Genomic DNA, 144,179 nt, shown 5'->3' on the forward strand with positions numbered 1-144,179 from the left:
CTATACTGGCTCCAAATTTCTTAAGTTTATGCAAAGCTTGAAGCGGATCTCTGAATTTGTTCAGAAAATCAACTTTTTCTGCTATTTCTCCTAACTAAGCTATCGATTTTATCTTATTTAGGATAAATCATCCTATTTAAGCAAATAAGCAAATAAAAAGAAACACCATAACTCCAAATTTGAGTCAAAGTGAAAATAAAAAAGAGAAACAGAAAATAAAACAAGAAGTGGAAAAACTGGTTTGTCATTGTGGAAGTACTGTACCATTTGACAAGAAGGATTGATTTCACAGCTTTTGACCCTGGAACAGCTACGCATGACAAGAGAACACCTGGGTTCCCATGCGTAGCTGAGCAGGTACCAATCCTTTATTTTATCTGCATTATCTTGATCTACACGTTGTGCGAGCATTCTTCGGATACACCCCTCCCTCAGTCTTGTTTGATCTTCTAAGTCTGGGATGGCAAATAATGAGTGCAACAAAACTTCCAAACAAGAAGATGTTAACTCAGTAATTGGTGAGCTCTGCCTACTAGCTCCTACCGACGACATCAAGAGATGTATCAAAACCTACCAATATGGAAAGGACCTTGATCGTTTGAGGAAGGATTTCAACGGATTTACCAAATCTATTTTAGAAGATACCTTGTCTTTTCTACAAGTACCTGAGCAAAAAGACTATCTGAAACCTTCAAACATACATAACCTTATATGTAGGATCCAGAACTTGCTTCCAGAGAGATGCGTCATCTGTAATGAATCTTATTGTGTAAGGTTGGAGGATAATCCCCTTCTTCAATGCGTCATGTGTGGACAGGATGTTCATAGGCAATGTTTTCTTCTTCAACTCGGTGCTGCTGACCAAAATATGGACAGTGATAGTCTCTTGTCTATCATTAATCCACATAACATCAAAAACCTCTACTACCTTTGTGATCACTGTGCTAATGAGAACCTCCCAAAGAGCGAAGCAGGAAAGAAGAAAAACAAAAGACAGAGAGACCTTAATAACCTTGTCAAGCCAATACCAATGGCAGGCAAACAAGATGAGGATGACAATATGAGTGATCCAATCCTGAGTGATAAAGACAACTCAGAGTCAAATGAGACAATTGAAATAAGTGACAATTTGACGGACCAAAATCGACAGATATCCAAAACCTGTGCGCACTATGTAAAAGGAAAATGCAAGTACGGAATAAAGGGAAGAGACTGCAAGTTCGACCATCCAAAAGCATGTCGAAAATTCATGAAGCAAAAATATGCATTGATTCACTGAGGAAAGGAGAATGTTTCAATAAGATGTGTCAGCTAACACATGTAAAAGGAACAAAAAGAAATGCCGAAACCTACCCACAGAGAGAGAGAGAATATCAAAACAAATGGGATGTCAAAGAAAATCAGTACCAAAATGATTTTAAGGAACAACACTATCAGCATGACAACAGGGAGTATGGATCTCAAGAAACCCATCAAAGGAAGGAATAACCAGAATACAAACAAAGAAATGGATTTTTTAGCTATTTTTCAAAAATTCAAAAAAGACTTAATACTGGAGATCGATCAGAAAATATCCACACTGATGGACAAACAAGTGAGGAAGGAAATCAACGAATGATGTCCCCTCAGAACACCAACTGGGGAATAAACCCGTCAATGATCAACCCGTCTCGCTAAATTCATTTTCAATTCTAAACGTTCAAGGACTTAAACCACAAACAGTTCAATCAACAGTACCATATATCAAAGACAAGTTGATTGAGAATAACTTTTTATTTATGATTTTAACAGAAACTTGGCTCAAAGACCATAATGATGCTGAGTTACACATAGAAGGCTATGAAATATTTCGGTCCGACAGAAAAAGACCAAAGTCACGATTTGGAAGATGTAGTGGTGGTGTCGCTATATACATGAGAGAAGATATTTCATCACACTTCAAACAGACCGTTACACACTCAAATGGCGTTATCGAAGTCATCTGTCTGAGTTCGACTACATTGGATATCCAAATATGGGGAATATACCGACAGCCAGACGACTCATCAAACGGGAATCCATCTAAGAATGAACAATTCAAACCAGTTATAGAGTTAATTAAATCAGAACTAGACAAAACTGAAGGAAAAAACACCAGACATCTTCATAGCAGGTGATTTTAACCTGCCACACGCAAATTGGGACAGCAAGTGCTCAAACCCTGGGGCATCTACAGAGGAACAAAGAATGACTAGTGAAATATTCACTCTTATGAATGACTATAATCTGATTCAACACATTAGAGGAGCCACACACAAAGCAGGAAATACACTGGATTTAATGCTCACAAATAACCCTCTACTAATACACAGCTATGAATCAGCCCCATCACCAGATTACATATCCCATCACTCAATGATCAATGTTAAAATTCACTTTGATTTACACTCAAGTTTCCAAAAGGAGGATCCCTTTGTTGTGCGTAATGTATTTGATGAGTACAATTTTCATTCAAAAACAATAAACTGGGTATCAATCAAGGAAAAAATGAAGGATAAATTGTGGACAGACCTTCATGATCAACCGACAGCTGACCAATTGTCAACAATCACAGACTGGATCATAGACATAATTAAGGAATATGTACCAAAACGAAAAAACCAAACACTAAAAAATTTCAGAAGATACCACGCGAGCGAAAGATTTTATTCAGAAAAAGAAAAAACATTTTTAGAAAATTTCCAAACCCAATGAAAAATGAAAAATCCAAACAAAAATTAATAGACATTGAAACTAAACTAAAGCTATCCTACGAATCAGAGAAGAAAAGTCAGGAAAGGAAGGCAACAGAATCAATAAAAAACAATCCAAAATTTTTTTATGCATATGCAAAAAAGCATAGTAAATCAAAATCCAAAGTTGGACCACTGCGTGACAAAAATAATTCTTTGATATATGATGCTGACCGTATTGCTAATATACTCCAAGACCAATACACATCGGTTTTCAGTGTACCATCGGAAAATGACGTCACTCATCCAACAATATGTCCAAACGTGCTAAAAGACATAGACTTTGACGAAAAAGATTTCATTGAAGCAATCTCAACACTGTCACCAAACTCTGCTCCCGGTCCTGATGGATTTCCTGCGATTTTGCTGAAAAATTGCAAAGAAGAACTTGCTAAGCCACTCGCAATATTCTGGAGGAACTGTCTGAACCATGGAGTAACAGAGGAGATTCACAAAAGAAATCATATCACACCAATATCAAAGGGTGGAGATCAAGGAGAGCCATCTAACTACAGGCCAGTATCACTTACGTCCCATCTCACCAAGGTGTTTGAAAAAATAGTTCGAAAGAAGATAGTCGAATTTATCAACAACAATGACTTGTTCAACCCAACACAGCATGGTTTCCGGGAAGGGCGATCATGCCTTAGTCAATTACTCAGCCACTATGACAGTATCCTATCAAAACTAGAAGAAGGATTGGATGTAGATGTTGTATATCTCGATTTTTCAAAAGCATTTGATAAAGTCGACCACAGGATACTGCTATCAAAACTGAAATCTATTGGAATAACAGACAAACTACTTAAATGGATTAAGTCATTTCTTCAAGACAGAAACCAAGTAGTATTTGTAGACGGTCACAAGTCGTACCAGGCAAAAATTCAATCAGGAGTACCTCAAGGATCGGTTCTTGGGCCATTATTCTTCGTCATCATGATATCAGACATTGATGAAGGGACAACCAAAGCAGAACTTGCACGTTTTGCTGATGACACACGAGTAAAGAAAGGAATCCAAAACATCATTGACCAGTTTCACCTACAAAACGACCTTAACAATGTTTATCAATGGTCGACCATAAACAAAATGATGTTAAATGGAAAAAAGTTCGAGCATCTCCATTATGGAAACGGACCAGCCACCAGTTATTTCACAGGTGAAGGAAAGATAATCCAAACCAAATCTTCAACAAGGGATCTTGGTGTTACCATGTCAGACGATGCGAAATTCAACCAACATATTCTAACCATTGTAGAAAAAGTACATATACTCATTGGTTGGATTCTGAGAACATTCAGCTCAAGAGAACATGATGTCATGCTCACTCTTTGGAAGTCTTTAGTCATACCACACATCGACAACTGTTCTCAACTATGGTCGCCCAATGAAGTTAATCTGATCCAGCAGATCGAAGATCTCCAAAAATCATTCACAAGGAGGATTAAAAACCTACACAACCAAAACTATTGGGAAAGACTACAAACATTAAAACTGTTTTCACTGCAGAGAAGGCGTGAAAGATATATTATCATATACACTTGGTGTATTATTGAGAAGCTTGTCCCAAATCCTGGGACAATCACGTTCTATGCCAATCCCAGACAAGGAAGAAAATGTCACATACCACTAGTGAAAAGGGGGCCCTGGCAAAAAGTCATATACTCAAGTTTTAAAGTCCAAGGACCAAGGCTTTTCAACTCGCTGCCAAAACGTCTGAGGGATCTCACTGGGTGCAAGAAATTGAAATTCAAAACTGAGCTGGATAAATATCTTTTTACAGTTCCCGACGAGCCACTCGTGACTGGCTACACTATGATGAGACGAGCTGAAACAAACAGCATCATCAATATGAAAATTTACATCGGTCCTCACAGGATGGATGCGTAAAGATATTACGAAACAAGCTCAAGGTAAGGTAACTCAAGGTAAGCGAAATACACGCATTTCTCCTAGTTTGCAATAGTACTTGACTGTTTTTCGCTATGTCTACAGTCGCGGCGCGGCTGCCGCTATACTAACGAGTCTAGGTAATGTTCTAGTTGGTGAGTTGGGGAGTTGGGGAGTTGCTAGTTTCGAATTGGGGAGTTCGTAAAACTTTACGGTGACCGAAAATTTTCTAATTTAAACTAATGTAGCCCAAAAGTACAAATTTCAAATTAGCCAGTACCAAACATATATTATTGACTTTAAGATCATGAAAATGGTAATGTGCTGGCTAGCAAAGCCAAAATACTTAGTACTACCCTGAGTATCAGAGGTTAAGTTTTCATATGATTTTGAGCTGTGCTTTTCACGGTAACTTAGTACTGTTATGTCATTGTCATAATGCTGACAACATGACACGTTCTTGTAAAAATATTGACAAAATCTTTAAATACAATGATTGTCAAACAAATTCCCCAAAAGATATTGATCATACTACTGCAAGTGATGCTTATTGTATAAAAGGATATAAGTTGACAGTCGGATATTCATCTTAGCCTCAAAAAATTCGTAGAGATAGCTTATAGAGCTAGAAAAATAATGACACTTTCTTTTGTCATTTTATCATTGGAATTGACACTGGTTAATAAAAATTTTGATCATATTATAAAATACAATGGTTCCAAAGTCACTTTAATCAAGAATTATATTTATACTCAATGTGATGCAGGAAATATAAATGGATATGAATTGACAGTAGAAAATAGCTTTCCATGCTCTCAGCGCACGTGTTTAAGGCAAATAAGCATATTACAGGTGGTATATGTATTATACGTATTATATGTGTTATATATTACTCTCATATTACATTTACTTTCAAAATCGTACTTTTGATGTATGTTATTCTTTTTCGGTAGCCGGTAATTTTTTAACTCCCCAACTCGAAACTAGCAACTCCCTAACTCGCGACTAGAATAGTTTCCAAACTCTTTATCATAGAATATTCACTTGGTTTTGCAAGGTAAGTTTCGTTCACTAAAAGAGCACTCCTCCCGCCCGCGCGACTTGCGAAAACCTCTCATTGATTGACCTTATTTGATACTTGATACTTGCTGTTAAAAGTCAAGGGATGATGAAGATCCTTTCTGTCACCGTTCAAACTAATTTTCTTCCATTTAACAGCAAAATAAACATTTAAAACCGAAGAACCACTGCTTAGATTGCTTAGATGCGTGCCGCCCGCGCGGCAATTTGATCAACTTCAGATTCTAAGTTCGTGTTTCGGCTTCCGGTAATTTTGTTGCTGTTCACTGCTAGGGTACACCATTTTAAAATGGCATTTTTCGCAGTCCTAGCTACCAAACCAAGAAAGTTTTCGTGGCTTCAAGCCAAACCATTCAAGGTCATTTTGATAAAATCATCGGTTTGAAGATATGATTTATATAGCAAATTTTATAGCAAATTTTCGCTTGGGATAGAAGTTAAAGGTACGTGCAGACAATATAGCAAAACTGCTTCGCTCATAAATTCGCTTCGGAAAAAGTGTTTTGTATGTCTAATTTTGTTTCTTGTCTTTAAAACTGAATAAATACTGTAATTTAGTCAGAAGTTCATTTCATCAATGATTTCAATTCTTTTACCGGAATCTTTAAAGAAATTTGCTCAAGTTTTCAAATGTACATTTGTTGATATTTTTGTTCAAACTGTAATTTATCTTTGTCTGTTAGTGAAAGTTTATAGCTATAAACTCAAAAAGTCTAGCTTCCTGAAGGCACGTCTCTTCATTGTCTGTGCTGCGATCATCTTAATGGATTCAATCCTTTCAGCTTGGAGAAAAGATTGCATCATGAAAAAGTACTATGCACTTTAAAAAAAATTAGGCGCATTTCAACTTTTCTTGACTGTACGTCTGAATGGACCACAATGGCATTCCTTTATTTTTCTTTTGACCAACAACATAAAAGATTTTGCTTGAGAAGTGTAATCACAGCGTAGGCGAGTGGAGTCTGGGCCTTAGCTAGGATCGGTTTCTATTTCGCCCTATTTAAGATGGCGCAGAACTTTTTGATAAATTTTATCCGCAGTATCCTCTCTAGGCAAAGTAGCACTAGAGAATCAATCAATCAATCAATCAATAATTAAATCAATCAATAATCAAATCAATTAATTATTCCTGATTATTTTTTATGTTTTTATCTTTAAAGCATTAAAAGCTTAAGTGCATGACATGATCTTCTGCGTGGGCATTTAGTGAAAGCTATGACTAGTTATAACTAGAATACCGGCAGGTCAAATGTGACGTCAGCATTGGTCTGCCGTCACGTGACTTTAAGTGAATTTGACTAGAGTGCCGGCAGGTTATAACAAGCCACATTCGATCTGTCGTGACTTTTACTAATTGTGGCTAGCGTACCGGCAGGTCTAGTGTGACGTCAGTATCCATCTGCCGTGACTTTAGAGTAAATTTGACTTAGAGTGCCGGCAGGTTATAACAAGCCACATTGAATCTGCCGTGACTTTTATTAATTGTGGCTAGAGTACCGGCAGCTCAAATGTGACTTCAGTATTGATCTGCCGTAACTTTAAGTGAATTTGACTAGAGTGCCGGCAGGTTATAACAAGCCACAAAGAATCTGTCGTGATTTTTGAGTGAATTTAACTAGAGTTCTGGGCATCTTAGGGCAGGTTTAACATCTTGTCACAATTCGGTTAAAGGCAGGAAGGGCAGGGGTCACATGTTGGGGCTGTACACTCCATCATTGTCATTCTCCAGGCCACACCTCCCCCTGAACATCAAATCTTTACTAAACCCTGTATGCTAAGCTTGAAGCTTAAAAGGGACATAATGGGCAGAAGCAACATTTTGTAATATTCAAGAACGCAGCACAGCAAGGCAAAAAGCCTCTTGGTTGCAGCTTAGGCAAAGACCAAAGAGAACTCGTTTGTTTTGTTGCCATAAAAGATGATGGTTGTATTTAAACTGCTGAGTGAAATATATACTTGTCTCGCCCTGTTTTATACTTTAGTATGAACTTAATGTCTTCCCATTCCATTTTATCATTTGTTATTTTTTTCTACATGTAGGAATATATTCTTTCCCAATAGTAGACTATGAGGTGGACATTCTGACCATTATGCCAAGCAGAGAGAAGCGAAGAAGTGGTTCCACGCTTCAGGCTTTACTCTAACTTTTCAGACTATAGCCATTTCGGATATTTTGTTACTGTCAACGGATGAAGACCTACGCCAGCGACCGAAAACCCTCAAAACTTTAATGTGTATGGTATGGAGCGAAATGAGGATTAGACGATGTTATCGTCCGTTACAGTGATAGTAAAGGCGGGAAAATATGGCGGTATGGCGTTATGGCGGTATATGGGAAAAAATCGGCGGGAGAGTTTCGAAGACTGGCAACTCTACCGACTGTGTAAACTCTTTTCTGCAAAAAAACCCGTTTGCGAATTTTCTTCGGCTTTGGGCTTTTTTCTTAGATGGTGATTCGTCTTAGACTATAACATAGTCTAAATGAGGATGTGCGTTTTTCCAGCGGCCGAACACCGCTGTATAACTACAAATTGAATGGACGACCAAAGACCATAAAAGATCTGCTGCGTCGAATTTTAGGTACCGTGTGAGTATCGCAGCTCGAATACGTAGTTCATAAGTAGTTCATCGTGGTTGGTAAAGAAAATAGTTGGGAGCATGGAAGTGCAAAAAATTCACATGGGTGTAGTTTGTTGGTCTCAAACTGAATGAAAAAGAAATACAAATCGTGTTAATATGTTTGGCAACGGAAATTTCTTTTTAAAATTTGTTATCTGTTAGTTCTTTTGGCCTAATAGGCATACTCTCGGGTACCTAATAACCGGGGGAGGGGGGGGCTAATTAATTTTTCAAAAATTTTCCACCCAGGACATTTTTATTCCAAAACACCCCCACTTATTAAGTTTTGAGATTTTTTCCAATCCCCCCGCTTATTCCAAACCCCCCGGCTATTAGGTAGCCGAGAGTAAATAGAAAATGTTATGAAATACTAAGATTGTTAAGCATATACGCGCTGTATTATTTTATACCAAGACAATAAAATGACCCGTTTTTATTCTCAATTCTCTTTTCTTACTCCAGGAGGAAAGGGGGGCTGCGAGATGATAGAGCCTAGGGGTATTTCCAAACAAAAGCTCGAAAATCGACCCTAAGAGAGAACAGAAAGTCGAAAAGTTTTTCCCTGAAATTTCAGCCAAAATTTTTCAAATTTTAATCAAAATTTCAAGAATTTATTATACATACCTTTTTTTAACCCTTTGAGGGACTTTCGAGAGTGTGAAAAATGGACCCTTATGGCTTGCACATACCAGGCATCCATTTTGCCTAAGTACCCCCCCCCCCCCAGGTTTTCACTTTCAGTGTTATGAAGAGCGCAAGACTTAGAAAGTTGCAAATGCAAACTGCTTCATCAATATGAGAAAAGTCAGAAGAATAAGAACACCACCGTACCCGTTGGGTCTCCCCCTTCCCACTGGAAAATTTTGCTGAAAATTCCCCGGCTTACAGTTTCAGTCATTAGCCTATTTCATAGGATTCGTGTTTTTAGTAACATGATATTTTTCTACGTCATTGTAGTAATCAATTTTTCATTGTTGATTGATCATTATTTTGCGATTAGATTATAAGTTTTGCAAAAGCCAAAACAATAAACGTTTTTCTCGAAGGAAAATTGTGTATTTCTCCATTTTTGATTGAATAGAAAAAAACATTTAACAGATACACGAATCCTATGAAGTAGACTAATACTGGAAAATGATTTTGATTTCATCTCCATTTAAAATTCAATAGCAAGTTTATGCATTTTCGAAAACGGGGGAGTGGCTGAAGCGATTTGGAAAAACCTGCAGTTCTGACCCACAAAATTGAGGACGGTAAGAGTGCTTGTTTACCGTCGTCCTCAGATGATCAGGAGATCTACAATCTACTCACAATCATAGACAGAAATGTTTGAGAAAAACACTCGAACTTATTCTCAGAAATTAAAATCTAAATTGGGATTTCGATAGAAATTTTCATCTCCCATTAGGCCAGTTTGCAGAGCATGTCCATGGCAAGGCTGCACTCGAGGAAAAATTCAGAAAAACCAAGTTCCGCATTGAAAGAACGCACCTGATAAATTTTGGTCCGGACACCTATACCTCGGAAATTCACCCAAAAAGGCAAATAATTGCTAAAATTAGCTGCACTTGAGGAAAAAATAGCTAAACTCTGCACTTGAGGTTAAAAAACCGTCTGAACTTGCACCTGAAAACCTCGAATTTTGCGCCTGCACTCGATTTTTTCCGAGTTGTGCACTCGAGATCTCGAGCCAAAGTGCCATACTCTTCAAACTGGGCTCTGAGACAGGGATATATAAGATAATCAAGGTAATATATTATTACGTATTTTAAACTTTACAATAATCTTTAAATTTATTGTATACTTTAATGGGATAAATTTTCGCGGGGATTAAATTTCGCGGTTGAGCTCATCCGCGAAATTTTAAGATTTCGCGGAGATTAATTTTCGCGGATGGCACTATTGGGGGGCATTATTTTCTCGATTTTGTGACTTTTACTGTCAAATCATGCATATTGGTTGTTCAAATACACATTATTTGCGCCTCTTTGATGCAAGTAACCATTCAAATAGTATTTATTTGACATATTTTGAGTTTTGTTTAGAAATATTTCGCGGATGGGCCTTTTTCAAATTTCTATGGGACTTATTTTCGCGGATGACACCCAAATCCGCGAAATCCGCGAAATTAATCCCCGCGAAAATTTATCCCATTAAAGTATTAAACAAAATTAAACTTTAATCTGAATTTTAGTTTCACATCATATAATGACCTTATTACTAGTACAAAGGCTAATGTTGTTGAATAACTAGGTGCTAAGAAAGTCGCCTTTCATTATGGGGGTACGAGGTTTGCCAGATGACGGGTATGTCCGATACAAAGTTTGAAAATCGACCCTTAGAGAGACTGAATTTCGAAAAAGTTGTCAATTGTTTGACGTTTTTGCTAAATTTAACCCTTTTTGTAACCCTTTGAGGGACTTTTGAAAGTGTGAAATGGCTTGCACATACCGGGCACCCATTTTTGCCTAAGTACCCTTGGGGTTTAATTCATTCTTGAACAAGAAAAGATTTATTCTTGTTGTAGAGGCTTAAGCATGTATTTGATAACTATGAGATAGGATAATACATAAGAAATTGTTCAGCTTCTCGAAAGGTTAAGATATTTGATTAAGTGGTTCTACTAATACGAACGCTTTACTCTTTATAAAATTATGGTATCTTGAACTACAATCTTGGTCAAAATATATTGAGAGTTTTGATTAATTTTTAATTTTTAGCAATTTAAAGTTCGGGCGAGAAAGTCGCTTTTGGGTTAATTGATAAATTTATTCGAATATTTCAATTTGGGATGGGTTTATAGACTTCCAGGCTACATTCTGAGCCCTATTGGACCATTCTTGGACTTTTGGATCCTCAGATCCTAAGGTCCTGGCGTTAAAACTCAGAGTTAAAACTCTATCCTTTCAACCTAATTTAGAGCGCTTCCAAATTGTTTGTGGTTGAAAGATTTCGTGGGAATTTTCCTTTTTTCTCAAATATTCTGACTTTGATTGTATTTCTATAGTCAGCTACTTTCACAGTAAACAGAAAATAAAAATTTATGAAATAAAAATATCTTTGATATATATCATACTCTATTTAAAAAAAAGGTTTTCATTTAAAAATTAAAAGCTATCCTTAAAATGCGATAAGAAGACCATGTTCAGGATGCTACGGCTAAAAAAACGACACATTTCCGGAACAAATCCCGCACACCGGGTTGACATGTTTTCGTTTTATTTCATATGTTTTTATCACCGAACCGGAACAAAACGTTCTATTTTCTTGCTCCGTTTTATTGTTCCCAAACCAATACAAACACTTTCCAACCTTAGCAAATGCTATACCTGAGCGAAAAAAAAAACTCGTGACGTCTGGCCATATGGTCTCGAACATGAATGTAATGTAAATACAGGAGTAAAACTTTTCAGATCAGGCTTCAAAAATTTAACGTGACTAAGTTATTGAGAGCATGAATGACTTGGGTTTTCACAGTTAACTTTTTTAGTTTGAATTGCAAATATTCAAATCCTACTAATTAAACTACAGCTCGTAAAACAATGATATTCTAAGCTCAGAATAAAATATCGTTCAAATAATGATTTGACAATCAAAGAATCTTTTAAGAATCATAAAAAGTCAATTATCTCAGCTAAAATCCCTATTTTGAAATATTTCAAACAAACGAAAGTTCAAGAAATGTTGGTATTTTACTTTAGAAACATGATTGTATTGCTCTGACACATAAGTCAGCAATTAACCAAAACACAAATTTACCACCTTTCCAGCCTAATTTCATTACATTCCAAAAATAATAACAAAAGAAAAACAGAAAAGGTAACCAACCCATAAACACTTCAATCACTTTCACAGTATTACCAAAAGCATCCATTGGATATTGGTATGGTAGGGAATAAACGTAGAAAAATGACCAAACGAGATTGATTCCAACCATTGTTGACAGCAAGACAAAGGATCCACTTTCTAAGTGATTCATTCGATCTGATTTGTAAGGCCTGTAATGTGAATGATGCCATAGGCATAACAAGAGAACGGGTAGCACTGTTACCATACGAAAGATGTAGTTTTGCCAGTAAACGCACACTAAGGCGATTATTAGACGTCGGCCAGCCACAACTCCATCCCAAAGTAAGATCGGTTCTTCTTTTTTGCTCATTCGTCGACGAAACGGTGCCTCGTACATAGACAATAAAATTTTCGCGTCTGGCTCAACTATATCGTCTGTTTCTCTGGAGAAACGTTTCCATAGATAAAAGATGACAGAGAACGGTGGAAACAAGAAGCAGATGAGAAACTTATTGATTGTGATCTCTTTGTTTTGAAGCCAGCGTGTGGTGAAATAAACGTTGAACGGGAAAGGAGCAGCCCATAAAACCAAGAATACCATACAAGTTATAGTCCAATTATTGAAATATGCAGCATCTCCTTTGACGAGAAGGACCAGTTCATCATTTTGTACGAACGTCCATGACGTCATCACCAACAAAAAGGTCACGATGCTTGTGTACCCGATCAAAACGATTCGAAGGATGAACTTTTTGCAACGCATGACAAACGGAATGGAATCTTCGTTTGGTTGACAGCATGCCGTCAAGGGAACGTGTCGGAAAATGTAGTGGTAGAGGACCATTAAGAGAATAGCAAGCAAGATAACAACTGGATAAATTAACACTTTGTGGATAAAGAGTTTATGCATGTCATCCATTCCATGAAAGAAACAATATGAGCTCGAAAAATCCTCGAAATTTACTTGAATTGTAAATATGGAAGACAAAAGATGACGCCACCAGTCATTTTTCGTGGTCATGTGATCTGAAGGTTTTTCAATATCGATCAGAAGTTTGATCTGATAAAAGTTGAACAAGATTTTGATCATTCCGAAAAAGACAGTGCAAGTACCGGCTTTTTCCTTTTCTTTTTGCTCGGATGTTGGTGTAGATTCATTGGGTTGTGATGAAACTTCTTCATCTAATTCTGCTGTCTGAATGTCATCTGGATTGAATTCGTTATGTATGAGTGGTTCGTTTTCAGAAGATACATCTGGATGTGACAGAGCAGATTGAAACGACTCTGATCCTGTCGGTGAGGTTGATCCTGAAGAAGACGGTCGGGAAGATCGGGGAGTTTCAGTTGCTATGATTTGTTCATCTTCGTCGCACGTATCGCTATTTTCCTTACAGCTTCGGCATAGAACTCTACAGCATGGGAACAAATTCCAGAGGTCTTGAAAATATGCCACCAGGATGAATAACAAAAAAGCAGCAATACCGAATAATACCCATGTCAAAATCTGATGAGTACATTCTTCATTTGGTATACATTTACTGTCAAAGAAGTTTACGTAATGGTTGTCATGGCATTGGCCGCAAACCGGACCAGTACGTCCATTAGCACAACTATCGATACCGGCACATTTGTCACCTACTCCACAACAGTAACCTGACTTACACTGAATGAATTTGACGATTTCATTTTGCACAAAACCCCAAAAGTTCGGTCGACTGGATATTCGTTTCATTCCTGTACATTGACCCCCGTAAGGACATGGACGGCATTGAAATGGCTCTATATGTGATTTAGAGTTGTTAAAATGCATAAATCCGGCCTGTTCAGTGTATTTGTCTTTCGGACAATGTTCACAACTTAAGAAAATCTCTTGGGCGTTGTTCACTTTTGCGTTCTTAGGACATTCAAATTTCAAGGCTGATACAGATTTGCTCAACTCTGTGTTGAAAATGTCAATATAACCTTCCGTTGCTTGAACAATGACGTGTAAATTTTTCGCTGTGAGAGTTGGTCCGTTGATCTCAAACGCAGTGGCAAATTTTGGTAGATTTCTATCAGGTGTTGTAATGTTCACATTAGACAAAAAAACTGTTTTCTTTGAAGTTCCTGTAATACGGAAAGTTCCGCATGTCTCTGCGTTATTTCTTACGAAAACCGAATCATAAATTTTGACACTCACTCCTTGGCTATCTATCGCACCAGCCTGGAAACCTGACTCGTCATTTTGAGTTATGTTTGTTGCTTTGTTGTCCGTAAAGTTACAGTTATGTAAAATCAATTGCCCTTTACCGTTAACCGACATTCCGCCACCGCGACCAGCTGTGTTATTGAAGAAATTACACGAATGAAGGTAAATTAATTGGAAATCCATGACGACAATGGGTCGATAAGAGTTTGTGAAATGAGTTACTGTCATTGAAATTTTGTTACAGGTTGTACATTTTAGAGTTGGTGACTGAACATTTTCAAAAATATTATTGTGCATAACGGTATTGTTAATATTTCTCAACCACAACAAGGTCCCGTTTTTACTGGAATAATTCATAGATGAGATTTTGTTACCTTTGAACGTAAATGTGCTGACATGAGCAAAAACAAAAACACCAGAATAACACCAGAGTTTGTTGAAAATAGAATTCGATATAGTCAGGTTACCGATATGAGAAGCAGCAATTATTTGTGCGCCCATCACCTCTTGGAATGGAGCTGAAGTGTCGGTTATGGTCAACTTCACCAATCTTGTCCATTTTCATAAATCCCAAGCTCCCAATTCCGCAAGAATCGCCAATTTCCCCACACATTATATTACGAGCATAAAATCGATCGAAATTTTGAAGATCAATAGCATAGTTTTTCCGAGTTAAAAACCCTGTAACTGAACAGTCAATCAAAGTCAACGTACCTCGATCATTCAATTGTAAATGTAATGAGTAAAATTCGGTGGATGTTGCAGTGACATCCCAATAAACTTTATATTCTGGTCCAGTTGCTATGGGCACTAAAGGAACCACATCACTCATCCCATGATCAAGTAGTACATTGTTTAAAGTCACCTTGACATTAAATTGAACTTCACCACTACCTCCGTCGATATACGAGATATCCTCTTTGTAGTCCCCAGAAACGTCTGTCCACTTTGAGTTACTTAAATTGATATCACCACTACTGTTTGAACCAGAGAATCGCAAGATTGTCAATTTCTTGAAATTGATACCATCTATATAAAGACAAGGTGGATGAGTGAAGCCAAACATTGGTTGCGCTCCCCTATTGCTAGCGATAATTGGATTTGATGGCGACCCTTGTTGCTGCACTAATGTTAAAGTGCGTATCTTTGGGTTGATGAAGATAGTGACATTATTAAAGTATGGTACAGTTTGGTTACCATCGATTACAAGTTTAAGGTTCATATCAACTTCGTAAGGGAAGGCTGTGAAAACATGAAGCAGGGTTTGACATGGTGTAGTTTCGTTTTCACAATTGTTACCAGGGTCATGCCCGTATTCCGATAAATACATTGTCTTATTGGTTGAAGCCTCAAATCGGTCTATAAAGATGAAAAAAATAGAAAGATATATAGGTTACGTCGCCATTTTTGGAATGTATATTTTTGCACCAAGGTATCCATGATATACACGTTTTATTTAGAATAGAACAAGCTATATTATTATAAGAACATAAGTTCGATGGCCAAGATATTAAAAACAAGTTACAAGGCTTTGTGCGGACTCTAAAACACCCTAAATACTGGTGAAAATAAAAACATGTTAAGAACATTTTCAGGCCTAAAATTCGAAAAGCTTAAAACATCCGAAGTTTTCAAAAATTTTGGATGTTTTTATAAAACAGCCTGTAGCCCTAGCTATGAATGCCCCACAGCGCTTATGGCCCAGAGGAACCCTGGATTAAACACTTCCATTTGTCGAAGTTAAACCAGCTTATTACATAATTTAAAACACGTGAATCAAAAATAGCAAGTCAAAAGTAACAACATATTTCTTTGAATGAATATTTTGGCCTAACGCCTATGAGCCCTAAGCCGGCCCTAAGATACTACGCCAAAATTCTCTAAGATTCCACTGACGGCTAATGCTAACAGGATGGGTCCCGACTAGTCATTTGGAGAGAGAGGGTCCAATTTTTTGGAAAATATGTGTGGGCGACGAAGAAAATTTACAGGGCTTTTTACCAATTGGCATTTAAATTCATAAATTATTACAAAGTGTGTCAGCTTTTCGTATTACAAAGTACGTCGATTTTTATTACAAATTGTGGTAGGTCGATTATATTACAAAGTGTGTCAGTTTTTATTATAAAGTGCGTTAGTACAACGTTATTAAATTGGGGAGAAAAACAGTTTTTGTGGTTTGATTTGGTCTGTTTAAAGTTGTTCTAATGTTCATAAGTATGGTCTGCAAAAAAGAGAATGGTTCATACCGGACGCCCCCCTCCCTTTTGAAGAGGCCCACATAAAACTATAACCCCCTAAAAATCACTACAATGCTTTTCGACTTTATGATATAAATTTGGAATAAGATTTTCGGCAGGTCACAGAAAAGAGTTTATGACAACATGTTCATGATGACAATAAACCCTGGGGGGAGTACTAGGGTTAGCGAATGAGGGGTATGTGCGGACGGGACCTCCGAAAACTGACCCTTAGAGAGACTGATTTTTCCTGAAAAGGTGACCCTTAGAGAGACTTTTTGAATTTTTTTTTCGATTTTTGAAAAAAGTCATACCCTTAGAGAGACTTTATTACAATTTTTTTTTGATTTTTGAAAAAAGTCATACCCTTAGAGAGACTTTATTACAATTTTTTATCTGGAAATAAAAAAATGTCCTAAAAATCCTGAATTTTCCGACCCTTAGAGAGACTAATTTAAAACTTTCTGATTTTTCCGACCCTTAGAGAGACTTTGAAAGGTGAGAAAACCGACCCTTACCGTCCGCACATACCCATCATCCATTTTTGCCTAAGTACCCCCCCCCCCCCCGGGCAATAAACGTAACAATTTACGTTTTGCAGTATTTTCAGTTTTTGTCTTACAACTATGAATCTTGGTTTTTCATAGAATATAAGCAATCTTGAATCTTGGCTTTTGCATTTTATTGTAACGAAGCAATTATTCACTTTGACTATTTCTTCTGAGACCATCGTAAAACAAAACAATTTTATTGTTAAGGCCAAGTAAAGACTCAACCCCAAAAAAATTTGCAATAATATATTTTATGTTTCATTTCTAGTTTGGGTCTCACACCCAAATTATCAATAATATTATTAATGCAATTTAAAAAAAACTTACCATGACATGTCAATGCACATTGAGTACTTGATGTCAAGTAAAAAATGCACCAAAATAAAATCAAAATCGATATTGAACGATATTTTTCAAACATCTTGTACTCAGAAATATATCATCATCGTCTTGACAAAGAAATTATATCAGAGATTTCAGTTTAGTTTGAAAAGTGTTTACACCAAAAGATTTCACTATAAGGACTAAACTAATCAAGACTTTTGGTATTTTTTCTAGGAATTTCCCTTTATTAATACAAAGGATCAGAATTGATCACAATAAGAAATGTACAGATAGAAGTCTGTCAAACATGTCAAAGCTTGTTTGTATTTATTTCTTTTCGTATGATCTGTATTTGGACTTTGTACATCGAGAAACAACAACAATAACAAAGACGAGTCATGTCTCATCTCACTAAATACTCTTTTTTAATAAGAACGTCTAAATTTTGGCTGAAGCTTAAACGATTAAACAATACACCCCTGTGTCACAGACCCACTGGGACCTCATCCCCACTGGAAAATTTGGCCCCCGGTTGGAAAATACCCCGGAGTTTCAGTCCTACTAGGAAATTGACATTGATTTCATCCCCACTCGAGGGATTCAATCCCCTTTTACCTAATTATTTTCAAATATTGGATCAAGTACGTATTGGATCCCTTTTTAGATGCAAAATTACATAACTATATACTGTATAGAAGAATCACACCTAAATTCACAAACGAAATCTTTGCTTGACCCATTTCAATCACTTCAGGGGAAAAAAGCTAGACTGCACTGTAAGGGTATTCAACTTGGCGAAAAATGCACTGTAAGAGAGTTCCACCGGGGCTGTGAGACAGGGGTGTAACAATAACCATTCAACGATTCTGATGTTCATAAACCCTCTAACGCCTAAATAACTTTTAATGAAAGTTGAATTAATTGCCCCCGCAGGAGCGCAGCGACGAGGAGGCACTCATAGTTTCACGCATAGATATTGGACTGGAATCTCGAAATTTTGTTGTTTTTTTGTTTTGTCGCGCAAGCATCCCCGTAGTTAGTCTCTTCCGTAAATGTTCGGTTTTTAGTAGTATGCGTATTTTCATATTACGTTATATGCTATTACCATTATTACGTATTACAATTTATTAGTTTTGAAAAGCTGAAGCGAGTGTTATAAATGCAAATTATTTATAACAGTGTATGATATAACACGAATTACAATATTACTTGTGCAAATCAAAACAAACAAAATGGCAGACTGGTTATGATGATGAGCTGATTGACTGGAAAAAGTGTTTTGTATGTCAAGTTTTGTTTCTTGTCTTCGAAATTGAATACTAAATACTGTAATTTAGTCAGAAGTTCATTTCAGCAATGATTTCAATTCTTTTTCTGGAATCTTTAAAGAAATTTGCTCAAGTTTTTTAATGTACGTACATTTGATATTTGATATTTTTTGTTCAAACTGTAATTTATCTTTGTCTGTTATTATATTAATAACTAGCTTTATTGTTTATAGAGCTTCTTGAGCTTTAAATACCATAATATGGTCGTAACTCGAGAAAGTCCTTCTTAACTTAGTAAAACAAGATCAAAGATACCGGCAAAGTTCAAAATGTTGAATGTATGCATATGGCCATATGTAAAAGGTTGAATCCAAAAGTGGTTGAATGAATGTTGAATGTTGAATTTCTTTTGGATTCACCTCACTTAGAGTGTATTCACTGTTTTAACATTCGTTCAACTTTACATGCGCATATTCAACTTTTTCTAAATATATAACCTATGCTCCAGTCTGGAAAGGAGGGAAATGTTACGCCAGAGCTGCGCCAACTTAACTTGGAAAAGCCAAAGGCAACAGATCTCAAATCTCAAATCTACGCCGGACATATCAGGCGCACACGTGCAATTTCCAGACTGGCCTATGCTCCAGTGTGGTTTGGTGAAATAGCTCCAATTCTGGCTTTCCAAGTTAGGAGGGACCTTCCCGAAGGCATTTAACGGTGGTTAGACTAGATACACAGACAGTCATACGGAAACACAATAAGTGAAAGTATATAGCTATAAACTCAAAAAGTCTAGCTTCCCGGAGACACGTCTCTTCATTGTCTGCGCTGCGATCATCTTAATGGCTTCGATCCTTTCAGCTTGGAGAAAAGATTGCATCACATCATGAAAAAGTACTATGCACTTGAAAAAAAATTAAAGCGCATTTCAACTTTTCTCGACTGTAAGTCTGAATAGACCACAATGGCATTCCTTTATTTTTCTTTTGACCAACAACATAGAAGATTTTGCTTGAGAAGTGCAATCACAGCGTACACAAGAGGAGCCCGGGCCTTAACTAGGATTGGTTTCTATTTCACCCAATTTAAGATGGCGCAGAACTTTTTGCTAAATTTATATATACTAGTATTGTTCTGACTATTGTTTATTAGGCAAAGTAGCAATAGAGAATTGTTGAAATATAGCAGCCAATGAAAAAAAAGCAAGCTATTTCTGATTGGTTGCCTTGTTGATTTATAGACCTTTTTTTAAAGAGGCAGCCATGTTGAATAATTATGTATTCCAGCATAAAAACAGGGACCCAGCCATGCATAATTACTGTATATAATATTTTAAAAATTATGCATGGCTGTATCATTGTTTTTATGCTGGAGTACATAATTATTCAAAATGGCTGCCTCTTGTTAAAAAAAGGTCTATTCACCGCTATATATTTTGCCTACAATCTAAGATGTCTGCGGCATTATCAGAAAAGGTCTATTGTGAATAATAATCATGACATATATTGTTGTAAGAAAGAAACTGGGAGAAAAAAACAAACAGGAGATGTGAAAACCAGTAAACTAATGATACCATAATTTTCGAAATAAATTTTTGAGAAGCTTTTCCTTAAATTTTATCAAATTATCAAGCTGCATGAATTCTTTAAGTATTGTGTTAATGGAATATAATTTTTTTTTCAAGCATATGCAGTAATCAATCATTCAATAATTAAATCAATCAACTATTCCTGATTATTTTTAATGCTTTAATCTTTAAGGCATTAAAAGCTTTATAAGTGTATGACATGATCTTCTGCGTGGGCATTTAGTGAAAGCTATGACTAGTTTATGATTATGGAAGTTCACATAGAAAACACTCGTCTTCTTCGCTACCACCGGGGAAATTATGTCAACGTAGTCGAGATATTCCCCTGAGTATGGTGTCACATAGTAGTAGAAAAAGAGTACACACTCGAAGCCCCCCTTCTCACAGACCCGGTAGGACTTTTTCAGCCAATGGGGGTAAAAGTAAAGGACTTAAACTCGATTGGGATTGATATTTCTATTTTTCTTATGATATTTGAATTCCATTGTTTTCAAGTCAGAAAATTCAGTGGGGATGGGAAGAATAGCATAATATTGGTTTAATTTTGATTCTTTTCAATGGGGACAAAATTTGGAGTATAATTTCCCATTTTCCTAGTGGAAAAGGGTCCCAGTGAGTCTGTGAGAAGGGAATGTCTTGAAACCAATAAATTTTAGCTACACCTTCGGTCGCGGTTTCTAGTTCTAGTGTGGAGTCCAAAGTGTGATGCTAAGAAATCTTTAGATTCTTCTGAAAAAAAATTCTTATAATACTATAAGATTTTGAAAATCCCATCAATGTTTATAAAAGAAGCAATCCAAAAATCCAACTCAAGCAGGAAACATCGCGTTCAAAATCAACGATACCGCAAATTGTCAAATATTTGACTGATTTGACAGTTCGTATCTGGACATGAAAATAAAGGAACAAGAACATCTTTTTTATGTCGTACAAATGACATTCTAAGACTAATTCTAATTAACCACCATTTGATTTGATGGTATTTTTTCCTATGTAAAACGATTCTCTCAATAAGAAACTTGATTTTTTTAATTAAGTCGATAAGGCGGAAGGAAGGATTTCCCTTTTTGTGGGAACTTCAAGCGAAAACTCCGGGAGTACCACATATTGTTTCTCCTTTATAAGTAAGGGAGATCGAAATTTAAAGAATGCTTCTTTCGGAACCTCGAGAAACTTCTTAGATAATACAATAGTGAAAAATTCGTCAGATTTTTGGTTTGTGATCTATAATTTCAGTCATATGAAAAAATTTAGCATGCTAAAAAGTTAAGGTAGGTTTTATCAGACAATCAATGATAACCCCTGATCAAATACAACACTGTCAGTGACCTGTAGAAAGTTCTTTGCCCAATAGGGTAAAATAGAAATTCGTCTGAAATTCAAAGCTTTCAAAAAGATTCCGGAAATTTTGGACTGTCTTTATTTCCTTTAAATTCCGCTGATTTTCTCTAAATTCCGTTTTTCCGGACTAAAAGTTCTCAATTTTCTGTCTATGACAGCGGATCTAATTTCCGAAATTCCGTCCAAAATCCACGTCTACGTCCGAAAAAAGGGCTGATTCTTCTTCTTCTTGTCTCACAGCCCCGGTTAAACTTTTTCCCACAGTGGGGATAAAATTTTCTATTGAAAACCGAATGGGGATAAAAATTCTATTGTTCTTAAGTCGAAAAATCCGTTTGGGATGGTTTTAAAGTGCATTTTTTTACATTGAATTTTGAATGGGGATGAAATCAAAGTCAATACCCCAGTGGGGATGGAATTGTAGGATATATTTCCCACTGGGGACGACATTTTGGAAAGCTGGAGTCCCAGCGGGTCTGTGACACAGGGGTGTGTTAAAGCTCTCTCAAATAGAGGGAGAATGCCAATTGGAAAGGTAATGTCTGGCTTTTAGGGATTGGAACTTGGAATCAATTATCCAGATTTTTCGAGTATATTGGGTTGGATTATGTTGGGAAAGAAAGGGAAGCTTACCGCTATTCCATCAGGTCACTGTGTAATAAACGCTTTGATTTGGCTTGTCTGATATAGCTTTTTTTCCAAATTGACCTTACTAACAGAAAGTTTCTTAGCAATCATTTATATTGGAATTATTTTTGTGTACATATGTATCTGCTTTGTGTACAAAGCTTGGCCTAAAAGATAATCCTGTAATTATTCTTATGTTTCAGTTGAATCACATGATTTTGTAATCAAACCACAAAACCGCTCTCCTTGTGGAGATTTTTTTCCTACCCATTGCTTCGTCTATCCAACATTTCGTGAGCTTTTGTTCGTTTAAAATTTCCCAGAAAAAATGTACAATACGTCACTTTTGGCATTTGATTTCTTAAAAACAATTTTATTTTCATAATAGATCATCAATAGATAGATGTCTCGTACTGACAGTACTAACAAACTTTTATAACTTGTTGTAGAGAGATCTTGATAAGAATGTTTTTGGTTGTAATTTGCTTTGCCATTTTCTTGATACCTAACATTGGCTGTACGACAACTTGTTCAGGTATGGTAATCAGTTCTTTATTTACGACCGTTTCTTAACCCTTTAAGTGCCACAGTCATTTTTAAAGAAAATCGCTATTTCAAACTTTGAAGGCTTATATCTCCAGATCTAGAAGGAGTTAAAAGCTTGTTCATAGCTCGTTGGATAGCTTAGAGTCTCATCTTTCTTTTAGGCGCCTTTGGCGGAAAATTGAAGCATCCAGCGTGCAGCAGCACGGACCTGCCTGAATGATAAAAAGTTGCCCAGTGGTAAAACTTCAAATTAATTCGCTGGAGGACAGAATCAAGTAAAGCAAGGTCAAATTTGGAGGTTCTTGGATCACTAGTTGACCAAAAATGGTCAAAAAACGATCAAAATCTGAAAAAAGTAGATTTTTGTCAAATCTTTGCATTTTTTTTGACTTTTTGGCTTAAAATCTCGCTGGAAAGACTTACTTTTGATTGTTTTTTTGCTTGATAATGGAGCCCAATTCAATTCCTACAAGTCAGACCAAAAATGACGATTTCTAACTCAAACTGGGCATTACAGGAGGGCTTTACCCTCCTACATAGCCCATGTTTGATATATACGACATTGCCACTTAAAGGGTTAATTACGGAGAAAGATTTTAGCATCAAATTTTGAATTAATAAACAATTTCCTTTTTCATGGATTAAACCAAGAATTAAACTTCAAAAAGAAGCATTTTTAATAAGAACAAGTAAACTTGAGGCTTGGTTTCTTTATATTTTCCGTGATTCCAATGTTCTTAAACTGTTCTTGATACATACATACTTTCCATACTTTATTCACTTGATTTAAAAGAGGCTTAAACCTCCACTATTGTGTGAGTCCATTCTGATTATGAAACTGAAACTTGGATAATTTTTTATTTCTTCAAAATCTTGTCAAATTTATATACGGCTTGATAACATTTCTGCGGGCCGGACAACTATTCCGCCGGCTGTAGAACTATTTGGACAGCCAAATTTCAGGTGGATTCTGACCCTGACCTTTTACCCTGATACTGTTCTTATGAAATTATTCTTGTGAAAAATTTTGTAATGAGACAGGGGTGAGTTATGATTGTAATTCAAGAACACGTCTTGAATGTGTATTTTTTTATTTGAAAATATCTTTAGTCATTCTTTTTTCAGATCTGTCCAATACATCTATCAACAAGACTGTATACTTATCAAAATATGGAAAAGATATAGATGGATGTGGAAAAAATGAAAGTCATCCATGTCATACACTGGCCTATGTATTCCACCACAGTTACGACAACGATACCAATTTGAGAGTGTTACTGGTTGGTGGGGAAACAGAACCGTATGATTATTCGGCGCAGAACTTCTACATCAAAGATAAAATAACAACTTTATCTTTAGAGCCAACCCCTGGTTCAAAACGTCGACCCAAGATAATCAACAAGGGCCAAATTACTGAAACTTTATTTGGATTTCCACATCCACCCTGTTTATACATCGATAACATTGATTTTGAGTATCTGACAATGGTTAAATGTTCTGGCTCATCCAACAAAACTGGTGAAATATCAATCAGTAATTCCAAATGGAGTAAAGTTCAAGGAGACCGCAATATGAACAATATCATTTCTGAGTGGAGCGAAAGGTGAAGTGAATTATTCCATCAACGTGAAATTAACCGATGTCTTGTTAGACAGTGACGCTATGACGGCTGTACCGCTAGTTGCTATGGTGACAGATCCTAAGGATGGAGGACATTGGGATATTACGGTGTTAAGAACTGAGTTTTCCTGTGTTGGGTTATTTATGAAGCTCAACAATGGCTCATTTCAACTCATTGACTCTTCAGTAACTGGTACGGTGATGAACCAAAACTTTTTTATCCAACTATCAAATTTTGATAGGTTTTATGCTAAAAATATGACGTGTGGTGATGATGTATGCTCATCTGGAAATTGGGGTTACATGAAAATTGACCATATCAGTAAAGTCACAATTGTCAATACCTCTGAGCCATTTATATATAATATAAACTCAAACGTAATTCAAGTGACCAATGTTGACTATTTGAATGTCTCTAATAATAATTTCTCAAGATTATATTCCTACTCTGGAGTCCTTGTATTTTCTGACATTCAAAATTTGATTTTTAATCGAAACACTATAACATCAATGACGAAGTTTACGTATAATAATGGTGCGTTTTTATGGTTAAAGAGAATCAACCACACTTTGATGGACTTTACAACTTTCGACAATGTTCAAGCACCTACTATCAAGTGCACTGATTGCAACGCGTTCAATATGTATAAGACAAATTTTACCAGTTCTTACTGTCCTATCAACATTGTTGGCTTTCAAAATATTAACGTAGACTCGTGTCATTTTTTCAACAATACTGCAGGTCGTGGTGCAGGTATGTCTGTAAATGGTGATGGAAAGTTGGTTTTAAAGAATTGTAATTTTACCGAGAACAAAGCACTCTTTATGGAAAGTTATTATAACTCTGGTTTTCAAGCAGGAGCTATTGATAGCGTCGATGCTAATATTGACATCAGTAATTCTGTTTTCCTATACAATAACGCTGAAACAAGTGGCACTTTTCGTATTACAGGGGATCACTTTAAAACAGTGCGTTTGTCTAACGTAAATATTACGACGCCAGATAAAGATATACCCAAATTTGCCACCGCTTTCGAGATAAACGGACCAAATCTTATAACAAAAGGTTTAAAGGTGGTGATTCAAGCATCAAAGGGTGACATTGATATTTTCACGACGCATTTCAACAAATCATTATCTGAACTGATGTTCCAATGCCCTAAGAACGCACAAGTCAACAATGCGGAGGAGATTTTTTTCAGTTGTAAACATTGCCAAAAAGACAAATACACAGAACAGGCTGGATCTTTACATTATCACATGCATAACAATACCATGCCGTACCGTATTTCAGAGTCATTCAAATGTCATGCATGTCCTTACGGGGGTCAATGCACAGGAATGGAACAATTATCCAGTCGACCGAACTTTTGGGGTTTTGTGCAAAACGAAATCGTCAAATTCATTCAGTGTAAGTCAGGTTACTGTTGTGGAGTAGGTGACAAATGTGCCGGTATCGATAGCTGTGCTAATGGACGAACTGGTCCGATTTGCGGCCAATGTCATGAAAACCATTACGTAAACTTCTTTGACAGTAAATGTATACCAAATGAAGAATGTACTCATCAAATTTTGACATGGGTGATCTTTAGTGTAGCTGCAGTTTTAGTGTTTCTTGTTGTCGCCTATTTTCAAGACCCATGGAGTTTGTTCCCTTGCTGCAAACTGTATATTTGTAAGACTTGTAAAAATATTGACTCTGATACTCATGAAGGAGCAGAAAGAGAATCTTTATTGACCCCTTTACTCGATAACGATGATAGCCATCAGATAGCTGACAAAAGTTATGAAGGCACAAGCGATGCTAGAAATAACAAAGTCAACAAGAAACATGAACGGGATCATCATAGTAGCAATAAACCAAAGCAAACAACAGTCATTTTCGGCTTCATCAAAATCCTATTCAACTTCTACCAAATCAAACTTCTGATCACCATTGAGAAGCCTTCGAGACACCTGCATCAGAAGTATGAATGGATTCGACAAATCTTACCGACAGTTTTCAATCTTCGAGTCACTATCGAGGATTTCTCTACATCGTTCTGTTTTCTACTTGGCATGGATGACATTTGGAAACTCTTCATCCGATATGTTCTTCTGTTCCTTGTTTTGATCGTTCTCGCAGTCCTTGCTATACTTGCTTACCATGGATTCAACTTTTTGTTTTATCGTGAAAAGAAAACTAGAACACCAGAAGTCGACTTACCCCCGGATGACACTTTCACTTTTGATATTCGCTGCAAAATATTTCTTGCTCGAATCGTTTTTATCGGGTACACAAATATCGTGACCTTTTTGATGGCGATGACGTCATGGGCGCATGTAAAAGACGATGAACTGGTCCTTCTCGTCAAAGGAGACACTGGATATTTCAACGCTTGGACTATAACTTGTATGGTATTCTTGGTTTTATGGGCTGCTCCTTTCCCGTTCAACGTTTATTTCACCACACGCTGGCTTCAAAACAAAGATATCACAATCAACAAGTTTATAATCTGCTTCTTGTTTCCACCGTTATCATTGTTGCTATGTAAACAAGCAGACGATGAAACACAAATCGATGAGCCAAAAGCTCCTTATTTATTGTCCATGTACGAAGCGCCGTTTCGAGCAAAAGAGAGTAAAGAGGATAAAAGAATTTTGCTCTGGGACGGTGTTATTGCATTTCGCCGCTTCCTAATAGCTGGAGTATGTGTCTGTACATGATTATATATTCCGTATGGTTACAGTCTCTCCCATAATGCTCATTCTTTTGTATCCATATAATTGCTCGAGTCACCTTACAAACAAAATGGAGAACCATCTTGTGGACCTGTATCTTTTTTTTACTCTCAACATGGTTGGGTTTTTATTTGCTTTTTTCTATGTTATTCACTACCATATCCAAAAAACCCGATGGAGTACATTTCGTGATGTGTAACATGGATGATATTGGCCTTGGATTTGTTATGTTTCCCTTTTGTGGCATTTCTAGTTATTGTATGGGGAAACTATTTTAAAACTTTATGGAAACCAAAATAGTAAAATAATAGTTACCTGCTTGATGAAAAACTTAAATGCAAGCCCCGAGCTTGTTGTAAGCTTGATATTTTTTTAATTTAAGTTATATTTTTGTGACTGCACTATCTTTTTAAGCTCTGGTTTAGAGGGGGATCCAACGAACCAAAATTAGTTGTTAGAATAATCCGATATTTAAGGGACCAGAAATATTTCTCGAATTAAGAAATATTCTAAATTACAGAGAGTATTTGAGAATATTTTCCACGCTTGAAGGATCAATTGCCATTGTTCGATTGTATAGACGTGGTGGGAGCCGAAAAAAGAAGAGAGTTACAGGGCACACAAAAGCAAGAAAGAGAGACTCGGGAGAAAGACAGGGGAGTGAGTCGAAGGGAGGACAAAAATAAATAAAAAGAAAAGAAATGAGAAAGCAGCGCAATGCGCAAACATTTGCGGGACCCGCGGAGGGTCGTTTCAGTGTGGTTCGATCAACTGTGGGAGAAAGAGGCTTCGGACAGACACCCTGTGCTTCGCTTCGACTAGGCCTGGGGTTAATCTGGCCAAACGAGTACCATGGAAAAAAAGACCCTACATTTCAACCCCAAGGACGGATTAGCCCCTCGGCGCTCTTAAGAAAAAAATTTGACTCCAAAAACATCCCTGGATTTCGACTTGAGCAATAGAATTTTTTATCCCATGGAATTTCAATAGATTTCGATACCCATTGGCTTTCAATAAATCTCTATCCCCAGGGGATTCTAGAGAACTGCGGGGGGGTTGTAAAATGTTATATTTTGTCGATAGAATGTGAACAATTACCTCCTCAAAGATTACCAAGCAATTTGATTCCAACTTTCGGACAAGGAGAAAGAAAACAATGAAAGGGGAAAGGGACTTATTAACTCCGATAGGAAAATTAAAAGCAATATTTATTACCACACTCCTAAGCTTTTCGATCTTTTGAGCTGATTTTTACCATAAAAAACATCATCGGAAAAAGATGAGTACGGGGGGTTAATAACGATGCAATTGTATTTTTTAGGAGGGGGAGAGACATATTAAAAAAAAATTAGGGCTTAAGATAACTTTTTATAACATTTTTATTCATAAGCACATGATTGACGATTGGGTAAACCAAACCTAGGGAAGGGCAAACGGAACATTATTGTGCGACGAAGGGGATAAATACAGAAGAAAAGAATGGGAGGAAGAAATTTTTGAAAAGTGGGCACAGTTAGAAGCTAAGTGAAAATCCTCCTGGAAAGGAATTTTACCACATTTCTACAAGAAGTTGAGTTTCCCTTCTCTTACTTCGCATAAAACACTCAATCTCGGGTTAAAAGGAGAGGGGAGTGCGGCACAACATACGTCATATAGCAAACATGTGGAAAATATGACAAATAAAACTAAGCTTAATATACGGACATCTAACGGAAAGCACTTGGAAATAATCTCAAAAGCTGTCAAAGATAAATGAGGCATAAAGAGAAAGCGAAATAAATCGGGCTACAAGGGGACAACGTCTGGGGGCTAGGCTGTACACACTAAACTTCCACGGAGCTTTAATACCCTCAGGTGCTCCGGCTGCGAGGAAGCTATTTCCAGCCACAATCTTTGAGGTCTGATTCAAAGGGATTGTGATGTAAGGGAATCTCCATTCTGTCATCGCCGGGGGCTTAGGCCGAAGGGACTTGTATGATAATATTCGGAACCTCGTCCACGAATTTTTGCTTTTTTTTTGCAATTCTTAGGATATAGAGTGGACACACGGAATTTCCTGCGAAATCGTTTTGTAAAACTAAGATTGATCGCTTCGGAAAAGCTACATTCCATAGGCTTGCTCTTACGTTTTTCTCGTTTTAAAACAACAGCAGGTTTTATAGGAGCGGCAACTTTTGAACTGATCCAATCGCCGACAGCTGTTGGAAACGTAGAAATCGCCATCCATAAAGTATGGGCGTCCAACCCGATCACATAACGCGCCCTGGCGTTATATGAAAGTGTGGCGTTGTGAATGGCAGAAACGACTTGATGAAACTTCGGTGATGCAATTTGTTCGATTAAATCTTCATAACGTTTTGACACTGAAAATTATATAAGAATTGAGATTTTTCAATGTTGACATCTTGATTTGATTATAAGGTTGTAGGGAAATTCGATAACAAGTGGAACTATATGCAGGGATTAAGGAGGTTGCTTTTCCTATTGAAGATTTTTATTGCCAGCGTGATAATAAGGGTGTATAGTATTTCATGGAGTGAGTGGTGATAACTCGAACCCACACGGAAACACAAAGTTGTTTGATTTAAATGAATTTCCATATTGAGTAAGGTTTATTAGGCATAAATAAAGGGACGAGAAAATTCGAGTTAAGGAGAGATTCCAGCTACAGAGGTTCGAACTCAGGGACTGATTTTTGACTCTTAGCGATATAAAATTGCTAAAATGGTTACCCTCAGAGAGACATTTTCACAAAAGTTTCTTCGATTTTCAAAAGAAGTCTTCATTGCTTTCGAAAAGTTTACTAACTTTCTTGACTTTTCACTCTTCTTTGATTCGAGTGTGTGAAAAAGCAACCCTTAGAGAGACTAATTTAGGACTTTTGATTTTTACCAAGCACCCCCCGGGGGCTCTAAATATGGAGAGTAAACTACACTTACGTTCATTGAAGTATGGTTCACCGTATTCTTCTTTCATTTCTTCATCAGTTTCATCCCAATTCTTCTTCAATCCATTCGTGATCGTTTTCGGATTCAAAATATCCGTTTTATACATTCCGGGTTCGATAAGGTGAACCGATATCCCGAACGGTTTCATTTCGTATCGTAAACCATCTGAGAATGATTCGACAGCGTATTTACTGAAACAGTATGATGTACTGTAGCCAAGCAGAACACGTCCTATAAAGAATTAATGAAATGAGAATCGCTATAATTGTAAACAATCATAGACATTAAAGGATGAAGGCTTTGTCATTTAGCTCTCAAGCTAAAATTAGATTCAGATGATTCGGACTTATAAATCAGTATATAGGACTTTGAAGTTCACAATGATTGTGAAAAGGAAAGCGAGATTTTGCGTTGAATATCCTTGTTACATCTATGTTTTAGCGTAAACTTAACGTAACTAAACTTAGAAGGGATGTCAAAGCAGAATCATTACTTTCCATATGGAAATTTAGACGTTGTTATATCCTCCACTGGTACTCGACAATGTTTAATGCTTGAAGACACTTCGTTCTAGAGCTAATTCTCAGTTTTACAAAATAAATCCATGGATATCTTTCTTTCTGATCACTTCTAATCACTTTAATTTAATCCTGCTAAAGATAATTAGCAGATCTTTTTGAGTAGTCAGTCTAGAAAATAGAAAACTTGTCATTATGACAAAAATGATCGAAAATTAATTGTTGGCATGACATCAGCTACATCTTTTATTAAATGAAAACAAATTCGTTATATGGAGCTTTATTCCAGGAAGAACGGTTAAGTGCTAGAACGTGCTCTGAACTTTATCAATTATTTGATCGGTCATTATTAAAATTATACTTAACACCCCTGTTTCAGTGACCCAATGACAATAGTTTAAATAAACAATAAAATGTGCAAATGAGGATTAGTGTTATTGTTTAAAACTCCGAAAAAATACACACCAGCTTTTCTACACGTTTTTTTAATATAAGAACAAACTATATAAGAACTTCGAGGCTTCGAGGCCCAAAATTTCAAGAACATTCTAAGAACATTCTAAGGCTTTGGAGACTTAAAAACATGCATTTTCTTAAGAAATTACATCAAAATGCTCAACAAATGCTGAAAATAAGAACATTTTAAGAACATTTTTAGGCTTCAAATCCAAAAAACTAAGAACATCCAAAGGCTTCGAAAATTTTTGACGTTCTTATAAAAAAAAAAACGTGTATCGTCTTATAATGTTCAAACTGCATCATAACTTACCAGCCATGCTTGAGATATTAACAATTCTTGAACTTCCATGCTTCTTTAAGAGTGGTAAAAAAGCTTTGGTGACTTGAACTGTTCCCCAAAAATTGACCTCCATAACGCGACGCATCTCTTCAATGGTTTGCCATTCGATGGGTGAAGGCCGGATGATACCAGCATTGTTGATTAACGCATAAAGCCCTAGAATGTTAAAAAGAGAAAATTGTCAAGTAAAACACTTTATACTGACACCCATTATCTGTTGAGCAGGCTAATTTCTGAACTTTTATTATAAACCAAATGGAAGTCACTAATACTTCTCACTACAATGGAGTGGGGCGACGATTTGCACACTTACTTCGGCGCTGCGCGTGGCTTACGCAGTTAGCGCACATATTTTACGTGTGCAAGCTTTTCGCGTGTGATGGGGGCTATTCTAAGTCTGAAATGACCTTCGCGACTTCGGCGCAGCGGCGAAGGATGTTGCGCAGCGCGAGTCTTTCGCATATGGTATAAGTTATTTTATGTCTGGAACAGCTTTCGTGACTTCGCATATGGTATAAGTTATTTTATGTTTGGAACAGCCTTCGCGACTTCGGCGCAGCGACGAAACATATTGCACAGCGCGAGTCTTTCGCATATGGTATAAGTTATTTATTCTGGAACAGCCTTCGCGCTTCGGCGCAGCGAATAAACATATCGCCACGCGAGTCTTTCACATATGGTATGAGTTATTTTATGTCTGGAACAGCCTTCGCGGCTTCGGCGCAGCGGCGAAACATATTGCGCAGCGCAAGTCTTTCGCATATGTTATGATTTATTTTATATCCAGTTCAAATGTTGTCACAGGAAGTGTAATCATGCAAAAACTTGCGCTGCACAATATATTTCGCCGTTGCGCCGAAGTCGCGAAGCAGTATTATCCATGCTAAAATATCATTTTATATGATTAGTTTTACATCAGAAATGGCCTTCACAGCTTCGGCGCTGCGGCGAAAGATATTGCGCAGCGCAAGTCTTTCGCGTTTATAAAGAGTTATTTTTAGTCCTGAAATGACCTTCGTGGATTCAGCGCAGCGGCGAAACATATCGCGCAGCGCAAATCTTTGTTAACAGCAACTGAAGCTCATACAGAGTTTCTGAGAATGAAAGTGACGTCAGATCAAATGTCGTCAGAAAAGAAAGTGTAATCAAAGCGAAAGGTTGCGCTGCGTAATATGTTTCGCCGTTGCGCCGAAGCCGCGAAGGTAGACATTTTAAAGAATAAATAGGTTTATGTCATGCAAAAGGGTGCGCTGCGCGTTGGGTTTTGCCGCTGCGCCGAAGTCGCGAAAGTAAAAATTTTGAATAAGAAAAAACTATATCTTGCGAAAGGCTGCGTAGCGGCGAAGTAATTGTGCAAATCGCCGGCCCTTTGCTACAATGTTAACCCAGACCTAAATATATAATTCAACTACATAGTACCACCGTACACTTTTTACTCCAGGATGAAAAGAATAAAACTCCGCCCGATTCTTTGATAGCAGAGGCATAACTGAATGGTCGACTTGGCTTTATGTTTGATAATAATAAACTTATGTCATGTTTTACATAACAAACAAACCCGTACCTTTATTTTCAGTCTCCTTTTCAACTAATTTAACTGCATCTGTGATGTCATCATTTTTCGTGACATCCATAACAAATGCTTTACCATTGAATTTCTTATCACTCTCTAGCCTATAGGCGCCATCTTTTGTAAGACAACCGGCTAATATGTAACATTTTGCTGAACTCAAGTCTAGAGCGGTATGGTAACCAAATCCAGAGTCACAGCCTGTGATCAAGATAGTTTTAGCCTCGTTGTCTTCACCAATACGTTTAGGCTGGACAAAATTCCATAAAGCATCCAAGATATAGTATATCAAGCATGCCAAGCCGGTCCATAACGGTATCGCTGAAATACAGCAACTAAGCATTCTCAAAATTTCACCAAAAATTCAAAGCAAAAATCTTTTTTTGAGTTCTCTAATCGCTTTGAATGAATATATCAAATTTTTTCTTTTCTCTACTGTATAATATCAAATCGCCTGATGAGCTTAGCTTGCGGTGATTTGACAGAGTGATCCCTATTTTAAGTACAATGTATCGATAAACGAATGATCTGATGAATGATTATGATTTGAAAGTAAAAATTCAGATTTATATAGTTCCTGACCTCCTCCGCTTGGCCTTGTATGGCTTTTGTATTCAAACACCGCGCTATAGATAAACGATATCGATATTGGATTATACGCGGTGATTCATTCCTGTGTATAATTTCTCTTTATTTCTCTCTCGCGATTGTTATATTGATGAGCTACGCATGATTTGTACGCAATTTTATTGTTTAAGAAGGGAAATCTCTTGTTTGGATGACATCGAAATCCCTTCTTACATTAATCCTTATTGACAAATTTGTAATCGATAATGACTTCCTTGTTCTTCCAAATTCTTCAAGCGCATACATATTGTCCATTATTTTTTCAAAATGATTTTTATTTACTTTTCATATTTTTATACTACAGTACAGTAAATAGTTGTTACAGTATAGAGCCTCATGCTGCATGAACATTGGTTATTTTGAATTTCATCTCGTGGTGTGGTAAAATCCCATTTTTTCTTAACTGATTTGCATATCTCAACTAATCTGCATAAGAAGCATGATTTGCAAGGGCATGCCAGTAGCTTTATTTGATCCATTTTTCCCCTCGCCGCGATTTTGCCTTACTTCCAAGATTTTGCTATCGATTACATTCATGGCGCGTTGGAAAACTAAAATTCCTAATTCGAACGGGAAACTAAAATTCCTAAAAGATTTAATGATTTTTACCAAAATTTCAACTAAAAAAGAGACAAGGTACAAGGTACAAGGGACTGATACTTCAATTTTGTTCTTACCGATCCTACTCGGGACTTACATACCCCCAGAATAGGAGTTACATAGTCTTCGTTGTAAGAAGGTAATTACACAGCAAATATCCATATTGGATGTTTTTGCCAAGTTTTTTGTTACGTGACCATGACCAATATAGTAAAATTGTGACATTATTGCGGACTATTTCAATATCTAAAGAAATGGAAAATATTTTTCTGCCGGTATTTTTTTTAAATGAATGATTAAGCATTATCTGACAAAATGGATAACCGAGTATTTGTGGTATTTTAATTGAAAGATCAGATTGTGCTAATTTCAATTTCTCTAAATCAAATTATATTGTGAGAACACAAAGTGATAGAATGAACGTCATGATAAGCTGCAATTTTTTGAATTTTGGACAGTCGAAAGCGATTTCGAGCCACCCCTTAAAAAAGTTGATATATATCAACTCGTGGAGGACTATTCTTACAGGCCGCCAGGGGTTTGTGCAACCGAGGTATAAAGAACTAACTTAGAACTAATCTTTTTCGATGTATACAAAAATGACGAATATTACCTCAAATTATTCCACCTATCTCTAATTCTTTACAAAATTTGACCTTGATTTAAACAGGTTTTAATAATGCTATAATAATTAAACAAAAATGACTATCAAAATCACCCAAAGTGACTGTCAAAAACTTCTGCCCACTCATCTAAAGTCAAGTCTAAATCCTATTATGCCTTTGACCATGCCTTTTCTTTAAATCGTGAAAAATGTTTCAGGTATTTATAGTTATGCATACAAGAAAATGGCTATGAGATTTTTGCATGTCTAACAGCACTTCCGAAATTCATATAATTCGCTTAATTAATTCAAATTCAAAGTTTTATCTAATCTTTCTGGTCCGCTTCAGGTTCTCATTGCCCGTTTTTCAGTAAATTTGAACCATTGGAGGACTGTTGCTTGTGATCCTATAGAAAGATACATCAAATCAGTGAAGTTAGTGTTTTAGTTAAAGTACAAAATGAATGAAATTGTTTGGTCAAGTAGAAAAAATTCTTACTTTTTCTTATCTTCTTCATTTTCAAATTTTAAAATAATTCAATCGACTCAAGATTATCTTTCTAAAGAGGTCAAAATATCACCAGCCTTAGTTTTCTCAAAAAAGATATAAACTCTTCAAGAGCAAATGAAGTGAAGATTTGCATAACACAATAATTTCCAACGAGTGGACTCATATGAATTGCGGAAGTTAAAACTTCTATTCATCCAAGGTGTGGTTACTATCGAAAAATCTGAACACGTGAAAGAAAGCTAATCATCATCTGTTAGTCATTAATCAATTTTAATGGTCAGAAGCTGTGCAAGCTTGTTATGCATGTTATAAGGAAAAAATCCTGCTTCAACATTTGGCATTGATAAAGTAACAATCTGAAAGAATTCAAATTCGTTATATCCGGGGCTGGTTTTATCGAGAGTTTAAATACATTACTAAGAGGAATAAACTAATTATCGTTCCTAAACTGATACAAATGTGTTCTTTCATAAATCTTTGTGGGAGGTTCCAGGAAAGACAAGAATTCGTTCCGGGTTCGCATATTACCACATGGTGGTTTTTTCATATCGTAAATAAATTGTGTGGAATACACCTTTTCGATCGTAGCTGCCAATTGCCGCACGGGCATCTTTTTGCCCGCTTTATCCCACTAAAACCGTCCTTTTTTCGCACATATAGACAATAGAAAAATGTGTCAAAAAAGGATTGGATCTTAATTAAATAATTAAGTGGTGGCAGGCGCCAGACCGCGCGGCTCCGGTCGTAAAGGTGTATCAGAAGAAGAATTTTACCTAAAATAGTTGGCGTGCAATTTTTTAACTGAATGGAATTTTAGAGGGATGAGGGTTGAGATTAAGGTTCAGTGAGTTTTACCAGGTTAAGATTAGGGGTTCAGTGAGTTTTACCATAGGATTAACATGACATGACATGATATTGTGCTCACTGGAGGAAATTTAGCCATTATTTTCAAAGGTCCAAGCGAGTGTGCGATAGCGTAGTTACACACGGCTAATGGCAATATAGCGTTTTTGGCGCTTTAAAGATTTTTTATATTTACGGATTGTAAGTTTGCCTTGGAATACTTATTCAGTCACAACTTACCATCAGATTTATCCTAGTACCTGAATCAAACTAAATTAGATTTCTAGGCTAACTGTGTGATACAACAGAGGTGTTGGGAATTGATCACAATCTCCGATATTCATCCTGGCTGGTAAAAAATGATGTTCATTGCAGGCTGTAATATGGTTACTTAGATGACGTGACCCAAATGTTACCTAGGTCTATAGACACTAATCCGAAGTACTACGCACAAACTACCACTCATAACATTGTTACCCCTAGAAACCATAAAATACAGGCTTCGTAATCGGATTACATAAAACATATGATGGATTATGTTGTTTTCATGGGTAATTAATTCCATGGTTCATATTTTGCGGACGAGCTAAAGCACATTTTAATTATCATTTGATTTCATCTCTTCTTTGCATGGGATTAATACCAATCAAAATATTTAGGCAGGTTGTTATTGATATAGTAGACACAACTAGTGTGGCCGGCTGTTAATTAAGCCAATATAGAGCCTTCCTGTTTTTCTGGTAAGATGCTCACGTAGAAGCTCACTCTAGCTCACACACACTGCAATTTACTGAAGACAACATATTTTCAACTAAATATTACCAGTTTTCCATTTTGACTCGAACGCTGTGCTCTCCCTACCCAAAGTAAGCCTACTCCTATAAAATCCATACAGCTATAAGAAGGTGGATATCATTGAATCATTCAAGCTTTTTCAAACGAGAAAAAAGATGATATACCTTAACTTAAGATGCTCGCATCACTATGAAAATAGGTAGAAATGGGTTGAATTCTTGTTTTTGGTGGGCAGTGATTCTCTTCCAAGAAAAACGTATCCAGTCTAACCACGCTTTCTTTAACAGTGATAATAAAACTTAACTGGAAAAAGAACCCTTGATTCACAAGGTTTCTCGATCAAAATTTCAAAAATTCGTTTACTTTTTTTTACATACTTCTCGTTCGTGATTCGAATAGCACAGACAACAAAGAATTGATAAAACATACATTTCAATATTTGAGGTTTTCTTTCTTTACGTGATAATTTACTACACTACGGCAAAAAATCTTGCAGTACCAAGAGTCACCAAAGCCACTATCAACAAAAGCCATTGATTGGATGATTTGATGAGATTGCCAGAAGCATTGGACGAGGAAGAATGAGTTGTGGAACAGACTTGTTGGATCGTAATTTGATTAACATCCCCCTGGACGAAGAAAAATCAATAAGTTTTGACGTATAACAACAGACAGACTTTTAGAGTAGAACCAGACTTTTAAGAAGTAGAAATAAGTAGTAGAAAGAAATTAACTCTGAACCGTACGCGAACATTCCGTTATATAGTAAAAGGGTATTTCGGTTTTGTTTCTACATTTATAAGTGTTCACGCACAAGTTAGTTTTTGCAAATTTTGTCGACAGACACATAATATTTAAAACACCCCAGCAAAATCGAATCAAGAATTATGTAAAAATTTTTAAATCTATGAAACACATAAAGACTAGCATTGTCGAATATCAAGAAGAGTCTCTTACTGGGAAGTCTGCTCATACTACAGTCAAATACTTCCCTGTGTCACACACCCGCTGCTAACACCCCAGCCCCACTGGAAAATTTAGCGAAAATTTCGTCCCCGGTGGGAGAATACCCTGGAATTTCAGCTCTAGTGGAAAATCGACTTTGATTTCATCCCCACTCGAAATTCAATGTTTAAAAGTTGCACTTCAAAACCATCCCCACTGGATTTTTAATTTCGCTTTGGCGAGACATTTTTTGGGGCGCAAATTATGGCGTGGGCGTTTGGCTGCGGGCGTACTACGGCAAATATTCTAAAGGTGGACTCACTCACAAAGATAAAAAGTGATAAAAAACAGGGCTTTTCTTAATAAATAAAATACGCTAGTGCAAAAAGTGTAACCAAGCCTTTGTAAACAATCATTGTGAAACTTTTTAATGGTGTCGGGTATATTGTAAATGACTACCAAGGCGAAATTTTTTTCAGTCTGCGGAAATGTTTAGACGGGGGTATGGTGGTTCCATTTAGACGGGGGTTCTGTTATTATCAGTTAGGTAGGGTCATGGTTGCTAGTAACGGCTTGTCACTGTGCCGGGTGCATACTCGGCGCCTTGGGCCCCGCAGGGTTGCTAGTAACGGCTCGAATTTCAGTCAGGTTAAAAAAGGGGTACTTTTACCCATATTACAATAACATTACCCCCGTCTTTTTTGTCATTCTATAAGTATTTACAAATTTTGTATTCTGCTGTGCGAGTGTGGCTCAACGGATAGCGCGCTGGGTTTCTGATCAGAGATTCTTTCATTTGGTGGGTTCGAATCCCGGTCGGGTCGATTTTTGGAGAAAGTTTGAAATATAGAAAAGTTAGTAGAAATCATCAGAAAGCAAGTCTCAGAAAGTCAGAAAATAGAAAAGACGAGGGGATAGAATGGGAGATAGGAAATAGAGAAAGTAGAAAAAATCCTGGAGAGTCATTTACAATCTATCCACGACCCTTTTTTAATGGCTGCTTGATTATGCACATCAGACATGCTTTTGAAACTTGCTGCTGCTGTATAAATTTTTATCATATTTTCTGGTCTTTTGTAGAGTATTTAAAGAGGTTTGATATTTGTTTACTACTAAGTATTTTGTGTAGTTAGTGAATGCACCAATAAATTGATCATGCTCAGTAAGCAGTACAAGAAGAGTTAATTTTCCACAACAAACTGGACAAACAACAACATTATTAACCCTCTCTTCTATTCTTCACCAAAACTACAAACAGCACAGGTATGATCTTTTTTTCCTTTTTTCACCAGATAGTTATGTGTTAATAGTGAAACTAGTTGTGACAAACAGTCAGTTTTAGCAAGTACCGTGAAGTCGGGTGACTTGCATCTCAGTGAAGGGTAACTTGCACAGCCATCAAATGACTGACCAATCAAAGCAGCAAAATTTCAAAACAAATGAACTACGCAGCTCCGCTTGCAGCTCTAGCCTACCATTTTTATTTTGATTTAACTTTGTATTTTAATGACCAAATGGGTCATTCATTTGAGGGCTTATGCAAGTTACCCGATCTCACAGTATTTCTTAGAAATCATGTCAATTGAAATTCAGCAATGGGCTCTTCCAGAAAAAAACCGTTCATGGGGGGTGGAGGATATATTATTTTTTCAGTGATTCACCCCTGGACATTTCGATTTTTCACCCCCTGGACACGTGTTTTACCCCTGGACAAGCATCAAATCGACCCCCTGGACACAAAAATTTACCCCTGGACATTGCAAATTCACCCCATGGACATGGCAGTTTTTCAGGGTTTTTTCATTACCCCTGGACAATATATCTTCCACCCCCTATGGACGCTTTTTTTCTGGAAGAGCCCAATCATTTTTGTATAATCAAAACGACCCTGCATAGACACTGCCGTACATTGTCATTGTACGGTGATTTAAGGTAAGGTAAGGTAAGGTGGGGTGTACAGATAATACAGCAGATTTCAAATTAACCTATTTTCACCGTCGTACAAATCACATTTAGATCCAGCCCCACCGTACACCACCGCACAATGTACAGCGGTCCCTCGTTAATGATGACAGTTTTTTATCCAATGAAGTTTGATTGGTGTTCGGTGAGTTTGGTTAGTAAAAGTTCCAGATTTTCCTCCCTGATGGGATGAAAGATATAGACCTTTTTTCAAAGAGGACGTCCTGTTGAATAATTATTTAGTCCAGCCATAAAAACAATGATAGAGCCATGCATAATTACTGTATCATGCATATTGTAATAGTTATGCAAAGTTTTATCATTGTTTTTCTGCTGGACTACATAATTATTCAACAGGGTGGCCTCTTTGAAAAAAGGTCTATTGGCTTGCTCTTTAAACTTTAGCGTGGGCGTCTGCTAAATAAGCCGTTGGAATGTAAAAAGAATGGAAACAAGGTAATAAATCAAACTAATCAAGCTTCAATCAAACTTCACCGATCTTGATACACATTTTGCTAATTAGCATTTTCATTTTGAATCATGCTACCGTTTAGTTGTTTGTATAAGATTCCCATTTCTGCACTAAGAATCTTGTTACTTTTCTGGAATCTTTCCCCTTTATTTTTTCACGGGATAAACATCAAGAGATTGGGGAGGGTTTGTTTAATGGGATGCCGTTTAAAGCAGTTATAAAGGAGTCAAAGTTTAATCTCAATGAGTATTGTTTCTTTAAAGCTTAAAGTTGGCTAGTTTTTACCCTGCCATTTTTTAGTTCAGAAGCTGGAGCTCAACTACTCAACTGATGTCTGGGGCGGGGTGGGTTAGACCTGCTGTCCGGGGGATCAAAAGTCACAATGTCCAGGGGGGGTAAATTTCCAAAAAATGTTATATCCTCCCCCCCCCCATATTCAATTTTTTTCTGGAAAAGTCAAATGATTTTGATGGTGGTGGGCCATCATTCATATCAGAAAGTAGTATACAACAGATTTTTCTGACTAGCCATTTTTCTCAATTTTAGATAAATTCTACTGTTTATAGAAAGAAGTTGATATAAACTTTGCGCAAGTGAATGAAGTCTTTATCACAAGTTCTTCAAAGCACAAAATGAGGTTTCTGGCACCAAAGAATGAAAAGTTCATTTTTTCTTCTTCATTTTCAAAAAAAATTAAAATTATTTTTCTCAAGTGTGTATTGCAGTTCTCTGAATTGAAAGATTTTGTTTACGCTTTATAGAATGGAATTCTTTAGTCGCATTTTTTAAGGAATCTTTTTTTAATGGATTAAGATTTTTCATAAAAAGCAGGGTATCTATGACCTCGTGTAGCGCTTCATTCAAAATGCATAATGCTGCAGGAGTCACGTTTCATGCGTCTTCGTCGTTGATGTTCAAGTATTATGCGAAATTTTCGACTTTAAGTCGTCTTGTTTAACCTTGGAACAATACAATTTCTATCCCCATTAGGATTTCAATAGGAATTTTTATCCCCATTGAGGGAAAAAGTTCGGCCGGGGCTGTGGAACAGGGGTGTTCAAGTCCTCCAAAGCTGATAAAAGAAAAAAGACAATTTCTTTTGTTACCTGCAATTTTGCGTTGTTATGCAGCTTTAACGAAAACACTTGATGTGGATCCCTTGACAACGCAGTGACTCGAAAAGTCATATTTCCATAGAAACCAAAAGATGGCTCCCAACGGAATGTTAACAACGATTTCAAAGGTTTTTGTTCTTGTCCTGTATTCACAATTTGAGCTTCAAGTAAAAGAGCACGAAATCCCACCACAGTGTCGAGAAGATTCTGACAAGATGCAACGTTTATGGTGATTGGTTTATCTGCTTGATAAGATGGAGTTGTGATGGTTATTGAGTTCCCATGGAATATCTTATTAGTGTCCATCCGGTTACAATGATGCTTGTTAAAGTCGATATGACTTGCCTGGTGAACGGGTAAAATGCTGACAATCAGCAATAGTAGAATAAACAGCATTCTGGTAATCAACTTCTCAGTATTTGATACAAGCAAATTCCTTCTTGATGATTTCGTTGCATGCTATACGCTTGAAGTTTCTTATCCAACTTTTTAAAGAACTTCAGTGTAATGAATATTTAAAGGACAGCAAATTTTAAATGATCTGAACAGGTTGTTGTTTAATGTTTAATGAGAAAAAAGTCATCCAACAATGGACCAGGTGTCCTGAAAAAGCTGCTCTGCTACGATGACGAGATGTCTAAAATGATAATTTAAAAGTTAATTCAACTCAATCATTTGTTTGACCATCGATAGTTTGACATAGCCAGTGAACAGTTTTTAGCCTGTTTGTCTAAATTGAAGGAGTGTTTGCTGAGATTTTGAAATTTGCACTAAAAATTTAGCTAGAATGGGAGAAGTACAAAAATCCGAAAAGGTCCCAGTGGGCGATCAAATGCTAAAAATGGTCGAAATGAACTTTATTGCAATTAAGGGGCTATAAATAACTTACAGGTTCAAAGTCTCAGAAAAATAGCATAATAATAAATTTTTGTCGAGTAGAAAAATCTTTTTCGTTTTCAAATTTATAGGATATTCTACAAAGCTTTTATCAATCCGATCAAACTTATCTGTCCAACCTAATTTTTGTCGATTTTCAAATTGAGTACCAGGGGAGGGCTGTCAGACAGAAACTTAACGCAAAAATAGTTTCTATATAAGATTTATATATTCTTGCACGCAAAAATAATAAAGAGTGATGAAAAATAATAGCATTAAGATATAAATGTATACTTATATACAAGAGATCTGAAAACGTAGTAGGAACCTCTGATAACTTTGCGTTTTCAATTCCCTGCATCGTGAAGGTTTAACATCAAAAAGACGCTCATGACAAAATAATATTTCAAAGCATTTTTCTTGTATCAAATCGTACAGAGTTCATTAATATTTAGCACAACAAATGATAAACGTACTTTTTTGCTGTCTCAGAGGTAAAAGTAAAGAAGATGATTACAGTCTAGCGTAAAGTTCACATAATCATACTGCTTCACAGTAAGAAATTTTTGAGAAATTTTTATAGTTATAAAGATACTTGGCAAAATTTCACTACTTGACCTGCTCCGGATTTATAAAGCTACTTTTCGCTGACTAGCAAATCTTATGCAGGATAGTGCGGAATTCCGAGTCCGTTATTTGGAAAGAGAAATAATAATTCCCAAAAATCATAGTCATGATAAGGTTTATAGTTTAAAAAATAAAAAATAAACATTTAAAACTCAAACTACAAACTAATTTAAACAAATAATAAATCTTATTTACATCAGTCAATATCCTTTTATGGTACTACTCGTAATATTTACAAAAAAAACTTTCTTCAAGAAATTAATTTCCCCCTAAATCGAAATGTTATAATATCATTTTAGGCAAAACTAATATTCGTAATATATAATGATACATAAATATAATTTATATAAGATTTTAAAGAAGGGATAAACAGCCGAGAAAAAATATTCAACTGGTTTCATCAATCATGTATCAAAGTGCGAAATGAGGCAAGCGTTTTTCGTTGAATAATTCATGAAAAGGCCTAGCATTGTCAGAGTTGTGTCATCTTTTCTCGTCAGGATCACCTAAAAAAATCCAGAAGCCGCAGCAGGCGAAAAACTTTTAAAATGATCTTAAAAGAAGTGCAAAGTGCAAGTCCAAGACATATCTTTAAGTAAAAATTGTGGTAACTGGTATAATAATATAATGTGAAGTGAAATAAAATATTGTTAATTTTATGTATGTATGTTGCTTCAATAAAAAATAAAATGGAGGAATAAAAAAATTAATCCAAGGCCAGATTCCTTTTAAAATCAGTTTGAAAATCGCGACAGTGTAGAGCTTTTTATATCAATCTTATAATGTGTTGTTATAGTGTTGGATGATTGAAGAATTTTGACCGAGTAAAACTGATATTTATTGAAAATCACATCGATGACAATTTTGTAAGCGTTAACCAAAATTTGCAGTGAGGACCTTGAAACAGTGTTACTTTTCTTTACTAAGTTACCATAACCTTTATACTATCGAAAGGAAGGAATTATTGTGAAATACGAAAATGATGAAAATAGACGGAAAATGCAAAACTTAATAGCATGAAATAACTATTGCGTTAAAAAAGTGTATATAGCATGAAGTGAAAAGGCCGAAAACTAGCTTTCAGAAGAATCAGAATGTTTTCGTTCATTCGTATGCTTTGACTCACCATTCACCAACGTTCCATCTTTACCAACGACTTCAGCCACCCTGTCCACCTTTCCACCATCCTCCTCAGTTTTCTCCGCAGTTTCGTTGTCCGGATATAAGTGCGGATAATAGATTTTTAACCGGACATGCCAAGCAACACTGGTGCAAGCCGATACAGTTTTGAATTGATGGCAAACGTTCCGCGGAATGAAATAAATATCGTTGTCTTGTAGTTTGATGCGTGCGTACCGGACCCCTTCACGGCGTAGCTGGTTCAGTTTAGCATCGTCGAGCCATTGCACGCACTGAAAAACATAAACAAATAAATAATGAATAGTCTAGATAGATATATCTACTAGACCAAAAAAACACACAAAAAAAACAAAACAAAAAAACCGCTAGTATCAAAGGTTTCTTTTCGCCCCTAAAACTCAAAAAGTGTTCTTCTTGCGACGCTTGGAGGTGTATTTTTGTTTATTTAAACATATTTACATAAAAAACATCCCCAACTTCAAATAGTCGAAATTTTTGGTACAGAAATGGATGCTCGAGTTATATTGTATTTTTAATCTACTTGAAATTCTGCGTCAATCGGTATGTACATCCTTTTAAGCGTTTAAAGCAAACCAATTAGGACCCAGGAACCTAGGAAAGCTAGAAAATGAAACTTTGATGGAATCCCAGGGCGCAACTTTTTTAATTTTCACAGTAGGGCCAAAGAAAACGTGAAAATAGAAAAGGAGTCCCATGAAAAATTTAAGGCACTACGTTTTTTATAGCAGCAACAGTTCACCTTTAAAAAATAATTCTTATATATTCTGACATACTTGCGACATTGGAGGTTCATGCAAATCTAACTGCATCTTTTCAACAACAGCTAAATGGTCGGCTGGATCGAAACATATCACGTCTTTGCAATCACGATTCATACAAGGTCTAAAACACAATATAGACACACTTTAATTCCAAATAAAAACAAAAACTAGTAAAAGAGATTATCAGGTGATGTCAAAAAGTCGAATCGGAATAAGTATTCGAAACAAACAAGTTGCTTTCTTAGGAATTAAAAAGTTTTAAAAGTAAATTAAGCTCTTCCTTTCATTCTTTCAAAAAAGCTTGAATTCTTACTTTTTACCAATATGGACAGCTTTCAGGACTCCGACTGCTGCAGTGGTCGTACGATCTAGTCCGTGATCTACGTGGTCTGCGTGACAGCGTGTTCGATCTTCTGCTAGCGTTTCTCGTGGTCCAGATGCTCGAGGAAGGTATTGTAGTCGATTCAACTCATTTACACCAGTTCTAAAACATGATTCAAAAGGATTTAAACTAGAAAGGTATTCTTATCTGAAAGCACTGCAATATTTCGATATGGGCATGCGCAATTTCAGGTATAACTGGAATTAGGGGGTTATAGGTTATTTTATATAGAATCACGAACTTGAATCAGACCATCTATCTTTTCTTTGTCGTTTTCTTTCTTCTCACCAAACAAATAAATCATTATTTTTTCTCAAGAAACTTCATAGAAAAGTCCTGCCCATATTTTAGTAGAGCAACAAGGTTTTAACTGCTTAATTTATCAATATGCAAAATAAACTAGAACAGAGAAACTTACTTTCTACGTCCACCACCGGCTTTACCACTTGGTGATCTTGGCATTTCCACAGAAGGTACCATCTGTTCACCAGGTCGCACCCACATAATAGGTCCATCGTTACTTTTCTTTCTATCAAAACCGTCCAGAATAGACATCTCACCCCAAGGTAAAGTCATATTCAAAAACGGGTCTTGTTCCATTTTATCCAACAATTCCGGGAAATAGCCACCAGTTTCTTCTGAAACCTTTCCAACCATACTAATATTGAGCATACCACCAGCTCTAAACGTCCCATTAACATAATTACTCTCAATGGCTTCGAAATAATCACCCATTTTCAATGTAGAAACATCTGATTTCTTTCCTAGCGTTTCCACTTTAACAATCATATTTGGGTATTCTTCATTGAAGTAATTCACCAGCTCAGGTAAACAAAGAGCGGCATTATGTACAATACCCATACAATAATTCGATTGTCCTTCCATTCTTTCTTGGAAAACTGCATCTAAAAATTCCTTGGCAAAGTCTTGTAAATATTCAGGTTTAACGTGAGTTAGCTCATCAGCATAAGAGTGTAATACTTTAGCACCACCATTCGGATCAACATAGGTATGGATGTATTTGCCATATTTCATGTTAGGGCTAACTTTCTTTCGTAGACAATAGTCAACATCGACAAAGTGCTTTTCTAGGATGTCTTTGTAATGCTTTCGTTTTTTCTTGAGACGCTCATTTCTAAGGGCTTCTATAAAATGAAATCAAAAGAATTTGGACATAAAAGTATGCACTAATGGCTGTATGCACTAATGGCTAATTCGTTATTATCGTACTGTTTGCCCATCAGTGAAAAAACATCAAAGTTGAAGTTACTACAAACCCCAGGAAAACCTAAATTGAGTGTTTTACCGGTTTCTATAATAAGCTTTAGAGGGTCATTACCCTTAGTATGAAATGGCCATTTGGGAAGGGTTAAAGAAATTTTGGTGTCCACCAAACCTCCTCAACCTCAAGGTTAGTTTTGAGAGGAAAATTAGTTATAGCTGTTTGGCAGTTTTTTTCATTTGGTCAGATTTGGACTTCAAAAAGATAAATTATTTGCCCTCAAATTTCGATTTTAGACTGGAATAAGATTTTTTAATTCAAGAGATGAATTGCAGAAAAATCATATGTCCAGTCCGCAACATGCACTTTTTGAGGACTCATGACTCAACTTTGGCAAATGCAATTTCTAAGAACTTCACATTTTTGTGAACTTTACTAAATAACCTTCCTTGGAATGTTATAAATTTTTATGGTTGCAGCCCCAATCTTGAGAAAAATGTTGTGGACAGGACACTTTGTTACAAACGGGACAAAAAGTTTTCACTCATATCGCCAGTACATGTAAAGTCAAGAAAAAGCATATTGCTGCAAGAAGAGAGAGAAATCAAGACTTTTGTGCCGTTGTGCACGGGACAAAATTTTGGACTGTATTTAGTTTTTGCCAGTTAAAAATTCAGAATAGATCATTCAAAGGCAATAAATGTCTAATTTTCAACACAAGGAATGTTTGTCAAGAGAGTTGAGGAAATTTTGAAAATAAGTCACTTTTCCTTCCTTTTATTGAAAATTATTCAGTATGATAACAAGCCATTCAAGATATTGGAAAGTATAGGAGTAACAGCTGAACAAAATCTTGAACCATGATGCATCTTTTTTTATTCTAAAGATTTTAGTAGGCATAGTGAAATACATTTCCTAACTTGAATTTTTTTCATTCAGTCAAATGTCTTGTTTATTTAATTCATAAAATTGTGCCGTTAAAAAAGTATCAATTTATGCAAGATATGAATTTCATGGTGCAAAAATCAGTATTCTGAGGAAAAATGGTCGCAAAATTTGCCTGAAGAGATCAAATAAGGGTGTTCTGTCTCAAAATGTCCCAAAGAATTTTAGTACATTGTGTACTAAAATACTTATTCTCTAAATTGGGTTTGTGGTATGTCCCTTTGAGACACTCAGTGGTGAGCTATTTAGAGCTCTTTTAAATGTCCAAGGTCAATTTTGATAAACAAGAGTCTCTTCTGAAAGGTTAAGATCATCCATTTCTGGTCAGAATGACAGTGTAATAAACTTTGCGTATATTTAACTGTAATCTTAAACCATTCAAAGGCCACTAAAAGAAAGTACCAGAGTAAAGTAAAACATTGAGGATTGAATGAATTTATACCTTTACTTTTCTGTTCCTGTGGTTTTTGGTTTTCTTCCATTTTGAGTTTTGTCTTCTCAGGCATATTTTGAATATTCTGTTCATTCTGTTCCTTGTGAGAACTTCCAGCTTTATGTTTCAAACTCTTTGGATCAGCTTTGACTTTCTGTTCATTATCATGTGTCTTCTCAAGGCCATCAATCTGATTTTTAGATTTCTCTAAACTGTCCTCTTTTGTTTTGAATTTTTTTGTCGAAGTATCATCAATCAAAATGTTTTCTTTCTTCAAAGGAGATTGTAGACTTTTACTTTCTTCTTTTTTCAAAGAATGACCTTCAGAAATATCTGGATTATGAATCTTATGTTCTGAAGGTTCAAGTCTTGTCAATTTTGTATTTTTATGTGTTAAATTGTCAGGTCTGTTCTTCGCAACTTCAGGTAATTTAGCTTTAATAGGAATAATTTCCTGTTTTATTTCTTTTCCTTCTTTTTTAATGTCTTTCTTTGATTCTTTTAACATTTCCTCAGATTTTGGTGAATGTTCCTGAGTGTGTTTCAAATGTAAATTGTCTGGATCCTTTTTAATCTTTTTGACTGGTGAGGGGTGTGCACTATCCACCTTTCGTTTCAAACTATCGTGATGATGATGTTTATGTTTTTTCTTTTTGTGAGCCTTTTCATCTTTTTCTTTGTCTCTGTCTTTGTGTTTTACTTTTGTAGGTGAGTTTGGTGAGCTCATTACAAAGTTTTTCATGTTAAAAACACTTGAGTGTTTAATAGATTTATCTCTTTGTTTGTCAATTAGTTTATCTGGGCTTAAAACTGGTGGTTTCTTCTTCAATTCAATGCCATTATGTTTGTCTTTGATTTTTCCATTCGTAGAATGTTTTTCCTTGTGGTTGTTATTCAAATAGGGTTCCTTCTTCATGGGTGACTTGACTTTCATTTTCTTTGTAATTGAAAGGTCGACTGGTCTAAGCAGACTGAAGTTTGGGTCAAGAATAAGCCTCTGTTTTGGTTTGATGTTATTTGATAAATTTGTCTTCATTTCATAGCCAGTATTAACGTTTAAATGCTTGTTCATTGCTTTCCCATCCACCTTAGGAGACTCCATTCTTTTATCAAATAAACTTACTTCTTTCAAACCACCGTTTGACAAAGGATTTTGAGTCGTGAGTTCAGATTTTGTGTTTGGTTTGTTTCCATCCATTCCATCGGCCATCTTGTTGTTGGAGTACTACGACTCGCGCCTTCTGTTAAAAATACGATATATTTCTCAATGAATATTATGCCGTCCGACAAGTGTATTCTCAAGACCATAAAACTGGATGGTGGTTCTGCGGACGGCTTCAAATTCCTCTGATTTTAGCATCCTCTTTGAAAGTCTATAGGTCTTTAATTTACAAAAGCGAAAATTCCGACATATGTCAGATATTTGATTGTCATTTTCTGGTCTGCCGTAGAACTAGCATCGACGAACGAAAGATGACGCCATATTTTCGAACTGAAACTGCAGTCGAGCCTAACTTTAACAAACTACTAGCTCGATTTGGATTTGGATCTCATTCTCGCGTTGGGCAACTTTTAAAACCGTCCGTTAGTAAACTACGTAGGAGCCGACTTTTTCAAAATTCAAGGTACTGTATTTTTCGAAAATTTTCAGGTTGAAGGTAAAGTATTTCTATTCTAGTTCATGAAGTTCAAGAATTAGTGACATGTTATTTTGCTTTGCAAGGCTCGAAATGTGCAATCAAATGTGCAGTTGCTGCTTCTTCTTGCAGGCACTTTTTCTTTGAACTTATAACTTATAACTTTGAATTTATAAACAATAACGGTTCCGAAACAATAAAACAAACGGGTTACGACATAAGTTGGCGCCCCAAAATGGCATACCAAAATGGCACAGCAAATGGTATACCAAATGGCACACCAAATGGCATAGCGAATTTATCACATAATATGACATAGTGTGCACCCCCCCCCAGAATAGTGGGGGGGGGGGTTTTGCTGATTTGGGTCAAAAAATTTCAGGTGGGATTTTGGGTTTTCCAGGTTTTAGGTGGGAGAAGCAAGTTAAGGTGGGAGTTAATTTCTTTAGGTGGGACTTTGGGTGTTTTGGAAAAAGTTAAAGTAAAATTTCTTAATTTCAGATTTTATGATTTTATGATATATTTTTTTTATATATTTCATAAATGTATATAATAGACATATAAATATATTTTGGATTTAACACAGGTTAAATTGGGGTTTAACTTTTATTTGATAAGCGCTATTATACAGTATTCGAATGGCTGGGTGGCCGCCCTCCTCCGCCAACTGAGTCTACTTTGCTAATAGCCATGTGACGTCATGTTCAAAATGGCCATCACATCTCCCTGTTCAAGTCGACGCTCTAACTGAAAGCTGACAGGATAAACTATTTTACCTCCCTCCCTCCCTGCAGTTATGGTTGTAGGCGATCCTCACTTATTTATACTAATATTGTTGTTATCGGGACAAATTTTCCCCAAAACTTCTTATTCGAGGATTAGCCATAATTTCATGCCAAACTTATATCTAACGACTCACACTTACTTCTAAGCCGTCTGGCTACTTGATTGGTTTCTACCCCTAATGTAGGTCATAGGCAAATGGAAAGTTAAACATATGTAATATATTGCATCTTCATATTACGGTAAAGAAATTTTGTTTTGTTCCTCGAATTAGTATATATTTTTTGTTTTTACCTGGGATCTAGGAGTCAGGGCTGAAGGTGGGAATTTTAGGATAAGGTGGGACCTGAATTTTCAGGTGGGACCTGGAACCCCCTTGCACACTATGTTATCTATGTATCTACGCATCCATGTATCTATGTATCTATGTATCTATATATCTACATATCCATGTATCTATATATATCTACGTATCTGTGTATCTACATATCCAAGTATCTATATATCTATGTATCTATGCATCTATATATCTACATATCTACGCATCCATGTATCTATGTATCTGCATATCTACACATCTATGTATCTACATATCCACGTATCTATGTATCTATGTATCTACATATCTACGCATCCATTTATCTATGTATCTATGTATCTATGTATCTATGCATCCATGTATCTATGTATCTATGTATTCTATATATCTACATATCCATGTATCTATATATCTATGTATCTATGTATCTATGTATCTATATATCTACATATCTACGCATCTCATGTATCTACATATCCATGTATCTATGTATCTATGTATCTATGTATCTATATATCTATGCATCCATGTATCTATGCATCTATGTATCTATGCATCCATGTATCTATGTATCTATGTATCCTGTATATCTACATATCCATGTATCTATATATCTACATATCTACGCATCCATGTATCTATGTATCTATGTATCTACATATCTATGCATCCATGTATCTATGTATCTACGCATCCATGTATCTATATATCCATTTATCTACATATCCATGTATATGTATCTATTATATGTATCTATGTACTTATGTATCAATACATCTATTAGTCGAGAATAGAGACAAATGAATTTTCCGATACTAAGAGTTTTGTGCTTTTTCAGGCAATCTTTAGTCAGATTTTAAAAACTTATGAAAACGACATTTGTTCACAGTATGATGTCTTCATTCCGGCGTTAAAAGGGCCGGTGTAAAAGAGGCCAAAATTTTGCAAATTTTACTTAAAATTGGCGTTAATTTTGATCATTTTTCTCCATTTAAAGGATTATAATCATGATTCAAAGATAAAAATGATCCATTGTTTTACTACATATCTAAAACTTTGCAAAAATCCGTGATTTTCAATGAAAGTTTCAACAGTTTACTACTGAAAAATGATATTTTAATGTAAATTGAAGCATAAAAAGTCATTCTAACAAATTTTGGCGTTATACTTACGATCCTAATTGGCATAAGCCCAAAATCAGGCTGTGGCGTGATAATGGCCGGCGTAAAAAGGGCTGATAAGGTAGTTTTGAATATGTAGATACATAGATACATAGATACATGGATGTGTAGATACATAGATACATAGATACATGGATATGTAGATACATAGATACGTAGATATATAGATACATGGGTATGTAGATATATAGATACATAGATACATAGATACATAGATACATAGATACATGGATGCATACATACATGGATGCATAGATACATGGATGCATAGATACATAGATACATAGATACATGGATGCGTAGATATGTAGATACATTGATACATAGATATGTAGATACATGGATACATAGATGCGTAGATATGTAGATACATAGATACATAGATACATGGATATGTAGATACATAGATACGTAGATATATAGATGCATGGATATGTAGATATATAGGATACATAGATACATAGATACATGGATGCATAGATACATAGATACATAGATACATGGATGCGTAGATATGTAGATACATAGATACATAGATACGTGGATATGTAGATACATAGATGTGTAGATATGCAGATACATAGATACATGGATGCGTAGACATGTAGATATATAGATACATAGATACATAGATATATAGATACATGGATATGTAGATACATAGATACGTAGATATATAGATACATGGATATGTAGATACATAGATACATAGATACATAGATACATAGATGCATAGATACATAGATACATAGATACATGGATGCGTAGATATGTAGATACATAGATACATAGATACGTGGATATGTAGATACATAGATGTGTAGATATGCAGATACATAGATACATGGATGCGTAGACATGTAGATATATAGATACATAGATACATAGATATATAGATACATGGATATGTAGATACATAGATACGTAGATATATAGATACATGGATATGTAGATATATAGATACATAGATACATAGATACATAGATGCGTAGATACATAGATAAATTCGCTATGCCATTTGGTGTGCCATTTGGTATACCATTTGCGGTGCCATTTTGGTATGCCATTTTGGGGTGCCAACTTATGTCGTAACCCAAAACAAACGACAACCCTGAAGCCAATAATGACTTTGATCCCTTAAACATTCATAGTTTGTATAAACTTGAAGCATGTAAACTTGTACATAGATACCTAAACAACACACTCAACAAATCATCGATAAATCTCTTTACTAGCCATCCTCGTAAGCATGACATAAAAAACCCAGCCAGACGAAATGATAAAAACAGTGTCTCAATTATTCATTATGATCAAGCTGATTGTCCCCTAATGTATCATGCACCCTTAGCTTGGCAGGAACTTGACTGCTACAATAGAGTTGAATTGTCATCCCATTCTCTCTGCAAGCACTTAAAGAAAAGATTATACAAATTACAATAAATACTTGTATTATTTCTTAATATATAATATAACTTGAGTTACTTTGTGGAAGTCTACCTTCCAACCTCTTGCGTGTGTAAATATTGCTACCTTTATATAAAGGTTACCTTAGTTTTTCCCTAGTTTTTTTAACCCTTTTGTTAAATTTTTATCACAAGGTTTTATACTGACGAATGGCTTAGAAAGCTCTCTATTATGAGCTCTTTTCATTCTCAGGTTTTTATTCATTGTATATAGTGTTTTAAAAAGTGAAAGAAAGTGAAAGTGAAAGTGAAAGTGGCTTTGTCTTTGAAGAAGTCTTCCCAGTCCCATGGCATGCCCAGTCAGTGGGAGAGAGTTATATCGGATCGCCCAAAGTTACCTTCATTTTTTTATTTTATTTTTTTATCCACGGATCGCTGATAGTCACCTTTCCGGGGGTTTTGTTGTTTGGAATTGATTAAGTAACAGTTGGTAGGGTCAGGGTTGCTAAGCTAGTAACGGCTTGTCACTGTGCCGGGTGCATACTCGGCGCCTTGGGCCCCGCAGGGTTGCTAGTAACGGCTCGAATTTCAGTCAGGTTTAAAAAAGGGTTACTTTTACCCATATTATAATAACATTACCCCCGTCTTTTGCCAGTTCGGTATAATATGTTATGAATTGCGCAATTTGGCTGTGCGGCGATGGCTCAACGGATCGGATAGAGCGCTGGCTTCCGAAACTGAAGGTCTTTCTTTGATGGTGGTTCGAATCCCACTCGGTGCGAAAATTAGGCTGGTCGAAATTGATGGACAAATGATTGACAGGTATGAAAACTCAGTCAGAAATGAGAAACTAAGTCTCAGAAACTCAGACAATCAGAAATGAAAGAGAAATGGATCAGAGATAAGAAAATAAAATAAAAACATGAAGGTAACTTTGGGCGATCAGATGTAACTCTTTCCCAGTCAGTGCCCCAGTATTGGCCAGTAGTAAGGAAACTATGCAGTCCACGCCAAATTGTTATTTGATTAACTGTGAGGTGCAAAAAACCAAAGCCAAAGGAAGTTCGGCTTGTGGAAAGGCAGGCGAAATTGCAGGGGGGGGGGTTAGGGGTCAGTCACAAATCGATTCTAGGTTAGAAGAACGTCAATTGACATTTTAAAAGCTGACCCACCCACCCACACCCAAAAACGTCAAACATACCTTGATATCCTCGAAATCGATAAAAAATGCCTTCATCGCTGTTTGGTCAGCCATCTTAATTTTCACTACGGCTCGCATAGTTTATATTTGAAAAAAAAAAGAAACGGACGGTTAGTGTAAAACGCAGGTCACAGGTCACAGGTCGCAGGTCACAGGTCACAGGTCAGTGATGACAGGTTGACTCTAATCAATGTCATTGCAGAGGAAAATGTTTGGAAAACACAAAGAATTATCAAAAACATAATTATCAAGCAATTTCATCCATATAAAACCATTTCAAACATCAAAATTTAACCATGTGCTTTTATCGATCTTTCGCAGTTTGCGCCGTGTATAACGCAGACCAGAAAATATTTGAAACCATATTATACGTACAACAGGTATATTACATATTGTAATGTTTGTAATGTTATATGATGGTTACATACATATAATAAAACACATCGCTCTAAAACTACCTTCTCAGAGAACTCACGAGCTTCTGATTGGTGTAATTTTATATCCAGCCATATTGTTATCATCACATTCGGTATGCTAAATATTTTTGGTGTTTTTCTCTTGTAAGACATGATATTTTGTGATTCTGTCAATATTTTTGTCAAAAATTGTCATTAGGTCATTAAAATAACAATTGAATGATTAATTAGTTCATCCTTCTAAAACCACTCTCTTAGGGACCTCACAAGCTTCTGATTGGTGCCGTTTTATATCCATTCACACTATCAACATCACATTCTGTATTATAAATATTCTTCGTGTTTTTGTCTTTTCTTGCATCAGATTTTATGATTCTGTTAATATTTGTGTCAAAAATTGTCATGAAGACATTAAAATAATAACTGAATAATTAATTAGTTCCATCCTTCTAAAACCACTCTCTTAGGGACCTTGCAAGCTTCTGTTTGGTGCCATTTTTTATCCATTCCACCATCCACATCACATTTTGTATAATAAATATTTTTCGTGCTTTTGTCTTGTTAGGCATCATATTTTATGATTTTGTCATTATTTTTGTAAGTAAGTGTCACTAGGTTGTTATTCTATTCAATTGTCATTTTATAATATCTAAATAACATGTATTACTTTTTTGTAATTTAATGCGTTATGTATTGATGTTATGTTATGTATATGTTATGATCTTATTATCTTTTTTCCGGTCTGCACTTTGTTGACCTGTGACCTGTGACCTGTGACCTGTAACCTGTAACCTGCGACCTGTGACCTGTGACCTGCGTTTTACACTAACCGAGAAACGGAGATAATTTCTAAACTTGTTCACAAAATTTCCATAATTAATTATCTCCGCGGCTAGTTCGAAACACGGGTCACGGGTCACGGGGTACGGGGCACAGGGTACGGGTCACGGGGCACGGGGCATACAATTTACAGACCGGAAAAAATATAACGATATCATGACGTATAATTCATAACACGCACTACATAACACATATAATAGTACTAATACTACTAGTATAGTATGTCTGAAACAATTATATACGAATAGTATTATCATGAAAATTTTTAAATAATATGTCATCCACAAATTTTGACAAAATAATATTGAATGACAAAAATATTGTCAAAATCATGAAATATAAGGCCTCTGAACCAATTTACAGCAAAATTTCTTTTCATACTCAATAGGATGCTAATCATGTGACTGGATATAGATTGACATGTTTTAAAACGATTAAATGCTACAAGATAGTGGTTTTAGAGATATGAGTATAATTACGTCATTTTTATTAAAAATTCATAATGGTAGGTGGAAAATATTGACACATTGATAAAGTACCATCATTTCTACGTTATTATCCATTAAAATTATATTCATACTCAAGGTGATGGAGGGGATATAATGAGATATGATTTAACAATAGCCGTACTATCATTTTCGTGAGATAGCTCGCTTTTCAGGGATGGGAATTGTAATATGTATATTACTTACGTATAACATATAACATGCATATAACAATAAAAGTGTATTATTGATAATATAAGCTTATTAGTGAGGTTAAGTAAATCGGTAAAATCACGACGACGAACGAATATTTAACAGGCTAGTGAGTTTCAACCAATCAAATTTCGTATTTCCACTAGCCTATTACATTTTTCGTCCGTTGTCGTGATTATCCCGGTATACTTAACCTCACTATTATATGTATGTAATATGTTGCGGTGTTTTCTGGTCTGCATTATACACGACGCAAACTTCGAAAGCACGTGGAAAGCATGTGGTTAGGTTTTAGCGTTTTAAATTGTCATACGTGGATAAAATACCTTAAAATTGATTTTTTCGATAACTTTTAGTGTTTTTAAAACATTTTCTGATTGAATTACTTTGATCTGAGCTGCCCCGTCATCCCTTGCCCCGTGCCCCGTAACCCGTGCCCCGTGACCCGGACCCGTGACCCGTGACCCGTGTTTCGAACTAGCCGTTATCTCCGTAGTATGTAGCGACAGAAAGAACAAGAACAAAGAAAAGACATAAACATCGGGCCGTTTGTTTTGGTTTTCAAAACAAAAGAAGCGATCAAACAGAAACATGGCGAAAAGTAATATTTGGCATGGAATGAAAAATCGATGTTTCTGAAAAACGTCAACAACCTTTAACCCACCCACCTATATACGTCAATTGGCGTTCTTCTAACCTAAAATCGATTTGTGACTGACCCCTTAGCCCTCCAATGGGTGTCTAGGGCTAAGCCCTGGTCCTGGTGGGGGTTCAGGGGGTGGAGCTCCCGAAGCCGAAAGCCCTGAGATTTTGATCTTTCTCATGCCTAAAAGTTGCTCAAAATTTGTAGAAGACCCGATGGGGTCTTTCAAAGATACAAACAGTTACATCAAAATGCCTCGAAAATGTCAATATGAAAATTCAGAGAACGTATGTCTCGCTCATTATAAAAAGGCTGACACAAACTTTCAATAATTGGATTGTAACATCGAGTTAAGTCTCTTTTGTTAAGTCACCAGGGGGTAAATAAAACAGACCTTGATACATTTATCGTTCGTTTCAACTTGACGATTCGTTTAAAACTCAGCCTCCTAAATATTTGGGGTAGGTAAAATATGTACAAAGAAATTCATACTTTTCCAACCCGGCGAATCTTTAAAAAAGAAGTGAACAATAAAATATAATTACCCTTTGCAAATATACCTCTTCGGTGGCGACCGTAGTCTACTCTGACGTAATTGTAAAATTTATGTGATGGGAGTTTGACATAGTAATGTAATGTTGTTTGGGTTCTCTGGAATTTCGATTGCATTTATTCAGGTTGATTTTTTATGACTTCTAATGGTACTTTTTCTAATGAGTTTGATTACTCTGTTCTCACACTTATTTCCTTTTTTTTTTGCGTCCTTTTCCGTGATTACTTTTATTTATATTTTTAAAGACAGGTAAGAAGGCATGTTGATGTAACTGTGATACACTGAACCAATTGAACCAAATAAAAATAATTAAACATTTTTTTTTATTGCAATATGCACAACGTCATAAATGACAATCAGTAGCAACAGCATCATAAAAAGTAATGAGATGTTTTGATTTTTCAAAGCACACGAAAATATAAAAGAGGTCTGTGTACGAGCGTGCTCATTTTGAAGCGTTACGTAATCAAGCCTGGTTTTTATTACTTAACACTGGCACTTGGCTTGATTGCGGGCCTTCCGTAAATAAACATCCGGCCTTATGGGTGGTAATAAAGAGGGCGTTGATAGTTGCCGCCTCATTGATTCGATGTTTGTTATTCAAATTAAGTGCTACCCCATCCGCCCTTTTTTCAACTTTACGCCATTTTTGCAATTTAGTCTGTTTGTTTATTGATGGAAATCAGCCCAAGTTGTTTCGTATTTTTCCTGCACAAGTCACTTTTATTACAAAACTGTTATCGTTTTAAACATGAGCAACTGATCCAGAATAAAAGGTAATTATTTTTACAACTCACACTTTTTAATTACATTAATTGACATCTTGACATTACAGCTATCTTCTTAGATGTTTTGTTTCGAGAGTTCTAGCAATAGTTTATCGTTCAACTTGGAGAGGGAATGTTTGTAAACATAGAATTTTTTTTAACAGTTATTTGGGGGGGGGTCGGAATTAGACAGTGGTGTCGGATTTAGGACCTCTCACGGTACTTCAAAGAAAGAAATGTATAAAGGTAAATGAATCATGACCATGAGCCATATTTTAGGAATTAATGGGATTAGTATTAGGGATTTTAAAATGAATTAAAAGCACTTTATATTGAGCCATTCCAGAATTTGTCTTTAACAGGGTTGGGGGCTGGACGACACAGGATTTGAAATTTCCAAGGCGAGAGAAGAAAATGTATAAATTTCCAAGGCAATTGAATTAAAAAAGGCAAAAAAGAGTGGAATTTCCGATGCATGTTGCAAAAGTGCATGGATTTTTATCAGAATTTGGAAAAGAAAAATTATTTCCAAGGCTAGAAACAATTTAAAAATGCACGTCGTCCGAGGGAGGGTAACAAAAATTTTCTGGAATGGCCCATTCTATTTACACTCTATATACAACGTTATACCGTGATTGGTCCTAAATCCGACAGCCTTGCCTAAATCCAACCCCCCAAATAACTGCTATGAAAAAAATTCTATGCTTACAAACATTCCCTCTCCAAGTTGAACAATAAACTATATTGCAAGAACTCTCGATAACAAAACATCCTACAAGATGACTAAAATGTCAAGATATCAATTAATGGGATAAAAAAGTGTGAGTTGTAAAAATAATTACCATTCTGAATCTGTTGCTCGTAATTAAAACGTTAACAATTTTGTATTTAAAAAATCATGTTTTCTATAAAGAAGCAATTATATGTTGTTATTTGGTTCAATTGGTTCAGTGTATCAAATCTTGCAGTTTAGTTGACAATTATAAAATTGGTATCTTCATTGCTCCACAGTGAAAGGTTTTATTTTATTTTAGTTTGTATCTTTGAAAAACCTCATCAAATTTAGGCAGGGCTATTGGATTTAGGACCACTCACGGTATGACGGTCAAGGGAGAGCAAGGTGGATGCGTTCAAACGACGTAATGAAATTAGGAGTTAGAATGGCGGTGCTCCTCACGTCTTGAAAAGCTTTGACTTACGCCAATATCTTACTTTATATTCACTCCTTACGCCAATATGCCAAAAGTAATTACTGCCTCACGCCGAATATATTAGGCGTGCTGTTCACCAATTCCAGCCTGGAAGTCTTCCCATGTTCAGTTTGACTAAAGTCTGATTAGCCGTTACTCACAAATCAATTTTAGGCTAGAAAAAATTCAATTGATGTTTTAAAAGCTGACCTGCATGGCATGGGAAAATCTATGTTTTTGAAAATAAAAAGTGTTAAAAAAGTGCCAAAATTCATCAATCAACGTTAACCTAAAATCTATTCGTGAGTGACTTCTTACTCGCTGATTGCTTAATCCAAAATATAACATTCAAACCAATAGGTAACAACTTCTAAAGCAAACTTCGAGAGGATAATCCAAACCATCAACGCTTCAAAGAATGCATTTGTACCTGCTGATAGAAAAGAATCTCAGCAGATATTTTTCATGTCAAGTATTGAATTTGAATTAGCTCTCCTACACCCAGTTTATCCATGAATAGGATAGTTTAGGACCGGCTTTAAGTGGGTGTCAAGTGCATTCTTGAGTTTTTCAGCTGAAGTATTTTTTAAGTTTCTTATGCTCTTTGGCATTGCATTGAATAGTTTTGCACCTTGTAAAGAAAGAGTACAATCTCTAAGCTTTGATGTTTGATTCTTGGAGAGTTTCAGCACAGTCGGCAGAGCCAGGGAATTTCGTAAGCTTTTATACTGCTATTCACGTTAGGTACTATCCCTTCTAACACCTTCCAAACACAGATGATGCGATATAGCGACTGTCTTCAGGTCTCTAAATGAGACCAACAGTATTTGGACTCCATAAAATGGAGCAATATTCTAAGATTGGTATCACCAATGATTTTTAGAGTGTAGTCATGCATTCCAATGACCGCGATGAAAAATTTTGCAGTATCCATGAAGTTAAATTTTTTGCTTTTGAATGGGTGAAATTATTTATCAGGATTCCCAAATCTTTTACAACATTTTTGTTTCAATGATGTTGCCTGATGGTGATGTATAGTTTGTTTGGTCCTTGGATGATTTGATTTTGACCATATCTCAAGAGTTCAAATTTTATGTCGTTAAGTTTCATATTATGCTGTATTATGACATTTTTTAATTCGTTTATTTTGTAAATCAGGTTTGTTTTGATTTAACTTTGTATTTTAATGACCAGCCACTTACATACTTACTTACTGCACGGTTTAACGTCCGTTGTTCCCAGCAGCTGGGGTTGGGCGCCTTCCTCTGAAGATCGTACGCCAGCAGGCTGCCCCATCGTTAGTCATGTCGACAGTCATAAATTTGAGGTTGTCTTTAATATTGTCCATCCATCTTTTTTTGGTCGGCCTAAATATTTACCTTCCACAACCTGGGAAAGAATTCTCTTCTGCTGACAGTCTTCATCCATACATTGGACATGGCCAAACTAGCGTAGCCTACCTTCTGACCTTGACGTAGAAAATCATCAATCAGAGCATTCATCTGAAAAAAGAACATACATTAGAGACCCATTCCGACAAACGTGTTGAAAAAATCCACCTGATCATTATCATTGCGACCAAGCCTGCTACAATCATCCACAGTTACAGCCAGGTCATTCATTTGAGGGCTATGCATGATAGCCCCCACTGATGCAAGTTAGTGCACGATAATGCCTGGTCTTTTTCCGCTAGAAAAGTGACAAAGGAATCTTAGTGCGCAATGGGAATCTTTGACGGAACGATATTTTGAAATTTGCCCAAGTCAATTCTCGAGTGGGATTTGAATCTATACATGAAAAGTACTATTGATTCAGAAGCTCTGTACTACGAGAGACCTTGAAACCACAACAAACGGGTGAATCTACGTTATAGTGTGTATTTTGTACAGACCTTTATACATCATATCAATATAGCAAGGTTAGCCCCAACATTATTAGTGCCCCTACCAGGGCCTTCAGCCCTATATTTCCCAATCAATGCTTCTCCCAACCCTATTTTGACTATCCTGCTCCAACCCCAGCCTTTCTAATTCAAATTTATTTGCGTCGGCTAAAAATTCTGGGTTCTATAGTACAGTAAGCACTTTTACATCGGCAATAGCCAAATTTACGTTGGGGTTTGCGTTGACAATAATTGAATGCTGACGCGAATTAGAATGGCTGAACCCTGACACTAACTAATCCTGACCCCTGACCCTAACTGATCCTGACCCAAACCGATAACAACAATTTCACCAATACGGATTGAAAACAAAAATTTTACTTTCATCCCTACAAAGAAGTCAGCACCCTTTTCAAACAACATCATCAACAGTCATCAAACTTACAGTTATTTGTGGATATTTTTGGCTCTTTTCTGCTGAATCAGCAGAATTTCGAAGAGAGAAGAAAAGAATCAATTTTTCTTTCAACATCTAAAAAAACAAACTTTATTTTTGGGACAGGGTGACTCTCAAAAAAAAGTTCACTTGCCTGAAATTTGAAAACCAGACATTTTTTCTTATTTGGCCTTAAATGTCTGATCCAATTTTTTGGGTCAAGCTGGAGTTTTTACAAGGTTTTCGATGATTCGGTCTTGATGCTTGAATCTTGATGCTTGAATCTTGAGACAAAGGATTTTATTACTTTTTTTATAGAACGCGTCATCTCTATTTTTTAAAATGACCAATTAGTGAAGTATCTTTTAAAAACTCCAGCTCATCCCAATTTTTTTCAGTCCCTAAATATAATTCATACAAATTAAAAAAATATTTACGTAAATTTGAAATTAGCAACTTCCTTATTTTCAAAGAGAAAAAAATTTCCTCTTTTCATTTGTTTGAAAGCAAATAATCATCCTTTTTCAAGCTTTCTAAGTAGCAGTATTTGTTTGTTTTTAGCCATTAAAAAATAACAATAAAAAAAATAGCCAGCAGTTCAAAAACATTTCAAGATGACTGTACTGTCATTTTTTGGTTGCACATTCATTGCATTTGGACCATCAGTGGCAATGTTTGCTCTAACTGTGGCTCCTGATGCACAACAGGTCATTGTTTTCATCAGCAGGTGAGAAATAATAAAATTTTGATAATAATTAATTTAAAATTTAAAAATTTTTGTTTTAGTTAATTCTAGGTAATTTCAAGAAATATTCAGAGGCTATTTAGAAGGATCAAGCACAGGGACACAATTCATACTTTGGTATTGTCTCTCTAGGCGCTGACAAGCCCCATTTTCATTTTTCCATTTTGAGTTTCATATATATATATTTTCCTAATCAAGATCTCTTGTTGAATAAGTAACTCTAGCATTAAAGCTACGCACATTAGTAAAAAACTGTGTAAAAGTGTGTACTTTATATTTTCTTGATGCAGGAGTTTTTTAATTTATTCAACATGAAATTATGATGACTTATGATTAGGAAAAGTCGATTTTGTAACGTGTTCTTTTTTACTTAATAGTGCTTTCTGCTGGTTACTCTCATTGCTGGCAACTTCATTACTATGGTTAGGTATACAGCATGTTGTAGGGCGGTTGATTATCATGGTCCTAATATCAGTTTTATTTCAAGAATTATTCAGATTTGTATTATGGAAAATTGTCAGGTTTGTCTGTTGTTATATTTTTTCAGATACATTATCTGGTAGTCTGTCGTGTTACGTATCATTATAGATATTTTTCAACAATAAGAGGAGGTCTATTTTGGGACAGGGAAGCAATCAATTTTCTAAGGTCCCCCCAAATTGAAAGGTAGTATCAAAAACTAGTTAAAGGTTAAAAAATGTATTTCATTCTAAATTTGAACCAGTGAAGCTTTAGTTATTGAACCTATTGCTCGAGATTTTGTTTATTGTTTTTTAGGCGGGCTGAAGCAGGCCTTATTGAAATGACAAACAACCACTCTCCGTACAGGAAGCTATATTTTCATTATGGTCAGTATGATAAACTTTTTTCTCAAAAAACCTCATTGCAAATGTATGACCTTGTGTGTCGTAAGTCTTGTTGTCTATCCGAAATATTTATTGGCAGGCTGAAGACTTCCAAATTCTGTTTTGTCAGCAATTTAGCATACCTTCTTAACTGTTTCCTAAAATTCTCTTCATCCCTTGTGGTGCGCATGTTCAAATATTTTATTTTCAGGATACAGGAAGGTCTATTTCCCAGATTAATTAAATTACCAAAACTTCTGTTTCTACTTTGTAGTTGCTGGACTTGGTTTTGGCTTTATGAGCGGTTTATTTGCAATGGTCAATATTCTAGCAGATACATCAGGTCCTGGAACTCTAGGTCTCAATGGTCATGATCCAAACTTTGCTGTCATATCAGGTGAGTCACATTCTAACTAAAAGTTTATACTTCTTGAGATAAAACATTAAAAGAACAAGCTTATTAAGAAACCAATTTGTAGAAAGTTTATTTGCGAAGGGATAAAGAGCTTCACAACCCAAGTTCTTATTTTAAATGGTGTATCGTGTACACATGTACGCCAGTTTCTCAAGGTCTTACTAAAATTAGAAATTGCAGAACTTAAGGTAACAAGTATTTTGTTTTAAAAGAGATTCCAGCTACATAAAATGTATTAGAGTTGGTAGGCTTTTACACCATATTATTTTGAAAATATTGCCCTTTTAAAATAAAAAATTCGATTTGAATATAATCACTTCTTTTTAGCTCGAATTTGTCTTATTTTCATTCACAAATCTTGCACTGTTTTGACTATGACTAGTGGGCTCTTCCAGAAAATGTCCGTGCATGGGGGAGGGGTAGTGAAAAATCTACAAAATTTGCCTTGTCCGGGGGGTCAACTGATGCTTGTCCACGGGGGGGGGGGTATACCTGCTATCAAAAGTCACAATGCCCGGGGGGTAAATTTTCAAATATCCAAATATCCTCCACCCCCCATATTCAAATTTTTTCTGGAAGAGTCCATACGGCATTAATAGTCAAAATTATACAATTTTGCCTTTTTAGCCACTCTTTGACATTTTTGAACAGAGAAAGTTGCAGGCTATTCTTTATTAATGATTTACAATTTCCTTGTCTTCTTTTATTATTTTCAGCATTTTTAACGAACTGTATGATCTTGCTGAACACGTTTTGGGGAATTGTATTTTTTGAAGGATTAGATTATCGTAAATGGATACATATCATTGCAGTACCAGTTTCACATGTTTTAGTATCATGTTTGGTAAGTATAACGAGGCAACCTTTATTTGAGCTCTTTCTTTGGCTGTATCTTTAAAGGATAACCTTTCCTCGAACAGACACCATAAGACCTCTTGAAGTGTTATAATTATAATGGGAAAATTCGAAGGTTTCTACGTTAAGTTTTATTTTTGGAAATTTTCATTGAGATTTTAGGCTTTGCTACCTGTATTTTTTCTCATTTTTTCTCAGATTATCATCGTTAAATCATCTTTTATACATCATATTTTTTTCATTTTCACAGACTCTTCTCAATGAACAGCAAATATATTGGCCAGCATTAACTGTAGGTTACACACTAACTGTTATTTTTGGATTATGGAGTTATTTATGTGTCGGTGGAAGTATAGAAAATCTGAAACGTGTTTTTACTGCAAGACATACATCGACATCATTGCTCGATAATAATTGAAAAAACTAAAAGTGTGGGTGTTTGAGTTTTTGATTTGCCAGAGTCTTTGACAATGGAGGTGGGATATGCTGGATTATGTTGAATTCTGGATATCTTTTGATTTATAAGATGATTTTTAATAGCAATTCTCAATAATAAATACCCAGAAGAAAAGTTTAATTGATAATGATATCAACTGAAACCTGGTACTTACTTCGGATGAAGTTGTTACTTGGGGTAAACATAGTTTTCAATGTTGGCAATAAACAGTGATGATAATGATATGTGATAGTCTGGAAAAAAATCATCTGTGATAATATTATTTTGTTGATATTTTGTAAAAATTAACGAGCATTTTTTGTATCATAATGTTTTAATTTCACACACAATACAAAATTTGATTTATATTCAGGGTTGGAATTTTTTCAGTGTTGTTTTGGGTGCTTTAAGACATTCTTACAGTCAAGTTCTACGGCGTGATAGCTCTTTACGAGGAAAATAAGTAATGCGTATTTAATTTTTCATTTCTTAACGGTTTTACGCCTATTATTATTAATGCGGATGACTTGAAAAAGAATTCACCGATTGAAAAGCTTTCATTTGAATCCGTTATGCTTTGAAGGTTTGTATCATCAAAATAATTGGGGATATTATACCTTTTATTTTTTGTATAATTTTGTAACATTTTAGACTTATTGCCATAATATAATTGCAGTAGAAATATAAATTGAATTCTTTTGAGGTATTTCGTAGTAGCATACTTGGAAAGACAAAAACCAGTTGAAAATATTGTGTCTTGGTAAAATTTGATATAATTTTTATGGTAGGTACGCATGCGTAATTATTTTCACGTTCTATATAACTGGAGATAATAATTATATGGCTAAAGTTTACTAGGTTCTTTTTCAATAATGGAAAGTTCCCCTCAAGTTTAGCCTAGATGTTTGTTCGCTCTCTCCTGAAAGTCCCTGTTTCTTTTTCTATAGAGAAAAGATGGTCAAGCTCATAGGCGGTTTTGGACCATGTCGAATTTATCCGAGGAAGAGACTTTGTAGTTGTAATTTCATTGTCTTTAACGAGTGTTGTGCTCCTTCGCATGTTTCTGACGTACTCGTTCTATACACCTTTCCCGAGTTTATCGATTTTTTCGACCTCTCCAGTTTGAAACGAGAACTTGATACTTTTGAAGCTTTTGGTGATACAAAGTCATTCTGAAAATTTGAGATCTAAACTTTACTAAACTGTTAACATTTTCTCAGCTATTACCATTCATTAATTCTCACCTTCAAAATACTAGACAACAAAAATTTAATTATCTTGGAAACACACAAAACAACAAAATGTTCTTGGAAAGGAAGCGGTGACCTTCTGAACATCTGATATATACACTCACCAGACGGACGAGGAAGCTATGGGCACGTGAAATCTATCAAGAAAATTTAAAACGAGCGTGGTAAAAAATTTGCAAGTCAACAAAAAAAGGCGGGAGCGTTTTGGCAACACATTGAAAATTTGTATTTAATTGTGTAGTATGCAGATAAAAACTTGTTTAATTTCTTAATGGCCTTCATCATGATGTTAATGACTGTATCTATTGTTTGACAAAAATATGAATCTATTTGGTATGTTTTTATTGATCGTTTAGAGAGACCACGTGAAATTGACTGACTTTTTTTCAACTGAATTTCTGGTTTTTCTCTTGTCATTAGAATGTGTACGGAAATTCGATGTTATGGTGGCTGTGATACACAAACCAGAGCAATTGATACTTAACCTGCAGACAATGGCTTTATGTGAGGTATGATTAACTTTTTTTTCTACTGAATTTCTTGGTGAGGGAAAACTCTTTTAGGTCATTTTTATCATAGATTATCATTATAAATCCTCTTGGCTTTCACTTACAATAACAGATTTAGGATGAAACTTTCCATGATTAATTTTCCCTTACACCTCCGCCACCACCAAAATTAGGCAACGAAGATAAGAGTATTTTGGGAAAATGTTGCACGGTGACCGCCGCACCAGCTTTCCCTGGCGTGTTGTTCCTGATTATTCTTCTATTAGGGCGGACTTGTAAAAAAGTATAATAATAGTTAGTTTTTTTAATTAATTCAGTCCTGTTGCAGTTCTGTTCAGAAACTTTTCTAGAACGATGCTTCCCAACGCGATCTTTCCACGTGTGCTTTGATTGTTATCTTCGAAGTCTTAATTAATTTCTTCCCTTCTTCTTGATTGCATGTGAAAAATTAGAGAAGACCTTATTTTTTGCAAGGTTTGCTTATTTTTTATCATGTTGTATGGTTTCGTGTATAATAATACCTAAACAAAAAAATACATACGCTTCGGTGTCTATGTGTAAGACATAATGGTAGTTTATTATGGGCTTTTATTTAGAATACAGAGATAGAATTTGTAAAATTTGTAATATTTTTCCTGGTTTAAATAACATTTTATTTCCTTTTTCTCATCAGAAATGTTTAAAGATTTCGAAATTTTTTAAGGAAGTAAGGATGGGTAAGTGAGAATTCAGGAAAATTAAGACGAAAAAGGAGGAACTGGGAGTATGTTCTAAACATCCTTAATGTTCTTTAATATTCCTTATTTCAAGTGAGATAAGCTCAACTAAATCTTCATTAAAACTTTCGAAGCGAATGCTAATTTCCTCAAGGAACTACAATTACATTTAAAATTGAAGCCTGGGTAGAATTTCTCATTTTTGGAATACTAAAACACTGTAGGGTTTGAGGAAGTTTTTCTACTGCACTTGCTGTGGAATTTATTTGATTGATTCAGCCTAGTTATGAAGTTTTTCTACTGCACGTAGCTGCCTTTTGCGTTTTTAAGCTGATTAGAAGAGATTGGGTTCTAGTTTACCATGTTACAATTTTTCGGCATAATATTATGATAATACAAGTGCCTTACAGCTTAGCACTTAGTCAACTCGAATCCAATGTAATAACGTTGCGTATTACAGCAGTGAATTTTGAAAATTCCATAGATAACGGGTCTGTTTGCAGACAAAGTATCACGGGGCTTTGTTATTGTCAGGTGTCTGTACCAGATGTACAAGGCTTTTTCCCGACGCCGTTCAGTCTGTAACTCTTTAAACAAATATTCTTGTCAGGAAGCGCGGAAGGAGATCGAATCTCCGTAACTCGGACAAGTTTTCTGGTCTTTTAAGATAGACTTTAGCTATTTCACATCTGTTTAACTCCCTTCAGTGTATAAGTTATGGAGTCCCGGATATAGTTGTAAAACAAAGGATTCGGCAAAATCAAATTTAATAACAAACGTAGGAACTGAACAGAGTGCGATTTATTGTTCTGAAAGACACATAACTACAATCTAGTATAGGGTTGGCTATGCCATGTTATTAAAGACAATATTTAGATTAGTAATACATAAACCTCCTTGGTAATGTAAAATAAATTTTTGCTAAATCGTATTATAATGAGTGGCATCTTATTCGTTGCGCAATGACTACACAATTACAAAAGTCTTCTGTGCTTAAGCTTGCCATCATCATATGGTTGATTTATGTTGACAAAAACTTTGTTATTTGACTTGGATATGCCTATGCATGTGAAATTTAGATGATTCGACTTTTTCATTTTGTTGACTTTTTTGTTGAATTTCGGGTACATATGAACACATGATTGACTGAAAGTTTGATTGGAAAAATATTTTATGAAAGCATCTTGGTATATGAATCTTTGTTTAAAGAAGACTTTATTTGAAGAAGATCGCAATGCTGTGTTTGTATTCAACATTGAACATGCCTCCAGAGGTAATATCATTTTATTTGTTTTTCAAGCAATGAAAAAAAAATTCCTCTTAAAAAATGTTTTCCTTTATTTTATCTCTTATGTCTAGGCATTTTCGATGTGTTTAGTTATGGGGCTCATTGAATAATGTCGGTAAAATACGAAGCGAAATACTTTGGCATTTCTATATTCAATTGGGGCAGCGTTTGTATTAACACGAAATCTTCTAAGGAAATCGATAGAGACAATGGATTAAATTCAGTTTCGCCTATGATAGAAGGAGATTAGGAGATGAAAATTTTAGATTAATTAAGAAGATATATATTTTCTTCAAAAGATTGAAGGGAAATCAGTGTATTAAATTCTGTGTCAAAATATTAAACATGTCTTAAAATTTTAGTTTTAATTTTGACGACGAAGTATTTTTTCGAAAGTTGAAAGCAGTGTCATAAGATCTTCTATGTCAAGCCTAGACTTGTCCGTTTCTTTACCTCGTGAATTCAGTTGAGATCAGGTCATTTCTAGAATTGTTAAGTCTCGACTTTATGTATTTAGCGGTTTCTTCTTTCTTCTGAATTCCATTCAGATCAACTCTTCTTGAATAATCTCAATGGCAATGAAGAAAAAAAACAAAAGCATTCATACGCCTCTAATCAAAACCGTAGCTTTGAATATACCTCTCTAGTTACAAACGTGGTGAACATCCTGTTTTCCTATAATGTAAGTCTAATGACCTGAGATTCTACGTACACTAAACCAAGTTACATAATGTGGTACATAAAGGGTTTATGTGCTTGATAAAAAACGTAATAAGAATTATCAATATTATCTTGAATCCGTACTCAGTTTAAAGTCAAGAAGGGTATTTTTTCATGGGACCCCAATTTCTCCTCCCCTTTCCATAATTCAAGTTCTTACATGAATACCCACCCCTAAGTTCAATATTTTAACAAAAAACGGTCACACATATAGTTACGCAATGAAGTCAATACGAAAATAGCTTCCATCAACAGTAAAAAGAGACTCTTCATGCTAAAACCATAAGGGTATCTATTTACCTTTAGGAAGGGGGATCAGCTTATATTTACATTTTTGTCCGCTGATAGATTAGGTACTTGTCAATATGACTCCCTTGTTGAGAATCTATCCAATATTACTTTTTGTATAATGATGGATAAAAAATAACTATTTATTTTCTTCTACCCCTTAAAAATTGGATACATGTTTGCATTTTTCTTGACATTTTTGATGAAAGAAAATTGATTATTTTCTTTGCTGTCCTGTAATCATTCATTGTGTATGTCATTCAATGCTTAGTATGTCACGACATCTGTATTGGAAATGACATTTAAAGTTTATAGTCTTTTCTTTCTAATGTAGCATCGTGCCTGTTGGTTTCTGGGTCGGTGATAATTTTACGGGATGAAAGGTTTGACCAGTAGCGTGGTGGGTCGACCAAAATCGGGGAAAACTGGGGGGGCAATTTTCCCAAATTGTTATATTGGCGCTCCATTTTAAAGGCAATACATTTCAAACATTGAGGTAGGCGAAATAAGCGGGAAATTTTTTAGCTATTTTTTCTTTCTCTTGGTTGAAAAACTATTTATTTTGGGGGGTGTGAGATAGCTGAGAGGCGTCTTATGGCACCTCCAAAAAATCGGTCGTTGATGTTAGTTGGCACAAAACATCTTAACAACCTCCCTCTTTTAACGTTCGCAACGCCCATATAGCGGTTAACGTTACCACAACGTAGTGTACCAATTGGTTGAATCGATGTTACGTTAATTCTAAATTTTACTCTGCACCAGTCAAAATTGACTTAAGGTCTTTTGGAGCATTATCGGTCAATTTGATTGCTTTTGAGATGAAGTTTCCATTTAAAGTCTGTCCAGATATAATTGGCAGTGGAAACAAGAATGCCTGTAACTTTTGACAGTCAAATATAATTATGGAATTTTTTTTTGCTTGTTTTAGAGAATCAAGAGCGCTATATTTCAATGTATTTTTTGTTGAAAAATTCGCGATTCTTAACGGTTAAATTTGCGATTGCAAAAATTGAGCATTTTTTCTACTTATGCTATAACCTTCATTTTTACACCAGTAGTAGTTCAACCTTAGGTTAAGAAGTTTGTTAAATTTCAAGGCAAACAGAAAAGTCCTTCGGAAGATATGGGACCTGAAATACCCCTTGGTAGCACTTTTCTGTGAAATATCAAATCTCCAACTTATTACTAAAAACGGGGGTATTATATCTGGACAGACTTTAGTTTGAGGTTTAATCCCGAATTAATCCAAAATTCTTTTACAGACTTTTTAAGATTCGATTAAGATTCGATTAAGATTCCAAAATTCTTTTACAGACTTTTTAAGATTCGATTTTAAGATTATTTGAAAGATTAGAAAGCCAAATATCTGATGAATGAAAATTCCAAAAACACTCCACAAATTTCATTAAGTGTCCAAGAAATTGTGACTGTTAAGATCTCTATCAAGTGAGTAAAAATTCCAAAGGTTAAAAGATTGTTACGAGGTCACTCGATTTGTAGTAAGAAAACTTTTCAAATTTCTATATTAATCCCTGCAAGGCTGGTTAACTTTTGAATATCTTTCGGCGATCGCGAAATCTACCTTTCAATTCGAAGGTACCTATTACTTAAATTTTGTTAGTTTTAACAAAGTCTCTTTGTATCAGTTGAAGTCACCTCATCCCTCCATACTTTACCAGAAACACCTCCCTGCTTGTCTGGAATTAAACCTTCAAAAAGAGTAAGTTTTGAAAAAGTTTTTTTGTATTCGATTTCAGACTGATGATTTCTTTTAAAGCATCCCATCCCTTGAAGAAATAAAATATCGATTTAGATTTTCCAGAATCTTATCAATAAGGCTCCATCTGGTCTGGTCTAGTCTTTGAAAGCTTTTTTGCACAAAACAATAAAAGAAATGGGCGAGGCAAAATAAGAAATTAGTCATACGATAGATTCTATCTAAATGATTTCTTAAGGAACTCTAGGAGGAAGGGGGGTGAGAGAGAACAATTTTGTTCATGAATAAGAGACTTTGATTTACTGTCTTATCCATCTTATTATAGTTTTTAATCTTTATTACTTCGTAGTCTTAATAATAAGGGCATCCTTTACTTATTTTAATGTCCTATTCCATCCACTTTTTTCATATTGATCAAAATATAGTGATAAGGCTAAAGGATAATAAAACGGACAGAGAAAAAACGGGTTCCTATTAGACTAAGCCTTGTGTCCACTCCGGATAATTTTCAACGGATCGGTTTGGATCGGAATATTTTGGAAAACCGATCCGGACAGTTTTGCAATATCCACTTCAAACTTTCTGAACCAGATTCTTTCTGTTTACAATATTTATACAAAGAAAATTTAATCAATTTAATCTTCTACAGATGTTCTATTGTTTGAAATCAATAGAACCGTTTCGATCCGGCACGGATCGCAAAAAAAGTTGAAAAAATCCAACTTTTTTTCTATCCGTTTGGACCAAAAACACGTGAACATTCGAACCGTTCACGTGAAACAAATATGAAGCAAATGTGTTGAAGATAATCCCCAGAACAATAGAAACCGTTCCGAACCGTACCGATCCGTTTAAAATTATCCGGAGTGGACACATGGCTTTAGACTGTTGTAGTTCTATAGTATTTAAAGTCCTTCATCAGACAATACAATTATTTGAGGTTGAAGTCTATCTACCGTCTTTGAAAAACCATTATCAGCTCCTGACTACTTTCGATCGATGAGTATTTTAGTATGTATCTATGTGGAAGGTTTTGCAAACTATAATGAAGTTACTTTATATTTAACTGGAGTTTGATAAAGCAGAAGATTGTTGGAATCATACTAAATCATGGGCCCCGGCGAGCCATTTTGAGTGAGGGGGCCAAAATTTTGGAAGAAAATTTTTCACTTTTTAGACCCTCAAAACACATTAAAACGATATCTAGTTTGGGAGAATAATAGTTTTTGTGGTTTGATTTGGTCTCAAACTAGCTTAAAACAGTAACTCTTTATAACGTATGACATGGTCTACCAAAAAGTGGGGGGGGGGGCATGGACCCCCGGCCCCCCCCCCCGTTGACGGGGCCCATGTAAATAGACACCAATCAACGCTCGATTAAGCTCGAGCTAAGATCAACTTGAAAGGGGATTGTGTTTGAATTTATATGTTTTATGCCCGTTTGGTGCTTTGATTTCTTGAACTTAGGGAGTGGTCGTTTTGACGCCTAATAAATTTTGTTTATCAATCTCAGGACTTGTTTGCTTTCAAAATAATTTTGTTATTTTATGTCTCGATATGGGTTTATTTTAGGTATCATTAGGTTACCTTATTACGTTACCTTATTACATGAATATTACTAGTCATTTTATTAACACGAATTGAAAAATTTGGTGTTAAGAAAAACCCTTTTAATTAAAACCAGCCGCTGTTTCCTTGAAAAAGCAGAAAAATTCAAATTCAGATCGTGCAAATTTCAAGGCTGTTAAATACTTGCCTAGTAATATTTGTGTAATAAGGCTATGTAGACGTACGTTTATCTTTGGTAGATTCTAAGTACTCAAGTACTACATTATCGATTTGAGGGCCCAAGCTTGGAGTAAATGGAACACCCCTATTCCTACCCCTACCTCTCTCACCATGGGCCGATTGTGGCATATCATCCTCAAATCCTTTCATGCAATAAGTTCGTATTTTCTAATGATATCACTATGCAATTAAATCTTCATTAGAACTTCTATTGACACCATAATTAAATGTCATGATTTCTCTATTAATCGATTGAGGGCTCGCCTCCTTGTTATTTTAATTCAAGTGGTATTAAGTTCTTTACATGATTTGATAACACGATGGTACTTTCAATCTCATCTTTCCTACTTGCTTTTAAAGATGGTCTGACTTTTCTGGATCAGCTCCTAATCTAGTCTCGTCTAGTCTAGCTAGATGGGCAGGTTCCTTTCATTGGACTAATTTTTTTCTAAAGTTGGGCTGTGTCAATTTGCAATCGGTTGACATTTATTGAAACTTGCAGTTTCGTCTTTTCTTGTATTTTCTGGAAAAGTGGTCTGGGTTTGCTAGAATAGTTTATAGACGGAACCGGCTTCTGTGTCAATTTGAAAGTATTTGAGAGGCTTCAAAAATGTCTAATAGAGATAGTTATCGCTTAAATTGTCATCGCGAAGTAATTTAGTTTGCATGATCAAACTCTTCAGAACTTATAATCGATCGATTCCTGTCACTATTTTGATCTGCGTCTGGCATGTGCTATTGCACAACATGAGAATGGCATCCCAAGCGTTGTTCTAAACTTTGTTCTTATTTTTTGACATTTTGTGAGCCTTATTGTTCTTATGAAAGTGTTCTAATAAATAAAAAGAGAATGAATATCTTTAAATTTCAAATTATTTCTCTCCTTTGTTTAAATCTTAATCGAAATTCTTTCTTATCCAAACATTTGTTATGACTATTAGATGCCAAACTATCAAACATATGACTACCTCTATAATCTTACGAAAATAGTGTTCCACGCGCATGGACTTGCCTTGCAAACATTTACAGTTATAACGCTGCAGTTTGCATTATTTTGTTGTATTAGTCTCCTTTTACATTGAGAGAAAAATATTTTTCTTTCTAATTTTCATCTTAATCGATGGATAGATGTTTTAGACAATTATTTACTGTTCAAAGATATACATTTTGACAGTGATTGCCTCCTTTTTTAGTTTACTCTTGAAAGGTATTTGTTTGCAATGGTCTTATATTGGCAAAGATTGTTTTCTTCTCGAAATATATGTTCCTCAAGGTATCGTTTTGATCAGTTCGTCATCAACATTAGATACATGAATTAGTTGAATCGACTGGTTTTGGTCAGGTCAATACATCCTCCTTTGAGGATTTTGTATTGAATAGTTTGATTTTATCTCGTAGTGAAGAACAATACTCATTACTTCTTACAAATGGATTCGTTGCTTAAGTTTGCTCCCTTGTTTAGTTTCTTCAGTCAGACTTCAGCTGGTCGACGTGTTCCTGGTACACTCTTTATACTCATGACGATATCCACCATTACAATATCTTCTAATCGCGGACCCAACAGCTGGTTTTACTTCACTTACAATCAATCAGCTGCTGGGTCTATAGTGTGATGTCGAAGACATTGCAGTGATGCATATCATTAATCACCATCAGACCAAACTAGTACTGGGAAATGACAGAAATATCGGTTTGACATATACTTTACTATCAAAATGTCTCCATATTGCTTGAAAGTCACTTAAGAGGCTTTCATTTTTTTTAATTCCAGCTCGATAACCACAAAATAAACTCTACACAAATCTGTTACCATGTAAACAGACCTTTAACTGTTAGTTTAGTTGGTTAATATTGTCAAAACCGCTAAGAATTTCTCTCTAATTTTTTTTATTCAAGGCTTATTAACTTTGACTCTTATTTTGTGGTTACGCTGGAATCAAAATAGATTTTTTTCTCTTGATGAAATTTCAATATTACTGGCTTATTATATTATTGGTGTATTGCACCGTTTCAAATATTTTATCTTGTTAGTTTCGAAAGGGATTTTAACTTCTTAGAGTATTTAAAGGCTCGGTAAAAGTGAAGATTGGGATATTTTTGTAACATTGGACAGGAACAGTCAACTTTGTGATTTTACGATTTACCTTACTTTCATTTTATGTTGCTTTTATTGGAATGACGCTACTTTCATTTTGACGCTACTTTCATACTTTTTACAGCAGGCGACTACGGAAAGTGAGCTCGAGTTCTTTGATAGAGAATAAGGAACAAAGCAACAATTACAATCTCCCATAAGCTCTTCTTCCATACCTTTTCCTTCAATAGGAAGTTTATGGTATGTTCTGTTTTAGCGACGGAGGATTGCTGAAACGATTCGGAATTTCCCGTGCTAGAAGCGCTGATTTGTACCGCTGTCTTCAATCAGTTGTGGAAAAACTAATAACCTCCAACATCGAAAATGCATGATACTAAATAAAATCAAACACTTGTATGCAGGACTTTTCTAGTTTCATTGAGAACGAATTTTGTAGACACGGGCTTGTTTAGCTTATCGAAGAATTATGCAAAAGAAGAAAGCTGTTAACATGTTATAGAGTACACTCGTTATGTATTCGAGGTTTCATTCTCATGTTTTCAATGGTGTTTAGTAAGATTTAGCGTCCAGATTTGCATTGACTTAGTGTATATCACGCAAATTCGTTTTGTTTGTGACTTGCTTTTCTTTTCGTTTGAGAGTTTATTATATTTAGCCTGTGGCTTGGTTTTGATTTGGCACAAGATTTCGTTGGGTGGTCCAATGTCGGTTTATTGATAACTTAATGGCCGTGTATGGCCGTAGTATCTCTCTAATATCTCTCATTGATAATATCCTTTCATTCACTACCGCGAAGACACTCCGTTACACTTTCATATGGCTCCATTAAGCTTTTCCATCGGGTAGGAATAACGTCGTATACGTAATCGGCCAATAGTGGGCTTTCATATCGAAACAATACGGAACTGTAACAGCGTGTGAGCATTATGGTCTATAAGTTTCCCCATTTAGTTTGCGTTTCAAAGCCAAGTTTTGATTCATTCAACTCATTACTGTATACAACTTGTGAAATTAAAAGAGTGAATGAGTAAACACAAACTTCTATGGGAACCCTATGATTGTCACTTCACTAAAGTGTAGTAAGCATTTTAACTAATATTTGGCAACGATTATGTCTTGAGAATTTCAACGCAATTTGGCAAACAACCCTTTATGACCTTGATTTCAGTTTCCATAAGACTTTACTTCGGCCTTGCATTTCTAAGAAAGCGAACCTATCAAGAGCTTGATTTTAACTTATAAGTGCCGTATTTTAAGTGGTTTTAGAGATATGCTTTTTACCCACCCTTAAAAAGTATCAACTTCTTGAATATTCCATATTCTTCAATAAAAGACAAATAACAACAACCCTTTTACCCCTCTTCTGCTCCCATCAACCAATCTATTCAGTTTGAATTATCATAATACTAAGAGCTCCGTTCTAAAGATTGAAAATCTTTACTAGAGACATGTGTGTAGTATAACGTCTGCTTGTTAAAATGACCTCGTATTTTTGTTGTTTCTAAAACTTTCTATATATCCGATTTTTATTTAGCCGGTCATTTTATTTAAACCCAATTGGATTAGTGCAAGTAAACAAGCGTAAACAAAAACATGAAAAATGGAACGAGCTAGCTTTGCTGTAATTTGATTCCCGTCCCTGATTATGTAAACACAAAGTCTACAAATTCTTGGACCTTTAAATATGTTGTCATGTGCTTTATATGTGTAGTGTATATTTGTATATTAAGTAAGATTTTTTGTTTTGTTAAGAAAACATTACATCAAGAAAGTAGCCTGAGAAATTTACTAAGGCAACGTGGGCAATGTCTTCTGAGTATGTTTTCAGCACATGGTTTATGGGTGCTAGCTGTTTGATAGTTTCGATTATGTTTTTGATTATGGTTTGCTAATGATATTTATTGGTCAGCTGATCGTATTTGACAAATGCTGAAATTTTGGTGTAATCAAGGGGCGCTGTTCTTTCATTATCTTTGTATGGTAAATTGAGTTAGCTCGGGAGTTATGTAGTTGAAGAACTTTTCGGATAAGACTCATAAAAGTGACGTACAGGTTCTTGAAGGTGAATTCAAGGAACATGGCTAAACCGAAAAGCTTAACTTTGATAAAGCAGACTTTTAAAGGAGTTTTGTTGTATTGCTAAATCAGCCACACGTGCATTTTTGTACAAGCTTTTCATCGGTTACTCATCGAATCCACTACAAAGGCAATAATGCATTAAAACTTGACCTCAATTTTGCAATTTTCTTCTCATTGCTACAATTTCCACTGTGTCTCATTTTTTATCATAACTCATAGTGAAGGTCACGCGAGAAAAGTATGGTTGAAAAGAAATACATTATACACCACACTCACATTGGAATGTCTATAAAGCTTATTTTGAATTAAGAGAATATAGGTGGTTTTAAAACAAAATGTATAAGTCAGATAAAGTTTGGTGACTTTGACATTTTATTCGTTATCATCATTGAAAATCTGATAGATCGATTCTGGCATTGTCTTTTGTCTCTTTGTAAAGGATGTCAATTTTTTCAAGACTCACGGGAACAGCTTTGTCTTTGATATTGCAGTTCAACTAACCTCAAATTCTACTTGACTTTAACATAGTGTGCAATGCAGTATATAATTCAGTCGGATAGAGAAACTTGCAATACAACTATCAACTTTTAAATTGTAAGGAGACTTGGATCGATTTTACCAGGAGGTCGTTGTATTGACATCCTTACAGACATAAAAGTTTTGATGTTATTTACTGCAAATTTATTACTTAACTCCATAAATCTGACCGCGCGCTGCCAAGGTTTTATTGGTGTACTCAAATGCACTCATACATGTAAATAGGCTTGTCTCTATGATTTTTTTTTCTGTGGTAAAAAACTTATGCAGGTGTATCAATTCTCATACCGCAAGAAGACCGGGTTCTAGTTTGCCAGGGCTGATCGATGTATTTGTCAACTGGGAAATTTTGGTTTTGCTCTTATTTTCAGGCTTTGCAATTTTATTGGCCTGCTTATTTTATCAATTAGTTTATTAACTTAAATGGGATACTCATTTTTTTAGAACCCGGAGATTACTCTTACTTTCAGGATTTCAATGCTGTTGACATGTTTATTCTATCAATTAGTTTATTAACTTAAATTGTGGCTGAAAATCAACATTTTCTTAGTTATTTATGTAATCCGAGGCTCAGGATTGTTCTTACAAAATTATTCTTAGTTTTTGTCCAAAATCTCGCCTCGTGTTCTTATGAAATTGTTTTAATAAAAAAGCGTTTGTTACCGTGCGGTTGTGGTGTTCTGTGTTTTATTCAGATTACGTCGATTTTACAATTGAGACAGCTATCAATTGTATGATCTGGGAAATTAGATTTGGAGTTTACAATTAAAAATAACAAAATACATTAGAGAAGAGAAACCTATGTATATGAATTTCATATCATTTTTATATTATTACATTATGTTTTATGAAGTATTTATCACAGCTTGTCTGACCCGTTCATTAAGCCTCGTTTCTATGTATTGTTGGATGATGTTATAAGAGTGAACAGATTATCATTCTACTCATACCAACGCGATGACAATTCTTAAAACTTATTTTCGTGAACTTGTTTTTATAAGAACTTTCTCTATTAAATATAAATTTTTTGTGCCTAGACTGAAAACCGTATTAAAACTTTCATTATATTGCTGTTACTTCTTTTAGTATCATAATACGGTCGGGTACAACGGTAGAATATTAAAAACTTTTGATAAGGTCTCCGTTTTCTCGAGCTAAAATTTTCATTAATTTTTAACCCTATGATTTTTGCCTGAGACCGTCTTATTTGTCCGAAAATCACACCAAAGTGTCGGAAAAAAAATTGGAAACATAGTAATTTCGATTCCCCTACCCCTTAGCTTTCCAAAAATGTATAACAAGTGCTTCTAACAAAACAGTCGAGCGATTTTACAAAATTCCCTCTACTATTACCTCAAGTCTCAAAAGTTATAAAAACAAATAACTTCTCTTAGAAATTTGGAGGGGCTTTGCATATCTCAAATTTAGTCTGAAGCTCCCAATAAGAGGCTTTTTATGTTCATTGCAAACTTGAATATAAACATGAATTAGTCAAAGCCCCTAAAAGGTCTAAGTCAATAAGAATTGACCTTTAAAATATTTAACCAGACCTTCTAAACGAAATTAGAGAAAGAAACTGCAAAAGACTGCTTGTTCAAACAGCTGCCATGTTTTCTAAGCAAATGTCTTGTTTTAAAAACTGTTCCATTTTTCTTCATTATTTTCACTACATTTTTCAAGTCAGGTTTTGACTTTCTGTTTTTCTTTTATGAGGATGACTTTTACAGTGAACTTTGATTTGCTTTCATAGGCACATTCCATATGTAAGAAGTCATCATTTTTAGTGTCATCAATAAAAATTGAAAGTTTTCAGTGATGTGAAAAAATTCAAAATTCATATCTTCCATTAGTGGCTCCATCACCAGTATTTTTTTCTTTAAGATATTTTTAATCCAATTATTCGAGGAATGTGTTCTGCTCTGTTCTAGGAAACAACCTGCATTTAAAGTCATTTTGAGTACTGTGATGGTTTTTATTATAAGAATCGTAAAAGTTAGATTAAATAAGCTTCAATGGAATTGGGCATAATGGTGGGATAGTGTACTATTATTGCATCTATTTTAAATTTTTTTGGATTATGGATATTGTTCAACATTGTTCTAATATGAAATGTTCTAATAGTTGATTTACTCAGCATTATTTATGTGCTTGGTTCATCTTTACTAGCAGGCATTTCCACATGTCCTTTTCAAGTACAGGGTTGACTTGACATATTTATGTGTTTTAGAAAGAAAAAAATCTATTTAGCAGACTTTTGTCACTTTCTGTCTTTCCCTGATTGAGACAGAGGCCTTGATAGTAAAACGGTAATGCAATCTAGCCTTGAGATTATGATGTGTAAAGTATGTAGTGAGTGAAAGAGAGAGAAATGGAGAGAGCTAGAAAGCTAGAAAATGGATCTTTTATAAAGAAGCCTGAATAACACAACGATATATTAGTGGTTAACTTATTTTGTAAAGGTTCTCTCGCTATCTCTATTCTATCGTATCTCTTGTTCGCGATATTTTTTATGAAAATTTGTTCACTTGACAATAAGTGTTATCTCTCAAAATACGTAATGTATGTGTGTGTGTGTGTTGTACTGATAGGTTTTTCTTGAACGGTTGTTCGCTCAATCAGTCAGTTTGAAACACAGCTTGTCTACTCTCTCATATTATTGTAGTGGAATGCTGTTTGGTTTTTCTGTTCATTTTATGGCGATTCTCGTAAAAGTTTCTTTGAATTCCAGACTCTCTCTAATTCGATTTTCAGGGAGGGGGTGGTGGGTTTTCATTGAATAAGGGAGCGTTTTGAATAGTAGAGCATCGTTGATGAGAGTTTTTATTGACGATAACTTTCAATATTATCGAATAATGGAACATATTGAATAGTACAACGTCGAATTAGAGAGAATCAGCTATAGTATTTTCTCATTATTTCCGTCCCAGTCTCTTTCGCAGCACGACAGGTAACAGGGGACAAGTATTAAACCATACTAATTACTTTCAGCTTATCTCATTCTTGCCTTTTATTGAACTACACTGCTACACACGCCATTTTGATTTTTTTTAAATACAGAGCTTTTAGCTATTAATTCCTATTTCGTGTTATTAGATGTTTGAGAGTGAATAGAGAAGGGCTTTTGATGGAAGTTGATATTTTCATATGAGTCAAAGCTGTACATACTACTTATTGACTATTTTAGTGTTTCAAGTTTTGTTCTTTTCGGGATAAGAGTTTGGATTATTGCTTTGTCAAATATATGATAGTTAAATCAGGATATTATAGTCTACCTATTTCCCGCTGTTACTGTCGGTTACTGGAATATAATCAATTGTGTTCCCTCGAAGTCTCAATCGAAAATGTTTTGAAAGTAGGAAGGTTCTAGAAACTGTTCTATAGCTGAGTCAGCTTCCCCTTGTATAACTTGATAAAGCAGTATTGATCTGGAATGTTTGATAGTATGGCCATATTATTTTTGATCCTCTGTCTTTTCATTATAAGAACCGCTAGTTTGACTTTCCTGTGCAACCATTATTTAGGACTGTGTCTCTGGTAATGGGTAATTCAGCTTGATTGTCCTTTAACTACTCTATGAACATATTTATCTTAGTCCCTTGTAAACTTTTAAATGTTGATTATCTGTCGTCCGTGGTTTTCATCTTCTACAAAGAAGAAAGCATTCTTATAAAATTATTTTTGTATTAAAGGTATCCAGGTGTAAATATTATACAGGCTTGGTGGAAGCGGGGAGGCTGGGGAGCCTACCTACTTTTGAGCAAATGAGATTTTTTTCTTATTCCTAACGAATTTTATATCCATTTTGAGCCTCCAGCCTCCCCATTTTAACGGTTGTTCCACCGGGTTTGTTATAGTGCTAGTACACCTAGCTATGATAAAGTAATGACCGGAGTTGACGTCTCCTCCCATAGCCATTGCATTTTGACCTGAAAGTGATTGAGTGAGTCATGCCTCAAAAGGGTAGCTGTTAAAGTTAAAGCTGTTAAATTTGTTCTCAATGATTGATTTTCTCAGAAAATACGCCTATGTCCTTCTCATTTTTAGGGTTCGTTTATAAATCTGGGAGTATTCTCTCTGTGGTTTCTCAGTCTAAATCTGCTCATGATAATTTTTCCTCTAAAATGGGGTAAACCTTTTTTATATCTACATCCATCTACTTGCAAAAATTATCTCCATAGTAAATTTTCTACAAAAGAAATGAGGGAAAGGAATTTCTCCATAGTAAAACCTTGTTGAGAGAACTGGAATTTCTCTGAGAAAATTCTTTACTAGATTGACGTTAATTGCCTTTTGAATGTCCCATTGAGTTGTTAAGACTAACTTGCTTAAAAATCTGAATCGGACAATAGAGGCTCAAAAACGAATGTTAAGGAGAAAATCCTTTATAGGAGAAAAAAAAATCAGTTCAAAGTCATTAAAATAGATGGAATTAAGAAGTCCAAAACAAAAAAGTGGTTTTTTGTTTTTACTGATAGCTCCTTATAATGACACTGAAACCCTATCAGATATTATGTTGCTCGTCCCAGGGTTTTAAACAAAAGACTTGCTTTATCAATAAATGTTCACCTAGCTGAGAGCCTTTCCTGGGTCCTGTTTTAGCATCTATTATATAGAAAAAGGCTTTATCGTCTATAAATCATAAAGCCACTTCTTAACAAAAAGATTTTTTTTCTTACTTTTAAAACCCCTTCTTTTCTATTTTTCTATAATGTTCTAATTTATTATTTTCATATCAAAAATGTATTAAAGGTGGCATATTTATTCTTGCAAAGGTAATGCTATAGAAAAGTCCTTTTATCTTTATACACACACAGCTTTTTCTTTTAGTAGTATAGTAATAGAAAAATACCTCAAAAATGTATGATATTTTTTTCTCTCTCTCTCTTAGCGTTTTAAGTTGAGTATAGTTTCCAGTTGAGTTGGTCTGTTCTAGATCAATTTTAGTTTTTTAAAGAGACAGAGTTATCGTGGAAATAATAAGAGGTATTTCTACAGATTATAATTTTAGAATGTTGAGCTAATTTTTGTTTTTACTTTTAAAGAAAATAGCTTTGCACTCTTTCTTTAGTTAGAATCAGAAGTTTTGTGTTGAGTCTCAAATTTGTTCAAATTATGTATTCCTAGGACAAAATTGAGGCATTTTAAGCTCTATATCTGATTTTTACTACTTTTACCCTTAACTTGTTTGAAATTCAGTAATCACAAGCTGAGCATTCATTCTTATTTTTTTCTTCGATTTTGAGTCTCCTTGATAGTTCTTATAAAAAAAGGGTATATTAAAAGGTTTGGACTAGATCATAACATTTTTCTTGAATATCTTTTAAATTGTTTTGCTTGGTATCAATTTCATCGAATACAGCTTGTATTGAGAAATTGTCTCTGAAACACTCTACTAATACAGTATCTACGCTTTTTATCTTGATAGTGTTGGATAAAGAAGAAAAGACTGGCTACGTTCGACTTTAGTTTAGCTTCAGTCAATAGTATCGGCTATACGTTTAGTCAACGGGTGGATTGAATATATTGCTACTTTAGCAGATTTCTTTGGCTGTCATCAACCGCATTCTGTTATTAGTATTTTTCTTGTAGACATCTAACATGTATAAAAGGCAATTTAGGATCAGTGAAGATTAATTATAGAGGGCCAGGAAGGGCGTTGCCTTTTGTATTAAAAAGATGCATTATTAAATACATATCAGATCTATGGAGGGGTATATTATTCTTAAGAGGGTGCTAATGATTGAAAACTGATACCCAAGTGCAAAACGTTTTCATTTTAAAGTGTACACTCCTTTTTATAAGGACGAGTAATCTTTTTTAAGAAGTTTCGAGAATTTGCTGTTGTTAATATTTTCACTTTATGCCTGATCTTTTTTTGCTTTTACTTGGACCCTAAATTTACTTAACTGGTTATTGTAGTTTCATCTACAGAATTATTCTTAGATTGACTTATTTCATTTTATATTTATGGGCGTGATTTCTCTTATAAAATTATTCTAATAAAAAAAATACATAAAAAGAAGGGGATGAGATGTGCCCAGCCACTCTATCAATTTGCTGATTTTTCTTGGTAGAGCATATGGTATGGTATATCTTCTGTGTTAAGGAAGAGGATTGTCATCACAAGGCTTTTATCCTATCCCTACCTTTTTCAGAAGTAAAATATTATTTTCAACAGTTTTCAAAATAAAATTAAGTCTAGTAGGAAGCTATCAGAAAAACGGAAACAGATCTCAGATAAACCATAAGGTCATTCTAGCCTAAAGACTTTTAACTCTAATTTTGTGTATATTAGTTTCTTAAAACATTAAGGAAATGTCTGACTAGTCTGACAGTCTATACTATAGACCTAGCATAACCACAGAGAGAGTGTTTTGTTAAGTAAATATGTTTGAGATATATGTTGGAAAAAATTAGGAATAGCCTTGTTTATGTTGGTTAAACACATTTCCCTTATTAGTGATCGAGATTCTAGGGGAGATCTTTTTTCTCCCTTTTTCTAAAAATTGTTCTTGTCCTGGCTTTCGTTACTTCTCAAAATATCAACAGATTTTTGACCTGTTTTTAAGATTTGCTCTTTTTCTCGTTTTATTTCCTCGTTTTGGTGTTGTTTTTAATGGAGCAATTTGACCTCTGTAACCCGAGGTCAAGAGTTAATAGACTGGATGAACCAACTTAGTCTGATCTTATATGAATTTAAACTTTTATCTTTCCATATCGTGATTTGCGACAGTGTATTTGGTCTGCTGGTTCAGTATTCATTCTGACCCCGATGGTTAATTTATTTTTTATTTTTTTTTGCTCGTTTTTATCGGGTTTTTGTCAAACGCAATTCGATTCAAGACCAAAATTCGATTTGTTCGATAGATGACCGTCGATTATGGGGGATGCTATCGGTGTACGTTTATGTAATCAGCAAAACCTAAATTTTGCGATCATACTTGATTGATCGATTGAATTTGATTAAATTGGCCTTCTCGATTCCATTAATATTTCCGTTCGATTTTCAGCGTGTGGTATGATCAGCTAAAATTTCAATAGAGGCATAATGGTTATAATACAAAATACTGTTTTTCTATCAGCTTTGGTTAGACTGGAAGTAATGAATTAGAATTTTACGGTAACTTGCATGTTGTAACGGTCTCGTACATGAATTAAAATATTTAAATGAAAAACAAGAATGAAAAGTCTTTTTGAAATCGCATTTCTTAAATGCATTTAAAAATCAAAACCCATCCAGCTTAGTACTTAGGAAATCACACCATCGGCGACTCATTTAAAGCTTATCTTCAAAGCGGAAACGCTGCTAGTTGAGATATAGCCTCGCCGTCGTGTGGTGCTGACCTAAGAGCTGACACCATTCATATTTTCTTAAAATGTAATCAAAATATCAGGGTTTTAATTGTCATTTTAAACTGCGATCACTAATTAGACGTTATAATTTTTGTCGTAATTTGTATAATATGATGCAAGCATAATATTACGCGATAATGTAATATGTACAATAAGCGACAGTGATTAGCGTTATTAAATTACACAACAAAATGATTTTGATTCACTTCTTAAGCACTTCACTTAGCTCCTGATTAAGTTCCTTCCAATTTTCATAGACCTCCCTATTGCACACCTATAATGAAGTCCCGATTGATAATTAAGTTTCACGATAGTCGTTTGTTATGAGTTTAACCCCTCATTACATAATTTTATTAGCTATATAATCTTGCATGATGCCCATCTTTGAGATTAAAGTCTTGTGATTATCAAAATTTCTCTAGTGACAGTCTTGAAGGGGTAAACTCAAATTCTATAAACAGGGGAGGGGTAACAGGGGTTTCCATCAGTAGAGAGATATCGATGTTTTACGCTGAAAATTCTTGTCATGGAGTCTACGACAAGTAAGGTCAAAGTGTTTGTATATCCTAAGCACATTTTTAACAAAATCTACTTTTTCTACACGAAAGTCAACTTTCACATTGAAAATGTCGTATCAAAAATCAAAAAAAAATATTGTGTTACGAGTGATAAAATAACAATTTGAACGCGGAATTTCCGGGCAGAAAATATAACATTATTTCATAACGTTGTAATGAGTGATTGAAAATTTTGTAATTAGATGCTCCCGTTAATACTTTACTATTCCATTCTCAGTTGAATAGCTGTGTTTCTTTACATTCGCTCTAAGTCGATTGGATTTTATGCCCAGTGAAAAAGTGCCTTTTCCCTTTAATCCAAGTTCATATGTAATATCGGATATCGCCGTTTTGAAGATTTAGTCATAATTCTTTATTCCGTAATTAAAAACTCTGACAGGAATAAAGGTCTTTAGTTTAGTGGGAGGTATTTCGAGGCTCGGGTTTCTTAGCGGAAGGGGTGTAAACTACCGTGTAGCAGTGCCGTAGTAAGGGGGGCTATGCCCCAATAATTTTTTCAAAAATGGTTATTTTGAAAAATGAAAAGTTTTTCTTGTTTTTTCTTGAAAACTTTTTGTTTTGAGTGCATTTTCAAGCAATCTAGAGCTTAAATTTTCAAAATTTCCCCCCTCGGGCCAAACCATGGTTCGCCCTCGCGGTGTCACTAAACTTCAGCCCCCCCCCCCCAATAAGAAAATGCTTCCTACGGCACTGGTGTAAAGAATATAAATGTCAGGCTTAAGTTTTTGTCAAGTTCTTAAGTTCTTTGATGTCTTTCAATATAACAATGTCAAATAATAGGTCTCCAAGAAGTTCATTGCTTGAAGATTGATGTTGATAATTATCTGATCTGTATGATTTTCCTTAACTTTTCAGAGAGGCTTGAAAAGCTAGCTACACAATTATTTTTTGGGGTTTGTAGTTGATTAAAACTGTTTGAATTTTCTCGTTTACAGCACAGAAATGTTAGAATAAACACTACAACAATTACTGATGCTGAGTCGATTGTGATGATGGAACATCCACAACAAACACCCCAACCCACTCAGCCCACACAACAACAAGCACCTTTACAACAATCCTTTCCGACTGAGTACCATCATAATGGGACGATACTGGCTAAACTGACACAGATGCTTGATCAACAGCAACGAACCCCGGATGTCAACTTCAAAGGTACTACCAACCTTAAAACACCCACAGTCTTTTCTAGATCGAATTCTTAACGGACCTTTTTTATATCCTATTATTGACTCCTTTGATTTATAGTCAGTACGCCTTGACCACCAACGGGAATTTTCATTTCATTAAATGTGTGATAAGGAAAGTGGTTGTCTTCTGGTACAGGGAATTTGATACTAGCGCCCAATAAAATTTTATCATGGCAAAGTCAACTAGCAGTGCATTGAAAAATCATATTATATTGAGATTACCAAGTGTTTTAATGTGGTTTATGTTTTTAGTTTTTCTTTCATCTTCAATGAAATGGCCCTAAACGTTCTCTTGAGTCGACCCTAATAAGTTGTCCCTTGTGATTGGCATTTGAATTTTGATGTACCGGCTTCCAATGCTTGATTCATTGTGCAATTTCTCTATACCACATTCTGCGTAGGATGTCCTCGTTCTTGTCTTCGCGCGAATGATGCAATCCTTAGGAAACGGAAATGTATGGATTTTCCACCAGGAACAAATTAACACAGAATGGCGTTTAAATTTAAAACATTGAAAAACTACTAAAACCAACTCATTTAGAGCATTTTAAACATGCTTTAATTTTCCGGTTTTTCGCCAATTCTCAACTTCAGTTGAGCTACAATCTGACAATGTCTGTCTGTGTGTGTGTCTGTCTGTCTGTCACAAAAACTTTAGGGCAGCCTGGAGACTTTAAAAATGCTTGGATTTGGCTGAAATTTGGCACACTTGTTCCTTGGGTGAATATCTGGGGGTGTTTTTTTTCATTTTTTTTTAATTTTGATTTTTAGGGCCTCGGGACGAGTTTTTCGTCAAAACGAGGCTAAAACTTTGGGGCAGCCTGGAGACTTCAAAAATGCTTGGATTTGGCTGAAATTTGGCACACTTGCTCCTTGGGTGAATATCTGGGGGTGTTTTTTTCATTTTTTAAAAATTTGGATTTTTGGGGCCTGGGGACGAGTTTTTCGCCAAAACGAGGCTAAAACTTTGGGGCAGCCTGGAGACTTCAAAAATGGTCGGATTTGGCTGAAATTTGGCACACTTTTCCTTGGGTGAATATCTGGGGTGTTTTTTTTCATTTTTTAAAAATTTGGATTTTTGGGGCCTGGGGACGAGTTTTTCGCCAAAACGAGGCTAAAACTTTGGGGCAGCCTGGAGACTTCAAAAATGGTCGGATTTGGCTGAAATTTGGCACACTTGTTCCTTGGGTGAATATCTGGGGGTGTTTTTTTCATTTTTTAAAAAATTTGATTTTTGGTTGCCTGGGGACGAGCTTTTCGCCAAAACGAGGCTACAACTTTAGAGCAGCCTACAGGCCTCAAAAATGGTCGGATTTGGCTGAAATTTGGCACACTTCTTCATTGCGTGAATATCTGGGGGTCTACAATTGGGCCTATGAATAACTTGAAGACACTGAAGTTGAGCCCAGTGCGTTGCGCACGTTCGACTATATTTATAGGGTTTCCTATTCGACACATCATCTCATAATTCGGCTGAATTTCTTTTCATTAAGGCGTTTGTTCTTGCCAATCTGATTGAAATGTTTTTAACTATTTTGACGAACAAATTGTGCATTTTTATTTTTCGACAATCGAATTAATGTTTTTGTCACGTTCATTTTCTTCTTCTATCGATACCTGCTGTGCAGCAAATTATTATCAATGGCATTTAATTTATGTATTCTGATGTATTATCTGTTTGTTTTTGTTTTCGTTCGGTCAACTTCTTGAAATTCAAGCTATCTCATATTCGGCTTTTTCCTATCATAAACATAAAACCCCAGCTCTAATTTTGCTTTGTCATCGCGTACAAGTTTCATTCTAAACAAAATTCCCCTACATCCTTATTTAAGAAAGTCCAACATCATAGTCTGTCGCCATTTCAATCTTCTCTATATATTCTACACTTCTTTTTCCTGAATAAAAAATTATATCATTTTTTAGAAATTCTGCTACGTAATAATGTATGAGAAGTAACTTATGGAAGTTGCACCTTACCGTGTTTTACCGTTAGCCTCTGTTATTAAACCTCCCTCCGTAGGATGTCTTTAAACGGCTAGTTATAATACATGTAGCAAGAAGTCTTTTCTATGTCTCTTTGTTATCATTTTCTTGTTTTTGTCGTAGACAACCGAGTTAATTTTGTATCAGTTTTGTCGTGAATTTGAATGTACTAGCTTAAGTGTTGACGGTGGTTTTTGAATGTCTGGGTAATGGTTTTTCTGCTTATTTTGATTTCATCCAATGTCGAATTCAAAGTTCTTATAAAGAAACTTTATCTTTTAGAAGGTTTTTGTATAACTTACTTTTCTAACGACTGCTTTCGAAAAGTGACGGTATGGCGTGTATAGGATTGAAGCGGCGTTCTATCTCTAGGAAGTACCAGAGATTATTAGCAAGAGATTGTGTAAAGGAAAACCAAAAGGTTGCTTGCTCTTATTGTTGATGTTATGATTTTCCATTCAAAATGGCGGACGTGATTCTATTCCTTTACTGTCCCCGCTCGCTCGCCGCTTATATATTTTGATGATGATTACGCGCAACTTTATAACTTGTTATAGTGGATAGAGCGGAGTTGTAGTGTATAATATAATTGAGCTGATTATTCATTCGAAAACAATTAAAGGATAGACAATTAGTAATTGTTAAAGAAATGTTGTTGTTAAGAGAATCGTCGTCATTTAGTTTCAGATTTGAAAGGGTTGTTAATGCTACTTTGTTAATGATCGATGAAGCACATGTGTGCTTTGATTGATGATTTTCGGAGATGCATCATTGACGGCGATGCTAGTGTCTACTCATGTTTCGATGCTTATTTTTTAACTTTTTGCTTTTATATGCATCAGTGATATTTATCATTGGTTTGTGAGTTGTGGAGTTTCTGGATATTCTTTGACATGTTTGCTCTTCTGTAAGAGTGTTAGGCCTAAATTTACCCTCCCTCCAACGTGTTAATTATCATCTTGAATAAGCATTTTTTATTAAATATCGTATTCTATTTCTCGTTCACAGAAAACCTATCACAGAATTTTACAAGTGCTGAACTGTTAGCTTTGAAACAACAAGCCATACAACAACAACAGCATCAACAAAGGTTCAGTGGCGGTGGAAATTTTCATCCAAATCAACAGCCTCAACCTCAAATTCCTTTAAAGAAGGGTAGAGATCGTATTGCATCAGCTGATTATATATATGGTAACGGTGGTCGCATCCCATTGGCCAAGAAAACAATGACACCCGCTCCACACAGCCGCAGTGTTTCCACAAGTGATTTTTACGACTTGCAGAAAGAGGACGACCCGACCGAAAAACACATCAATAAAAATATTTTGATTGAACCGATGACGTCATCTTCCACCTTCCTACAACCTACTCCGCCCCGCTCGAGGTCACCCTCACCCTCAGTTTCGGATGGTGATAGTGGATATTCGTCGAAACAAATGTCGCCTGTTTCACTGGTAAGTTTGTTGTAACCTTATATAATGTTCATGAATAATGAACATACTTCGATACAGTGAAGTATCCATAAGTCGAACAAAACGGGGAGCACCAATTTGTTCTAGTTAAGAAAATCTCGAAATAATGAGTAAGGTTTATGAGGCATTGTTAATTGAATGGACCAGAAAACTTGTTCAAGTTCAGGAGATATTCGAGTTAAAGAGTTCAGCTCATACAGTTTCTGTAAGTTCAGTGACCTATGCTTATTGAATGAACTTGTTATTTTACGTTATGAAATAAGTTTTCCCCTAAAAAGGGGGAATTTCTGATGTTTTCTCTACTCAATCATCCCCTTTAAAAACCATACGAGTCTTTAAATGCGCTGGGGCTTAGACTTTTAACAGTGATTCTGGACGCCCTCTATGTCAAGGTTAATGAGAGACTTATGTATGTTGTCTTCAAGTGAAGAGTTTTAAAACTTGTCTGTTTAACACTCGATAACCTTGGATTATGTTTTAACGTTGTTTTGCTACAAGAAGTTTTATAACTCATTATATACATCTTTGTGACGGAGTTGAAAAGTTGAAAGTGTTAAGAGCGTAGCGGTAAAAAGCTGTTATTTTCTGCTAGTTGACAGACAAAATTTGTGTTACTGCTAATCTTTTATGATGTATGCTGTATGTAGAAGCATAGTTTGTTTCACTAAGACAGAAATCGGAATTTACCAAGACTTGATAGACGACAACGGTAGTTTCAATCAAACTCGGTATCAATCTTGACAAAATTTCACAATAGATTTACTGCCCTTTTATTCGGTTGGCTCGATTTTTTTCTTCTTATGAAAATACGACAGGCAGACAGCATATATGTTTTGATTTTTCCCCTTTTGAAAGAAAATGACGGTTTTTAATCTGACGGATTTATGGTTTACGGATGGATTGTAGAAAGTTAACCCCACCTTTCTATCGCAACTTCTTTGTCGTTAAGTCAAGGCATTTGTCTCCATTATCATCTTTTACAAAGATAATTAATGATTTTTTGATGCCTTTTGATCAATCAGAAAAAAATATATTACCAACATTTTGTATAATGTTATAATGTAATTATGCCTCGACTCCCTCTGTTTCACTTTTGTGTTTTACCACCGTCATATCATTTTCATTTCTAATTAAATTTGGTTCTAAATAAATTGAATAAATGTGTTAACAGAATTCACTGTGTAATCACTAATGAGCTCAGTACATGAGACCATTTTGTTAGTCATTTAGAAATGTTCTGTGTCATTATAATGCTCAGGAAAATTTTCAGTGTTGCTGACAGGAGTTGGTTTAAAGGTCTTTGAGATAGAGTGGCTCTATGGATAGTATAAGATATATATCATTTGGGAGCATCTTAGTCGATAAATATACGGTGTATGTACCCTTATGGAACATACATTTCACAGTAATTTTTCTGTCAAATTAATATTTTTTTAATGTAAATAAGGGGCTCATTATGAAAGACTTCCCGTAAGCATGATGACCCAGGAAATGAAATGTAATCGCACTCATTTCATTAAAATATGTATGACCAGAAAAACTTTTTACTCACTGTTGAAAGATTTGGCTAAATACTCTTTTCCTGGAATGGAAAGCTGATGGCGTTTTTTTTTTTGGATGTAATGATCTTCTATAATTATCTCAAGAAACTTGGTTGAAATTAAGAAACGTTAGTTTTAGGGAGTCCAACAAATATATTTTTTATCTCATGTGTGCATATCAAGGTTTTAAGTATGGTAGGGTTAAAGAGCAATAATTTGACTCGTGGATGTATGAAAGGCAGTGTTGGTTCAATCTTTATTTTTTGTTGACAAAGCATTTAGTCAGACTGTAGCATTGATAATGTGGTATTGATGAATATTGATGTAGACTACAGAGTGATATATTTATTTTCAAACTGGCTGAATCCGTTGTGAAGGAAATCATTGTCTTTCTTAATGAGAAATAGAATCCACAAATTTGATAAAGCATGCCACACAACCACGCATAACACACTGGTTACCAATTTATTTCACATACTGCACTTCGTGCCGTAATTACTCTCTCGTGTTCCTGGTTTAGGAGAACTCATTATCTTTTGTCAATGATTCTTCCTCTCTGTTCTTTTATTAGAGATCCTGCTTGCTTGCTTGGTTGCTTTCCTGCTACTCTGCTTTTTTAACGACATCACTATTCGCACCAGCTGAATTTTCATTTTAGAATAATGATTAAGAAATTTAAGAAAGAAAGGTTCTCCAAGTAAGCTTTGGTATTGGTCAGTTTTCCTGAGTTAGTATTGTAAAGAACACCTAAAATAAAGCAATATTCTTTCCAACTATTTGTCAGTCTGACAGATAATATCTAGAAGAAGATACCTGGCAGATGTGACATCTTTATAGATTTTTTTTTCAAGATTCTTAAACTTCATTTGGTAGGTCGCACAACTAACCTGTCATAAATCATTTTTTATCAGTATGATATAAACGAAAAATGTACAACAGACATGTAAAATGATTTCTGTTGCCAGCCCTCTAATTCACTTTTTACTGATTAATCTCATCAACTTAATGAGAAAATGAGCATCTTTAATTTAATACTAGTCCTTCTTTATACTTTACATCAAGCCTTCAATCAAAAAAATTGTTCTTGTAATAGCTAATTACCTCTTGAATGATGAACAGATCAAGGACAAACTTAGTACTTTTTTTCATATCTGTGATTTTTAGACGGTTTATGCATCATTTTTGATAATGCCTTAGCCTTAGCCATTAATGGATGTGGAAATTTCATTCATCTTGGCATGACCGCGTTCATTTTAACGATCATAAAATCAACAATTACTGAGTAATGTCTGTATTCAAGACTTAAACCACTGAATCAAAATTTCTGTACTTCCTTGCTATGACTATTTTGCAATATCAAAGCTACTAGTCGCTTAGTTTACTGATCAACGACCAGTATTTGTATAATATACGTCGATTTATGGTTACTTAGGTCGTATCTTAATGTTCAACATTTGGTTGAGCTAAGCTGACAGTATAAGTCATAACAAAACGTCTTATTTAATAATGAATTTTGAACTCAATGTTGTTAAGAAAGTAAGAAAGTTTTTGCAGCCCTTCTAATTCATTGAAAATACTGTTCTGGGTGTTTTTTGTCAAGTTTCATGTCCAACGATTGTGTATATGTGCGATTTTCTCATGAAACAGTATTTGATGCTTTGGATGTTTTAGATGTTTTACTGGAAATTCATTAGCCTTAGTTTGCAACCAGTTGTTGTTTAGTGTTTTATAAGGCTAGTAAGCGCTAGGCGATAGAATTCAGTTTTAGAATAACGACTATATTAAAAGGTTTTTTATAAGAAAATCTTTGCTTTTTTGGGTTCGTTCTAACTGGGACGACTCTCTCTACAGTTTAAAAACCCCCTTATGAAAATGTTTATATTTTATTAAACTGAAATCATTTTAAGTGGACTAAAAGTTTATAGCATTATAATACTGTTAATTTTTAAAGTTTTATGTGTATTTTTCACAAACCATTGTTTTTCAAACGGTTAAAATGTCAGGTATCTTTAATCTTATGAAAGAATGAAAAAAATATGGTAAACAGAGCTGGATGGGAATCACACATTAACAGCTACTTTCTATGAAATTGAGAAATATATCTCTTCTTTGATTGATATTTGATTTTTTTTGTCATTGAATTCTATACTAGTTCGTACTAAATATATACTAAGAAAATTATTTTCTTTTTGAACTTGACTGGCAATGAATACAGTCATGTCGAGAGATCGACCATTCGAAAGTTCGAAACAAGAGTCTGGCTGTGAATTTGAACAGTTTTGAAAAGTCTCTGACCTTGATCTCTTTGGCTGATTTGGCTTTAGTCGAGCCTAGCTCGTAGGATGGAAGATATATAGACCTCAGTCCAAATGTTCAGGTTATTGTCAGAAAATACAATATATATATAGAAGAAGATTTGCGGGTTGAGAGACATACATAACCTTCAAAATGAATCATATTTGATCATTGATTATAATTGCTTCATTTTCCACAGTAAAGCTAAAAAAAAATCTTACTTCTATCGTTTCAGCATAATTTTCAACCAGTTGAGGCAGCTCCACCAATCTCCCCTAACAACCGGTTCAGTGGACCCAACAATTACAATAAAAATTACACCAACACCGGGTTGACATCTTACCAAGATAACTACGACGGTTCCCGGATGTCGGTCATGTCTCCGACTCATGCTAAATCAGCCTCGTTGCCATCCACTGGCTCAATGAACACGAGGCCATCACCAACAAATGACGTCTTCACACAAGACATACTATTGGAAAATTATAAGCAGCAACAAATTCTTGTTGAAAAATATAAACAACAGTTAGCCATGTTGGATAATATAAAGAAGCAAGCTTTGATGCAGAGGATACACGATGCTAAGCAGTTAGAACAGCAACAAAACCTGGAACGTAATTTATCCACCACTTCCTCCAACAATGACTTAAACGGCAGTGTCGGTAGCAACGAACTGAACGGTAAACTCGATAACCCAGACGAACAATACGAAGTATTTAAGAGACATCTTTCACAACAGGACTCGCCTACCCAACAACAGAATTTCCCAAGTGGGCCAATGAGAAAGTTGAGCACAGGTAGTGGAGGTAGTACCAAGGACGCTCAATTAGCAGAGCAGTTTAAACAACTCTCGATGCAAGACACGATGCAAAAACGGACCTTAGCGATGCAAGAAAGCATTCGCCAAACATTAGCTGCTGCATCAACGACGAACGGCAATGATATGAATAATAATTCATTACCCCCGTCTTCAGGAGCTCCTGGTGCTTTTGATGCTGCCAGAAATCTTGAAGAGTTAAATATCATTGATATGTTGGCTGACCCAAGATGGAGCGGCTCCAAACAATATAGAGGTTTTGAAGAAGGAAGAGACATGAGTCGACGTGATAATGGTATTTATATTCTTTGATTCTTGATTCTCCAATCCTGACCTGAATTGTCTTTAAAGAAGGCATTAGAAGAATTCGAAATTTAATACTTTCATTATTCAAAATGTCTTTGAACAAAGCTGGAAATTGTCTTCCCAAGATCGGCTACGTCCGAACGATTTCCACAACTAAATTCTTCCTTCATCTGGATGGAGTAAAATGAGCTAAAATCAAATCGAATTTAGTCTTCGAATTCAAACTTTACTCAACCAGGTCTTAGATTTTAATCACGATACTTCGTCGATTAACAATTAACAATCTTCTGTGTTATTTCTTAGACATCCACGATCCAACCTACACATGGAGCGGCCATCTACCACCTAAAATCTACAAGAATCCTATTTATTCAAACAAAGTCTTTTTGGGAGGTGTCCCCTGGGACATCACTGAAGGTATTTTTACATATTCCTGTTTTTACATTTGTTTTGAATTGATTTTTTGTGTAGTAAAGTTGATAGCAAAAGTTTTCGCTACCGTATATAGGGTTCTCTTTCGAAGAATTCGATGCCATTGACATTATTATTTAAGGATTGAAAATATTGGCATTTTCCGGGTACTTTAGTATCTGTTACTTGAGATTTTATATTGCCGGTAAAGGAGACTTGAAAGAGGTTACTTATGCCCTGTAAATCCTTAAAACATTCCTGATTTTCAACCCCTTTACCATTGATTTCATAGCTGGTTTACAACAAGCTTTCCGTCCTTTCGGAGCACTGAGCATTGAATGGCCTGGAAAAGATGGTAAACATAGTCGTCACCCACCTAAAGGTATGCCACGTGTAAACCAACAATCACGCTTATAAGGGTCTATTTATATTGACAGATAACGACTTTTGCTCTTACAAGCCTATATGACCGTGAAGTAAACCTCAAAAGATCAATTTCTGAGATTGTCGTGAGTTCAACTTAAAGTCAGTGTAAACCTAGCTGTATTAAATCATTTGTGTATACGCCGCGCGTGTCAGTGGAAGTTTGGGTAGTTTTGATCAACTTAAGCGGTTTGTTTGGGTTAAATTCTTAATAAGATCAAAAGTAGGTTTGAAAAGCTTAATGTATAATACATTTGGGTTCATATAACCATAACACGAGCTCATAAAATATATTTTTCTTTATAACGCCGTGTCAAACCATAAAGCAAATGGGTCGTTTCTACAATAACAAAAGCAAAGTATCATAAAGTCAAGGAAAGAAACTTTTGTATAACAAATTCCTTTCGACGGGGTTGTTAAACTGTCGTGAAAGCATAATAATGTATTAAAAGTCGTATGATATGATTTATCATTACATTTCTAGAAAGAAATCTCAAAATCTTTCCTTCCCGCTTACTCAATCAAAATACAACGTCGTTAAAAAAGAAATTTGCCGTCTGTTTTACATAGCCTTGTTTATTTTGAGATACCGAGGGGAAGCTAGATTTTTATTACGTCATTATTTTTGTCCGTTCTTTTTTGAAAAATTGTCGTCAATTTTTCTTGTCGTCGTGCCAGAAATAATTGGTGTAATTGAGAAATATTTTGAGAATGTTGTTACTATGTAACAAGTATCAATCCATTTTAAAAACAAGATCCCCTATAAGCTTGACTTTCTCGCTTGGTTATGAAAACCTTTGCCATCATGTTTTCTTCAATTTTCCCACTAATTCATTTTTTTAAATATTTTTTAGGTTATGTTTATTTGTTGTTCGAATCTGAGAAATCAGTGAAGAATCTATTGGCAAATTGTACGCACGATTTCTCCAATGGTGGTGATTGGTATTATAAAATCTCCAGCCGACGTATGCGATGCAAAGAGGTACGATAATATAGATTTTATTTGGATTGCCATTTGTTTATGAAAGCACTTTTGTTAGCTTATGAAAAATTGGATGAAATATCATCTCTGACATTCTTAGGTTCATAGCATAATGCTAACTCCGCGAATTGCTTTTGACAATTAGACTTCAGTTATATTAAGTCATTGTTGTTTTTTTAATTTAGGTGCAAGCCATTCCTTGGGTTTTATCTGATAGCAACTTTGTACGCACTTCATCCCAACGATTAGATTCAAGTCGAACTGTTTTCGTTGGTGGACTACATGGCATGATCAATGCAGGTACGTTTCTATTGTTCTAGACTCAATGTAGGTCAATTTATGTAAACTTCCAATGATGGTGAGATGAATGGTACTAATTAACAGATATCAAATAAATGTAAAGATCTTTCGATGATGCCTATTGGTCAAACCAGTATTTGAATTTCATTACATTTCAATAAGCTTAAAAGGCACTTTTTTCTATCATTAATTTCTCTGTTGAAAATCTTATATCCTATCTTATAATATACTGTTTTAAAGTAAAATCCTAAACCCCCAATCTATTGTTTCGCCCGATAATAAAAGTCGAATCTTTATTCAATGGGTCATTGAATAGAGATTCAAAATCAAGTATCATTCATTAGTATATGGTTTCCCAGATTAAACCTATTAGCCGATTTAGCACCCCATTGCTAAGCTTGTACAAGTTAATGCCTTTCTAATAACGATTTCTCTTGAAATTGTTTTCTTGCAGTAAAAACTTTTCAACCCTTTCATAGAAACATTTTTCCATTTTTTCACCTCTAATCTTGTTTCACTGCATAATTGCCCCGCGAATTCTTCTTCCGGATATTTGATCTAAAATGTAAGCAGATCTTCATTTTAACTTTTCTTTTTTTTTTTTGGTATTGTTTATAGAAGCACTATGTCAAATTATGAATGACTTGTTCGACGGAGTTGTATACTCCGGTATTGACACTGACAAACACAAATACCCTATCGGTAAGTTGTTGAGTACTTATAACACAAATGCTAAGCTGATACGTCCATAATACATCCAAAAAACGTTAGCTGTACGCTGAAACAGTGTTTTTTCTAAACTTGGATCCCCGAACCCCAAATCACTAAAATTTTATAGTTTTTGCTTCCCATCATGTCGATTCAAATAGCCGACCTTTTCGAGTAATACATCTCATTGTATTTTGAAACGTTTCGGTAAACGTATTTCTGTGACCAAAAGGGGTAGCTTAAAATATCGGTTTTTGAGTTATGGGTATTGATTAACTTAGTTCGGAGTCGCCATGGATTTTTCAATAATGGACATTTGCTCTGACTAATCTTGCCGTAAATAGAAAACGAAAGTCATTAACTTAAACAGGAGAAAACGACAGTAAGCTAAGAGCTAAGTGAAGGGTAAATGAACAACGGTAGAAAGGATCAAATTCCCGTCATTAGCTTTGTAAGAAATGGCTGGATAATCTATAAAAGGCTTCATGCTATCCAATACAATAATAAGTCTGTTTTGTCTGAATGAAAATGTGCCTACACGTTGTTAGAAGTTAAATCATTACCGCATTACTGATTGAGGATAAATGCTATTATATGCTTAAGCATTCTTTTTTTTTACTTTGTTCGTGATTAAAACACCAGGAGGCTAATACCTTTTGCTGTTTCAATGCTTAAATAGCTCTTGCCACCATAGGAAAGAAATTTGGTGCCAACGATAGCTTTCTGAGAGGATTAGGAAAGATTAGGAAAATTAGGAAAAATGTATTTAATTCTGTAGGTAGGAATAATTGAACGAGATTAGACCTACATAGCACACTAAATTAGAAAAATCTAAATCAATCTCACATTGAAATAATACAGGCTTGAATTCCTAAATTTTAAATATTTTAAAATCATACAATCGGTGCATCCTAATTCCATGCCGTGGCTCTTTGTCTTCCCCAACATAAATTTAAGACAAGTCCTTTAACTACTTCTATTTCTTCAACAGGTTCAGGGCGAGTGACCTTCAACAACAATCGAAGTTTCATGAAAGCAGTCCAAGCATCATTCATTGAAATTCGCTCACCCAAATTCACAAAGAAAGTGCAAATAGACCCTTATCTTGAAGATGCAATGTGCAGTCAATGTCAATTCAATCCTGGTCCGTTTTTCTGTCGCTCAGTGGAATGCTTCAAATATTTTTGTCATTCGTGTTGGTCATGGCATCACTCCATTGATAATCTGAGGATGCATCGACCTTTGACGAGACATAGCAAGAATTCAGATTCTTCCTAAAGGTATAAAGGTCTTTTCATTGAGTTCGACTGACCCACTGGCTACTTGGCTGTTTTTGTTGGAGTGTTTTAAATTAAACCATACGGCTAAAACGCATGAATTTTTTTTAGTTCCTGACTTTTTTTAATGGTAAAGAGAGAAAGTTTTCCCCTTCAAAAAAAGGTATTTTTAGTCACACCTTATATAACCCCTTCTAAATTTTTTTGAGAATTTTAGTTTATTTTTTTTATTTGTTTAAAATCTTATGCCTTTTCTCTCCCTATTTTAATGTATTTTTTCATTTTATTTTTCATAAAGTAAATCTTATTCATTCACGATTTTGGAATTCAGTGTGTACTCAGCCTTAACTGTTCTTGTCGTCGTGTGTCAAACGCTTTAACTCAAAAATTGATTTTAGACATTTTTTTGATTATCAGTATATCTTGTCATTTAGTGTGAAATCACTTGTTATTGCAAGCTATTTTTATATATAAATTTTTTTTAGTGTTTTTAAGATTTTTTAGGTACTCTAAACCAAGTTGTCTTATGCACTGAAAATAATTCTAGGACTATTAAATGGATAGTGCATGCGACAACTTGGGGTGGACTACTTCTTAAATGTTCATATTATATATTTGCAATGTCGCCCTTTATAACGAATAGATACATAAAAAATATATTAGTTTTTTCCTTTTAAAAGTAAATGTTTTGTTGACAGATAGTTGTTGGCAGAATTTGAAAATTTTAATTACAATCTTTAATAAATCTTCCAGAGTTTTCAATTTGGAAATTTTTATTTTTTGTAATTTCTGTAGAGGCCAACTCTCTTTTATTGCACAGTTCTCAATAAAATAGTTGTTCTGTATCACTAATAACTCAGTAAATGATACAGGGATGTCTTGGAAAATTGTCAACTTTCAGATAACACCAAACTATCACTCACTCAAAACATTTTTTTAAGAAATTTAAAGAATTGAAGAAAATCTTTGCTGTTGTTTTTAAACCTATCCTTATTATTGTTACTATAGAAGTTTACCTGAAGTTGAATATAATATACTTCAAACCCAAAAGATTTTTTGTCATAATTCTTATTTATTTATATTCATGTAATTAGAACATCTTATTGATATTACTGTTTTTTTTGTTTCAAAAAAATTATGAAAAATTATTACACCCAAAAAAATGAAACAAAACAATTATGTAAAGGGTAGGACCTTTCGATGGGTATGAGTTTCAAGATCCTGTTTTTTAGAAAACTTTTCTTGAGGCGCTTCTACCTCTCCCAGCGTGAGGCTCACTCATTGACCTAATTGTTTTGTTTAGACCTACCTTTTTTAAAGAATTTTCTTTGTATAAAATTTGCCAAACTTTGCAGTTATTGTATCAATTTTAGTTTTATCATTTTATTTTATTTTTTTCATTTTTTGCATAAGTACATTTAAATGAAAAATATTTTTTGCTAATATTTTTTGTTCTAATTTTAAGCAATTTTATCAATGTTATTATTTTTTTGCATTTTAAGAGATCCTGACAAAGTTTTTTAATAAGGTAACTTATACATATATACTTATTTGTTTTGGTGACTAGGATTTTGTCCGAAAAAAAGTCGCTTAAAATAATTTTTTATTAGCCTTTAATTATTTTTAAAAATTCAAAATAAGTATTATTTGGTAAAAACAAGAATTATTTTCTTTTATCCTTTAAAAACTCTTGGCATTTTTTTTTTCATTTTTAGCCTGTTCAATCAGAAGTGATGTTTTATTTTCGCTTTTTTTGTAAAAGTTTTTCTCAGACAATATTATTTTATCAAATTCAATATTTTTTTTGTTTTGCACTGGCAAAGTTAGTGTTGAATAGCTTTTAGGACCAAAAATTGGGGTCAAAAAAAGGTTTTTATAATATGATGAAAATTTTAAGTCCTAAAAGCTTCCAAAATAACTTTGCCAACTTGTTTTTAACAATGTATTAAAATGAATCATGTTTTTAAAATTAGTTTTTAATGTGTTTAAAAGCTCTTATCTGTATGTCTAAGGAATTCTTTGCTTCTTAAAAATGTTTTTCCTGTGAAAAATATTATCCATCGAAGAAAATTTAATAAAAAACTGAAAGTTTATTGTTTGATTGAATTCCAAAATATTTTGAGATTTTTTGTCACTGGAAAAATTGCGAAAAATTGCCCTTGGCTCTTTGGACAGAAATCGATAAAAATCTTTTTGTATATAATGTTCTTGTTTCTCTGATTTAGTTTATCTTTATTTTTTTCAAAGATCACTTTTTTATCGAAAACTGTGAAGATTTAGTATTAGTAGTATTGTATGGTTTTTTATTCTTGTAAACTATTAGATATGATACAAGCGTTTAGTACAATTATTGTTTATCACATTATAATCAACGAAAAATATCAACACCGAGAGAAAAGATAATACATCAGTCTCTTACTTGTCTTTTTTCCTTTGAAAATACATGATTACCTTTACTTTTCCTTTTTCCTTTGAAAATACGTTATTACCTTTACTTTCCCTTTTTCCTTTGAAAATACATTATTACCTTTCTTTGTTATTTTCCTTTGAAAATACATCAATACCTTTCCTTTGTCTTTTTCCTTTGAAAATATATCAATACCTTTCCTTTGAAAATACATTATCGGCTTTCGCCATTATACCTTTTTCCTTTGAAAATAAATCTGTTTTCCTTTCAAAAATACATTAATTAGTTTGCAATGCCTTTTTCTTTGAAAATTGGTATGAGTTGTTGTCCTTGAAAAATACAAGAATTTATTTTGAAATGTTTTCCTTTGAAAATACAACACCATGTGTTTGCCTTAAAAATACAAGAATTAGTTTGCCTGAATTAGTTTTCCTGTGAAATTTAAGAATCAGTTTGCTTTAAAAATACAAAAAATCAAAACGTGACAATGGATGGAGATAATCCTTTTTACTACAGAATAACAAAGTTGATTTTCTTTGTTAAATGAAACTAATGATTAACATCTTTGATTAGTATTTAATTTATCTCTGTTAATTGCAGTGCAGCAATAATTATACCTCGTAATTTGCAGCAAATTAAGTTTTGTGCTGCGTAAAAAAGTGATTAAAGAGAAAACCATTTGAAGTACGTATTAAGGCAACACGTTTGGCAGCAAAGAAAAATGACGGAGTAAGAGATAAACGGCTTTGAAAAGCAAAATGGTGCAGACTTTCAACGACCCACAAGAATGGTTACGTGTGCTCAAAACATATCTCATCACACTACCATGGCTAATTTTTACGGCAATCAAATTGCGAGTGTTGTACGTCCTAAATCCTGCCAAATTGGAGAAAATGATGCAAATATTGGCTGGTTATCCAATGGTCACTTACTCTCGGGTACCTAATAGCCGTCCCCCCCGCTAATTAATTTTTCGAAAATTTTCCACCCAGGACATTCTTATTCCAACCCCCCCGCTTATTAATTTTTGGAAAAATATTTTTGAAAGTTCCCTCTTTTGTCCTAATTCTGCTGTATTAGCCTACTTTTCAAAAACTTTCCACCCAGGACATTTTTATTCCAACCCCCCCGCTTATTAAGTTTTTCGATTTTTTCCAACCCCCCTGCTTATTCCAAACCCCCCGGCTATTAGGTACCCGAGAGTACGCTACTGAAGAACAAAAAGCAAAGAATCAGAAAATGAGTGTACCTTTCACATTGTCTATCCATGAGAGAATGAAGTTCCTTGGTACATATCGTTTCATCACAAAAAGATTAAAAGTGTCTTTGTTAGATGCTCGCAGAAAAGCATTTCTCTACAAAGACGCACCTAACGTTCCAATATACAATCTTGCCAGTAAGATGGAGAAGAAATTATTCGATTTTCAACGTCAATCTCGACCTTTGGTTTTGAATTTTGGAAATTGTACATGACCCCCGTTCTTAGCTGTTCTCGATCGTCTTGCTGTTCTATGTGAGAGTTTTAAAGGGAGAGTCGACTTTGTGACAGTCTACATACAAGAAGCGCACCCTGTGGAGGATAATGAATATACAACTTATATCCCACAAATCACACAACAGACAGAGATGAGTGAAAGAATAAAAGCAGCTAAAAAATTATTCGAAATGAGTCCAATCAAACTGAATGAGAACTGTCCAATGCTGGTTGACTTCATGACGAACGAAGCTAACAAGGCATACGCTGCTCTCCCAGATCGTCTGTATGTGATTCAGAATGGGAAAGTGGTGTATGATGGAGGACAAGGACCTTATGGTTATAATCTTGACAAACTAGAAAGCTGGTTGAAGCAAAATTCATAAAATTTTTCATACGTACAAAAGCTTATGATTGATCTGTCGTCAAATTTGTATCGGTAGAGCATGATTTCAAGTGCTTTGTAAATAGGGAAGAGCTAAATTCATGTTTTTACTTTGTATCAGTTTTTTTTTATTCAATAAAAAAATTTCCAAAAAATCAATATTTTATACACAAGTTTCCAAACCCTTACCTTTCCTTTTATAAAAATCCCAATAAAATTTGTAACATTGAAGGGCATAGTAAATATCTACATTCTTCGGTAAACTTCGACAAAATAACAGGTTTTCGTAAACTCCGGAGAGTAACCTGCACGTCAAGTTATACAATGTGGTCAGACAAATGATGTCTGCAGCACCAAGGAGTTGCTTCCTTATAGTGCAAAATATACGGACGACACAAATCAGTTCAAGTTGACGTTTTCAAGTAGATGTCTGTGTATTATAGTCTCTTTGGATTTTATAGTTCATGGTTTGGTTGCTGAGAATGAGTAAACTTATCTCAATAGGAACAAATATTTCATTTTCGCCAATTCGAAGGTCCAATTATGGTCATTTCTCCTGTTAACCATTTTGTTTTCAACGGTGTTGCGCGATTGTTTTTCTGGGTCTGAAGGTTATTTGTCAACTTCGTTCAAATCTGGTATCCAAAATGCCTGTAGATAAAAAGAGCAAATAAATGACAAACAAGCGATACTTTAATGGACCTACCTGGTTATGCATTTAACACATATATAATTGATATTTACGTGAGCGTGACCATTAAACAATCATTCAGAACACAAATAGTGACGATATATTAAAATTCGTCGTTTATTTCTTATAAAAAACACGTTTAGAAAATCGAAAATCGAGCTCCGTCACATTCGAGGGTTTATAGTTATGCATCTTTGTGCAAAAAAATCATAAAGAATGAAAGAGCCAATCTCGAGAAAAGCTAATAACTAAGTAATTGGTAATAATAGTAATAATAATAGGCTTATAACAAAATATCGAATTTGGTCACTTTTTCTATAAAAACACGTCTTGCAACCAAAACTTCATGTCTAAACACACATATTCTTCAAAAGTTAGCCTTTATGAGCAGAAAAACATCTGTCTCATCAAAAATTGACTAATTCGGCTAAGAACATTGATGTATGCTTATTAATAGTATTCTTATAGATAAAGTTGCGTTTTTTGAGCCGAAAATTTTTTTTGCAAAAATCTGCTTAAGCCATGTTTTACCTCTGATGGTACCCTACTTTCATGCAAAAAAAATCAGAGAAAACTAATGGTCCGATTTTTCACAAAGTCCAAAAAAACCGTTTTTAGCCGTTTTTTTTCTCGAAAATTGGGCTCCGTCACCTTCGAGGGAGTCATGTACCTTTGTGCCAAAAATCAGAAAATTTGAATGAGCCAATCTTGAGAAAAGCTTGTAACTAACATACGAACGCACGAACAAATACGGGTTAATTTATAGGACCTCCACCGGGGTATGTCCAAAAAGTAATCTAAGCTTTACGGTTTATTGTCTTGTGACGATGAAAACTAACACACAGTATCACAATATAAGATTCTACAACATTGGCAATGTGAAGAATCTATCTATATAACATTAAAAATAACCAAATGTAAATGGTAATTACCAAATGTCAATACTTTGATTTATGTAGTATAATTTCTTTTCAATCAAGAGACGTTAGTCCGCATTTTTTATTTCGTTGAAAATAATCGTTTATTTTATTCAGCCTTTGCTTTTTACTCAGCGAGGAAGAAGTTGACAAGGAGGGACAAAAGAAATGGTTTAGTGGTTCGTGCGAGTGTTAAAATGTTATTCACCTTAGAAACAAGTTGGACTATAAACTACATACAGAGTTATGACGACCCACAACAATGGGTCCGCACACTCAAAACATATCTCATCACCCTACCAATGTTGATTTTGACAACACTCTACCATAAAATAGTTTACATCTTTGACAAAAACAAAACACATCACTTTCTTGGCAGACCACAACAAACTTTAAAACGCTTCAGAATCGCGTTAGCGGACGCTCGTAGAGAAGCATTCATCAACAAAGAGGCACCCAGCGTCAAAGTGTATGATCTACAGGACGAAACAGAGAAGAAAATACTAGATTTCCAACGCCAATACCGGCCTTTAGTATTGACTTTTGGAAATATCACCTGATTCCCGCTAGTTGGTGTTCTTAAACGCCTGGCCGGACTTAGTGAACACTTCAAAGATAGAGCTGACTTTGTCATGATTTATATCACAGAAGCACACCCGGTCGATTTGAACGAAGATCTTCCTCACATACCACAAATCAAACAACAAACAAAGTTGGAGGAACGAATCCAAGCAGCTGAAATGATGATCGAATCTGCTCCAACCAAACTGAAAGAGTACTGTCCAATGCTGGTTGACTTCATGACGAACGAAGCTAACAAGGCATACGCTGCTCTCCCAGATCGTTTGTATGGGATCCAGAATGGGAAAGTGGTGTATGATGGAGGCATAGGCCCAGTCGGGTATGACTTGAATAAACTTGAAAAATGGCTGAATGAAAATGCTTAGTTTTCTTAACGAAATATTACACATTCAATTTCTGTTTTTGGTTTACATTAGAAATATTTAACGCTCTTTGGTTTTACTTTAATCAAAAAAATATACATTTTTACAATATAAATGTCAATTGGACATGATAAATATTTGTTCTATGCAGTAGGACTTTAGATTGTATGTCTTTTGTTTTGAAGAGTGAAAAAGAGAAAGTATCATATCTCTTGCCTCAATTTCTTTATTCCCCCGAATTTGCCCAACATACTGATAGTGACAGACAATAGAGACATTCTCGAAAATTTCCCAGCCCCTTCTTGAAAAACACCAAAATTCAAATCTAATTTTCTTATTTCATCATTGATTTGTTGTGTTAGAAAATAGTCCTAAAGCAAATTATGTCGAAAGGTACACTTACAAGGTTAGAGCAGCTAGAAGCGAACATCATGTATTTGGGGTTGAAAGCAACACATTGCGTGCTTCCAGGGTGCATACCATCCAGCACGGTTATCCGTTTACCGCTGTCCGATGACCACACGTAGATCTTGCCGTTCGATGAACCTAGAGATGATGGGAGCAAAAACAAAACAAGCAACATGCTGAATGGACCTACCTGATGATGAAAGTTAGATAGCAATGCAAGGAGAAAAATGAAAAAAAATCATTCAGAAAACATAGCGTTTAGCGAAAATGCATAACGCAATAAATTCATCATTGATTCTTGATAAGGGGAGAGGGAAGGGTTGTAGGGAAAAAATTAATAGAAAGTTCTGGTCGCAAAAATCAGTTTTATTGACAATTGAATCATGCTTGATGGTGAGCATTGTTATCAATAATGTTTTTGTGTCAAAAACATAGAAATACAAGGAAAAAATCTAATGAAAATCTGCAAAAACGGCGATTTCCGGCATTTTCAACCGGAAAAAAAAATTTCTCAAAAATCGAACTCAGCCATGTTTTGGGCAATATTAATACGCATCTTAGAGCAAAAAATCAGAAAAAACTAATGATAAAATCTCGAGAAAATGCCAAAAAAACAGTTTTTCCGGCATGTTTCCGGCACTTTCGGCCGGAAAAAAATGTTTTTCGAAAATCGGGCTCCGTCACTTTTTAGGTATTGTCATTTTCCATCAGTGTGCAAAATTTCATAAAAAAATATAAAGTACAGCTCGAGAAATTCAAGAAATACCGTTTTTCCGGAGAAAATCGGCTGTTCCGGCGATTTTTAGAAAGTTCCGGCTTCAAAAATCAGTTTTATCGACAATTGAACCATGCTTAATCGTGGACATTGCTATTAATAATGTTTTTGTGTGAAAAAACAACGAAATATAAGGAAAAAGTCCGATGAAAATCTGCAAAAACGGCGATTTCCGGCATATTTCCGGCATTTTCGGCCGGAAAAGAATTTTTCTCAAAAATCGGACTCTGCCATGTTTTAGGCATTGCTAATACGCATCTTTGTGCAAAAAATCTGATAAAAGTAATGATGAAATCTCGAGAAAATGCCAAAAAACCGGTTTTTCCGGCATATTTCCGGCATTTTCGGCCGGAAATGATTTTTTTTCGAAAATCGGGCTCCGTCACATTTTGGGCATTACCATTTTGCATCATTGTGCCAAAAATCAGAAAAAACTAATGAGCCAATCCTGAGAAAAGCTGGTAACAGACGGACGGACGAACGAACGAACGAACGGACGGACATCGGTTAATTTATAGGACCTCTACCCCACCGGGGTAGGTCCAATAAATTGAATCAGGTTTGAGTTCACCAGTGTGGAAAGGCGTAAAATGTCTTTAGAAGACATCAAACGCTATTAGAAGCAGGTAACCTGGAGCCCAATCACTTTTAATTCAGCTTTTTTTTTGGGGGGGGGGTGTATAGATTAACTGCTAATTCCTTGGTTTCTTGGAAAAGACTATTAATTCGTTGTAAAAATATGTACAAGCATTATTTTGAAGATTTACAAGGTGGTGGCAATATTTAATTCAAGTTTGTATGGATTATAGTAATCAGCACAGAGAAGAGCTATGTATACACGAAGTTTTTCTAACCTGACAAAACGTATTGTGAATCTGGAGAAAAGGATACTTCCAAGAAAACAGCACCGCTTCCTGGTGTAGAGAGACCCTAAAAGTACGCAAAATACAATGTGGCACAACAACACGAACAAATACAATTTTCAAATTTGAAAAAAAATTCAACAACAGTGTATAAACTCACATATAACCCGAAAGTTCCAGGTACTTTTTATTAAAATTCAGATAAGATCCCAGGTTATTCACTAAGCACACATGTGAGGATTTAACTTAAAAATTAACCGGAAAATTCCAGGTTCTGAACCACATACCACATACTTCTAGGTAAATGAAACTTCTAAGCAAGCGACACCAAAAATACACCAAACTATCTTACCATAAACGTATGAAGAAGATTGCCTTGGAAAGCATCTAACAGATACACCAATCCTGATGTTGTTGAGACCAATATCTTTTTACCGTCGTTACTGAACTTGATACTAGAAAGTTCAACGCCATTGTCTGCTTGCGGTAGATTGAATGTAGCGAATGGACCCTTTAAATTTCGGAATGAAGAAAGATTTTCATATTTACTTCATTAATCAAAAGTAGGGTAGACATTTAATAAGTCATAACCTTCGTAACGTGATTATGGACTAGTCGAGATAGGGAGTGGTTTTGAACTATGGGGATTTTGGTGGTGAATAGAGCTTTTTCTTTGAAAGCTTGAAACTTTGGGCATCAGAAAGGAGTGCCAATCAGAGAATATAGGTTCTATCCAAGAACCAAAAAGGGTCCAAAACGTTCTCAATGATGACGATGATTCTTTGCCACGGAAAGTCATGTGACATCTTTTAATTTAATTACCTTAAAGGAAGAAATTTTGGCGGGAATTTAATTTGGCGGATGGTCGAAAAAAATTTTTCAGAGGGAATTTACTTTGGTGGATGGCTGGAAAAATTAAATTTGGCGGGAATTAAATTTGGCGGTTGCAGGATATTTTTGGCCAAAATCTATATCAAATAAGTAAAAAAACCTGTTTTAAGGCCTGAAATAGCACCAACTTGGGGAATGCGTTAAATAAAATAAATTTGGCGGGAATTTAATTTGGCGGATGAAGGAAATAATAAATTTTGGCGGGAACCGCCAAATCCGCCAAATTTTCTTTCCGCCAAAATTTCTTCCTTTAATCTTATTCAACCTAGGCTTTTAGGGGCGGTTCAGAATTAGGGGAGGGGGCTTTTCCTGTACCACCCCTTAACTTTTGATCTAATGGGTCTTTTTGGATGAAATTTGGCACACAAGATCCTTGTCACGTAAGGTAACTTTTGACAAAAAAATTTTGATGACGTCACTCATCATGCCCAAAGTGAGCAAAAACCGAAAATTTCCTTTGTTCTTATAAATAGATATTGTATTCTAACAAAGGCTTTGGAGAAAAGTTGCCTGAGTTTAAAATGCTTATTTTATCCTGAATATTCAATAAATTACGGTTTAAACGATATAATTTGACATTAAAAATAAATTTGTATTGCAAAAGTGTCAACTTTTGTGACACCTTACTGTCACAAATGTCATCATGCTCAAGGTGTGAAAATATCTAAGTGTCAATTTTTTTTTTAATTTGAAGCAAAATGAAAGTTGGGAATTTACAGAAAATTTCACGGCAAAAGCTCTATTATTTCAGGAGCTATTACCAATAGTTTGACCTCCGAACAGAAAGAGCCCCCCCCCCTAGGCCGAATAGGGTTAAGGTATTGCGAGGGGAAAACAAACACTATGGTTTAACTCACTAAAAGATTTTGTTTGATGATTACACATAATTATCTTTAGTAAGTGTTCTGTTTTCCCCAATTGTGACGTCATGCCGTGGCAAAGAATGATTAAACGAAATATTTTTATCAAACTATTCACACTTGTAAGATTGAGGGAAATACCAACCTTATCAAACGTTCTTAGATCATAGAGACGGATGATTTCAGCATCAACACCAGCGGCAAAGATGAGACCTTCAGGATCAAAAGATGTCACCGGTCGACTGCTCACATGCATCAAACCCTGAATAACAAAACACAAATACAAACGAAATTATTGTCTGTCTTTTATTATGATGACTAAAGGTCGATAATTTTTAGACGATTTTCTTTGAAATTTTTTTGCATGGACACACACGTTGATCAGAGATTTTCGAAGAAATAAAAGAACGATTGAACTACAAAATTGTATTAATTTGGAATCTCAATTTATTCGAATGGAATGAGCGATAAACTTGATCGAAGATAAATCTTTAAGCAACAAAAGTAAAATATGGTTACTTATTTTTTTCGAAAGTAGTTACCTGACAGTTGTTGGAGCGAAGATCCCACAATCTGATGGTACGATCCAGTGAACCGGATATGAAGCTATCATCTACAGGTGACATGTGAAGGGAGACAACACTGAAACAAATATTGAGAAATATTTATTTCGCTTGACAGAGCAGTCAACAAAGGCTATGGAGAAGGTCAAGAAACAACATCAATTAATTCGTAAATCTCATGTTAGACAAGACTCAATGCAATCAAATTTTATGGAGATTTGTATGCCAATACTTACGTTTTGGTATGTCCAGAGAAATAGCGCAGATATTTGTTATCGTGCAGTGACAAGTATCGAATGGTATCTAAATAGATGAAAGTGAAAAATGACAACTAAATCTGTAAATCTTAATCCCATTTCTTAATTTTTTCGTACTCGGAGTACGATACGAATACGAATCTATGCGTGTTTTATTTAGGAAGTGTTATAAACATAGATGGTATATCGTCCAAATAGCTTTTTAAAAACAAATTTTATTAATAAAATAAAACCTAAGAAATTAACGAGATCTATTACCGTCGACTTTGGTTGAGGTGTGTATAACAGTGTTTGATGCGTGAGTGAATTGAATGAGCGATACTCCATATTTCTTGCTATTTGATGTCTTCTTCTGTCTAAAAAAGGAGAGAAACACATTTATTTGAAAGAATGAATTCTATATACATGATATTGCTGCCAACCTGAGATTTTAGGCCAGGGATAATTGTAACAGAACTCACTCTAAAATACGGACAATCCAATGACAAAGCGATACGATCCGATCAAAATTCCGTTTTCATTCAGTTCTTTTAAGAAAAGTATGACCGCCAATAAGAACGTTTGTTTAAAAAAAGAAAAAAATTATTTTACTACTTCTACTAGTAAGATCTTCTCATAATGATAGAAAATTCTGAAGTTTAGAAGCAGCAAATTGATAAGACAGAAAAATGAAGCAACCACTTTTAACTTGAAATTTTCATCATTTTTACGTGACTTCATCAGCATGTCAATAATGACAATTGATGATGTTAAAATAAAATCTTACTTTCCATCAAAACAATCGTAAAGGGTGATGGAGTCATCATCGCTACTTGTGATCAATGTTTCACCGTTGGAAGTGTAATCGATGTGGTTTATCCTGTCTGTGTTGTCACGAAAAATCTTGGCTGGTTTGAAAGCACGGATAACGTTGTCTGTGAGTCTCATCTTTCTGTTTTTTAACTTTTTTTTATTTTGTTTTTTTTAGTTTATCTGCAGAAGAAAATAGAAAGAAAATATCAAATATTATAAAAGAATGCTAGGAAATCATATCACACCAACTTGAAAGACACCCACTCTTAGTATAAGTATACATAGACAATGAAAATTACTGTTCTTCGAATGTTTGTGGTAAAGTTAATTTTTGAAGCATTTGAAGCAATGAATTGAACACATTTGAATATTTTTCTATTATTGATGCCTAGCTATATAAAAATGTACAAAGTAATAAAAAATAAAAACATTTCTTTTTTGATATTTTATTTACAAAATTTTAAAAACTTAAGACTTTTAAAAATTGTAGCTAATTCATAAGAATCCTATCTGTAAATATGTCAAGTTCTAGTTAATTGGAGCTGTTGGAAAAGGACAAACAAAAATGCGAATCAACCATTCTTCAAGATATCTTTTATAATAAAAATACAGATAGATAGGAGGGGTATTTCAAAATAAAAAAAAACGAACGAATTTCTACTAGCCCATAATGGCATAGAAAATTATAGCTATTTCACTAAAAGTTTTACTTGTTTTAAAGGGGAGTAATGTTACTCCCTTACTTGTTTTAAAGGGGAGTAATGTTACTCCCTTTTAGAATAAGTAAAACTTTTCCCAAATTTTAAAATTCTTCCCAGATTGCATAATATCCTTGAGAAATATAAATATAATAAAAAGTGCACAAGAAAATGCAATAATAGGTGTTTAAAAGTTATTTTTCTGACAGGGTTTACCTTTAAAATAAAACCATTCCTCACAAGTTTAAAGAATAGATTTTTCCCATGGCTTATATAATATGGGTATATGAAAAGTTTTGTACGTAACCACAAATATTTGAAACATATATTCCTAACATTAATAAGGGAAGAATTAATCTTTTATAGGATTTGATTGAAATTTCAAATTTATTTTTCAAAAATCTAGGGATTAGGGGACTCCTGATACCAAATATTCAGGTAAGTTTGCCGAATCCAAAATTGACTCAAAGTAGTGGGTGAGACTCAATATCTCAAATACTGCATTTCAAAGAATTCTTCTCTTATTAAAAGTTTCATGAAATCTTTATTCTTGAAGTTCACAAAATATTACTATGGTGGACGCATAGTTCCTTTAAGGAAGGGAGCAATTCTAAAATCACAGACATTATATGTTTTTTAAGGGAAGTTGGTGATTATAGAAAATTACTTATTATTTATCAGGGCCCGCGTCACGATTTTGAAAGTGAGGAGGCAAACAAAAATATAGTGACTAAGGAGGCGCAACCCGTGGTTTGCACCTGGTTTGCACCGACGGGCCGGAAAATTTTCGATTTTGACCTGGCTTGTTTGGCTAAAACAGCTTCCTTTTTGTTCTGATTTTCCGAAAGATAATACAAACCATGTCCCCTTTTAGAAAGGTTCTGACGTTTTTATTGGCACGCGCACAGAAAAGAAAAAAATAATTAGGTGAAGAGAATTTTTTTTTTTGCTTTGCAAAAAAGTGGAGGGGCCATTGCTCCCCGGCCTGCCCCTGTGGCACGGGCCCTGTTTAAAAAAAATGTTTAATAAGAAAATTGGAAAATTTGAAATGAAAAAATGTGGCTGGGTCTGGCTGGATATAGACAAAAATTGGACCAGACTACTAAAGTGGTGTATTTGAAATTGACTTCATCAAAACTATTTTGAAACGAAAAATATTCTTCTAGAAACGTTTGTCAATTTAAATTCTGAAAATATCAAGTTAAACAGAGTCAAAAGGCATAACCAGTACTTAAGTGCTATTAGAATAGTTTTAGAAAAGGATGTTCCCTAAAAGGCCAAGACATTGAATGGTTTTTATGTCAAAATTCTTAAAATTGATCATACATGGAATGCACTGATACGAAATAAAGTACATAATTTCACGTACTTTATTCCCCCATGAAAAAATAATTTAAAATCATTATTATGTCTGAGATTTTAGTAGAGCCCTCAGATCCTTATAAATAAAATATGAATTGAATTGTTGTTAATGTCAGAATTTTATATATAATAAGTGTGACAAACAGAAAAGTCTGTGTAGTGTATCTCAAAGAAAAGTTTATAGGGCATACTTGTGCTCAACAGATTTAATAAAAACTTGGACAACATTTTAGACATGTTGCAACAAAGTCATTTTTGAAAATAGAAAGGACAACATTTTAAAGAAAGTTACAATAAAAGCTGGGTGATTTTGATATAGTAAACACTGCAACTGTTTCAAAAATCTAAGAAACCTACAACCAATTTTTTAAACCTGAAATTTACACAATCATACTTTAATTAGCTTCACCTATTAGAAAGGAAAGAACAAATACAAACTGTTTCAAACATTTTTTCGAAACCACTCAAAAATAGTTGGAAATAGCTTCTAATTTTCTCAAAATTAGGAAAATCGCAATAATGTGGGTTACTTAACGTCGTAAACTGTTAAGGACTAATATTTAGAAAGGTGGGTTATAATGTGCTTAGAATGTTGTCCTATTTAAATTTATTTACTTCAGAGGAAGCTAAAAAGACCAACTAAACTTGAGTTTCTCTTGTGAACACAAGGGTATAATTTTATGCCGATAAATTTTGTTTTGAATTGAACAAAAAACTAAACTGGAAAACAGTTTTTGTTTGAAATTGACCAAAGATCATTTCTATTTAAATCAAATATTTTGATATGGTTATAATTAAAACTTTAAAAAATAATAAAAATAGAATAACACTAAACATTAACTGTCTATAAATCTCAGACAGTCATTTATAATTTTCCAAGTGTTATTCACACTCATCAATAATAGTGTCTGTGTAAAATATTGGTAATCCCTTTCATTTTCGAATTTCACTTGTCCATCAAAAGTCACTAAAATTGCTGTCTGTCCTTGAGTTGCAATCTTATTTATCGGCTGACTATCCATTGAAAATATTTGGTGTTCTGTTGCAGGGAGATTTATGAAGAATTCATTGATGGCCTGTGTTCCATTAACAGCATTTCCATTCCAAACAACTGTTGATCTGTCATTGTACAACTGAATCAATCTGTGCCGCTGAGTATCGTAAAGTTTATAATAGATTTGGCTGAACTCATCAGCTGCACTGATAGCTTGTTCTGTTAAACTTTTGAAGTCTGACAAAAGACCTGCAGCAGTTGCCATTTCTACTATCTATATCTTAATAAAACAAAACAACATAAATTGCATCAGTCTTCAAAAATCTTTCACCGAAAGTAGAGTTGGCATGATGCACCATAGAATGGCAAATGTTTGGTCTTGAGTTGATGAAAGTGTAATAGAGAAATACATAAAAAATTACATTTTGCCACAGACTGAACGTTAGAGCCATTTTTTAAAAAAATCTTCAGAGTAAAGAAGGTGTGATACCTCACCCTCTTAGATTTTGATGAAATTTGGACCAAATGATCTATCGCACCATAAAATAAGACGCTGAAAATTTCACCTTGATATCTCAAGTAGTTTTGAAGATACGTCATCTCAAAGATGGGCTACTAAGCGGAAATTGACCCCTAAAAATCACTCTGGTGGGGAGCAGATTTTCAAAGCCAATGAATTTTTATTTTAGTACATTAGAAAGCTGATTGTGTATTTCAAGAACTTTTTGTAGGGAATCAGAAAAAAAACAAATTGAGTCTCCAAAATTTTCCCCGAAAATCTCTAGCACCTCCTGTAGAGGTCTTTTGATGACTCAGTAATTTGCCTATAAATCATTCAGGTGTTTAAAAATTAGGAGGAAGGGCCTTTCAAAACTAACCAAAATCCATAGTGTCTTCCTGTATTGGGCTTCCCCCTACTAAAAATCCAAATTTTTGGTCCCCCCCCTCTTTTTTGCTTTTCCCAAGTTATTTGACGATTTTGCGGTTCCCCCATATGATTAACATAAAGATGCCTTTAATCAAGTTTAAAGTTTTGGAAAACTTGTAAATATGAAAATGCTTGAAAATGAAGTTTTATTGAAAAATTGGTTTGGTTCAAGTAAGCTGATTCTATTGTTTTAACAGGTCTTCTACGAGATTACCTTGAGATCAGTAAGACTTGAAACTGAAATGAAGTTTTATTGAAAGTAAGGTTTGTTGATTTTATTGCTTAAGACCTCTTCTACAGGGCTGGAAATAAATATTTTTAGTCAACCAGACATCATGTCCCACTGAAATGAAATCCTGGCAGTCAAACTCAAAATCCTGTCGATCGTTCAGTGTACATATATTTTCTAAAATTATACAGTCTTGAAAGTTATGGAGAAAGCAAGTAGATAAAAGTGACCTTGTGACAACTCTTTGCTGTAACAGAGAAGTTGATTCAATAAAAGTGATCTTATAGAAACATTCTTGAAAGTTAAAAAGAAAGTGAGTCAATAAGAGTGATCTTAGAAACACCCTTAAAAGTTACGAAGTAAGCAAGTCAATAAAAGTGATCTTAGAAACACCCTTTGAAAGTTACGAAAAAAGTGAGTTGATAAAAGTTAACTTGAAAACACTCTTGAAATTGCAAAGAAAGCAATTTGATAAAAGCAATCTTAGAAACACCTTTGAAAGTTACAAAGAAAGCAAGTTGATAAAAGTTAACTTAGAAACACTCTTGAAAGTTATGAAAAAAGCAAGTCAATAAAAAAGTGATCTTAGAAACACTTGTTAAAGTTACGAAGAAAGAGAGTTGATAAAAGTTAACTTAGAAACACTTGTGAAAGTTAAGAAAGCTAATCGATAAAAGTGATCTTAGAAACCCTCTTTAAAGTTACAGAGAAAACCAGTCAATAAAAAGTGATCTAAGAAACAACCGTTAATAAAATGACAAAGAAAGCAGTCAATTAAAGTAAACCTTAGAAACACTCTTGAAAGCTACAAAGGAAGTGAGCATTAAAAGAATAAGCTAAGTAAGAGACAGGGGTTTAAGAGATTTATTTTCAATTCGAGTTAATGGATTATTCCTCTTTTCATTTGGACATAATGACCGATACAAATGGTTTTCAGTTGGTCAAAAGGCTTTTTCAGTCTGACATTGACTGATGACTGACGCTTATTTGCAGCCCTGACTTCTACAAGATTGACTTGAGATCAGCAAAGTTTCCACAGTCAAAATTTCCAAAATTCATGGTTTCCTGCAGCCCCATCTTTATTTTCTCCCATCAAATTCTTCATTTCCCCCCATACCCCCCAAAATGCTATGCTGGAATTAGTGTACAGTAGGACGAATATATTCGGCGTATTCAGCGTGAGGCAGTAATTACTTTTGGTGTATAAGCAGATATAAAGTAAGATATTGGCGTAAGTCAAAGCTTTTTAAGACGAAAGGAGCACTGCCATTCTGAAGCCTGATTTCATTACGCTAGGTTTAAACGCACACTCTCCCTTATAACAATGCAGAGTGTAGAGTGTAAATAGAATATAAAGTGCTTTTAATTCATTAATCCCTTATCCCATTATTCCTAAAATATGGCTCATCGTCATGATTCAGTTAACTTTATACATTTCTTTCTTAGAAATACCAGCAATTCAAGCTCTTTTTCTACAAATTTTGGGCAACTTTTAGACATGAGAAGATGAAAATCTCAGGGTATTCGGGGGCTTTGTCCCCTGAACCCCCACCAGGACTCAGCCCTGGACCCATTTAGGAGGCTTAAATAGCGCCACCAAAAACCTCCCTTGCATGCAATTTCACAAGCCGAACCTCTTTTGGTGTGCACCTCACTTTAATCAAATAATAATTTGGCAGGAACTTTGCTGCATCGTTTTCACACTGGCAAAAATTGGGCAACATCAGAATCCCCCACCTTATATATAAAGGGGGAGGAGGACACTATGAGATCTTGATGAGCAAGTGAGTCGTGTCGACTCCTCACATTAAAATCATCAATTACATCCTCAAATTCAGATGACGAAACCCATCTAGGTAAACCAGACAGTAGATAAATTATAGACAAAAATACCTTTTCTTATTTTCAAATTACAAATAAAATAATCTTACTTTCAAAACTTCACATTACTGTACAGCTGCAATCCGTTATAAATGGGCAGAAAATGGGTTTACAATGGGTAAAAAGGAAAGTGACAAATATAAAATATGTGTGATTGCATTGGGCAAATGAATGGAATTACTAACAAACAACCGTCAACTGCTCTAACTTGGGACTATCTAACAAAACATGGGACGGCAATTCGGCCACCATTTCACCGAACTTCCAAAGTCATTTGATTTGAGTTAATGAACGGCATATTAAAAATACACGATTTCTCTTTCGCATCGAGTAGGCTTTTAAATTGAAATATGAAAAAAAATCTGTAGTGCAAAACAGCGAATATCTGGAACGAAGAAGACCAAATTAGTGGCAAAACGATGGAGCGTTTGCGCAGCAAGTTACACACTCGTCATTTGTTAATCCCATCAGGCGATAGGCGGCGGGCGTTCTCTAATTCTCCAATCATTTTGAATGAAAACAAAAAAGTTAAAAAGGGCATGCTATCAGTGAAAATTATTGTGACATGTTATGACAGAAAAAGTATGATTGATAAACTTGGTGGAGTTAGGGGTCACTCACATATCGATTCTTCTCACAATAACCAACGTCAAATTGACGCTGATTTGAAAACCCCCCACCACCACCTCTTAACGTCAAAGACATAAACATCGTCATCGGGCCGATTGTCTTAGTTAAAATTGTTCTATAAAATAGCAAAGCGAACGAATACTTAGGTATATATATAAAAGGAGGAAAAAAAATATGGAAATAACATTTCGATTGTCGAATGCAATCGAATATTACCGCAATTTTCAGATTTGATTGATATTCGATTGATATTTGATTGCGTTTGATTGAGATTCGAATGCGTTCGATTGCACGGTGCTGGCAGTTGCGTCATGGTTCCCGTTCTTTTGCTTCGCTAACATTAAATCGCTTCTTTTTTTTGCACAGGAAAACATGTGGTTTTGAACCGTGACCTAAGGATTTGGCCTGAAGCGAGTAAGGGCGGGATAAGAAAGCGAGTGTTATCATGAGGGTGGAAGGACAAATTGCCGAATTAGGTCACGTGACGAATCATATTCTTTCTATACAGCTGAGAAAGTCAAACACTCTTCTTTGATTTACGATGGAAAATCGGCCTTCTTTAGAGCATAGAGCATCAAATGCAGTCGGAAGACGATTAAACAGCAATCGAACCAATCGAAAATTACCCAGAATTTTGACGTTCGATTGAGATTTGATTGCATTCAACAATCGAATTTCAATCGGTTGATTGCGTTTGATTTGGTTCGACTGGTTCGATCGTCGGTTCCGTTCGATTGAGATCGTCTGGACATTTTTGTCACAGAATAAATGTATTAAAATTCGATATTTCTGGTGAAATTTCTTAGCGTCACAGACTCTAACCCCCCACCCCTTCGCATCAATTTGACATTAGTCGTGGGAAGAATCGATATGTGAGTGACCCCAAAAACCAGATATCAACAGTCCCATGTTTCGACCAATCGTCCCAAGTTAGAGCAGTTGATGGTTGACGGAATTGAATACACCTTTCCCGTAATTCAAACTTCTGAGAAATGGCCAGGGAAAATGTGAGCTCTGACACCGTTGCGTTATAAAATTGTTTGGGAGGCAAACGAACGCGTTTTTGCCTGTGAGCGAGGAGAGGTTAGGGAAAGTGGGATTTCAGCTTCTAACTTTTGATAGCAATCTTTGTTTGGCAAAAAAATATAATATCATGAATAGAAAGAACATACTAAAACTTGAGGGGATTTTATTTGATCGACAGAACTTTTATAAGAAAAGCACAAAAAACCAACTTTCCCTCCTAAGGACGGAAACGTAGGCAAAAATGGATTTGTTTACCTCCAGAGTCCAAAGGGTGGAGAGCATCAAAATAATGCGCACGCATCTGTTTTGCGAATTACGGGAAGAGTGTGTTGGACAAATAAAATTTTATCTTTGGGTGCATGTCACTACTGTAGTTCGACACTTTCTAGTCGGACAGTAAAATAGTCCCAATCTATAAAACAAATTTACGATTTAAAAGTCTTTTTTTTCGACGTCACTTTTGTCTGAAAATGAAAGATTTTAGCGGAGTGTTGAATGTTGAATAAAGGTTTTTCACTGAGATAATATTATAATAAAAGTTCATTTTGGCGGCATTTTGACATAATTAGAAATAAAGGACCAATCAAATTTGCGTAAAGATATTTTATAGCAAAAAGAATGTACCGCCTTTAAGGGTCCCTTTTTGCAGTTAGTCGCACTAGCGTCCCGCCAAAATGTGTATCAAAGATTAATGCTGCGAAAGCGCTATATCGTTTACTTGACTCTGAAGCAAAAAAATGCACCGCAAAACATCTAAAGGGATTCATGAAAAAATAACCCGGCGCTTTTTAATGAAATTATAATTTTCAAAAACTTTGAGAAATTGCCTAAAATTTGAGCCATAGTTGAAAAAATTTGAGCCAAGCCAACCATGAAAACTAATTTGAAGATCAACTTCCCAAGAAAAAGATCTACGGGGGAGGCGGAACCCACCTAGATCCGCGCACCGCCGGATAGGATATCTCCCGGAAATTTTGCCGGACCTCAAACAATGACCCATTTACATGTGCGGAATCGTTTTTACTTTAACGTATAAACAAGGCCTTAAAAATCGAAGCGCTGTCTTGGGAATTGAAATGACAAATTTTGGTTGGTTGATTTTGGCTGCTGCACATTTTATTTTGTTTCTAAATTTCAAGTTTTATTTAATATGGTCTTGCGAACTTGATTCAGGTAACTCTCATCCTTATTGTTGAAATGTATCCTGTAGATGACTGATGTTGTTTTTCCTGAAAGCTTAATTTCCTAGTGTGACTAAACTGTTTTGCATGTTCAGAATTAGGCGGATCTTTAGAAATTGTTTGGTTCCCGTCATTTCGACTTTACAAAGTGGGTCGGTCGGTCGGTCGGTCGAAAATATTTTTTTGTGCATACATACCATCTTTGTTCATTGTAGGTACCTGCATTGTGAGCCCCATAATCATCATGCAACATCTTGTTTTTTAGAAAGTGATGCTTCGCGAGCGTTGTCTGCTTCCACGAAGGTCGGGTTAAAAAATCGGGAAATCATGGATAAACTGGTTTTTGGTTCACTTTCCGCTGGCACGCCGCGCTCGCTATTTCGATTTGAAAACTTGTAAACACTGAGCGCGCAGAGGTTGACAATTAGGAATCCAGAAGTGGCAAAAGGGGTCAACTCACCACATATCAATTCTTTTCACCAGAAAATATAGATTTTTGAGACATTTATTCCATACAAATGTTACTTTCCATATTTCTTTTCCTCCTTTTATCAACTAAGATCTGCTAAAGTCGCATACCTAAAGTATCACTTCGCTATTTTTTAGAATAATTTTAACCAAAACAAACGACCCGATGTTTAAATCTCGTGTTCCCACTGCTGTTCCCCTCAGGCAAAATGGCTGCCGAGCGAGCACTGACTAAAACAAAAAATCAGAAGTTTTCATTTGCCTACTACAGCAGAATAAGACAGAGAAATGCAGTAAAATAAAAAGTAAACAAACCTTGAACCTTTTGTTTGTCAAAATAAAAAAAATATTCTAGCTGCAGTAATGTTTACATTCAGAAATAAATCCATTTTCCACCAGACCTACAACAAGGTTTCAAACCACGCTGCGGCATTACTGGCAATGAATTCTGACTTAATAAAATGTTGGTCCAGTTCCCCGGAAAGGGTATGATTACACTTCCAAATGACTTTTTTTTACAATAACATTTGTCTTCTCACAAATCCAAAAATATAGGTTATAAAACCAACACGGGGGTCAACATTCTTTACAACAAACCGTCAGATCAAACTTTATAAAGATCAACCATGTAAATGTCACTTGTTTTCCTGATATTATTTGGATGATATTAAAACCTTTCTGTATATATTTGTTTCTTCAAAACCATTTCCCTTTCCCGCAGCAGGCTTTAAATTTCATGTTGACCCCCGGTTTTTTTTGCGCGGTAATCTAGAAAGGCCTTTAGTGCGGTATAAACAAATGTGGTCATACGTCATATGATATTTTCGCGCGTTTTAATTCGGCAAAGTTTAGTAAACTCGACCACGTATCAATATTTTGATTTTTCAAGCGGGGATTTCTGTAGAATGATAAAATATGGCTTGGCTGGAATGGACACCATAACAGCAGTGTTCCTTTTGTTTAGACGGTCCGCGTGGCCCTTGAATTTTGCAGACGGTCGGTCTTTTTTCTTTGAAATGCCACTATTCTTTTGATTATGATTACGGAGATAATTAATGCGCGCAACTTTCGGAAAAAAGTTTAGAAATTATCTCCGTTATTTTTTAAATGTAAACTGAGCGAAGCCGTAGCGAGATTAAAGATGGCTGACGAAACAACGATGAAAGTGAAGGAGAAAATTTAGAGTTTCATCGATTTTTGACAATTTTTTAACTTTAGAGAATTGGATGGCCGTTAATGTTAGAGGGGGGGAGGGGGTCAGAACCATAACGGCCAAATGCCGTTAAAAAATTCGAAAGTCGGATGTCGACGGCCCCTTATGGGAAAGATCTGAACCTGCGAACAGCGCCCAAAAAAACCTGACGATTTTACCGACTTTCCTAATCGGGTTTTTTGTAAATAAACAGTCGGTCGGACGACCCGCCGCCGAACGCAACATAATTTTGATTGCCGCCTAAGGGTTGTAAATCACAAACTTTAAATCCCTCCCAAAAAAAAATCCTAATCTTAATTAATAATAAGCTTCCAAAATTTAAGAAAAGTCAGGTTTAGTTTAGGGGCCCAACCTCAAAGTCGGAACTTTGGATTTTCATTATTTTTATCGTTCCAAAAAACTGTCAAACAACACAGCAGTCAGAAAACCTACATTTTATTTTGAGCTGTGACAGTGTAATTTAATCAAATCTGCAATTTTGTATCAAGACATTATCATAATAAAAAGCAGAGGAGCCTAAAAAGCAACTTACTATTCACCAGAAAATACAACACATATCAAGCAACACACTTTCACACTGCCAACTGGCAACTGCAAGCTTGCCAACTAGCCAAGTAATAAAGTTGGTTTCGTTTTTAAAAGCACACTTTTTTTCTTACAAATTACAGACCAGAGTTTCTTTAGCAGACTTTTGATTGCCGTCATTGAAGATTTCAGGTCAGCAAAATGTACATGTCTGTTTTGAATTTCTGGTGGTTTTTTTTCCGCGCGCTAAAAACTGTTCTCTTTTCAAACTAAGGAAAATAAGTTAAGATAAGGTAAGAATTTTTTTTTTTTTTTTTTTTTTTTTTTTTTTTTTTTTTTTTTTTTTTTGACCCTGTCTAAACGCTTTTTTAATCAAAATGATATACAACATGAGTCAAATATATTAACAAACATACTTTTGTATAAATTGTAAAAAAAGAGAACAATGAAACACCTGAAAAGACCAAAATGATGAAAAACTGAAAAGAAACCCTCGAAAAAGTAGCCTATGTAATCGTCTAACCCACAACACTCAAACATGCAAGGACGTCAAAATTTCCGTCAGTTTGGAGTCCTTCAGTGCCGCTTGTTCTGGGGTAAACGAACGACTCGATCGTTCACCTCTCAGGCAAGCAACCACTGATCGGATCAAAACGAAGGAAATTTTGCGTCGTATGCCATTCACAACCTCACTTTTCGAGCATTTTTGTTTTGCCGAGATTTTATCAGCTAACCTGCTCATAAAAATTGAGCATTCTCGGGCTACACCACCTGTAGCACCAAATACTAATGGGGTGAAAGTCCCTTTCTCAACTTGAAGAATCCGTTCGTTATATGCTCTCTTCTTTTGCTTTTCAAGGGAAGTGAATGTAGTGCCAATAGATTTTATGCGATAGCTCGGAGCTAAAAGGTTGCAAACCTTCACGTCAAAAAATGCTCTTTGATACCGCTGCCAAAATCCATTAGCACTAACATCCGCCCTAGCTTCATTCCCAGTAACAGATGAGCGTGGTAAATCGACCTGTTCACGAGACAAATCCATAAGCTGGGGCTCGATCGACACGTCGTGACAGACTTCATTCATCATGGTTGCCAGAGTATCGCGAACGTTGTTATGTCGATGGATAACGTAGCCGCCAAGATGGCAAGATAGCGCATGGTCGATTGTGAAGTTGGCTGAGCAGGCACATTTGATGGGCAGTCGCTTCATTTCCCAGCCATACCTCATGTGGAGTGCGTCAGCGAATTCACGTTTATTCAATACAAAATTCTCTTCTTTCAGTGGAAGAGTGGTCAGCCACGAGGAAGCACCTTGAGATGAAGCGATTTCCAAAGCTTTTTGGTTGATTGATGGGAGTTGTTGAACGATTTGATCGAGTGATCGTTTTTGTTCTCCAATTCGTTTAGCGGCTAGTGATTTCAACATCTTTTTCGATTGACTTGGATCAATTGATTCATTTGATTGTGTTATGATGCGCTCGACTAGCACTTTAGTTGCCAAACGACTTGTTTCGTTTTGAAATTTAGCCTCATCCTCGATGTTGATGATTCCAAGGCCTCCCATCTTGATCGGAAACGAGAGGATCTTCCTTTCAATATCGGAGCACTGTCTGCCATCACATATGGCTGGTATGAGGTGAAAACGGATGACATTTTCGATGGGTCGAAGCAATTCTGATATATCGTCTAGAGTTCGGATGATATAGTTGAATTTTTGCCGGTAGCCAATAACGAAGGCGACATACGCAGCTTGGGGTTGAGTTATTGCAATGTCTGACAAAGTTTTGATTTCTTTAACCCAGGTTTCGACTTTATTTGAAACGAATTCCTTCTTGTAGCTTTTTTCCCCAACAGAAGCACCGAGATGTTTATGCCCCTTTGCTGTGATCTTTATAGACGTACCTTCGAATGTGTCGAGTGCCGTTTGATACATTTCGGGTTTTACTATCAACCATGACTTAGAAGGTTCTGGGTAGTAGCCGATAGTTGGACCGAGTTGCGTTAGGTCATCCCACCACTTGCGTAGTGCAACAAGTTTACCAGCACCAGTGATGTCGTCAGCGTACGCGACTTGTTTGGTATCTGGTACGTTTCGGAGGGTGTCGGTCAAGGGAAGCAAACATATGCCGTAGAGAGCCATAGCGATCGGATCTCCTTGTGTTGTACCTTCAGAAGACGACAGCTCTGCTCCTCCAATCGCAAACAGACGGACGTGGTTCGAATAGCAGTTGGTAGCAAACATCGCCAAGGTTGGACAAAGGATGTTAATGTTGTGCATCATAACTTCACGATTTATGCTGTTAAATGCATTTGAAGCGTCGACCAGTAGAACACCGTCTGTGTTCTCGTCGTTGTAGATGTCTGCCATCGCGTGCACTGCAGCCTCACATCCACCCAGCTGACCAGCGCACAGTTGGAGATTGCCAGCTGCTTCTTGTATTTCATTCCTCAGGAATGTTGTAACAGTCTTTCCAACGATGCGTCTAAGAACTTCCCCGATGCCGATCGGTCGAATGCCGGGGTTCTTATCCAAAGGTATCAGGGTGCACGATAAGAACGCCTCCATGTCCCTACCGGATTCTTTGTTGCATTGTTCAGTGCACATGATTCTCGTCATCCTTGCAATCGCCTTGCATAAATCACTAGAACGATCACCGAAGTTTTTTGACAAAAGGATACGTTGCCACATTTGTGCATCGATCTTGGAGGGGCCGGAAGAACCTTTTGTTTTAGCTGCCATACTTTTTATGAGTTCTTCATCGATGGCTTCAAAAAGCGTGGGGTCGATTTTGTTGAATGGTCCCTGAACAATCAGCTCGTCAATCTTTGGTTGACCTCTAGGATGCTTTTGCTGAAGAATTTGCAACGTGGTATCGTTGATTGGTACAATTCCGTGTGAATTCGTTGAGTTAGATAAGAGTTTGATTGCTGCGTTTACTTTGCCTTGAAACATCAAATCACTAAATCGTTTCGATATTGATGTAACTCGATCAGCAGCAGACTTTGAAAATTTTGATTGTAGCATTCGGCTTTCGCGGATCAACGAGTCAAAATCGCCTTCTCTCCAAAGATCCAGACGTCGCTGTAGATGTTTCGTATGTTCTCTCGATTTCGATGTCTTTGATGGTTTCTGTAAAAGGAGCGATGGTAACACGGACAGGGCTTTCAAGGCGACATTCGACAAAGGTGACAGATTGTTCCATAAATTTATCAAGCGAGTGATTTCCTCAACAAAGCTTTTACCGACTGCACCACTTGGGACGTTGAAGATATTCTTCCGCCATTGACTGGTTTCATTGAACGCGGCAGAAAGGATCTGATCGATGTCATTCACTGTGTGATTGCCCCATACTTTTGGCTGGAAATCTTTCGGATTTATCGGTTCTGACGACGATTCTTTATTTAGGCTAAGTGATGTCACTTTAAGGTTGACAGTTTTTTTCGATACAGGATCTTCGAATTCTTTAGTGTGACTTTTAAGCGGACATTTTCTTTCGTGATTTGACCTTCCCGATGGCTTTGAAAATGACCTTTTGCAACCCCATTTACATTCGTATTGAAGTTCTTTCGGTGGTTCTTTAGGTGGTTCTTTCGGAGGTTGAGAGTCACGGTACACGGGCACGGTAGCTAGGTCAGGAACGGGTACATTCGCCACCAAAGATTCTGATTGTACAGCACCGGTTGAACTGTAATTTTCAGGAAAAAGTTTCCGCATCAATTCTTCCATCTTTGGTGTAAACTTTCTTCTGCTTTTAAGCACTGTTCACTAAGCAAAGAGTTAAAATTTCTGGAAAATCAGTACCGTAAGTTACAGATTGACGGTTTTGCGTCCGCCATCTTTGCCGTTGCGTAGAAAAATAAGGTAAGAATCGAATCCAAAAGGGCGGACGTGACTTTCGTTTTCAAAAAAGTTCCAAAAATTGAATTTTTTTTTTAGAAACTGAAGATTTGCGAATTTTCAACCAAATTTTCTACTGGCATAAGGGGATTCCAAGACAAGAAGCAAGCCTCAAGGTCAAAGATGTATGTAATTTTTTCAAATTTTTAAAGATAATCCTTCTGATCTGATCTAGGTTCGATGTCTTAATTATTATTATATACACCGTTCACACAATTGTCAATTATAAACACACAGGCAGTGTCAGTCAGGACCTCTTTGGTCTTTTTTAACATTAGTTCGGATAGAATAAAAACATACCTGATCAACACAACCAAACCTTCTGTCTTGCGTTTACTCTTTCCTTTACAACAACTTTCGTTTTTGCTTATGTCCAGACGATCTCAATCGAATGAACGGAATCGACGATCGAACCAGTCGAATGACAATCGAACCAATCGAATATTACCAGAATTTTGACGTTCGATTGAGATTCGATTGCGTTCGACAATCGAATTTCAATCGGTCGATTGCGTTCGATTTGGTTCGATTGGTTCGATCGTCGATTCCGTTCGATTGAGATCGTCTGGTTATGTACGTAGGTTTTAAAATCCACAAGTAATGAACCTCTTATAGCTTTATCTGAATAAATCTGGTTGAAAACCTTCTATCAGGTTTCATTCCGTACGTTTTTTATCCACGTGGTGAACCGGTTTCCCCGATTTCCCGATAATTAAAAAAAGGAACTTTCGCGCGAAATATTTTTCGTGAAAATTTACCGTGTTCTAACGCTAATATAATCTAGATAGGAAACAAATATTAAATTTGATCTTTTTTTGCTCGTATTTCAAAATTTCAAGATAAAAAGAACTATCTATGAATTATTTTCTTTAACGGGCGTTGAATCGACATTGACATAAATTAATGATGTCATATTTTGTCAGCGCCGTGCATATTTTGTCAACATCCTTTTCGTTGGATAAATACCACTAAAATATACAAGATAAGTAAACATAAATTTATCGCCCGCGAGCACGGCTTAGCTAAGCGCACCTCTCTTATTCATTATCTAAGAATTGAAGCGGGCAAGATTACCGCGCGGCTGATAGCGGACGAAGGTTTTTTGAAGATATTTTCAGTTATAATCCAAGGTAGAACAAACTAAACATAGAAAGGGGGTATTTTTTAGTGCTTTATACGATGATCGCTATTTTTTTTGAATTCTACGTTTAGATTTTTCTACCCAGCCCCGTTGCTATGTACGCGCGCCCTGTTGCTAAGACATATGCTTGAAATCGAAAGCGAAACCAAGATTATTTAGCGCACACTGCCGTTTGCGTAATATCGATGAAGTGAAATGAGGTCCTGACTGGGCAGTGTAGACCTAAAGCTCTAAAACAGCATCTAATAACATGAAAACCAGAATATGATTCTTCAATGGGAATCAAAACTATAAAGTGCACTTACAAACATCAATTTGTCAGATCTAACAAAATTAATAACCACAGCTGTCATCATTGACAATAAAACAAACGATTTTCTGTCAAGAGCCTTGTAAACATTCCAACAACTTCCATCGTAATGATCTATCACAGCTCAGATTACCATTTTTAGCGCGGTCCGAGGATTGAGCCGAGAACTCTCACATAGCGCCCGAGCTTCCGCGCGGCGCGCGCCGCGGGGATGAAAAACTTCAATCAGTCAATCATTTTCTCAAGCGAAGTGTACGCGAAGTGATTCTAGCTTTAGGATAGTGCCGCGGATCATCAATGGATAGTATTCAATTATCATTATCCCTTTATTTTCATTCCTAGAACAATTTGTCAGATCTAACAAAATTAATAACCGGTCAAAATTATTTTAGCTAAAGGGAACCAAAAAGTGCATCTGGGAGCTGAAAAATTTTTTTCAGTAAACATTTTCAAATTTATATGTATCATTTCTCATAGTATCTTAAACTCATTTGCAGTTGCTTTAGAGCTACAGCACTTCCGAAACTTGATTTTGCCATTTTTCAGGCTAAAAAGCCTTGAAATTAAAGCTTTTTAGCTTAAAAAACAGCCACAGCCATATCACAAAAATACAATGAATGCTGCAGTTTTAGTTATTCAAAATCCAACATAGGCCAACAATTGATCAAGAAAACTCATTTACAGCATGTTTGGCCTTCCCTGGATTGAACGGTTGAGGATTTTATTTTCCAAAAATCTTGGTTACGGAATGACGGAAAAATTAAAAATGCTGTAATATTTTAAGGAAACATTTTTAGAGTAAAATATTTGGCAAGTTTCTACCTCTTACTGAGTACTTTCAAACCAGGCATAAATTAATTGCCATTGGGGGAAGACTGGTTTTTAATTGAGAAATCATTTTTGGTTACGGAATGACGGAAAATTATCTTACTTTACTGAAATAAAAATTATGAAATTTTCACTTAACCATATCACCTCAAACATTTTTTAAGCTGAAACAGTAACTTTGTATCAAAATCTAAGCATTTGATACATCTTGAAAACCTTTCCATCAACCCTATATAGGGTTCTAAAGTTGAATAAGATTTTTACAGCAGATTCTGTTTCATATCATGTGTACTGCATTCATGATAAATTTAAAAAATTGGTTGAGTGTTACCAAAAATTGTTTTGATTTTCTCAAAGTGTTATCGTTGCTATGGCTAAAAAACATGACTTTGATAGCATAATCATCAGTCAGTGTCAATTTATTAACCACTTTAACAATGCAAATTTTTGGGTGACACTCCGTTTCATGGAAAAAATCGGCAGTTTTTGAGCTTTAAAATGCCATAACTTTAGTTTCGCTTGTGCTACAGACTTGTATGAGCTCTCATTTTTCAGCATTTTTTATTGTGCATCCTCTGAAATCAAAATCATTCAATGACAATCTCCACTTTATGCACGATATTCTTTTGAAATCAAGGTGGTCTCTGGTTCCCTTTAAAATAATTTTGCCCAACCGCACTATCATCATTGACAATTGACAAATAAAACAAACCAGACGTCCGCGCTCGATAGGATCGATCATCGGAAAGGCTCGATGACGGATCGATATGTGATCGATGGATTACTTAACGATCCGGATAGGAGATCGATAGAGGATCGATACTCAAGATTTTTTTAAGCTTATGATTAGTTATCGATTATTTATCGATCTATCATCGATCTTTTATCGATCTTATAGACCCTATCGACTCATACTCGATTTACGATTGATAACAAATCGATTAACGATCAATGACGAATCGGTATACTCGATTGAAATATAGCTCGATAATGGATCAACGAAGGATCGATACTCAAGACTTTTTAATGGCTGAATCTTCCATCGATCTCCTATCCGGATCGTTAAGCAATCCATCGATCACATATCGATCCGTCATCGAGCCGTTCCGATGATCGATCCTATCGAACGCGGACGTCTGGAACAAACGATTTTCTGTCCAAGAAGAGAGCCTGCCTTGTAAACATTCCAACAACTTCCATCGAAATGATCTATCACAGCTCAGTCTACCATTTTTAGTGTGGTCCGAGGATTGAGCCTGCGTGCGCCTGCTTCCGCGCGCGGGAGAAAAACTTCAATCTGTCAATCATTTTTCAAGCGAAAACTATTCTAGCTTTACCATATTGCCGCGGATCATCAATGGATAGTATTCAATTATCATTATCCCTTTATTTTCATTCCTACCGGGTGTGCCATAAATAAGTTACCCTCTTTGACTTGATATTGCAGGCAGTATATCGGAAAGATTTTTCAAAGATTGTTTTGGAATCATTCAGAGGAAAGCCTAACTTAAAATTTGGTGTATTACTTTTTAATTTTACTTCATTGGTTAAGTTATGTTCAAAAACCTAAAATGTCAATTTAAAAAAGTATCAAAAAAAGGCTAAAAACAAGGCAGTTACATCAAAATGCCTCGAAAATGTCAATATGAAAATTGCGTAATCAGAGAACGTATGTCTCGCTCATTATAAAAAGGCAGAGACAAACTTTCAATAATTGGATTGTAACATCGAGTTAAGTCTCTTTTGTTAAGTTACCAGGGGGTAAATAAAACAGACCTTGATACATTTATCGTTTGTTTCAACTCGACGATTCGTTTAAAACTCAGCCTCCTAATTATTTGGGGTAGGTAAAATATGTACAAAGAAATTCATACTTTTCCAACCCGGCGTATCTTTAAAAAAGAAAGCGAACAATAGAATATAATTACCCTTTCCAAATAAACCTCTTCGCTGGCGAGCGTAGTCTACTCTGACGTAATTGTAAAATTTATGTGATGGGAGTTTGACATATGCTTGTACTCTCTGTGTATTTACATTCGTTGTAATGTAATGTTGTTTGGGGAATTATGAAGTTCTCTGGAATTTTGATTGCATTTATTCAGGTTGATTTTTTATGACTTCTAATGGTATATACTTTTTCTAACGAGTTTGATTACTCTGTTCTCACACTTATGTCTTTTTTTTTTGCGTCCTTTTCCGTGATTACTTTTATTTATATTTTTAAAGACAGGAATGAAGGCATATTGATGTAACTGCAAGGGTATCAATTATGAGAGAAAGGACTTCTTTTACCAAAACATTTAAAGTACAAGCTGAAATTAATAGAAAGTTTGAAACTGTCTTTCTTTGCTTAGTGGTCAGAGAGGAATAATCCTTTTTCAATCAGTGATTCAAGCTTTAATATTATTCCTGTCTCTAAAGAAGGGTGTCAGAAAAAGACAAGGGATGTCGATATCAGACCAACTCATGGTACTTGGTGCAAAAGAGAAATCTTGTATTTTTTAATACACCTTTCATTATCTCAAATCAAATGACTTTGGAGGTTCGGTGAAATGGTGATCGAATTGTCATCCCATGTTTTGTCAGATAGTCATAAGTTAGAGCAGTTGACGATATACTACTACAGTACTATACTATGTACTAATAGACTAAAGACCTTTCCGTAATCTTAGTATGTTAAAACAGTTACGTGGTCACAAACTAGCATCCCGCTGAAAGTTGTATCAAAGATTACCGTCAACTGCCAGGCCATATTTAAGAAAGGCAGGGCAGCGTCCGTTGGTGGTCAAAAAGGGCACTTTTTCTTGTGTTTTTCTGCTAAAAAGGCTGTTTTTACCAAAATTTTAGAGACTTCAGGAGGGGCAGCGTCCGATGACCGGACGCTAAAAGGGCATGAAAAATGGCCTGACTGCTCTCTAATCTTACTTCTTGGGACTATCTGACAAAAAATGGGACTGCCATTCTTCGGCCACACCATTTCACAGTCCGTCACAAACATTGATATTCAAAAAAACTTAACATCCTTACAAAGTTTGTCTTTTTGATCTCCCAAACATTGGTTTTAAGCGTTCACTTCTACAATAATTTATATAATTACTCTTTTGGTCAGTCGGGTTCAACATATACGAGTGTTTTAGTCACGTGACTAAGGGGCCGTCGACAATCCTTTTTTTTAACGGCTTCAGGCCGTAAGGGGGGAGGGGTCAACCTTTATGCCGTCAAAAATAGTTAAAGAAGGAAAATCTCCCTTACAATAGAGAAGCTCCCATAGTGGGTACCCCCCTTGAAAAAGGGGGGGGGTTTGAGAATTTTACTGAATTCAAAAGGGGCTTGTGAAAATTTCAAATAAAAGGTGTGGCTTGGACAAAAAGAGGGGGTTAATTTTTAAGGGGGGGGGGCTTGGAAGATTTGGCAATTTGTAGAAGAGTGTTTTCCATTCATTTTTAAATTTCTCAACTATCATCAATTTCCAAGCAAAAACTGTTTCTACAATTCTTGATGGAGTGTGTTGCTTTTTCAACCTTTGCAAGACAGTTGCTTTTATTCTTCATTTTAACAACCTTGAAATGTAGTTAGAGATTGTAAGAGTTTGTGCATAAAAAGGGCGAAAAACAGGGGGGGGAGTTGAACTTAAATCTGGGAAAAAGAGGGGGGTTGAATAAAAAGAAGGGGGGATCAAGGAATTCTCCTTTTTAAGAGGGGGTTGAACTAGAAGAAGGGGTTGCCATCGGGCTTGATACCCCTATGCCCACTATGACTCCTCGTAGTGTCCCAAAGTCTTGAAAAATACTAAGAAACCATACAATCCATCACTTCTGCATACTTTTCAATCGTATATTGAGAAATATAATTCATCACGTGACCCTATTAGGCAATTCCCACCCCTGCCCTCATGGTAAAAACCGCTATTCGTATCACGCCCTGACTCGCCTCGGGTGAAATTATAAGGTCACAACTCAAAACCACATGTTTTCCGGTGGAAAAAAGAAGCATTTCAATGTTAGCAAAGAAATATAACGCAAAAGAACATGCAAGGGAAAGGTAATTTCAGGCCTTTAAAAGTTTATTTTTTTCAATAAATTCTTTGCCGTTAAGAGGAAGGGGGGAGGGGGTCAGTTAAAAAAAAGGATTTTATTTTGTCAATGGCCCCTAAAGTGCCTACTAAAACAACCCGGGGTAATTGTCGAAGTAACACAGATTATTCTTAAAGTAAATAAATATCTTTTGGCATTGACGATCAGATATAATATAATATATTATATTTCTTTAATTCATAAATACAAAAATTTATTTTGCATTTACGAAAAATAAAAAACAAAAATTATATTACATACTAAAAACCCCGGTCTTTTAATCTTGTCTAACTTTCGATCTTGAAACGTTTAAAACACCTGTCCGCCCAATATCCACCCAATCATCTTAAATTCACTTTAATTGTCCTTTGGCTTTCAAAAAATGGTATTTAAAAACTATGAATTTATGATCATTACAAGAAACAAAAAGTTTGATGCTTCATTAGTGAAATATTCAACAAATTCCTAGCTTCAATTTTCAGTGGCCGTTATTCTAACAGTTTGTTTATTTTGCAATTTTTGTGTCACACAAACTTTCTATGTCGTTTGTAATAATTATTCATTGTCAAATTTTGTTCTCCATTGTTCTTACAGTCAAGTCAGGATCGATGGTGACATCTAAGAATAAAAGTAAAGGATGATCAGAACTAGAATTTTTGGTTTATATGTTTAACCTGTTATACTTTTTGTATTTTACAGAAAATGGATGAGGTTGATAAAATTATCATTCACACTCTGAGACAAATAGGATGGTAAGTCAAGATATTTTTTTAAGATCAAATCATTTTTTTAAATTTTTGTTATTGAATTGATTATTTTTGTATCTTAATCACCCATAATAACAAAGATGTATTAAAACAGGCTAGTAAATTTCATGATCCTAGAAATCCTCAGATGTTAATAATTTAATGAATTAATTAAATTTAGCCCTTTTTGTATCAAATTTGTTTACCAAACAATTAAAATTGATTTCAAGTTTCTATATTATATCAATTAAAAGCTTCTAAGAAACTTAATCAGAATAATTTTGATAAATTTTAATTCTAAATCAATTTTTCCAATGAAGTAGGTTTTTAACATGAATGGTTAAAGAAGCAATACTTATTGTTTCTTTTTTCTTCAAGTGATATTTCAGATGCTGTTGTTACAATCAGGGAGTTTTCTGTGGAACTTGTCGTTCAAGCTGCATCCAAATGTTTGTTTACTATAAGTGAGCAATATAATATTCCTTCTGCATTACCACCAAGCATGTCAGCTAAATTCAGGATCGGTTCCTCGTTGGCTGCAGCCTGCCAGGTATGTTGTGTAATTCTTATGTATGTATTGAACTTCGATATTGTCAATATTGTTAATCATTGTTCATTTTCTTTCCTTTTACATAGTGATTGCAAATGAAATTTAGAAATTTTCGATGTTATTTATTTTTAAATTGAAAGTAACACTGTCAGATATCGTTATTTCCATTCTATGTTTTCATTAATAGTAATGCCAAAATATCCCCTTTATATACAGCCCCTTATAATATTTAAGATGACTAAAAGTTTATTTTTGATAAAGAAATCTCCCATTTTGGATTTTTCCTGCATTGTAACGGTTTCAAGATGATTTTTTCTGGGATCCTAGTTTGATTTCAGAGTTTAGTGTTAATTCAATTTATTTTTATCTTGCCCTATGAAGTATTTTTATTGGACCTGCCTTAAGGCGCCCCTATAAATTTTCCTATGAATTTTAACCTGTGTCCGTCCGTCCATCTATCCATCCATCCATCTGTTATTAGGTTTTCTCAGGATTGGCTCTTTAGATCTTTTGTACAATGATGCAAGAGGATAATGCCCAAATTAAAATGAAAATTTGGCTGCTATACATGTTTTTATAGAAGAATGGGCCAAATTCAATATTTTTTCATAAGCACATTACCAATTACTTAGTTATTAGCTTTTCTCGAGATTAGCTCATTCATTCTTTATGATTTTTTACACAAAGGTGCATAAGTATGGAAAGATAATGTGGAAAAAATTTGGGGGCAAATTCCACCCAAAAATGGCTAAAAAAGGGATTTCTGGACTGCTGAAAACTGGATCATTTATTTTTCCAGATTTTTTTGCATGAAAGTAGGGTGCCTCATCAATAAAAGTTGGGTGAAGCAGATTTTCATGAAAACATTTTTCTCTCCTCAAAAATTGAACCTTTATCCATAAAAATAACAATTTATAAGCATTCATCAATATTCTTTTTCCTTCCAATCCTTTCCCTTAGTACCACCCCAATGAACAAAGGGAACAATCAATGATGAAAACATACGAAATAATAATAAATCGTCACTATTTGTGTTCCGAATGATTGTTTTAACGGTCACGCTCACGTAAATATCAATTATATATGTGTTTAAATGCATGACCAGGTGGGTCCATAAAAATATGACTTGTTTATTCCACATGAATTTGTGTACAAAATAACAATTACTTTTAAATGATATTTTCAGGACCTAGGATACAAAGGAGAGATTGGATATCAAACTTTTCTTTATGCGAACGAGCATGAATTACGTAAAGTGATGATGTTTCTGATCGAGAAATTACCCAAAGAAAGTGGAGAAACTATTGATGAACCACTTGGTAGGGTTCGGCTTTACCTTCTTTATAATGTTGGGTTTGTGTGTGTGCTATCATCCACCAATTATATCTTATGTAATATCGATAGGATATCATTTGACATATTGAGCCCTTTGTACGTTGTATCCCAGCTGAAATAAAATGTAAAGGCAACGTCCTTATCTTATAAACCCATTAGAATAACGGTATGAATATTGACACAATGTTGTATCTTTATGTAAGTTAGGATGATATTATTGAATCAAGGCTTTGATTGTTTTTAGGGAAGGGTGTTCTGCTAAACAGAAGGATAGCAGCAGAGCTGAAGAAGCAGTTATCTTTCCCATGGACACCTGCTTATTGCAAGAAGAGAAATATGATGAATTCTTCAAACAATAATTGGTTTTTGCAGGTATCTTCCTTTGCTTCCCTTCCTACTACTTGGCATAATTTATAAAATTAGAGATATTATATTTCCCACTTACGTTTACGTTTTGTTCTATTTTCAAAGACTCTATCTAGCCTATCCGATCAATCTGATTTGTCCATTGCAACCTCGAAACAATCAGCACTCATTAGAAGTGTTCTGGAAGTTAGACAATATCTTTGAAAGTAAAGCATACATAAATACGAAACCTGTATGAGAAAGTAATTCATTGTTTTTTCTAGGGTACATCGTCATTTAATCCTGTCAACACATGTCAACTTCAATACCCCATTGGAATGAGCAACCCAAAGAAAATTTCTAAAGGTATATACTTTATACATATTTCTTAATTCTACCTTCCCTTGTTTCAAAACATTATTATTATTCACCGGTTCATATTTTTACGCTCGGAGAAACCTTAGATAGAAAATCTGCGTTTATTCTGGTTTACTTTTCTCAACTTCAGTTGAGCTAGAATCTGAGACTGTCTGTCTGTCAGCCAGTCTGTCTGTCTGTCATCTCAAAACTCGAGGGCAGTCTAGAGACTTCAAAAATGGTCGGATTCGGCTGAAATTTTGCACACTAAGTGAAAAAACAACTATTATTGTTTCTTGGGTGAATATCTGGGTGTTTTTTGGACCTACATACCTCCGGGTACTCCGGTGGAGGTCCTTTAATTAACCAATTCCCACCATCAAGCATGTTTCAATATTCAATAAAATTGATTTTTAAAGCCAGAACTATTCAAAAATTGCCGGAACAACCTATTTTCGCTGGAAAGACAGTATTTCTTGAATTTCTCGAGCTGTACTTTATATTTTTTTATGAAATTTTGCACACTGATGCAAAACTGTGCAAAATGACAATACCTAAAATGTGACGGAGCCCAATTTTCGAAAAACATTTTTTTCCGGCCGAAAATGCCGGAAATATGCCGGAAAAACCGTTTTTTTTTACATTTTCTCGAATTTTCATCCTTATTTTTCTCTGATTTTTTGCAGAATGATGTGTATTCGCAATGCTCAAAACATGACCGAGTTCGATTTTTGAGAAAATGTTTTTTCCGGCCAAAAAAGCCGGAAATTTCCGTTTTTGCAGATTTTCATTGGATTTTTTCGTTTCATGTCTTTGTTTTTTTTCAAACAAAAACATCATTTATAAGAATGTCCACGATTAAGCATGGTTCAATTTTCAATGAAACTGATTTTGGTAAAGGAACTTTCTAAAAATCGCCAGAACAGCCGAGAATCGCCGGATTCCATGAATTTCTCGAGTTGTTCTCGTATTATTCTGCATTTTCATACTATTCTTCTCATTTTTCAATTGTCTTATTACATCAATCTTCAGGTAGGTCCATTCAGCATGTAGCTTGTTTTTCTTCATTTTTTCAAAATTTTGATTTTAAGGGCCTGGTCGTGAGTTTTAGCCTTAAAACGAGGCTAAAAATTTTTGGGCCCACTGGAGACTTCAAAAATTGTCCGATTGGCTGAAATTTTGCACACTTGTTCCTTGGGTGAATATCTGGGGTTGCTTTTTCATATTTTAAATTTTTTGATTTTTTCTGGCCTGGAGACTAATCTTTGTGCTACACTGTGCTACATATGGGCCTACGAGGAATTGAAAAGATACTGAAGTTGAGCAAGTGTGGTTACTCTTAGGTGCCAAATAAACGCCCCCCCCCGCTTGTTAATTTTTCGAAAATGCCTGACTTTAGCCTATATTTACCTTAATTTTGGGTTTTCAGAAGTACAATTTCCGACCCCCCCGGCAATTAGGTCCCCCCCCCCGTCTATTAAAATTTCGTAAATTTTCCAACCCCCCCGTCTATTCGAACCCCCCCGTTTATTCGAACCCCCCGTCTATTTGGCACCTAAGAGTAGCACATTTTCTATGATATGTAGAGGAAAATATGCTTTTTTATGTACCAACAAACATAAATCAGAAAGGCAATATTTGCTAGCCGTACGATTACTACTAATAACTGTGGAATATAAACTAACGCCATGAAATAATGGCTTGAGTTTGTTTAGGTGGGTATCAAAACAAATGAGAGAGAATATGCAACCTTAGGGGTGACCAAGCCAGTAGTAAACAATCTTACTGTTCTTCTTCTTCGTAGAAGACAAAGAAGCATTTGGGCAAATGAAATATATTTGCAATCAACCAATCAATTCTCGTGATCTTTATGCATCTCTGGCGGAAGAGAACTCCTGTTTGGTTGCCAAAGAACGAGAATGGGAGAAAGAGTGGAACCAATCTGGAATCATGTCTCGTCTCACAGAGCAGGTATACCAGAATACAATTGCAACTTCAATCGCAAACATAATATTCTACGAAATGGAAGGTATCCTCGACTCCAAAAGTCTAAAGTAACCTCACTAGAGCAAGCATATACTCTTGGTTGGCTACCTTGAAATCTTTCTTAAAATGACCCAAAATTGAATTCTACAAAAATTCACAGACCGTTATACCCTTTGAAGTATTTTTGTCATAAGAGCTTTGTCTATCCTAACCTGGTCACCAACTACACAAATCAAATAACGTTGCATGGACGTTAAAAGAGCGTCACAAGGACGTTAAAACATTTTTTGTTGATGTTAGATTGACATTATTATTACGTTGTGGTACCAGCATCATCAAGTGTTTTTTTCTCTTTTGGACCTACCCCGGTGGAGGTCCTATAAATTAACCTTTCTCCGTTCGTTCGTCTGTTCGTTCGTTATTAGGTTTCCTCATGATTGGCTCGTTAGTTTCTTCTGATTTTTTGCACAAAGATGCATAACTATAAACCCTCGAATGTGACGGAGCCCGATTTTCAAAAAAAAAAAAAATTTGTATTAGCTTTTTTCGAGATAGGCTCTTTTATTCTTTATGATTTTTTGCACAAAGATGCACAACTATAAACCCTCGAATGTGACGGAGCTCGATTTTTGGAAAAAAAATTTGGGGTAAATTTCAGCTAAAAAAGGGCTAAAAAAGGGTTTTTTTGGATTTGTTATTTTCTGACTTTTTGCATGAAAGTAGGTAAAAGATGGCTCAAGCAGATTTTTGTAAAAAAAAATTTTTCAGCTCAAAAAACGCATATTTATCTATAAGAATCACAATTAATAAGCATACATCAATGTTCTTAAAATTACTGAATTTTTTGATGAGATGTTTTTTTGCTCTCGAAGTCTTGAATATGAAAGAATATTTCAAGAGCATGAAATTTTGGTTTCTTAACGTGATTTTTTATAAGAAACGACTAATTTTAATAGATCGTCACTATTTGTGTTCTGAATGATTGTTTAATGGTCACGCTCACGTAGATATCAATTATATATGTGTTAAATGCATAACCAGGTAGGTCCATAAAAGTATCACTTGTTTTTTTTAGGAATATAAAAATCAAAAGCGTGAGCGTCTGTTGAAGAAGATAAAAGAGAAACTACGTTACAATGTTGAGAATGAGACTTTGAGCAATGTCGCATCTGGAACCAAATTAAATGATTTGCTAGATGCCATGTCAGGTATGATTTAAACTGATATGATATGATATCTTTCCATAAATTTCCAATTTAAGAATCCTCAAATAATGTATAAATAATAGAAAAGCTATTAAAACATCAAGTCACAGAACAAAAATAGACATTCGTTTGATATAAGTTAGGAAGGAGTTTCTTACAAAGAGATTCTTCTAATTTCAATCTAAAACCAAAGCATACTTTATTTCATTTTCAATTTTTCAAGGTAAAAACAACCAAAAGTCAGGAAAAGGCTCAAGATTCACTCATGCTGAAAAACTACAATTTGCTCCTGTAAGTTTTTAAACTTATCTGAATAACGGTAAACTTTTTGGTTGACACAAATTTTGATGAAACATCTAAACAGATTTTAATTGTAACGGTTAAAATTCCAAAATTTGAATGATCATAGACTAAACTATTCTAAGTAAGCATGGTGGTCTAAATTTGAAGGCCTTACAAACGCGTGCCTGCATGTTAATTTTGTCGAGGCTGATTTTGTCGAAGCTTTCGATTTTGGGATGTAGGGGCTAGGAAGCGATTAAAAATATCATTCACAAGGGTTTAGTTGATTCTCGTTAAATCCTTAGTACTTTGCTATTCATGATATGCACCATTACAATGTCTCCCACGGGTCTAACAGCATTGGTTGAAAGTAACGTATTGACTGATTTTACGTCACTTACATCCAATCAGCTATTGGGTCCGTGATGCAATGTCAGAAGACATTGCAATGGTGCATATCATGAATTACGCACCGACCTTTATATATATATCCCTTGACCAAGCTATATCCGCCATCTTTGACTGGAGTTTTTTTGGAATTGGTACCCGAGAAGAAGCCATTGCAGTGTTAAAGATTAACGTCTAATGGCGCTACATCATCAAAAGTTTTTGAGGGAGAGTATTTCTAACGTCATCGATACATTTACACGGCTATTGAGTAGTGCCACCATTAGGGTACCACTTTTCAAAAAACTCCGATCAAAGACACTGCTTGGCAGAGATTGAGAAACTTGGTCCAGGGTATATAAAGGTCAGTGGAATTACGTTTGATTGGATCGCGGTGATCAAATTTAGAACGCCACGTAGGCAGGCTATAAATCCTTCATGAGTCATATTCGCAGGTACCAGATGTAATTGTGCTTTGTGTTCTTTTTCTTCTCTAAAGGATGAAGAAGTGGTTGCCGCACGAACACAGCAAAAGAAAGAGGAAGAAGAAGAAGCTCAGCAAGAAACTGAAGAGGTAAAACTTACGATAGTTTCTTTAAAATATTTCAAACGATTCTTGTAATCATGAACATATTCTTACAAATACTTCTTTCGTAGACTTAAGATTTTTAAAATGATGATTTGGAACTCGTATAGGCAAGATTTTACGCCCAGGCTGTCATTTATAATGGAAAACAGACTAGAGCAATCGTACAATCCTCAGTAGCCAACTTAGGTAAAAAATGTGAATTATTCTCTTCATTTACTTCTAGGAAAGACAAGAAAAACGAGAAAAGGAGATAGATGACCTTCGAAACCAATTGAATGAATTAACTGAACGTTTTGAGAACACTCAAATTACTATCAAACAATTGACAGCTCAAAAACAACAAGTAAGTAGAGACTTAAAAATATGTGATGTCACATCCCTTAAACTTAAATCCTCCTAGGGGAAAAGGGAATTTCTAGTTAATGAGTACCATAAAAACTCAAATACTTCAAAACTTCGTAGGCCTTATTATTTTTTTCGGTTTTCATGAATCGCATTCTTTCCTTTTAGCAACGAGTTTATTTACAACGACATTAACTTGTATTCAAAAATTAATTCTGGGTTTTGCACAATAGAAACATAACATTTGTAAGTGACACAAACATCTTCATTCTTTGAGATATTGTTCAGTTTATTCGGGGTTTATTCCTGAAAGATAATTAATTCTCGGATTCTTTAATTTAGATGGACGAGCAATCAGTGAAAATGGAAACTTCAAACAAAGATGCTGAAAATGCATACCGTGTGAAAAAGAAAACGTTCGATTTACTGCCCGAATCTGAAGAAAACCTCAACAAACTGATGGTAATAATATATCATATGTACGGTCGGTACAGATTTTTCTTCGATCACCGCAAAAGTTTACCATTAAATACCTTAGATTGGCCAATATGGTCTTAGCTGTAAGTTGATGGGAGCTGAGAATAGTTGAATATTATTTTCGCTAAATAGACTCAGGTAGCGAATACTTTTTGTTGGTTTTATTATTCTTAATGTATTAAAAACTGTGCTTATCAGGGTCTCGTTTTATATGCACAGCCTTTCAGTGTAAATTAGGTTTAAACTCAGAAAATCATTTCCATGTTGATGTAGTTATCAATTCTGTTTCCTTTTTCTTCTTTAGCAACTTGTTGAGAACAGTTCCCAGAAGTTGGTCACTCTAAACGAGCAATGGGAAAAACATCGTGCTCCACTTATTCAGAAATATCGAGAACTGAAGGAACAAAGCAAAAATCGTCAAGTATAAAGAATTGAATTTCCATCATACTAGAAGATATTAATAGATGGACTTTTCCTATCTTTTTGCTAAAAAACGAAGTTATTATTGAGATTGAAGTTTGATATCTAAGATTACTTGTTACTATTATCTTAACTGATCTTGGACCATATTTCCAGATATATTTAGTTTTTTTAATGACCTAGTTAAAACGTCTGAATCAACAATACAGATTTCAGTTACGTGTAGTGCCGAATTCATTTTATGACTTTATTCTTTTCACTTTAGTCCGAAGTAGAAACACGAATCGAACAAATTCGCGTTCTTCGTGAAAAGATGAAATCAGTGACTGACGATACTAGAGACAAAGAAGAAATGCTGAAGCAATTGGTAAAAAACATAAAGTTTTGAAATCCCCTTACCCTGGCCTTGTATCTCTCTCTGATATTGCGATCATTATTTTGACACTTTTGTCTCTAGTCTCTAGCATGTTTAATTTAAGAAAAAGTAGGTGATGGTGAGGAAAACTTCTAAGGGCATTATTATACAGGGTGTGCCACAAAATAATCTGAACTTTTGAACTTTGACTTCTAAAAGTGATGGATTGATTCCCTCCTTTTAACCAAGTAGCTACGAGATAACCAAAACTATATGGATAGGACTTGCTTGTTTAGCTCTTTTGGACAGATGTATATCCAGGCGTTTTATCACTGCAACTTTCAGGTCAGCGAATATGAGAGTTTATCAAAAGATGTCAATCGTTCATCATACACCAAACGTATACTGGATATCGTTGCAAGCATCAAAAAACAAAGAGAACAGATTGCCAAGGTTTGACATTTTTACTTGCTGAAAGAAAGAAGTATTTGGTACAATGCTAAATTTTAGATCAACTCTTACTTTTATGAAAGATATCGATTTTTATAAAGCACTTTGAGGAGTGTGACGCAGCAGAAACACCATTTCCCAGAAGACATCCAAAGTTTTTATGGTGTACATTTTATCTTTAGATTCTGCTTGATACAAAGACTTTACAAAAAGACATAAATTTCTTGACTGGCAAACTAGATCGAACTTTTACCGTTACGGATGAACTCATCTTCAAGGTATGGTTTACTCCCCCCTCTCCCCGGTTCTCTTGCAAAAGCCATCAAACTAAGACGATTCAATACTACTGATCTACACAATGTTCTTTGCAATGTGCTGCCTTTAAAAGACAGTGCTCCTAACGCCTTCAGTATTTGTAATAGTTGAAATCCTCATATAAATCTAGCAATCATCGACTCTTCTCTGCTCCACTGTGAAATAACATTTGACTACTACACAATAAATAGATAAAACACGAGTGAACGGTCAAAATCTTGGAAACTCAAAGACTCGAAGGAATAAGAAATCAAACTTTTCGAATTTAGCATTCAGTCAGTTTTGATAGACATTAAAAATGTTTTTGTTGGACCTACCCCAGAGGTCCTTTAAATTAACTGATGTTCGTTCGTCCGTTTGTCTGTTACCAGCTTTTCTCAGGATTGGCTTTAGAACATTGCCTGTAGTACGGCTATCGTAATACTTTAAAAAGCTTCCAAATGATATTCTTATAATTGGAAGTGACACAAATTCGAGCATTGGTTGTCTCAACAAAACTATTGACTATTATAATAACTCTTGTGTGGGACAATTTGGGTTATCGTATGCTAACGATGCCGGACATCGTTTCGCCTCCCACTTATCATTAAACGAACTACTTGCAGTGACGACTTGTTTTCGAAAGAATAATTACGCAACATGGATCCACCCTAGATCTAAATTAAAACACCAAATCGAT

The 144,179-nt window shown here is 35.2% G+C and overlaps 10 protein-coding genes and 1 long non-coding RNA gene across 12 annotated transcripts in view; 5 read left to right on the forward strand and 6 right to left on the reverse strand.

Moving 5' to 3' along the window:
- Nucleotides 1-11,831: 11,831 nt before the first annotated feature.
- On the reverse strand, nt 11,832-17,675 carry LOC136811581 (uncharacterized). Its single transcript, XM_067068208.1, has 2 exons — nt 17,456-17,675; nt 11,832-15,696 (listed from the first exon to the last, which is right to left on the reverse strand). The coding sequence occupies exon 2, from the start codon at nt 14,836-14,838 to the stop codon at nt 12,058-12,060; it is 2,781 nt and encodes a 926-aa protein (XP_066924309.1). The 5' UTR covers nt 14,839-15,696; nt 17,456-17,675; the 3' UTR covers nt 11,832-12,057.
- Nucleotides 17,676-22,675: 5,000 nt separating this feature from the next.
- On the forward strand, nt 22,676-27,166 carry LOC136811582 (uncharacterized). The gene is made up of 2 exons (XM_067068209.1): nt 22,676-22,811; nt 23,948-27,166. Exon 2 carries the CDS (start codon nt 24,485-24,487, stop codon nt 27,146-27,148), a length of 2,664 nt encoding a protein of 887 aa, XP_066924310.1. The 5' UTR covers nt 22,676-22,811; nt 23,948-24,484; the 3' UTR covers nt 27,149-27,166.
- Nucleotides 27,167-29,098: 1,932 nt separating this feature from the next.
- Nucleotides 29,099-33,539, reverse strand: LOC136811583 (short-chain dehydrogenase/reductase family 9C member 7-like). Its single transcript, XM_067068210.1, has 4 exons — nt 32,993-33,539; nt 31,399-31,584; nt 30,103-30,342; nt 29,099-29,526 (listed from the first exon to the last, which is right to left on the reverse strand). The coding sequence occupies exons 1-4, from the start codon at nt 33,339-33,341 to the stop codon at nt 29,105-29,107; spliced, it is 1,197 nt and encodes a 398-aa protein (XP_066924311.1). The 5' UTR covers nt 33,342-33,539; the 3' UTR covers nt 29,099-29,104.
- Nucleotides 33,540-37,415: 3,876 nt separating this feature from the next.
- On the reverse strand, nt 37,416-41,936 carry LOC136811605 (uncharacterized). The gene is made up of 2 exons (XR_010847250.1): nt 41,464-41,936; nt 37,416-37,607 (listed from the first exon to the last, which is right to left on the reverse strand). It is a non-coding gene; the product is annotated as an uncharacterized lncRNA (long non-coding RNA).
- A 622-nt stretch (nt 41,937-42,558) lies between these two features.
- On the reverse strand, nt 42,559-49,125 carry LOC136811584 (lysine-specific demethylase RSBN1L-like). The gene is made up of 5 exons (XM_067068211.1): nt 47,889-49,125; nt 45,698-46,424; nt 45,211-45,381; nt 44,910-45,018; nt 42,559-44,387 (listed from the first exon to the last, which is right to left on the reverse strand). The coding sequence occupies exons 1-5, from the start codon at nt 49,087-49,089 to the stop codon at nt 44,049-44,051; spliced, it is 2,547 nt and encodes an 848-aa protein (XP_066924312.1). The 5' UTR covers nt 49,090-49,125; the 3' UTR covers nt 42,559-44,048.
- Nucleotides 49,126-62,389: 13,264 nt separating this feature from the next.
- Nucleotides 62,390-65,872, forward strand: LOC136811585 (gamma-secretase subunit Aph-1b-like). Its single transcript, XM_067068212.1, has 6 exons — nt 62,390-62,555; nt 62,951-63,094; nt 63,351-63,421; nt 63,693-63,815; nt 64,550-64,677; nt 64,939-65,872. Exons 1-6 carry the CDS (start codon nt 62,443-62,445, stop codon nt 65,104-65,106), a joined length of 747 nt encoding a protein of 248 aa, XP_066924313.1. The 5' UTR covers nt 62,390-62,442; the 3' UTR covers nt 65,107-65,872.
- A 510-nt stretch (nt 65,873-66,382) lies between these two features.
- LOC136811586 (cytoplasmic polyadenylation element-binding protein-like) lies at nt 66,383-102,150 on the forward strand. 2 transcript variants are annotated; one of them, XM_067068214.1, is made up of 11 exons: nt 66,383-66,538; nt 66,795-66,883; nt 86,978-87,197; nt 90,224-90,669; nt 94,759-95,635; nt 95,950-96,063; nt 96,350-96,439; nt 97,335-97,462; nt 97,648-97,762; nt 98,381-98,464; nt 99,462-102,150. In XM_067068214.1, exons 2-11 carry the CDS (start codon nt 66,818-66,820, stop codon nt 99,746-99,748), a joined length of 2,427 nt encoding a protein of 808 aa, XP_066924315.1. In that variant the 5' UTR covers nt 66,383-66,538; nt 66,795-66,817; the 3' UTR covers nt 99,749-102,150. The 2 variants fall into 2 exon arrangements, with proteins under 2 accessions (XP_066924315.1, XP_066924316.1); XM_067068215.1 differs by lacking the exons at nt 66,383-66,538; nt 66,795-66,883 and adding an exon at nt 68,730-68,872.
- Nucleotides 102,151-103,325: 1,175 nt separating this feature from the next.
- LOC136811589 (type I iodothyronine deiodinase-like) lies at nt 103,326-104,172 on the forward strand. The gene has a single exon (XM_067068218.1). It carries the CDS (start codon nt 103,394-103,396, stop codon nt 104,012-104,014), a length of 621 nt encoding a protein of 206 aa, XP_066924319.1. The 5' UTR covers nt 103,326-103,393; the 3' UTR covers nt 104,015-104,172.
- LOC136811588 (WD repeat-containing protein 82-like) lies at nt 104,116-112,158 on the reverse strand. Its single transcript, XM_067068217.1, has 9 exons — nt 111,949-112,158; nt 111,441-111,538; nt 111,162-111,228; nt 110,905-111,004; nt 110,508-110,624; nt 108,964-109,122; nt 108,603-108,678; nt 106,969-107,111; nt 104,116-104,664 (listed from the first exon to the last, which is right to left on the reverse strand). The coding sequence occupies exons 1-9, from the start codon at nt 112,107-112,109 to the stop codon at nt 104,626-104,628; spliced, it is 960 nt and encodes a 319-aa protein (XP_066924318.1). The 5' UTR covers nt 112,110-112,158; the 3' UTR covers nt 104,116-104,625.
- Nucleotides 112,159-114,870: 2,712 nt separating this feature from the next.
- Nucleotides 114,871-115,293, reverse strand: LOC136811614 (NTF2-related export protein 2-like). The gene has a single exon (XM_067068237.1). The coding sequence runs from the start codon at nt 115,291-115,293 to the stop codon at nt 114,871-114,873; it is 423 nt and encodes a 140-aa protein (XP_066924338.1).
- An 11,746-nt stretch (nt 115,294-127,039) lies between these two features.
- The window catches only part of LOC136811594 (coiled-coil domain-containing protein 22 homolog), a 21,089-nt gene continuing 3,949 nt past the window's right edge, over nt 127,040-144,179 (forward strand). The window contains exons 1-16 of the mRNA XM_067068222.1: nt 127,040-127,132; nt 134,059-134,111; nt 134,484-134,655; nt 135,842-135,974; nt 136,235-136,362; nt 136,620-136,701; nt 138,497-138,663; nt 139,754-139,886; nt 140,107-140,174; nt 141,052-141,126; nt 141,365-141,484; nt 141,826-141,945; nt 142,265-142,381; nt 142,646-142,747; nt 143,081-143,188; nt 143,368-143,463. Of these exons, the coding sequence (XP_066924323.1) occupies nt 134,062-134,111; nt 134,484-134,655; nt 135,842-135,974; nt 136,235-136,362; nt 136,620-136,701; nt 138,497-138,663; nt 139,754-139,886; nt 140,107-140,174; nt 141,052-141,126; nt 141,365-141,484; nt 141,826-141,945; nt 142,265-142,381; nt 142,646-142,747; nt 143,081-143,188; nt 143,368-143,463 (1,671 nt within the window). The 5' untranslated portion in view covers nt 127,040-127,132; nt 134,059-134,061. The remainder of the gene's footprint in view (nt 127,133-134,058; nt 134,112-134,483; nt 134,656-135,841; nt 135,975-136,234; nt 136,363-136,619; nt 136,702-138,496; nt 138,664-139,753; nt 139,887-140,106; nt 140,175-141,051; nt 141,127-141,364; nt 141,485-141,825; nt 141,946-142,264; nt 142,382-142,645; nt 142,748-143,080; nt 143,189-143,367; nt 143,464-144,179) is intronic.

This window comes from Clytia hemisphaerica, unplaced genomic scaffold (assembly GCF_902728285.1).
Source record: "Clytia hemisphaerica strain Z4C2 unplaced genomic scaffold, Clytia hemisphaerica genome assembly, whole genome shotgun sequence".
Taxonomy (NCBI): Eukaryota; Metazoa; Cnidaria; class Hydrozoa; order Leptothecata; family Clytiidae; genus Clytia; species Clytia hemisphaerica.

Coding starts and splice junctions, on each gene's coding strand:
- LOC136811581 (XM_067068208.1), bottom strand. CDS start 14,838: ATGGGCGCACAAATAATTGCTGCTTCTCATATCGGTAACCTGACTATA.
- LOC136811582 (XM_067068209.1), top strand. CDS start 24,485: ATGACGGCTGTACCGCTAGTTGCTATGGTGACAGATCCTAAGGATGGA.
- LOC136811583 (XM_067068210.1), bottom strand. CDS start 33,341: ATGCTTAGTTGCTGTATTTCAGCGATACCGTTATGGACCGGCTTGGCA. Junction 30,343..31,398: donor TAATATCTCAAGCATGGCTG/GTAAGTTATGAT, acceptor AATTCTTTATAG/GACGTGTTCTGCTTGGCTAC. Junction 29,527..30,102: donor TGAACCATACTTCAATGAAC/GTAAGTGTAGTT, acceptor TATAATTTTCAG/TGTCAAAACGTTATGAAGAT.
- LOC136811584 (XM_067068211.1), bottom strand. CDS start 49,089: ATGGCCGATGGAATGGATGGAAACAAACCAAACACAAAATCTGAACTC. Junction 45,019..45,210: donor GCTGTCCATATTGGTAAAAA/GTAAGAATTCAA, acceptor ATTGTGTTTTAG/ACCTTGTATGAATCGTGATT. Junction 44,388..44,909: donor ATGAACCTCCAATGTCGCAA/GTATGTCAGAAT, acceptor TATGTTTTTCAG/TGCGTGCAATGGCTCGACGA.
- LOC136811585 (XM_067068212.1), top strand. CDS start 62,443: ATGACTGTACTGTCATTTTTTGGTTGCACATTCATTGCATTTGGACCA. Junction 63,095..63,350: donor GTATTATGGAAAATTGTCAG/GTTTGTCTGTTG, acceptor ATTGTTTTTTAG/GCGGGCTGAAGCAGGCCTTA. Junction 63,422..63,692: donor GAAGCTATATTTTCATTATG/GTCAGTATGATA, acceptor TCTACTTTGTAG/TTGCTGGACTTGGTTTTGGC.
- LOC136811586 (XM_067068214.1), top strand. CDS start 66,818: ATGGTGGCTGTGATACACAAACCAGAGCAATTGATACTTAACCTGCAG. Junction 66,884..86,977: donor AGACAATGGCTTTATGTGAG/GTATGATTAACT, acceptor TCTCGTTTACAG/CACAGAAATGTTAGAATAAA. Junction 97,463..97,647: donor GACGTATGCGATGCAAAGAG/GTACGATAATAT, acceptor TTTTTAATTTAG/GTGCAAGCCATTCCTTGGGT.
- LOC136811588 (XM_067068217.1), bottom strand. CDS start 112,109: ATGAGACTCACAGACAACGTTATCCGTGCTTTCAAACCAGCCAAGATT. Junction 110,625..110,904: donor TTCGCTCCAACAACTGTCAG/GTAACTACTTTC, acceptor TTTGTTATTCAG/GGTTTGATGCATGTGAGCAG. Junction 104,665..106,968: donor CTTCTAGCTGCTCTAACCTT/GTAAGTGTACCT, acceptor TTTTATCTACAG/GCATTTTGGATACCAGATTT.
- LOC136811614 (XM_067068237.1), bottom strand. CDS start 115,293: ATGGCAACTGCTGCAGGTCTTTTGTCAGACTTCAAAAGTTTAACAGAA.